The sequence below is a fragment of the Martes martes genome (genome assembly GCF_963455335.1).
Source record: "Martes martes genome assembly, chromosome: 7".
Lineage (NCBI taxonomy): Eukaryota > Metazoa > Chordata > Mammalia > Carnivora > Mustelidae > Martes > Martes martes.
In genome coordinates this window covers 5,224,835-5,360,723 of record NC_137894.1, presented here as the reverse complement: position 1 = coordinate 5,360,723, position 135,889 = coordinate 5,224,835, and the positions used below count along the sequence as shown (strand labels likewise).

General features: G+C 52.8%; 6 protein-coding genes across 8 annotated transcripts; 5 read left to right on the top strand and 1 right to left on the bottom strand.

Moving 5' to 3' along the window:
- The first annotated feature begins 51,210 nt into the window (after positions 1–51,210).
- Positions 51,211–76,218, top strand: SEMA4B (semaphorin 4B). Its single transcript, XM_080808153.1, has 15 exons — positions 51,211–51,307; positions 51,793–52,008; positions 65,935–66,098; positions 66,259–66,321; positions 67,790–67,888; positions 68,533–68,644; positions 68,864–68,977; positions 69,098–69,249; positions 70,752–70,933; positions 71,061–71,211; positions 72,045–72,255; positions 72,338–72,453; positions 72,708–72,874; positions 74,212–74,297; positions 74,515–76,218. The coding sequence occupies exons 2-15, from the start codon at positions 51,873–51,875 to the stop codon at positions 75,255–75,257; spliced, it is 2,496 nt and encodes an 831-aa protein (XP_080664279.1). The 5' UTR covers positions 51,211–51,307; positions 51,793–51,872; the 3' UTR covers positions 75,258–76,218.
- Positions 76,219–76,794: 576 nt separating this feature from the next.
- CIB1 (calcium and integrin binding 1) lies at positions 76,795–80,580 on the bottom strand. The gene is made up of 7 exons (XM_080808157.1): positions 80,263–80,580; positions 80,099–80,133; positions 78,861–78,969; positions 77,723–77,873; positions 77,476–77,594; positions 77,315–77,403; positions 76,795–77,057 (listed from the first exon to the last, which is right to left on the bottom strand). Exons 1-7 carry the CDS (start codon positions 80,311–80,313, stop codon positions 77,036–77,038), a joined length of 576 nt encoding a protein of 191 aa, XP_080664283.1. The 5' UTR covers positions 80,314–80,580; the 3' UTR covers positions 76,795–77,035.
- Positions 80,581–80,631: 51 nt separating this feature from the next.
- GDPGP1 (GDP-D-glucose phosphorylase 1) lies at positions 80,632–85,974 on the top strand. Of its 3 annotated transcripts, none has more exons than XM_080808156.1 (3): positions 80,632–80,962; positions 81,167–81,282; positions 84,347–85,974. In XM_080808156.1, exon 3 carries the CDS (start codon positions 84,367–84,369, stop codon positions 85,519–85,521), a length of 1,155 nt encoding a protein of 384 aa, XP_080664282.1. In that variant the 5' UTR covers positions 80,632–80,962; positions 81,167–81,282; positions 84,347–84,366; the 3' UTR covers positions 85,522–85,974. The 3 variants fall into 3 exon arrangements, with proteins under 3 accessions (XP_080664282.1, XP_080664281.1, XP_080664280.1); XM_080808155.1 differs by having other exon boundaries at positions 80,663–80,962; positions 84,424–85,704; XM_080808154.1 differs by having other exon boundaries at positions 80,772–80,962; positions 84,358–85,699.
- Positions 85,975–89,804: 3,830 nt separating this feature from the next.
- TTLL13 (tubulin tyrosine ligase like 13) lies at positions 89,805–101,945 on the top strand (the record flags this gene model as incomplete). Its single annotated transcript, XM_080808152.1, is given in 15 exon segments — positions 89,805–90,064; positions 90,405–90,445; positions 91,166–91,284; positions 93,326–93,456; positions 93,920–94,076; positions 94,478–94,621; positions 94,961–95,046; positions 95,325–95,556; positions 96,194–96,378; positions 98,813–98,998; positions 99,297–99,477; positions 99,779–99,958; positions 100,744–100,855; positions 101,197–101,325; positions 101,328–101,945. Coding segments are annotated over 15 exon segments (2,358 nt in total). The 3' UTR covers positions 101,543–101,945.
- A 248-nt stretch (positions 101,946–102,193) lies between these two features.
- On the top strand, positions 102,194–108,361 carry NGRN (neugrin, neurite outgrowth associated). Its single transcript, XM_080808657.1, has 3 exons — positions 102,194–102,371; positions 102,778–102,888; positions 106,977–108,361. Exons 1-3 carry the CDS (start codon positions 102,208–102,210, stop codon positions 107,584–107,586), a joined length of 885 nt encoding a protein of 294 aa, XP_080664783.1. The 5' UTR covers positions 102,194–102,207; the 3' UTR covers positions 107,587–108,361.
- A 5,107-nt stretch (positions 108,362–113,468) lies between these two features.
- On the top strand, positions 113,469–134,082 carry VPS33B (VPS33B late endosome and lysosome associated). Its single transcript, XM_080808656.1, has 23 exons — positions 113,469–113,880; positions 117,022–117,102; positions 117,456–117,517; positions 119,426–119,475; positions 119,671–119,738; positions 123,669–123,714; positions 124,714–124,808; positions 125,079–125,183; positions 126,008–126,104; positions 126,327–126,404; positions 126,610–126,683; positions 126,966–127,052; positions 127,243–127,333; positions 127,960–128,034; positions 128,290–128,354; positions 128,479–128,533; positions 129,762–129,808; positions 130,361–130,493; positions 131,308–131,381; positions 131,884–131,985; positions 132,161–132,236; positions 132,437–132,553; positions 132,663–134,082. The coding sequence occupies exons 1-23, from the start codon at positions 113,785–113,787 to the stop codon at positions 132,740–132,742; spliced, it is 1,854 nt and encodes a 617-aa protein (XP_080664782.1). The 5' UTR covers positions 113,469–113,784; the 3' UTR covers positions 132,743–134,082.
- Positions 134,083–135,889: the final 1,807 nt, after the last annotated feature.

The following is a 135,889-nucleotide window of genomic DNA, read 5'->3' as shown; positions in this document are numbered from 1 at the left end:
ATCCCACTTTTTATGGTTATGCTTTGTTTCATGCTTATTCAATCTTTTCCTACCCTGAGACTATGAAGATATTCTCCTGTAGTACCTTCTAGAACCTTTATTATTTCACCTTTTACATTAACATCTGTAATTTACCTGGAACTGATTTTTGATGCACTCTATTGCAGATATGCTAAAATGTGAAAAACAACATGTACCCCAAATTTATAAAATAGTTATGTTTTAAACTCCATTTTTTGTGGGGTTTTTTTGTTGTTTTTTGTTTTGTTTTGTTTTACTTCGTACTTTATGGGCGTTTTTCTTGGCCATTAGGTGTTCTTCTGTAAGAAGTTTTGGTTTGTTTGTTTTTCTAGGTTGTTGTTGTTGTTGTTGTTTTTTCTTTAAAGATTTTATTTATCTGGGCACCTGGGTAGCTCACTTGGTTGAGTGACTGCCTTCAGCTCAGGTTAAAATCCTGGAGCCCCAGGATCCAGTCCTGCTTCCGCACGGAGTCTGCTTCTCCTTCTGACCCTACCCCCTCGCATGCTCTCTCTGTCTCTCTCTCATAAATAAATAAAATCTTTTTAAAAATGTATTTATCGGAGAGAAAGAGAGCACACAAGTCAGGAGAGCTGCAGACAGAGGGAGAAGCAGGGTCCCTGCGGAGCAAGGAGCCTGATGCAGGACTTGATCCCAGGACCCTGAGATCATGACCCAAGCCGAAGGCAAACACTTGAACCGACTCAGCCACCCAGGCGCCCCATTATAAAAGGTGTTTGTTTGTTTGTTTGTTTGTTTTAATGGCTGCCAAATACTCATCACATGCCTCTCCCCCTGACACAGGGGCTCTGGACTCAAGATGGGGCTGGTGAATATGCTGTCCTAGTCTCTTCCAAACTGTGTAACTTTCAACAAGTTATTTAAATGCTCTGGGTTTTAGGGCATCTGGGTGGCTCAGGTGGTTAAGTGTTTGCCTTCAGCTCAGTTTGTGGTCCCAGGACCCCAGGGATCGAATCCCGAATTAGGCTCCCTCTGCTCTGAGGGGAGCCTGCTTCTCCCTTTCCCTCTGCCTGCCGCTCTGCCTACTTGTGCTCTCTATCTCTCTGTCATATAAATAAATAATATCTTTTTTTAAAAATTAAAAATATAAAAATAAAATAAATAAACTCCTCCAGGTTTTAGCTTTCACAGGCGGTGTCCAGATCCTGAACTGAGGTGGGTGTGTAGTTCCTCAACTGCTAATTAATAATTGATTGGCTTAGAAGGCCTGCATCCACTGAAACTGTGGATCATTAACTCGAGAACTGCCTTACTTACTCCCGAAAGTCTCCTAAAGACCTGGGAGTGGCCTCCTGTTGTCGGCATTTTCATTGGATGTGACCAGGGATGATCAAACCATATGGAAATGAATGCGCTGTGGTAGTTGGAAACCAAAGCCAGCCTTGGCGGCCTGAAGGAATAGCACCCGAGCCTCTGAAGCCGCATCCCTTGTCGGATCAGGGGATTAGTCCTTAGTGGCAGAGCTGAAGGTTCTAAGAGGATTCTACGCTGATCTTAGCCGACGGCCTCAGGGGAGAGCTGCTGGCTTCTTGGTGACTCGCTCTAGCATCTGTGAAATGGACAGAGTCAAAGTTCAGTGCCCACCTCCCAGGGGTGTTGTCAAAGTGAATGGAGAGCTCACTGAGGGAGGACATGGCAAGGGCCGGGGTCCGTAGTGGCCGCCAGTGTTCTCACCGCTGGCAGTATGGACGGGGGGCAGTTGCCTGTCAGAGGCGGCAGACTCTGGATCCGAGTGTGGTGGGGAAACCCAAAGACTGAGGTGCTTGTATATCTGGGGCAGATGCGGATTATTGGAACTGATGAGACGTGGCTAAGACCAAACTCCAGACCTGAGTTTGTCGTGTGAGGTGCTTGCTGGTCAATGTCATGAACAGACAGCTCCAGGAAGGCGTGTGCGTGCGTGCGTGTGTGCACGCTGATTTCCTGACCTAAACACTTCAGCCTCCGTCAGTTTCAAACTACTCACGTAAGATCACCAAACAGTTTATAGTGTTTCTCTTATAACGTATTTCTATCCTATGGATACAATAGATGTAGATATCCTCAAGGGAAGAGATAACTAGTAAAATAAATAAGAAGCGATGAGTTTTGAGTTTTAAAATATCATTCATTGGGGCGCCTGGGTGGTTCAGTGGGTTAAAGCCTCTGCCTTCAGCTCAGGTCATGATCCCAGGGTGCTGGGATCGAGCCCCGCATCGGGCTCTCTGCTCAGCAGGGAGCTTGCTTCCCCCCTCTCTGCCTACTTGTGATCTCTGTCTGTCAAATAAATAAATAAAATCTTTAAAATATCGTTTATTTAATTATAGGTTTATATAACCTAATTTTTTAAAGTTTAGTTATTTATTTAAGTAATCCCTATGTCCAACATAGGGCTCGAACTCATGACCCCGAGATTCAGAGTCTCACACTCCGCTGACCGATCCAGCCAGGCACCCCTCTGTAATTTAATTTTTAATGTTGACTGTGTTTAACAACTGGCTTGCAGAATTCCTGAAAATATCATAATTAACTCTCATGAACCTGTGTAAACTGGCTTTGGTCATCAGTGATTTGGTCCTCAGGTGCTCCTTTGGAGCCCGTAATCATGGACAAATAACATTCATGTTTGTCGTTCAGGACCTGGCACCACGGCAAGTGTGAGGACTGGCTCAGTGTACTTCTTAAGGACCAGTGCTCGTTCCCCTGGGAACTGTGTTCCCTCCCCCACGACACAGTCCAGAAGGTGACCTTTTCCTTTCCTGGCTCTAGGCTATTTATCTTCCCAAGCCACCAGCACCCCCCCCCCCACACACACACTTCAGGACAGACTATCTCAGGAATGCCTGGGACGGGCACGCAGGGCACCATGGCCAGCCATTTGCTGAACCACGTCAGGTGCTCCCAAGGTCGTCCAGACGGCTAGAAGGAGAGCGGCAGCCTGCTCCTTGGCTCCCAGCCCCATGACTGTGTTCATGGGTTAGGCATGCCCTTGACGGACAGATCCCACCGGTCCACTGTCCTCGCATGTTTCCAAGCCTGGATCCAAACTACCGTTTCTCATGGGGCTTCTCTTCTCTCCCTGGCGTCTCTCTCCCTGCGAGTCACAGAGACAGTTGTGTGGTATTGACAGCTCCAAGCCCTGGGAGCTCGCTCTAGAATTATCCCACTTAAGCCTCATAGCAACTCTGTGAAGTAGGTACTATTCTTGTCCCTAGTCCTGTGGATGGGAAATCCGGGGTTGGGTGGTGTGCTGACCTCCCCACAGCGATATGGGCAGGAATCCGGGATTTCTCCTTTCCTCTCAAGCATCGTCCTCGTGTGGTATCCTTCTCAGGTCCTGCCCAGTTTTTCGGCATTCTTTTTAGCACACTGCTTACTCCTAAGCATCCTCGGGCATATAGTTGGTAGTAGAAGCCATGGGTCTGAAAAGATTGTTCGGGAGAGGGTGTGCTGTGGAACGGGGCAGCGGAGGGACCGCTGATGAGACCCGGGGCGATGCCCGCACCTCGGGGCTCCCGAGGAAGAGAGGGCCCAGGAGGGCTGTCACACAAAGTGCAAGCTGTCCAGGTGATGGTTTGCAGTGGGGAGGCTACACATGGAATGAGTAGATGGACATCAAAGGTGTCCGCTGGACTGGGTGATCCTGAGACCGTCCGTGATCTTGGCAGGGGCCTTTTCTTAATTCCTTTACCAGAGGATGAGGGAGCCAGAGCAGGGCAAGGAAGAACCCAACCACAGAGGGTTGAAGCAAGGCCGGGAGGTAGAAGATTGGGGTCCAATGGTGTAGACCTCTCTCCGGGCGAGAACGCAGGAGGCACACGCTGGACAGAAGGAGGGCGTTGGGGGTGTAGCTTTTACTGGGTTGGTGTCTTAAACTGGGAATATCCTTAGCAAATCTAGATTCTGAAGAAAAGGCTTTGGCAGAGGTGAGGCTGAAGATGTCCATGACAGAGGAGAATGATGACAGGGTAGGGGGGCGGTGGGGGGGGGGCGGCAGGAGCCACGCACTGGGGGGAGGGGAGGGAGGAGAGGGCTGTGCTGGATGCTGCCCGGTGGCCTGTAATCCTTCTGATACGAAGGAGAGTGAAGGGGGTGAATAGTTGGGGGCACCCAGGGGAGTGGTGGGGCTTGTAACTGGTGGTTTGGCGCTGTAAGGCTGTGACTGAAGACGCACCCGAAGTAGGAGGTAAAGCGTGTGTGGGACAGTCCCCTAGCAGCCCTCTCTCTGGACTTCTCTGCAGAAGCTCGTTATGTCTATGGTCAGTAAGCTCATCAGGCTCATTGGTCATCTCCTTTCTTACTGCTTCCATCCCCAGGAGGGAACACTGTCTTGAGGTCCTAAGGACAGCTCATCGTGGCCGTCCAGTAAGCAGTGAGGGATTTCTTGCCACCATGGGAAGGTTCAAGAAGTTGGTGGTCTGCAGCCTGGGAGAGAGCTGTAGTCAGACACAGCATCGGCCAGCCCCTTGATCTTAGAGCTCCCAACGCTCCAAACTGTCAGGATTCAATATTTGTTTTTTCAGTCACCCGGTCTGTGGTAATTCGCTCCAGTAGCCCGAGCTGTGACCCCTTGTGTAGAATGAGGAAGTGAGTTGTTTTGCCCAGAACAGGACAGGACTTCTAGCTCTGGGCCAGTGACTTTCCCCGGGGGGATGTACCGCAAGGTGCCGTGGTCTCCCAAGGTCTCCCCTTACTTGATCAAACAGAAAATACATCCTTGGAATTGGCCTCCCTGGGCTTAGCCTAGATGGAGGAATTCATTGCAAGCACTGGCCCTTTTCCTCTGAAACAGATTCACCTCTTCTATGATCTTTTAAAAAGATCATATTTATTTATTAGAGAGAGAGAGAGAGAGAGAGAGAGTGCGTGCACACCCGAGTGGGGGATGGGCAGAGGGAGGGGAAAGGGCAGACTCCCCACTGAGCGTGCAACCCCATGCAGGACTCATCCAGGACCCTGAGATCATGACCTGAGCCAAAGGCAGACACTTAATTAACTGAGCCTCCCAGGCGTCCCCTTCTTTAATAATTCAGACCTGACTTTGATGAAGAAGCAAATAGGTTTCCTCCCTGATCTATGGGTAGTGGCTGCCCAGGAGCCCATCTGGAAAGAGTTCTGTGATCGACTAGCCAGGTCTGCTAAGGGCAAGGCAGTGGGAGAGTTAATCCTGTCTGCTAAATCTTTGCCGAAGCTGGTAAGAGGTGGGGTAGGTGGGAGACTGAAGGTTTAGCTTTGCAGAAAAGTTTGGGAAGGGAAGACATGAAAGATTCCATGCCAAGTCCGTTCTGTGTGCCCCTGATGAGCAGTCTGGTGCTGTAAGGCTGTTGACTGAGAGTATCTTTGTCTCTCAGGGGCGTCAAGGCAGGGGTCCTCCAGGAAGAGAAGGACGAACAGCAGCTCTGGTCATCCTACCCTCTGTTGACCCCAGGGCCAGTCTTGTTACTAAGATTTCTGCACAAGGCTTACTCTTGGCACCCAGGCCCGAGGAGACAGGGAGGCCAGGGGCCTGTCAAAATAGCCTGGCAGAGGGAAAGCTGAGTTTGTCTCCCTGCCAGAGACAGGCACAGGACGTCCCCAGGGCAGCCTGGTCCTTTGCTCTGGCTACAGACAGATTCTGATTCTGGGAGACCTTAAGCTTGCACAGTGGGGTCACCCAATGCAAGGGGCTCCTTTCAGGAAAAGAATACAAAATTAGGTAATGACCCTTGGAGGAGGCCCTGAAGCTTCAGAAAAGGATCTGTGTGGAGAAGAAAATAAAATAGGTTGGAGGAACAGGGCACAAGGGAAAGGAGAATCTGCCCTAGACTGGGTAGACCTTGAGCTACAAGACGGATGACAAGGAGCCAGCCATGCGGGGATCAGGCTGAAGACCGTTATGAGCCGAAGGAGCAGCGAGTGCAAAGCCCTGAGGTCGAGACAGCCTCGGGATGCCACTGGCCCCAAGAGATCAGTGAGCCTGGAGTAGAGTGAGTCAGGAGAGCCGCAAAGGGAGTGAGTCCAGAGCAATGAGCGGGGTTCACACCGGGCCTTGAGGGCATGGGGAGCGTTACCATGATTCCAGGATCTGTGGGAGGCCACTGAGGGCTTTTAAGGGAGGCAGACTGTGAAAAGAGCATTATGGTGGGAAGGGAATGGCCTGCACAAACCTCAAAGAGGGAGTGGAGGTGGGGGTCTGTCAGCAGAGCCCGGTCCTTCTAGGTCTGACAGGACAGTCATCAGGACGAAAGGGCATCCCTCCTGTTTCCTACAGGGCCTCCCAGCCTTGCTCAAGTTCACCCCACAGAGCCCTTTGGAACAAAAGGGCCGACCCATATCGGCGCTGCCGGGCTCCATGGCTCTGGGCAGCTTCAGAAGTCCCAGGTCGAACCCATGGGATACAGACAACCTCAGGGTGCCCTTAGCAGCCCCAAGAATGAGCACTCTTTTTTCCAGAATATGTAACAGACACACACAGGGTGGAAGGGAAGGTGAATGCCTTTCTGTGGTCTGTGCCCTCCTCAGGCTGTGAAGTCCTGGGCCTCTGGAAGACTGGTCTGGTCTCCAGACTGATCTCATGGGAACCGTGGAGGTACCCCAGCCTCTAGCGGGAAGCATGTGTTATGCGGTAGGGGTCGGGGAGGGGAAGGAGGAACTGTATTGCTGGAGGTGCCCAGTGAGTAGGTCTGCCCTGTGGGGAAGGGCAGAGGGAGACATGGGTTAAGAGGGTCTTCAAGCCCAGGGAAAGGCGAGCAGGTGGGGGCCCACGGGGGACGAGCAGTGAGGATGGATGGGACGCGGTCCCTCCACCAGCTCCCCATCCCCCACCCCCCATCTCCTGCGGAGTCTGAGGGAACTCAGGGCCTTCCCAGGCCAATCAGCCTGGTAGCCCAAGTTCACGTCCCTGTCTGGGACTTGAGAGTGGGAAGATGAAAGTCAAGGAGAGCTGGGTCTCCCGGTGGTGCCCGCTGGGAGAGAGTTCGAGTTTCAGCCCTGAGTTTGAGATGTCAAAACAGAGGGCTTTGGGCCAAGTCGGGGGGTGAGTGTTGGGCAGGAGGAAAGTGCTCACAGTTCAGCTAACAGAGACAGAGAGGGGGGCAACAAACTGTGGAAGGGCAGGGAGAGAAGCACCTTGACAGACTCGAGAACCCGGTTGACCGGGTTACAGGGATCCCCGCCGGCTGCCTAAGAGGGAACGATAGTTGGGAGGCGCTGGGGATTCCCAGCAAAAAACAACCAACTGACAATCAGACTGAGGGACAGCGGAGAAGGATCCCAGTGGCCCAGTGGTCGCAGCTCTCCACAGCGAGGCCCTGCCCCTCGTCTGCTGAAAATGAAGGCACCCAGAACTCTCTGTGGGGAGGCAGAACCATGAGGGTGTTAAGCCGTCCCTGGGAGGAGACCAAAGGATGAAAGGTTGGGACCAGCCCAGTTCTCCTAGGTGGGGCCCCGGAGACTAGGATCGTTTGCAGGTAAAGGAAACCTCATCGCCTCTCTTGTTTCCTGGTCTGGAGAAAGTTCTCAGGATGGGGTGGGGCAGTCAGTCAACAAAGAGCCAGAAGGTGGCAGTGTCTACCCAGGGAGGGGTGTGTGCAGGGCCCCTGGCTGGGGAGGCGTCCCTCACCCACAGCCCCTTGCTGTGGTCGGAGCCTGCCAGGCCTTCCTCCCTGAGGTCCGGGCCCAGTCTCCTCCAACCTCCTCCCTCTCCTGTCCCACAGGCAGTGGGACCCCCGGCATTCTCCTTGCTGCCGCCAGGGTTCAGAAGGGCTCTTTCCGGTACCTCTGGCCGGAGTCCTGTGCTGCTGATCTGAGACCCTGCCTCTCAGTCCCGGGCCCCATTGCTGTGTACCCAGCGTAGACTCGCAGTGAGATCCCTGCTCACACAGGGTACAGCGTGGGCAAAGGAGGAGTCCATCTCGAAGGAACACAAGCCATTCAAAATGCAGTATTACAGAGTCTGGTCTTACAAGGCCTGTAGTATCTGGGTGCTGGAGTGGCTCAGTAGGTTAAGTTCCGACTCTTGATTTTGGCTCAGGTCATGATCTCGGGGTCCTGGGATCGAGCCCCATATTGGGCTCCGCACGCAGCAGACAGTTTGCCTGAGATTCTCTCACTCTCCCTGTCCCCACCCCCTACCTGTTCATTCTCTTTCTCTCAAATATTTTTTTTTTTCTGGTAAGATTTTATTTGGGGACCTGGGTGCCCCCCAAAAACCCGCTCCCGCTGCTTATTCCCTCTCTCTGTGTCAAATAAAGAGAATCTTAAAAAATAATAATAATACATAAATTTTTAAAAGATTTATTTATTTGGGAGAGAGAGATGAGGGAGAGGGAGGAGGGTCAGAGGGAGAAGCAGGCTCCCCACTGAGCAGGGAGTCCGACGCAGGGCTCGATCCCGGGACCCTGGGATCACAACCTGAGCCAAAGGCAGACACTTAACCGACTGAGGCACCCAGGTGCCCCTAAAAAAAATAAAATCTTTAAAAAAAGAAAAGTCCGTCCTAAAATTCATATGAAATCTCAAGGGACCCTGAACAGCCAAACAATTTTGACAAAGAAGCACAGAGTTGGAGGTCTCACACTTCCTAATTTCAAGAAGTTACTGCAGGGGCGCCTGGGTGGTTCAGTCGGTTGAGCGGCTGCCTTGGGCTCAAGTCATGATCTCAGGATCCTGGGATGGAGCCCCGCGTCTGTCTCTGTGCTCAGCGGGGAGTCTGCTTCTCCCTCTCCCCCTCTCTCTGTGCTTTCTCTCTCTTGCTCTCAAATAATAAAATCTTTTTTAAAAAATTACACAAAGCTACCATAATCAAGACAGTGTGTTACTGGCATCAAGACGGACCATAAGCTGACGGGATAGAATAGAGAGCCCACAAATAAGCCCTCGTGCGTGTGGTCAGTGGATCTTCAACTAGAGTGCCAAGACCACTCAGTGGGGAAAGGGTAGTCTTTTCCACCAATGGTGCTCGAAGAACTGGACATCCACATATGAGATTCTCATACAAGAGAGTGGAGGTGGACCCTTACCTCATGCCGTATATATAAATTAACTCAAACTGGATCAAAAACCTACACACAAGAGGTAAAACTATAAAACTCTTAAAACATAACAGAAAAGTGTATGCCTTTCTGGATTTGGATTTGGTAATTATTTTCTGGACGTGACAGTCCACAAAAGGAAAAACAGATAAATAGGTCTGCACCACAATTAAAACCTTCTGTGCATTAAAGGAAACAATTAACAGAATGAAAAGGCAACCCACAGAATGGAAGAGAATATTTAGAGATCATAGATCTGATATGGGTTTAATAACCAAAAACTAGAAATAACTCCTACAACTCAACACCGGGGAAACAACCAGTTAAAAAATAGAAAGAGGTTGGGGCGCCTGAGTGGTTCAGTGGGTTAATCTTCTGCCTTCGGCTCGGGTCATGATCTCAGGGTCCTGGGATCAAGCCCTGCATTGGGCTCTCTGCTCAGCAGGGAGCCTGCTTCTTCCTCTCTGTCTCTGCCTGCCTCTCTGCATACTTGTGATCTCTGTCAAATAAATAAATAAAATCTTAAAAAAAAAAATAGAGAGAGGTGGGGCGCCTGGGTGGCTCAGTTGTTGGGCGTCTGCCTTTGGCTCAGGTCGTGATCCCAGAGTCCTGGGATCGAGCCCCGCATCGAGCCCCGCATTGGGCTCCCTACTTGGGGGGTGCCTGCTTCCTCCTCTCTCTCTCCCCCTGCTTGTGTTCCCTCTCTTGCTGTGTCTCTGTCAAATAAATCAACAAAATCTTTAAAAGAAAAAACAAACAAAGGACTTGAATAGACATTCCTCCAAAGATGACTTTTTTTAGCTTTCTTTCTTTTTTTTTTTTTTTATTGAAGTGTAGTTGACACACGATGTAACAATATCACATTAGTTTCAGGTGTGCAAGTAGCGATTCAGGAGCTCTGTGCTCCTGGGCTCACTGCAAGTGTAGCTCCCGCCTGTCCCCCCCAAAGCTCCTATGATTCCGTTGACTCTATGCCCTGCGCTGTACCTTTCATCCCCATGACTTGTTCATCCCATAACTGGAAGCCTGAGCCTCCCACTCCCCTTCACCTTTTAAAGATCTGTAAGTGGCCAATAATCAAATAAAAAGTTGATCGACATAACCAGTCACTAGGGAGACACGCTTCACACACATTAGGATGGCTACTATTTTTTTTAATTTTATTTACTGATTTATTAGAGAGAGCATGAGCTTGGGGAGGGGCAGCAGGAGAGGGAGAGAATCCTCAAGCAGACGCCCCCGCTGAGCGAGGAGCTGGACATGGGGCTTGATCCCAGGACCGTGGGATCATGACCTGAGCCGAAGGCAGATGCTTAACCCACTAAACCACCCAGGCACCCCAGGATGATGACTGTTTTTAAAAAGAAGGAAAAAGGAGGCACCTGGGTGGCTCAGTGGGTTGAAGCCTCTGCCTTCGGCTCAGGTCATGATCTCAGGGTCCTGGGATCAAGCCCCACATGGGGCTCCCTGCTCAGCGGGGAGTCTGCAGCTCCCTCTCCCTCTGCTGCTCCCCCTGCTTGTGCTCTTTCTCTCAAATAAATAAATAAAATCTTAAAAAAAAAATAAGGAAATCCTGTCACGCGCTACGATACAGATGAACATTCAGGACTTCATGCTAAGTGAAATGACCCGGATACCGAGGGATGAATACCATATGATTCCACTTACATGAGGTGCCCGGAGTTGTTGAATTCATGGAGACAGTAGAATGGCAGTTGCGGAGGGGGGGGCGGGGGTGTCTTACTATTTAATGCGTATAGAGTTTCCATTCGGGAAGGTCAAGAAAGTTCTGGAGATGGGCGGTGGTAATACTTGCACAACCAGGAGAATGTACCTCATGCCACCGAAGTCTGCAGCCTAGAAATGATTAAGATGGTTAATTTTGTTGTGTGTATTTTACCACAATTTTTTTAAAAATTCTTTTGGGGGCACCTGGCTGGCTCAGTCAGTAGAGCATGTGATTCTTGATCTCAGGGTCCTGAGCTCAAGCCTCACACTGGATGTGGAACTTACTTAAGAACAAAAAAGGGGGGAGGGGCACCTGGGTGGCTCAGTGAGTTAAAGCCTCTCCTTTCAGCTCAGGTCATGATCCCAGGGTCCTGGGATCGAGCCCCGCATCGGGCTCTCTGCTCAGCGGGGAGCTCGCTTCCCTTCCTCTCTCTCTGCCTGCCTCTCTGCCTACTTGGGATCTCTGTCTGTCAAATAAATAAATAAAATCTTAAAAAAAAAAAAAAGGGCTGGAGAATCAGTCAGTCCGTCCGTCCGTCCTTTGGTGTCCCTGCCACTGGAAATTTCTCACTGGAATTCATCCAAGGCTGTGGCTCCCGCCATTTTGTTTTGCGTTGCAACCCCCACTTTGTATCATTTCTCTGACCTTCCCTGTCTTCTCTCTCCTTGGGGTCTCTTCTCCCCAGGCTCCTGTGAAGACGCCCGTGAAGCTCTTCAGTCCCTGGTGTGTTTGACCATGTCCCTTCTGCCATGTCCCCGGCCCCGCCCTCCCCTTCCTCAACCAAAGTGGCTGATCGAGATGTTTTCCTAAACAAAACTGTTCTCGCCCCGCTAAATGCATTGAAAATGTGCCATCTGGTGCATTCGCTGGTCTCCCGAGAGCTGGAGGAGTCCAGGCTCGCTGAGTCCAGGACACTCAGATGTCCTCTCCACCAGCTGCCGGGCCGAGGCTAGCCCGGGGCCCCAGGAGTGGATTTGTCAGAGTAAAGGCCGCAGTGGGGCAGCCTCTTGGCAGCCGGCCAGCAGCCCCTTCTGGCGACGATCCGTCTGTTTGAGCAGCACGATCGAGCCTCCGATGTGCGGGGCCTGACGAGAAAACCGAGAAGGATGACAGCCCCGAGGTGAGGTGACCTCAGTGGAGCAGAGGTGCTCGGGGTCCGGAGCCGCTGGGAGACAGGAGGGGACGGTGGACTGGATGTCAAGAAAGTTTGCCCCTGCACAGAAAGCCCGAGTCATATGTGTCGGTGTGAGGGTGGGAGAGTGTGTGTGGGGGGGTGGGTGGCGGTGGGGGTGATGCCTCTGGAGAGGCCCCAGAGGTGGGGCAGCTAAAAGGGAAGGCTGGGAGCTCTCACCGGGTGAAGGAAGATGACAAGGTGGGCCGGGAAACAGATAATGCCTTCTAGGCAGAGATCCGCAATGTGGAGCCAAGAGAGGGCACAGGGAGAAGTTTCTGGAACAAAAGTGGCCATGCGATAAGCACTTACCCTTCACCAGGCACTCAACGCTGAGAGTCCCTACAATGACTCTTCCTATGTTCTAGGCGTTCTCCTGGGCCAGCGCTGTCTAGTAAACACACAGCGAAAGCCATGGATGTCATTGTACATAATCTAGGAGCCGCATTTTATTTTATTTCTTTATTAAAATACAAACAAACAGGGCGCCTCAGTGGCTCAGTGGGTTGAGTGGGTTGCCTTTGGCTCAGGTCATGATCCTGGGGTCTTGGGATCGAGTCCCGCATGGGGCTCCCTGCTCAGCAAGGAGTCTGCTTCTCCCTCTGCCTCTCCCTCTGTTCATGCTTAACCCACTGAGCCACCCAGGAGTCTGCCCCATCCTTTTTCAAATGACGCACCATCATCAATCCCACTGGCCCCTATTTGAGGGCAATGTTTCACTAATATAGATAACCCTGCAGTGAACATTCTTGCAAGTTTTTTTTTCTAGTCATCCAATGTACAGCCCAGAAGTTTGTTGGTTTTTTTTTTTTTTAAGATTTTATTTATTTATTTGACAGAGATCACAAGTAGGCGGAGAGGCAGGCGGAGAGAGAGAAGGAAGCAGGCTCCCTGCTGAGCAGAGAGCCCAATGCGGGGCTCCATCCCAGGACTCTGGGATCGTGACCCGAGCTGAAGACAGAGGGTTTAACCCAATGAGCCACCCAGGTGCCCCCAGCCCAGAAGTTTTTATTCTCTGCCCCTTCATTGTCTGGTGTTCAAAGAATGTAGGAGAGAGCCGTGCAAATGCCCGAAGCCTGACGTGTCACCACAGTACCCAAGAGTCCTTGAACATGTCCACCTAAACTCTGGTGTGTTGTGTTAATAACTTCACTTGCTCGTCCTACAGGCCAGTTTCCTCTGCATCCGACCCTTGGTTCCATCTATCTTTCTGCTCTCTGATGAGCTTCAGCGAGAGGAAACATAGCCGGGGCCACACCATCGTCTGGGGCCGCCTCTCCCACGCCCGTTGCGCAGAAAGATGCTTCTTCAGCCCCTGCTGTCAGGCAAGTTGCATTTAGAGCCACGTGGAGCCTTCACCGTTCTGCTTCATGGAAATGTTTGTGCAGGTTCCTTGGCTTCTTTCCAGGCTATATCTGACCGCCCTTTTACCTTTCAGTTAGTCTTATCTCTAACTGGGGGGGGCCGGGGGTGGGGAAGGCAGTTTTGCACAGCAGAACTCCAACTGAAACATCGGTTCCTGAAATTAACTTTTTCTGTTTTTAACTAGAGCAAAGGTGTGTTTCGTTTGTTTTTTTTTTTTTTTTCATGCTGGGCATGGAGCCCAACACGGGGCTTGAACTCATGCCCTGACATCAAAACCTGAGCCGAGATTAAGAGTCGGACACTTAACTGACCGAGCCACCCGGATGCCCCGAGAGCAGGGGTTTTTAATTCGCATACACAGATGTTGGGAAGGGGGAAGACACAAACCACTGAATTAGTGTGCAAAATCTGTGTGTGTACCTCTTTGTAGGGAGAGAGGTTGCTTATTTTCATTTAATTTCCCAAGGGGCCCGGGGCCCACCTAGAGTATGTGATGGGTTCGAGTGGTCCCTGGATCGGACCTGCACTGTCTGCTCCTTTGCAAACTTCTCTGGCCAAGAACCACCCTTCTGGACTCCTCCGTTTCTCTTTCCCAGCCTAGCCCCAAGCTTTCCGTTGAAGACCATTATCACAAAGACCTGTTTTCAGGCTTCATGAACCTGTGTGTGTGTGTGTGTGTGTGTGTGTGTGTGTGTGTGTGTATTAAGTGGCGGCTGGTGGCAGTTTGGAGCTAAGAGGCCTCACCTTGGCTCTGTTGGATCTTCCATTTCTCCAGGCCCCACAGGCTGAGGCTCAAATTCTAGCTGTGAAAAGGAGGAAAAAAAAAAAAAAAAGTTCCAGATGACTTCCTGAACCCCTGGGTTTCTCATGACCAGCAAAATCTTTCAGTGTGAAAACTTGAAATACCAAGTACTTGTATCTGCTTGCCTTTCTTTCCTTTTAATTACGTAGTGTGTTCATTTGCCTGGCCGCCGTAACAAAGAACCATAGACTGGATGGTTCAAACAGCAGAAAGTCGTTCTGGGCTTTAGAAGTCCAGGGTCAAGGTGGTGGCAAGGTTAGTTCCATCTGAGACCTCTCTCCTTAGCTCGCAGACGGCTGTCTTCCTGTGTCTTCACATGGTCTTCCCTCTGTGTGTGTCCTAATCTCTTCTATAGGGACCTCTGTCAAATTGGATAAGGGCGCACCCCAATACCCTCACCTCACCTTAATGGCCTCTTTAAACACCCTCTCTCCAAATACAGTCATATTCTGAGCTGCTGGGGATTAGGACTTCAACTAATGAATTTGGGGGGGCAGGGGGGACACCATTCATCCACTAACACCTTTGTTACACTTCTGTGATTCTAAAAATAACATATATTCTCCATAGAAGATGTAGAAACTTCAGAAATGGAGAAATTAAGGAAAGGATCTCTGCAAAAATCAGTCTTTTTCTTTAGGTATATAAAGGAAAAAGTGAAAGCCTACCCCTTTCTCCCATTTCCACCCCCTTCTCCCCAAAGAACACCCATAAGATGTTTTGTAATAACAGGGACGTGTCCTTCCAAACCTTTTCTGTGCTTGCACAAGCTACTTCTAGGAACGCCCTTGTCCCGGCATCTCGACCTGTTCATGCAGCTGTCCTACAGAACACAGCATTCCTGCTGGGAATTAAATCCTTGTGCACCTTCACACGGACTCTAGAATTATTGTGCTGAACGCTGTACAAAACATTAACAAGTAGAGCTCAGATTGTTTTTTATTTTTAAAGTTTTTTATTTACTTTAAGTGACCTCCACAGCCAATGTGGAACTTAAACCCGTGACCCTGAGGTCCAGTCACGTGCTCCTCCAGCAGAACCAGCCAGGCACCGCTAGAGCTCAGATTTGTTTGTTTATTTTTTAAAATATTTTATTGATTTGACAGACAGAGATGATATGTAAGCAGATAGGCAGGCAGAGGGGGAGGGGGAAACGGGCCCCCTGCTGAGCAGCTGAGCAGGGAGCCCGGTACAGGGCTCAATCCCAGGACCCTGAGATCAGGACCTGAGCCAAAGGCAGAGGCTTTAACCCACTGAGCCACCCAGGCGCCCCTAGAGCTCAGATTTAAAAGGAAATTCTATAGTGATTTACTCATTGGCATTTCGTTACTCATTTTGTGGTTGTTTTTGTAGTCCTCTGCTCCTGTCTTCTCTTGCTCTCTTCTCTCACCATGAGCTGGGTTAGGAAATTCTAGAAAGGAGGCACGTAAAAGTGAATGAGACATGTCAGAAGGGCTTCTGATACGTTAACCGGGCGTCTTCCTACTTAGTTGGATCTTCTACATTTCCTTTAATGAGCTTATATTACTTTTTATAATGGAGGAAATAAACAACCGTAATAGAATCCTGCCAGTGGGGACAATTAGAAGGAGCTTTGAGCTCTGCTCAGAGCAGGAAGATGAAAGAAAGAGCAAGCCAGCTGCCACGGAGCTGAGCGAGGGCTGCTGAGGTGGGGGCCACAAGAGACGGAAGGCCATTGGGCGACCGGCCCCTTGCCTTTCAGACCTGGCAGAGAAGAGTGTGCATGACCGATCCCTGCCAGGGAGGAACTAGATCTTAGCTGGTGCAAGGTGGGTTGCAGAGTTTGCAAATGGGCGCCAGGCTTCTTGAAATCAGGTCCTTGGGTCCGGGCTAATTATTCCCCAGCTACTGAGAGGAGGGTACTGAGTCACTGCTGGTGGTCTTTGAAACATTCCAGTGGAAAACGAGCTGGATGTTCAGCGAGGGTCACAAGGCTTCTTCCTCCTGCCTCCCCCCACCCCATTTTGCAAGGGAAGGAAGTAGAGACTTCAGATATTGGGTCACAGGGCTGAACAAGGGTAAAGACGTGATCTGGAAAGCTCCAGAAAGAAAGTGATGATTCCTGAGAACCGAATGGGTTCACCAGCTCGGGCCGTAGATCAGTCTCGGCTTGTCATCCTGGGGCCGAGACGGGGAAGTACGGAGCAGCCGTTAGTATAGTTAGGTCAGATGGTGGCAGACTGAGTTATCCTAACCCCCAGTCAGTGGATTGCTGTCAAAGCGAAGGCAGTTCTCTAAGGTCTGTGGAAAGGTTCTGTCCTGTTCAACATATCTTCTCAGTTGCTAGGGATTGGGAATGAAGTAGAAAACAAGAAAATTGTACCCCTGCCCCATGGAGTTGATGAACTAGTGTAATCTATTCACAGATTGAGGAAAGTTTATTTCTGCATTAAGGGGGCGGGGGGAATCAACATTTCTTTGACCTCACTGAGAGAGGTGTAGCTCATGGAACTAACCGTCCATTAGTGGTTTCAGTGACCTTGTTGCCTCACAGGTGGGGTACTTGGCCACCTCTGCACACAGCTGGATTCCCGCAAAGCCCTAGAGCAGTCTGAATGGGTAAGAGGTCCATGTAGGTGAGGCACAGATTGCTACCCCCTTCCCCAGTCCCGAAACTGAGCTAATGGCACGCACGGGCCCATTCCTTGCCTCTTCCTTTCTAAAAGTGCCACATCTCCCCCCACCACCACCGTTTTTCTTCCTTGCATCCATTTGTCTCAGGGAAAGATGACCCCCATACCTCAAGAGTCACCCCATTGGCCTAATGGGAATTCTGCTCCTCTTGAGGGCAGTTGCTTCTGGAAAGGGCATATGATCCACTCTGATATCCTGAGGAGAAATCCAGGGAGAGGGGAAGGTGACTTCCTGGGAGGTTTTCATCAGTTAGAAATGTTTTTATCAGCAAGTAACAGAACCCCCTCCCTCCCCACTGACAAACAATGTATGGTTCAAGACTGAAGATACTTAAAAAAAAAAAAAAAAGCAAAGATACTTAATGAGCTCAGTATAAAAGTCTGGAGGTAGGTGGTTCCTGGCATTGGTTTGGTGACTCAAGTAATAGCAGGATCGACATCTCTTGGGGGCACCTGACGCGTTCAGTCTGAAGAATGTGTGACTCTTGATCTCACGGTTGTGAGTTCGAGCCCCATGTGCAGTGTAGAGACTACTTAAATACTTTTTTTTTTTTTTTGAAGGATTGACATCTCTGTGATTCTTGTCTTTCACTTATGGTGTCAAAAAGGCTGCCACTCCAGCCATTATGTCCATGGTAAGGCAGGGGAAGAAAGGAACTTGGCCAGTGACCAACACCTGTCTCTTTCTAATCAAAGATTTCCCAGAAATGCCTGGCTTTCTTTCACTTTCTTTTCTTTTTTTTTAATTGAGGGAGAAGCAGGCTCCCTGCTCAGTGGAGAGCCTGATTCGGGGCTTGATCCCAGGACTCTGGGATCATGACCTGAGCTGAAGGCAGCCGCCTAACCAACTGAGCCACCCAGGTGCCCCATCACTTTCATCTCATTAGACAGGACTGTGTCACGTGGCCACTCTTAGCTGCAAGGCAGACTGGGAAAGTGAGTTTTGGGCTCTTTTTGTCTATAGAAGAAACAGGAAAGAGAAAAGGGTGTTGCAAAGTAGAAGTAGGTTGGCTACCCGTAGGACACTCCTGTTTTCCAGGTTCCATCTAAGTGCCTGGGACCGCGGCTGCCAACTTTGTTCTGGCAGAGCAGAGAGAGAAAGGACCTGCATCCAAGGTCAATAGCCCAGATGAAAAGTGAGCAGAGCAGATAAAGGCAACGTTCCTAGATGGGCTCTTGGGTGGCTCAGTCGGTTGAGCATCTGCCTTCTGCTCAGGTCATGATCCCAGGGTTTTGGGATCGAGCCCTGCACTGGGTTCCCTGCTCAGCGGGGAGTCTACTTCTCCTTCTCCCTCTCTCACATACATAAATAAGATATTTTTAAAAAGACAACATTCACGGAAAAAGGAAAACCAAGTAGCCCTTAAGCATATGAGAAAATGCTTGACTTCACTCATGATAAGAACAATGAACACCAAAATAACACCACGATACTACTTTTCACCTATCAGATTGGCAAAAATCCAAATGTTTGGCAGCCCGCTCTGTTGGTGAGGTTGTGTGGAAGCAGGGACTCTCACGCATGAAGGGCAAAGTGGCACGGTCTCCTGTGGTGGGAAAAAGTAAAGAGGGGAACACATGAACTGGGATCTTTATGTCCTCACCAAGATGCTACATCAACTGGCCTGGAGCCCAGCCTCCTGGGGGACTTCCTATTAAGTTCCTCACTGATCAGGCCAGTTGGAGTAGAGTTTTTGTTACCTAGAACCCAAACTATCCCAAGCAGTGCCCCTGCCTCCCACCTGAAGCCCAGGAGCCAAGTTGTTCTGTCCAGAAGCCAGATCACGGAATCTCACTGGGTCACCCAGTGACTAGCCAAAGCCGAGCAGGTACAGATCCAAGAGCTGAGATCATTGCTGACAGAAGAATCCCTCCCAGAGAATGGGCCGTGAGCCCATTCCAAAATCAGTGGGTGGGTAACTGCCTAGGGTAGTAGTTAACCCGTGTGGTCATGAGAGGGGGCTGCATCTTGAGTGGTTGAAAGGCCTGTCAGAATCCAAATGTAGAGGGGCGCCTGGGTGGCTCGGTTGTCAGGCATCTGCCTTTGGCTCAGGTCATGATCCCAGAGTCCTGAGATCAAGCCCCGTGTCAGGCTTCCTGCTCAGCGGGGAGCCTGCTTCTCCCTCTCCCACTCCCCCTGCTTGTGTTCCCTCTCTCTCTGTCAAATAAATAAAATCTTAAAAAAAAAAAAAAAGGAATCCAAATGTAGAGATAATCCTGAGATGTTAGATCTTGAGGTTGTAAGATGGCTGCCTTGGTCTTTTTTTTTTTTTTTTTTAAGATTTTATTTATTTATTTGACAGGGAGAGAGAGAGAGAGATCACAAGTAGGTAGAGAGAGAAGGGGAAGCAGGTTCCCCACTGAACAGAGAGCCCGATGCGGGGCTCGATCCCAGGACCCTGAGATCATGACCTGAGCTGAAGGCAGAGGCTTAAGCCACTGAGCCACCCAGGTGCCCCCCCCCCCTTTTTAAAAGATTTTATTTATTTATTTGACAGAAAGAGATCACAAGCAGGCAGAGAGAGAGGAGGAAGCAGACCTCCCGCTGAGCTTGGAGCCCGGATGCAGGGCTCCATCCCAGGACTGTGAGACCATAGCCCAAGCCCAAATCAAAGGCCAGACACTCAAGCAACTGAGCCACCCAGGCTCCCCTTTATTTGAATTTCTTTTTCCACTGAGCAACTTCCTGGTCCCTGAATATTTCCAAACTGTGTGGCTATTGCACACCCCACTGTAAAGGAGCAAATCAGTGTTCAGTTTGTCTTTTGAAAAATTGCTAGTGAAGAATGGACAGGCCCAGTGGAATCCCTTAACCCTCGGATCCAACATTCCTCAGTAATGACCTTCCTAGTCTGAGATGTGGTTAAAGACAGATCGCCCTTGCCCTCGGGTTACACCTCTTCATACTCTGCGTTTCAGAATACATGCCCTCTATGCCGAATGCGGTGCGCAGGACGGGCTTCCAGGATATTCAGAACGTGGCAGCCACTCGTGGGGCGGGCCCCATCCCCATGCAGGCTCACGCCAATTCTGACCAACCCTTGGGCAGGTGAGAGTGAGACTGTCTGGCTATCTCAGGTTGAGAGCCTTCATGGCCCTGGGGATCCAAAGGACGTGGTTTGCTCCCTTCTAAGATGGGGCAAGGCCAGGACAAAGGCCTAACCAGTAGAACCTCACCGAGCCTGTACTGCTGAGGGATACTCTGATGCCTATAGGTAGAGCCTTGGGTCTGCCAGGGGCAGTAAGAGGTGTCTAAGTGGGCCAGTATCCCCGGTGGGGTTCACGTTTGATCACGGGGCAGCCCCATGGTGGTAGCAGGGAGGTGGCAAGGGCAGAACAGAAGGAAGGTGCCAAGTGCGCCCCCATGCCTTGGGGGGGCATGATGGTTGTACGTCCAAAGATGTATAGATGCTGGCCTCTTCCTTGACATCTCTCTAGCCCCCAGAAGTCCTCAGTCCGTGGGCCTGGCAATTGTCCAGAGTCCCCTGGAGCCTTCCTTCCTGCCAGCGTCCTGTCACCAGCCTCATACCCGCTCTGTTTACTGTTGTCAGCATGTGTGTGTTTAGCGTGTCCTCGGCTGTTAATTTGTGATTGTTTGCCCATTGTGTCATATGTGTATGTTGTGTCTACGTTGGCTACAGGCCCCTGAGATCAGGATCTGTCTTCTAGTTTTTGTGAATCACCGTCCTCCTCCTGCACAAACCCCACCACCCCCACCAATAACAACTCGCGTCTCGTACAGGGCATTACATATCATAGACAAAAATGCTTGTAAATAGGCTGCCGTTACTGGCACTCAGAGGTTTGCCCCCTCGGTGCTCTCAGCTTTTCAGAAAGGTATTTCTTCAAAGAAAACAAAAACAAGTACAAAAGCGAACATTGAACAAGGGTGCAAAATCATTGATGCCCCGGGAGGACCAAGGTGCTGGGCGGGTCCTGGCCACCAGGGGGCGCGGTCTCCCCAGGCCTCGGCTGCAGAGCCCGCCATGGCGACTGCGGCCGGGCTCAGCGTCCGCCTAGTCGACCGGCCGAGTGTGCACCCTGCTCCCGGTAGCCCAGGTCCAGGGGTTCAGGTGGCCACCGGACCTCGTCTCCTTCTCGGGCAGACCCTGGAGCGGGTATGTCTGGGGTGCAAAAGGCCAGGAGCGGTCAGGCCGGGAGGAGGCCATGTGAAATTACAGACTGGGCAGGAGTGCTGTGTTGGCAGCTTCGCCCAGGAGCCAGGGAGGCGGTGGTGTCTGGGGCATGACCTCGGGTGGCTGTGGTGCTGGGTCGGGTGCTGGGCAGAGTCCCACCGGCGAGACCCGGGAGAGTGTGGGTGTGGCAACCACAACAGAGATCCCCACCCCACCCCCCAGGGCCCCCGGGGCCTCCGGGCTCCGCGGGGCCCAGGGCTGTTGGGCGGCTCTTCCCAGCCCTCTGCCAGAACTGGCATGGTGTGGTGTGGCCCAGGCCGAGGCCACGCTTCCCAGCGAGGTCCGTCGTGGGCTCCCTTCCTCGGCATGACGCCACTCTCCGGCCACGCCCAACCAGCCACTCTTCCCCCAGATGACTTGTACCGTAGTTCATTCACTTAACTCGTACGCGCAGCAAACACGGTTGAGTGCTCCCGGTGGCCAGGAGCTTCGGAGATACAAGACATGATGCCTTCACGGACACTGGTCTTACGCCTCCGTGTCTTTTTTTTTTTTTTTTTAAGATTTTATTTATTTATTTGACAGACAGAGATCCCAAGTAGGCAGAGAGGCAGGCAGAGAGAGAGGAGGAAGCAGGTTCCCTGCTGAGCAGAGAGCCGGATGTGGGGCTTGATCCCAGGACCCTGAGATCATGACCCGAGCCGAAGGCAGAGGCTTAACCCTCTGAGCCACCCAGGCGCCCCCCTCTTTTTTTCTAAATAACATTTTATTTATTTATTTGCGAGCCAGCATGAGCTGGGGGGGAGGTGTAGGGCAGAGTGAGAGGGAGAAGCAGGCTCCCCGCTGAGTAGGGAGCCCCATGTGGGGGGTCCCAGGACCCTGGGACCATGACCCGAGCTGACTGAGCCACGCAGGCGCCCGGCCTCCGTGTCTTTATTCCCACGTTTCTGCCCACCCTTAGCCTGGCCAGGTTTCACCATCCCTCTTCGAGGCCCTGAAGTCTCACCGCCTCCAGAAAGCCCCTTCCAATGACTCCAGAGTGAGGAAAAGGACCTAGTCTGTCCCCAACGCTGTTATATCCTGAGTGCCCAATCCTACGCCCGGCACCAGTGGGACTCAACAAATATTTGTTGACGTGAATCATTGAGGCAATCTTGTCTGCCTCTGACTTCACAGGTGAGTGCCTAAAACTTTCACCTGGCAAGTCATCACGTCTTGCCTGTGCCGTCTGTCCTACTGAACTGTTGTGTTTATGACCCGGAGGTTGGGTTAGGCAGGGGACCAAAAGGAATTTATTGGCTCATTGAACCACACCACAGGGGGATGGGCAGGAAAGGTTGAGCCTTTTTTAGGGACAGCAGGAAACTTGGCTATAATGTCTGGACATTTGCTACACATCATGGCTTCTCTCTTTGATGGCTTCCCTCCCTGCCTCTGCAAACAGGCTTTCACCACCCAGAAAACGGCTTTCAGATAGTCCAGGAATAGGACTGGACTTCGAGTTCACCAGTCCAAGAGGAATAGGATTTTCCTCTTCAGCTACCCCTTTATTTTTTATTTTTTTTATTTTTAAAGAGTTTTTTTTTAAGATTTTATTTATTTATTTGACAGACAGAGATTACAAGTAGACAGAGAGAGGCAGGCAGAGAGAGAGGAAGGGAAGCAGGCTCCCTGCTGAGCAGAGAGCCCAACGTGGGGCTCGATCCCAGGACCCTGGGATCATGACCTGAGCGGAAGGCAGAGGCTTTAACCCACTGAGCCACCCAGGCACCCCAACCCTTTATTTTTTTTAAGATTTTATTGTTTAGGGGCGCCTGGATGGCTCAGTCAGCGAAGCGTCTACCTTTGGCTCAGGTCGTGATCTCAGGGTCTTGGGATAGAGCCCTATGTCTGGTTCCCTGCTCAGCAGGAAGCCTGCTTCTCCCTCTGCCTCTGCTCCTCCCCACTGCTCGTCCTAACTCTCTCAAATAAATAAATAAAATCTTTTTATTTATTTATTTATCAGAGAGAGGGCGGTAGAGAGCACACACAAGCAGGCAGAGTGGCAGGCAGAGGCGGAGAGAGAAGCAGGCTCCCCTCGGAGCAAGGAGCCCAATACGGGACTCGATCCCAGGACCCTGAGATCATGGCCTGAGCCGAAGGCAGCGGCTTAACCGACTGAGCCACCCAAGCATCCCAATAAATAAAATCTTTTTTTTTTTTTTTAAAAAGGATTTTATTTTTTAAGCAATCTCCATATTCCAATATGAGACTTGAACTCACAACCCCGAGATCCGGAGTGGCACGCTTCACAGACTCAGGCAGCCAGGTGCCCTTCAGGCCCAAATTTAAAATCCTGACAAAAGCTCTGATAGGCTTGGTTTTTCTGAATTTCAGACCCTTCTCTTGCACCAGTCACTGTGGCTAGGGACAGTGATATAGGGTGTAGGGTGTTTGGCAGCTCCTACTTGAGTGGTGGAGTTCCACCAGAGAAGGAGCAGTTGAGCCCCAAAAGGAGGATGAGAGAAGCAGACGTGGTCACTCAGCAGACCTGGGGCCACCACCCTGATGTGTATCCACAATGATTCATGATAATTCCCTGTTATTGAGGACAAAGATCATCTATACCCATGAGGGCCTTCACTGAAGATGAGAACTTGATAAAATACAGGCTGATTTATAGGAAAGAGACTTGTGCGTGTGTGTGTGTGTATGTGTGTTTGGCTGAAATCCCCGGTGGATCTTCCCTACACTTAGCAGGAACGTGCAACCGTCCGTCCCTCTGGCTGTGGGTGGGGTTATTTGTACCAGGGTGTGGAACTAGACAGAATCCCCGTAGCCACACCATGGCTTGAGCCGTCACTTCTGGTTTCCCTCCCGAGAAGACCTTCGGAGCCCAGCAGTGTAATACTGGCTTTTTGTTTCAAGTGGGGAATGGCTCTAAGACTGGTTTTTCTGTTTGTGTTGTTGTTGCTGTTGTTTGTTTTGGCAACAAGCAAAATGAGGCATTCGGGACACCTGGGGGGCTCAGTCAATGAAGCACCTGCCTTCGGCTCAGGTCATGATCCTAGGGTTCTGGGATCGAGTCCCGCATCGGGCTCCCTGCTCAGCGGGGAGCCTGCTTCTCCTTCTCCCTCAACTCCTCCCCTGCTCGTGTTCTCTGTCTCCCTCCTTCCCTCAAATAAAGTCTTAAAAAAAAAAAAAAAAAGGAAAGAACGAAAAACAAGGCACTCCTCTCCGGGGAGCCTCAGGCTTTCACCGTTGCTCTTAGGTAATCCTATTTACCTGTTTTCTTGGATGAGGAAACTGAGGCTCAGCCCAGGAACAGGCTCCTGTGGGAAGTGGGGAGAAGAACAGGCCGGGTTGGGATTAGGACTCCTGCATTCGAGGCTTCGCACACCTCCCTTAGGCTCACTTGCAGGGCTTGGAGAAATGTGAATGCCTTGCCCAAGGTCACGGAGGCCAGCAGGGCTGAGATTAGTTGATTCCAGAGCCCCTACTGTTTGGACTTCCTCCGCTGTGTGACCTTGCCCAGGTCCCTTGACCTCCGTGTGCCTCCGTTTCCTAATCCGTAACGTGGGGAGGATTCTAGCTCCTCCCTCCTGAGGTTAATTGAAGTGACACCCAACTGGCAGTTAAGAGCTCCTAGGCGGACGCTAGTTTGGTTGTTTTTGTTCTTGTTCTACGGGCCCTCCCTCAGGGGCACGAGTGGGACCCCTCCCTGTGGCAGGAGAACCAGATCCCGTGGGAGCCCCTTCCTGGCCCAGGTGCTCCCGAGGCCCCGCTGCAGGTGCCTGGGAAAGTCTGCAACAGGGATAAAGGGAACAAAGGCCGCAGGTGCTCGGTTGCTGCTTTGTCTGGCTGAAGGCCCGCTTCCTGCTCTATCAGGTTGCTCGGGGGCACGGGCTGGGCTCCTGGAGCTGACACCCCCACCCCCACCCCCGGCCTGCCCTTGGCCCTGCCAGCTGAGAGCTGAGGGCTGGGCCTTGATGATGCGGGACCGGCCCAGCTGGGCAACACACTTCCTTTCTGGAGCCCAGCCCTGGAGTTTCACTGGCCGAAGCAGGAAACCTTGGGGCACCGGGCCCTCCTTCCGGCTCTGTGGTTTCAGTGAACCCCCTCCCATTCCCCTCTAGACGGGGGTGGCCTGGGCTGGGGGGAGTCTTGAATCCTGGCCCCAAAATGGAGCAGGAACCCAAGGCAATCTGCCTTTCTCTCTGCGGCTCTCCTGGCATGGATGTTCGGAAGGTTGGGCTGGGTCATGGGTAGAACCCTTGCAAGCCCTAACGATTCCCTGGGCCCCCCAACCCGGCCTGGAGGAGTTGGAACTTTCGACGCAATGCAGGGTGATCCTAGAACCACACAAACTGCCTCAAACCCACCGCAGGCCCAGGGCCGCCGCCTCCAGCTGTCGTCCTCCCTCCCCTGCTGCTGTTCTGAGCCTTCAGCCCGTTCAAGGCCTTAGAATAGGAGTTTGTTCCTGCCTCGGGGCCTTTTCCTGCCTCAGGGCCTTTGCGCTTGCCACGGCCTAGCCCTGGAACAGCATGTGCTCCCGGCGTTCATGGGACTGTCCTTGTCACTCGGGCTTGAGCTCTGAGCTGTCACCACTTAGAGAGGCCTTGTCACCCTCTACACTAATCTCCACCTTGTCCCTCGCTATCAACCTCCTCCTGTTTCCGTCCACTCGGCGCTCACCTCTCTCTCCAAGTTTCCTGTTCTGACATCTCTGCCTTTTTCTTATCTGCCTCTCCCGCTGGCATCTAAGCTCCCTGAGGTGAGCACCGTCTGTCTTTCCTTCCACTGTCTCCTCCGCACCACCGGAGCAGGGCCTGGCCCGAGGCAGTCAGGTGTTCTCCGGAGCTCTCCCCAGCCGCGGGGCCCAGCTTGGAGGGGGCCCCCCTTGGAACAAGGGTTTGGGCGTCTGGGCCCCGTCAGGCCTGTCTGCTCTGGACGCTGGGCTTCTGAGGAGGCAGCTTTGTGGGTATGAAAACACCAGATTCCCAAAACACTTTGACATGCGCTCCCTACTGGCACCTCGTGTCACAACGACCTGCCGGACAGGTGGGGCAACATCCGAAACCCTGTTTTGTAGATGAGAAAATTGAGGCGCCCAGAGGCTTAAGGAGCTTTGCCTCAGGCCGTAGGCGTCACGAGGCACAAAACAAAGACTAGAACTCGGGTCTTAGGAAACTCTTGCCAGGACTCCAGGCCACACAGGAATGTCTTCAAAGAGAAAAATGCACATTTCAGACCCATTTTTCCATTGAGTTAGGTTACAGACGGACAGACACTCTGGAGCACTGCGGGGGGGTGGGGGTGGTACTCTAATCTCCCAGATTCTTTTCTGCTCTCGATTCTTCTAGGGCTCTGTGATGCAGGTGTCAAGTCTCACCCAGGGAAACTCCAAAACGCTTGCTCTCTTCGTGGCTGGGAAATCCCAGTTTCTTCCCCGGTCTTCTGCCTTGAAACCAGAGCAGTGCCTCTCAACCGCCCAGGGTGCTTCGTGCTTAGTCCTCCGTATGGGCAGCTCCACGTACGTTCAGCTGTGAGGGAGGCTGGCAGGGAAGTGGCCAGGGCGGGTCTAGAACCCAGCGGTAGAACCAGCTGGTCTGACCCCGGCGAGCAGGGTGTCCTTCCCACCGCGCTCATCTGCTTGTGAATTTGCTTCCAGCTGCCCGGGAGATGGAGAGATCGTCATCTTCACCGTGTAAATGGTCAGAACCATCACGCCATCTTGAGGTGCCTTGATTAAGCTCATTAGGGCTTATTAAGTCTTGCCATGGCCTTCTCCATCTTGCAGCTGAGGAGGGGGGAGGGGTGGGGAGGCTCCCAGCCGCACCCGTGTGAGGGAACATACATGTCAGCCCCTCCAAAGGGCAGCAGAAAACTGTCCTTACCGGGAACTTCGTAAATAATGTGCTTGTGTGGGTGCGATTCTGTGTGGAAGGATGCGCTTCCGAATGCCAACGGTGGCCTCTCTGGGGATGGCCTTGGGGGTGATCTACGGTCTCTATGCTTTTCGGAATTGTCTGAAATTTCTTTCTTTTTTTTTTTTAATAATGAGCAAGAATGTCCTTTATAATCAGGAAAAAATAATAATAAAGCCATTTTCATCTTGGAAAGGAACTGAAGAAAGCCGGTGCGCAGAAATAAAGGAGCGGGAGGCGTTCTTATTTTGCACGTGGTCTGTGTTCTCGGTCAGATCGCTTGAGGGGAGGTGATCACAGCTGGAATCTGTCAGCTGCTAACAGGCCCTCTGCTTGGGGGGGATATTCCCACTGTTCATGGAACAAGGACTAGTCAGTAGACATCTTCTGTGAATGAGGCCAATCATTATAATCCTGTCTTGGCCCTCTCTTTGAGCGGCTCTCCCCTTTCTCAAGACACCAGTGATTGCTGTCACCGGCCTTCCTGGAGACAGCGGTGGCGCTGGAGGGAAACGGAGAAGTGAGTGAGTCCGTGAGTCAGCGTTGGTTCAGAACCTCGGAGTTTCCCCGCCGCTCGCTTATATGCCTGAACCTGTGAGTCAGGGTCACGTCGCCCGAGCTGTGTGTACGTGCTTCTCTGCCCTGCTCTGCGGGGGCCAGCTCCCGGCCTTCACGCATGCACACACACCGGGGCCCGGGCCAGCCCCAGCCGGATGGCCTGGGAAGGGTGCGGGCACACTTGGCTTATTCATTCATCCCCTGGAGGGGTGCACAACCCTCTTGAGTGCTGAGCTCAGGCTGCAAAGTGCCAGAGATGAACCAAAAAAAAAAAAAAAAAGACGAAGAAATATTAGTACTTCCTTTCCCACGAGTGTTGCAACAGTCGAGCTGTAGCTTAGAGCCTGTGTTTTGTGAATAAGCAGAAACAAACTCCCATGTCCAGCGTCAGTGGTCTGTTACAATATGTTACGGTGATCCAGAGACTAGAATGCCATGCAGGTACTCAACGGAATGAAGTAGATCCGTGTAAAGTGACAGGAAGTGGTCAGTTGTGAGAGTAAGAGGGAAATTGCACGGCAGTGTGGACACGGAGGTCCCGTTTGCGTGAACCTGTATTATAAGCCTTGTTTTTTTGTTTTTAATTTTTTAAAAAAGATTTTATTTATTTTTTTAAAGATTTTATTTATTTATTTGTCAGAGAGAGAGAGAGAGCGAGAGCGAGCACAGGCAGACAGAGTGGCAGGCTGAGGCAGAGGGAGGAGCAGACTCCCTGCCGAGCAAGGAGCCCAACGTGGGACTCGATCCCAGGACGCTGGGATCATGACCAGAGCCGAAGTCAGCTGCTTAACCAACTGAGCCATCCAGGCGTCCCTTCTTTATTTATTTGAGAGAGAGAATGAGAGATAGCATGAGAGGGGAGAAGGTCAGAGGGAAAAGCAGACTCCCCATGGAGCTGGGAGCCCGATGTGGGACTCGATCCCCGGACTCTGGGAACATGACCCGAGCTGAAGGCAGCCGCTCAACCAACTGAGCCACCCGGGTGCCCTATGAGTCTTGTTTTAAAAATTATAACTGGGGGCACCTGGGTGGCTCAGCTGTTAAGCGTCTGCCTTTAAAAAAAAAGGGCAATGTGTATACTTCGAAAATATGAAAAGATAAATGACAGATTATTAGCAGCTATTAACTCTAGGGAATGGAGATACGAATTTTTCGTGTGTTAATTTTTTTTTTAAGATTTTATTTATTTATTTGACAGAGAGAGAGACAGCCAGAGAGGGAACACAAGCAGGGGCAGAGGGAGAGAGAGAAGCAGGCTTCCTGCGGGGCAGAGAGCCTGATGTGGGGCTCGATCCCAGAACCCTGGGTTCATGATCTGAGCCAAAGGCAGACGCTTAATGACTGAGCCACCCAGGCGCCCCGCGTGTTAATTTTCTACAAAGAACACGATTAAGTAATGAAAATCAGAGTTTATTTAAATGGGTCTTCAGCTACATTTTACGATCTCTCAGTGCTCTACGTAATCTGCTCACCTCTAGAGGGTCCCAGGCAGGCAGCCAGGAGTAAGGAAACCTTGTACTGTGTGACCTTCAGCAAGCCACCAGCAGTGAGAGGTATTTGTACCCACTTTTTCCCGATGGACACAGATACACACAAAGGACCTCCTCTGTCCAGGATCCCATCACTCGTGGTCCCAGAACTGGATTTTGAACACAGGTTTTCTGACTCCCAGTCCAGGATTTTCCACACTACATGACAGCCACTGCTGTCTTAGCCTCTTCTCTGAGGGACAGGGTCAGGAGCACCTGGGTGGCTCAGTGGGTTGAGCAACTGCCTTCGGCTCAGGTCATGATCCTGGAGTCCTGGGATCCAGTACCCTGTGGAGCTCCTTGCTCAGCAGAGGGCCTGCTTCTCCCTTTGACCCTCCCTCTCTCATGCGCACGCGCTCTCTCTCTCAAATAAATAAAATCTTTTAAAAAAAAATAATAAATAAAGGACAGGGTCAGAATACAGTCCCTTCCAGCTGACGACAGTCAGTGTGCACAGGAAGTTGCCTCCCTGCCTCCATCATTCCTGGTGCATCACAGGCCCTGGCAGTTGGTGTGTATGCCCTGTTTGTCGGATGCCAGCTTTCTCCAGGCTGGCAGGAATCCAGCCTGGGGTTTGGAGAACTCTGGCCTGCTCCTGGCCATCTCGAGGGGGAGGAAGGCTTTTTGGCCAGGCATCTGGCCGGGTGCCTTGCAGAACCAGGCAAGAACTGCCCACGAAGGCTGGCAGGGGGCCGAGAACTCGTTGTCTTCCCTTTAAACAGACACAGGCTGTCTGTTGAGATTCTGGAAACATCTGACCTTTTGCAGAGCATCTCAAGAGTTGTCGAGGAGGGCCCGAGGGAGGTCCCTCCATTTCTGCAAATGCTTTAACCCTTTCTGCACAGCCCTTAACCACAACGAAAGAGAGATCAGTTTTCAAGGAACTAGAAGGATTTGCTGCACCTGTTTTCCCAGATTTGGGGGGTGGGGGGTGGAGTGGGCAGTGGGTAGATCACCCCTGGAGGCACAGACTTCGCTCACAGACCTCCTGCACCATTTTCTCCACTCCCGGTCTCAAGGACGGGAGGCCTGAGGCAGGAAAGATGCTGGAAGGGAAAATAAGGCAGCCCCACCGGTCCTGAGCAGATGCCCCACCGGAGGGCTCCCCCCAACATCAGGACAGGAGCAGACACTACTCCTTTGACTGCCTGGATAATGTATTCCTTCACTCGTCCAACATGTTTGTAGGGCACCTGCCATGTGCCAGGCTCCGTGTGATCTATACACACACTCAAGCCATGCTCGGGGTTGAAGAGAGGTTGCCCGTCCAGGTACAGCTGGAAACTGGAAGAGAACCTTCCAGAGAGAGCCCTGGGGTGGCAAGGGCTTGCAGTGGGATGTGGAAATCAAGGAATATTCGTGTGTGTGTAAATTATTTTTTAAATGGGAGAGGTTTGAGAACGTCTCAAAACTATTGGGAATAAAGCAGTGAAGAGGGAGGGTGTGGGACACAAAGTACTGGGGAGGGGACACCCGGAAGGAGGGGAAGTTCCTATGGGGGCAGCTTCTCCACCCCCACTTCCAGCTGGGGTCACCTGGGAGCTTAAAACAATACTGAGGCGGGGTCTGCCCCAAAAGTCTCAGATTTAAATGGTCTGCAGGTGGGGTGCCTGGCTGGCTCAGTGGGCCCAGCATGGGACTCTTGATCTTGGGGTCTTGAGTTCAAGCCCTAGATTGGCCTTAAAGCTTTGCCCTGATGGACATAGACAGAGTAGTCTACAGGAATAGCTAGCTTCCCAGTGATGGCAATAGTGTAGTCGTGCTGGGGACCCTCTGTGGTGCTGGAAACAAGGCCAGGAGGGGAAAGGTGATGGGTTGGAAGAAGATGGGGCCTTTCAGGCTCTGGAGGGCCCTTTGGCTGGGTCTCCCATTCAGGAAGGGTCTCAGCTTTAGACTTGGGATATTATTGTCAAGTGTATCCGTACCTATAGCCATTGTATTTGTATGGACGTGTTGAAAAGCACTGCTTTATTGTGCCTGAACAGTTAAAATAGCTGCAATCTTTATTAACTGTTTTTTTTTTAAGATTTTATCTCTTTATTTAATTGCCAGAGATCACAAGTAGGCAGAGAGGCAGGCAGAGAGAGAGAGAGAGAGAGAGAGGAGGAAGCAGGCTCCCTGCTGAGCAGAGAGCGCGATGCGGGGCTCCATCCCAGGACCCTGAGATCATGATCTGAGCCGAAGGCAGAGGCTTTAACCCACTGAGCCACCCAGGCGCCTTATTAACTGGTTTTGATGTGCTCTCTGTCCCAAGACCATCACCCTGTTGGTGAAGGTGGCCTGCATGTCTCTCTCTCTCTCATGCAAATAGAAAAAAGATAATGGAGACCCCCTTTGTTGATTCGTTTGTTGCATGGGGAGAGAAGGGAGGGCGTTGGAAGCCGGGAGAGGAAGGAAAGGTGTTGTTGCAGACAGTGGGCACCAAGAAGTGAGCAGAGAACCCAGCTGGCCAGGCAGGCAATGTGGAGGGTCCGTGGCAAGCGGTGACCCGGGTTTGCAGTGGAGCCTTCCCCTCCATGAGTGAAGCTCCCACCGCTGTTCAGAGAGAGGTACCGGGAAGGTAGAGCCCAGAGCTGATGCCGAGCACCACCCTGGCGGTGAAAATACGGCAGTTGGGGAGTTCAGGAAAGGTTGTTGCAATGGTGAGTCACAGCATCTAAGTTGGGTTGAGAGGGAATGAAGAAAGGCTAATGGCTGGGGAGGAGGAGGAGATGCTCGCAAGGTCCCGAAAAGGTCAGAGGGAATGTGGTAAACCAGAAAGTTGGAAGGAACAGAGATTATGGCCAGGGACAGAGATGCCTGAATTTGGGATCTTGGTGATGAGCCATTATTGATGGTTAAAGGGAGGGATGGGGGAGGTCCTTGGAGACCTGAGAAGCCAATGTCTACCATGTGGTTGCTAAAGTCACCCAAGACGATGATGGAGCTTTAGGTAGAAAAAAGGATGGGGAGCCATGCGCCAAAGTCTCCAGTGACTACGGGGGTGTGGCCAGAAGGCTGGACAACCTTAAGGCTTTTACCAGAGGTTGGAAGACTGTGGTTCAGGAGGGGCATGGGGATGTGATCATGAAAAGTGTGGTTGGTGCCCCAGGTCCTGGGAGACCTTGAGGAAATTAGGGGAGGGGTGTAGCATGGAGCACAGCCCAGAAGCATAGGCCACTATGGAGGCGCCAGTGAGCTAGAGAACAAAATCGATGAGGTTCAAGGTTCTTTGTTGAGAGCAGCTGTTCTCTGAGTGTGCTTTCTCTGCCTGCATCGGGGCATCACCTCATTACCTGGGAACTTATTAGATATGCAGATACCATGGGCCCAGCCCAGACCTACTGAGTCAGCGGGGCGGAGCCTGGCAATGTGCCTTCCCTTGGTTCCCTTTGCTTTCCCCTGATTCCGATAGAGGCGCGAGTCTGAGACCCACAGGAATATAATATGGGGAAAGTGGTTCACTCTGGAAAAACATAAAACTGGATTCCAAACTTAGCATCACCAGGTGCCCGGGTGGCACAGTCGGTTGAGTGTTGGACTCTTGGCGTTGGTAGAAGTCATGATCTCGGGGTTGTGGGATGGGGTCACACACTGGGCTCTGTGCCTCTCAGTGCAGAGTCATCTTGAGTTTCTCTCTCCTTCGATCTCTGCCCCATCCCCCACACACGCTCTCTCTCTAAAATTATAAATAGTTAAAAAAAACACAATTTACCATCACATGAAAAAGTGGACTTCATAGGGACTAATTCCTAAATGTGTCCAGAAAAACCATGAAGTTAATAATATAAAATGTTGGGGCACCTGGGTGGCTCAGAGGGTTAAGCCTCTGCCTTCAGCTCAGGTCGTGATCTCGGGGTCCTGGGATCGAGCCCCGCATCAGTCTCTCTGCTCAGCAGGGAGCCTGCTTCCCCCACTCTCTCTGCCTGCCTCTCTGCCTACTTGTGGTCTCTCTCTCTATGTCAAATAAATAAATAAAATCTTTAAAAAATATATATAAAATGTTGAAAAATATCTTTGGGACCTTGGGGCGGGAATGAACTTCCTTTTTTTCTTATTTTAAGAGCTCACTTACTTATTTGAGAGAGAGAGAGTGAGAGAGAGAGAGAGAGAGAGAGAGCGGGAAGAGTAGAGGGAGAGGGAGATAATCTCCGGCAGACTGCGCTCGGTTCCGTAACTCTGAGATCTCAACCTGAGCTGAAACCAAGAGTCAGACGCTCAACTGACTAAGCCAGCCAGGTGTCCCAGGAATTAACTTCTTTTACCCCCCCAGGAATGAATTTCTTAAATAAAATTTCAAAAACGCATACTAGGGGTGCCTGGGGTGGCTCGGGTGGTTAAGTATCTGACTTCAACTCAGGTCATGATCCCAGGGTCCTGGGATCGCATCGGGCTCTCTGCTCTGTGGGGAGTCTGCTGCTATCTCTCCCTCTATACTCTCTCTCTCTTTCTCAAATAAATAAATCTTTAAAAAAAAATTAGAGGCACCTGGCTGGCTTAGTGGGTTAAAGCCTCTGCCTTCGGCTCAGGTCATGATCTCAGGGTCCTGGGATCGAGCCCCGCATCGGGCTCCCTGCTCAGCGGTGAGCAGCCTGCTCCCCCCGTCCCCCCGCCCGCCTGCCTCTCTGCCTACTTGTGATCTCTGTCTGTCAAATAAATAAATAAAATCTTAAAAAAATACTATAATGCAAAGAGATCCATCAGTTTAATTAATTAGAATTAAAGATTTCTGTCCAAGGATGGCTACATTGACAAGGTTAACAGACAAGATTGAGAGAATATATTTGTGAAATCTACAGCTGATAAGAGGGGTGGGTGTCTAGCTGGTTCAGTCAGTGGAGCATGAAACTCTGATCTAGGGGTGTGGGTTCGAGCCCGACCTTGGGTGTAGAGATTACTTAATGATAAAATCTTTAAAGCTGACAAGGGACTAATATCTAAACTCAGAATATGCTAAGAACTTCTACAGGTCCATAAGAAAAAGATGGGACTCAAATGAGGAAAAAATGGGCAAAGATGCAAATAGGTGATTTACACAAGGAGAAATTGAAAAGCTATTCAACATAGGAGATGTTAAGATACATTAGAGATCCAAGAAATACAAATTAAAACATTTGTTGGCAGCTTTGGTCATAGGACCCCAACTGGAAACTTCCCAAACTGGAAACACCCCAGATGTTCACCAATAGGTGAGACGAATTGGTATTCGTGCAATAAATACTATTTAATGATAGAAAAAGAATGAAGCGTTGACACAACTCTCAGAAATATTTTGCTGTGTGGAAGCAACCAGACACAAAAGACTATATAGCATACAGTTGCATTTATATGACGTTCTAGAAGAGGCATAAGTAATTTGTAGTGATAGGAATCAGATTGGTGGCTGTGGGGAGTAGGGAGGGGAGATTGAGAGCAAGGGGCACAGGGAACATTTTGGGGTGATGAAAATGTTTCACATTTTTATTTGGATTGTGTTTACAAGTATGTATGTGTCAAATGTGTTAATATTATTGAATGCAAATTATGCCTTGGTAAGGTTTATTTTTAATTTTTTAAAAGATTTTATTTATTTATTTGACAGAGATCACAAGTAGGCAGAGAGGCAGGCAGAGAGAGAGGAAGGGAAGCAGGCCCCCTGCTGAGCAGAGAGCCGGATGCGGGGCTTGATCCCAGGACCCTGAGATCATGACCTGAGCCGAAGGTAGAGGCTTTAACCCACTGAGCCACCCAGGAGCCCCTATTTTTAATTTTTTAAAAGATTTTATTTGTTTGACAACAAGAGAGCATGCGAATGAGAGAGAGCATGAGCAGGCCAAGGAGCGGGGGAGAGGGAAAGGGAGAAGTGGAATGCCTGATGAGCAGGGACCCTGACACAGGGCTCAATCCCAGGACCCCAAGATCACAACCTGAACCAAGGTCAGATGCTTAACTGACTGAGTCACCCAGGCACCCAGATTAAGTTGACTGAAAAGCAACATTATAGGGGCACCTGGATGGCTCAGTTGGTTAAGCATCTGACTTGATTTTGGCTCAGATCTTGATCTCAGGGTCATGAGTTCAAACCCCATGTTGGGCTCCATGCTGGGTGTGGAGCCCACTTAGATAGATAGACAGCCAGATAAAACAACGTAATAAATTTATATCATTTAGATTGTTAAAATGAGACAGTTGGATAATGCCAGGAATTGGGAGGGTACAGGGGTCCATAGCTGATCGGCTTGGAGGGAGGGTGGCCTGTGACTCCAGAGCAAGTCATATCCTGTAAATAATCTCAAAGAAAACTCCTACAAGGTAGAGAGGCCAGAAGACATTCACAGGAGAGTTATTTACCAGGGTGGGGAGTTGTAGACAGTTTGGGGGTCCATTCCTGGGAAAGCAGATAAAATGTGGATGCACACCTTGGGACGCACTCAGCAGCAACTAGGAACAGCAGATTAGATGTACCCAGAGCAGCGTGGATGGGTCTGAGAAGTAAAACACTAAGGAACTGAATGAGGTATACAACAAGATGTCATTTATGTAAATTAAAAATAGAAAACAGGGGCGCCTGGGTGGCTCAGTGGGTTAAAGCCTCTGCCTTCGGCTCAGGTCATGATCCCAGAGTCCTGGGATCGAGGCCCGCATCGGGCTCTCTGTTCAGCAGGGAACCTGCTTCCTCCTCTCTCTCTGCCTGCCTCTCCACCTACTTAAGATCTGTGTCTATGTATCTACTTAAGATCTGTGTCTGTCGAATAAATAAATAAAATCTTTTTAAAAATAAATAAATAAATAAATAAATAAATAAATCTGGGGGGAAAAAAAAAAGCACTCCAAGTAGAAATGGACCAAAGACATGAACAGACATTTCACAAAGAAGAAATACAGATGGTGGGGCGCCTGGATGGCTCAGTTGGTTAAGCGTCTGCCATCAGCTCCATTCGTGTTCCCAGGGTCCTGGGATCGAGCCCCTGAAGCTCCATATTCGGGGGCTCCCTGCTCAGCAGGGAGTTTGTTTCTCCCTCTCCCTCTGCTGCCGCTCCCCCTGCTTGTGCTCTCTCTCTCTCTTAAATAAATAAAATATTTTCCAAGAAATAGAGCCTATTAAAAAAAAAAAAGAAGAGCTTTGGATGACAAATAAGCACATGAAAAGATGTTCAACATTATTAGCCATCAGGGAAATGCAAATTAAAACCACAGTGAGCTGTCACTATACACCTATCAGAATGGCTGAAAAATAAAACAGCGATAACACCAAATGCTGACAAGGATGTAGAGAAACTTGATCTTTTCTATACTCCTGATGGGAATGTAAAATGGTATAATCACTCTGGAAGATAACGTGGTCATTTCTTATAAAACTAAACGTGCACTTACCACAAGACAGTGACAGCCTTGGGCCATATACCCAAAGCAATGAAACTTACGTTCAGGATGCACGTATCACCTGTATTTGTAATAGCCCCAAACAACCCGTATGCATCGTAAGGGCATTATGGTTCATAAGAAAAGCCGATCTTAAAAGGTTTTATTTATATAACATTCTCGAAATGACAAAACAATGCAGATGGGGAAGAGATTAGTGGTTGCCAGGGTTCAGGGATCAAAAGGGAGGGGGTGTGACGATGAAAGGGTGCCGGGAAGGAGACCGTTTGTGGTACTGGAACATTTCTGTATCTTGATTGTGGCAGTGGTTATGCAGATGTATTCAGGGGGTCGAGTATCATAGAACTATGCACACACACTCACAAATAAGGGCATTATAAAAATTGGTGAAAACTAAATGATAAAGTCTGTCGACCGTTTAACGATATTGTATGGATGTCAGTTTCTTTGGTTTTGCTATCGTACTACACAGCTATATGACATCACCATTGGGGGAAGCTGGGGGAAGTATTTGCAGGACGCTGTGTACTATTTTGTCACTTTAGGGGCGTCCGTAGTTATTTCAAAATACAGAAGATTTTTAAAAGCATATGCATACAATTCTACAATGCATTCTGCAAGAATGCGTAGGAACAAAGGCATGTATATTAAACACCTTAGAATAGTAGCCTATGGGGGGAAGGAGAGGGAGGAGGACTAGAGTGGATAAAAGGAAATGAACAGCTACATTAATCAAGGGACCCTGTGTTGACCAATGGGGACCCTGTGCTGGGAACCGAGGTGATTAACTCAAGCCTTTCTGCACCTGAGGTCCCCACAGCCAGGAAAGGAGGTGGGAGTGGGGGAGGGGGATCAATAACATTAAAAATAAGGTCTTTTTTCAATGCGTTAAAGATTTTTCCCTTTTTTCATTAGAAGGCTGGAAGAAGGTTGGAGGTGGGGAGGCAGGAAAGTGGGACAGGCAGAAGGGGCAGAAAAGGGCGGGGAGAGAGGAAGTTAGAAAGGATGACAGGAAGAGAAGGAAGTAAGGGGAGGTCACAGAGAGCGTTCTTTTCCGGAGGGCTTGAGGCTGGTCTGGGGATTGGGGATGGAATGGGTCACCATTGGTAAGGCCTCTGGAGCCCTGAGGCCCCATGGGGGAGGCCTAGATTCCAGGAGCTTCTCTGAGCAGCCCTGGCTCAGACGGACACAGTGTGCCCTGTGGCAGGACCTTGGAGGTGCTGAATTTTACCATCTCCTCCTACCCCCCTCCATTGTTGGGAAGGCTGTGGTAGTAAAACTAACGGACGGTTTTTAAATCTTGCACAAATGAAGTGCACTACTTTAGCTATAAATGCAGCATGTTTTACTACTAAGTGTAGACTATGAGACACAAAAAGATATAATTGAGGGAGGATGGAAAAGCTTATTGTTAAGGATGCTCCTAGGGACATTACTGACCATAGTGAACAGAAACAAGAGATAGGCATGATAGTAGATCTGGTTAAAAATGTGTGCTAAGCTCCTGTGATAGAATAGATTAGAAATGCAGGTGTGTGAGGATTTTTAACGTTACGGAAAAATGCTGTGGTATACCGCTGTCCTGGGGAAAAGTGACAAAAGGCTTTTGACTAATCCTTTTCTCTAAAAGTTTCTGTTTGGGGTTTTTTGGGTAGTTTTCGTTTCAGTAGGCTCCATGACCAACGTGGTGGGGCTTGAACTCACGCCCCAAGATCAAGTGTTGCATGCTGCACCAACTGAGCCAGCCGGGTGCCTCCTTTTTCTAAAAGTTTTAAATGCAAACTATGCATAGAAAAGAGACAGGAGGGGCGCCCGGTGGCTCTGATGGTGCAGCATGCAACACTTGAACTTGGGGTCCTGGGATCCAGCCCCACATTGGGCTCCCTGCCGGGCAGGAGGCCTGCTTTCCCTCTCCCACTCCCCCTGCTTGTGTTCCCTCTCTCACTGTCTCTGTCAAATAAATAAAATCTTAGAAGGAAAGAAAGAAGAGAGAGAAAGAAAGAAAAAAGTAGAGAGAGAAAAGAGAAGAGACAGGATAGTCACCAAAATACTAACCCAGTAGACTTTAGATCTGTGAGCTTTATTCCATATAAATTATTTCTCAAAAGAAGTTTTGGAAAATATTAACACAGGCTGCTCTAGTGGCCACTCTGGCGTCATTCTGGTCTGGCAGGTGAAATTATGGGTATTTTTTTTCTTTTTTTTTAAGGACTTTATTGATTTAATTTAGAGAGCGAGCGAGCAAGTGCACACGCCCGCAGGGCGGGGTAGGGGGAGGGACAAAGAGGGAGAGAATCTCAAGCAGACTCCCCAAGTCTAACTTAGACCGGATCTCAAGAACCCTGAGATCATGACCTGCGCCAAATCAAAAGTCAGACGTTTAACAGACTGAGCCACCCAGGCACCCCTAATTATGGGTATTTTTCACTGTTTACCGTTTTCAAACGTTTTTGTAGTAAATATGTAGATGGACAACAAAAGAACCACTCTTTATCTATTATGGGGGGAGCAGGATCTGGGGGAGTCTGGCTGACCTTGGCGGCAGAAGAACAGTGTGCAGGCACTTAAGCCTGGCCTGGCCTGCCAGGTGGGGGAAGAGGCTGACAGTTGTCCTCCGGTTTCTCCATCCCCTTGACCAGCCAGCTCTGGCCGGCTCAGCCACTTACCCGCCCAGAACTGGTTGTTTCAGGAACCGCCCTGAGAGCTGCTGTGGCTTTCCTGGAAGATGGAGCCAGGATGCGGGCCGGGAGAGGGACGAGCCAAGGTCACTTGATAAATGCTGGATATTTATAGCCCTCTCTCGCACCCCTCCCGCAGATCCCTTGGTTTGGTTTCACTCTCCCAGCGTGGCCCATCGCTGGTTAAAGGGGCGCGGTGAGCAGTATTTACCGCGGGCGGAGACGTGGGTGGTTTCGTGGAGGGTGGCTCTGAGCTCGGCTCTCCCTTGCCTCTTACTGGAAACAATACTGCCATTATTGAGAGCTGACCATGTGCCAGTTGTGTGCCTTCATAATTGCATTTCTCACCACAACCCTGTGAGGTCCTACTGTTCCGATGCCCACTTCCCAGATCAAAAACTGGAGGCTCAGAGAGGTGAAGGAGCCCGCCCTCGGTAACACAGCCACTTAGGTGGTAGTGGATCGCGGCAGGACTCTGCCCCCAACCCGCCGGTTCCGGCGGGTGAGCCTGCCCCCTACGGGACCCAGGACGCGCGAGGCCGGGCCTCCCAAGGTCAGGGAGGGCGCAGCCCCGCAGACCCCGAGGCCGTCGTGGGGCCGGGTCCCGACTCGGGGAGGTGGGCACAGCCGCGAGCGCGGAGTGGCCGTCGCCGCCCGGGGCTGCTGGCAGCGGCGGGGCCCGGCCCGGCAGCGGGTGAGCCCGCGGGCGCCACCGGACAGTTCCCATAAACAGGGGCGGGGCGGGGCGGGGCTTGGCCGCGGGCCCGCATTTCCGGGGACGCCGCGCGCGACGGAGGGTGTTCGCGGGGACACTCTGCGTCCCCCGGGAGCGCGCCGGGCCGGCCAGGCAGGCGGGGCGAGCCCGGGGGCGGTCCGGGAAGAGGAGCCGCGCCGCAGAGGTGGCCCTGCCGTGGGCGGTGGTCGCGCGGGGGCCGTGACCCTCGCAGGTAGGCGCGCGGGCAGGGCGTCCGGGAGCCGCGGCCCCGGGAGGGGGCGGACGAGGGCGAGGCCGCCGAGGGCTAGGCAGCCGAGGCCGCCGCCGCCCCCGCTTCCCGCCGGGCCCCTCTCCCGAGAGGGCGCCACCTGCACGCTCTGATGGGCACCGGCGCCAGCCACTGGGGGAGCTGGTTGCCATGGCAGCGCGGGAGGCTGGACCCTCGTTCCCTAGGCCACCCCGGGCCCCTGCGCGGAGTCCTTTTAGCGGTGCCTTAAACCTCCTCCTTACTCCCTACTCCCAAATCCGGAATGGAGAGAGTGTCAGGAATCCTGGCCCGGGAGGGAAATCATTTGGGATTTGGAAGAAGCCTGGGCCCTTCCTCGGAATGGTCGTGGTGTGGCCTTTGAATTAGGCTTTTGTCTTGGCTGTTTCTGAGTGACACGTGGATGTAGGGGTTAGGAAGGAAAGACGTTGGGATCCTGGAAATGAGAGTAATCTAGTGGCCACTCTGGAGTCGTTCTGGTCTTGCCAAAAGACTCAGAAGCCCGCACCGCCCCCCTCCCGCAGGGAAGGTCATCAACCCTCTGCTCACATTGCCGAACCTGATTGTGAGTAGGTAATTTGACTTACGAATCACAGGATTCTTTTAAGTGTCAAATGCCACAAGAACGGGGAAGCGTGTAAGTTTTTAAAAATTGTTTTTTTCCTTTTATGCTTAAGAACTGGAAGAGGTTTAGGAATCGGCCTAGTAACAGCTTCTCACTTTCATAAGAGAAACTGGACCCAGAGAAGTTAAATTACTTCCCAAGATGACAGTGGGTTGAAGCTAGTATCCCGACTTGTAGGCTGTGGCTTTTGCCTTTGGTGGTTATTTTACTAAAGCTCAGGGAGGTCTGGATAAGACCCCTGGCAACCCTAGGGCTCAAGCTTTTGGTGACAGGTGACCCAAAGATGAGCCATGGAGGCTGGAGCCTTGGGGAGAGCTGAAGGAGCCGCTGTCCCTCGTGCGTAGGTCCTGTGCCTTGGGGCTTGCTTTAATGTAGCATCTGACAGGACTGCCTTAAATAAATCCCCGGGAGCCGCGCATTCAGCAGCTCTCCAAAATACCGTTTCTTCTGAAGCCAACAAATCTGTTCAGACTGAGCAAGAAACGCTTTGGCTGCCCTAAAGCGGGCAAGTGGGACTTCCCACATCAGTGAGGTGCCTTTTGCTTTGAAAAGGTTAAGAGGGAGGTGGGAAGAGAGATCCAGGAAGGAACACTTGAATGAATCATTTGGAAATGATTCGAGGCAGTCAACTAGAGCAGAAAACTCACGTATTCGTTTATTAAACATTTACTGGGTACCCACTGTTTCCAAGCTCTGACTGGGGCAGAAGATTAAAAACCTGTGTTAGGCAGGCCTGGTCCCTACACTCAAGAAGCTTGTAAAAGAGCCGGCCGGAGAGGGATGTGATGTGTAAATGAGCATTTCACTAGAGCACAATGCGGTCCTTAATGGAAATCTGAGCACAGAGCCGCAGGAGCCCAGAGGAAGGGCTCCGGAAATCAGCTGAAAACAGCATGAGTCTAGCCTGCACTGCCTGGGAGCACTTCTGGGGCTCTGCCAAGGGGGCCCTGGCCAGTACCTTTGTTGGGAGACAAAGGAATGAGTGAGTGAAAGTGTCTAGACAAATGTGGACCAGGGTGGGGATTCTCTGGAAAGAAGAGATTGAGGGATCCTGATAAACTGCAAACTCTATGAAGGCAGCGACCTGTCAATTTCCTTCTGTTTCAGCAGCGCTTAAAAGGTCGTATGTACACAAGAAATGTCTATTGAGGGGATGAAAGCAGGAAGGAAGGGAAGGAAAGAGGGAGAGAAGAGGAAGGAAGAAAGAAAAGGGACAGCAGTTTATGTGATCAAGAGGAGGATGGCTGTAAGTTCAGACAAAACCCTGCTTCAAATTCTGACTCTACGTTCTGGAGTCAGATCCGGGTTCTGGTGCTACTCCTGACTTCCCGCTTTTGTGACCTTAAGGAAGTCCCTGAACCTCTCTCTGCCCCAGTTTCTCATCTCAGGAGTGGGGATATGATAATCTGTCGTGAGAATTACATGAACGATTGAACAGAAAAAGCTCATCACAGTGCCTGCCTCAATGAGTAACAAGTATTCAGTAATAGCCTTACAGATGTCAACTTTGCTTTCAGTGAAATCGTTTGCCAAGGGATTCATGTCACGGTTATAAAACTACTCCAAAGGGCGCCTGGGTGGCTCAGTGGGTTAAAGCCTCTGCCTTCGGCTCAGGTCATGATCCCAGGGTCCTGCGATGGAGCCCCGCATTGGGCTCTCTGCTCAGCGGGGAGCCTGCTTCCCTTCCTCTCTCTCTCTCTGCCTGCCTCTCTGCCTACTTGTGATCTCTGTCTGTCAAATAAATAAATAAAATCTTTTAAAAAATAAAAATAAAAATAAAACTACTCCAAAATAAGATACTTCTTTTTACCCGCTAAGCTAATTGTGAAAGGTGCCTGTGTCTGCAGATTAGCACACTTTCAAGAAATGGTTCTTTACCCTTTTTTTCTATTTAAGATTTTATTTATTTATTTGACAGAGATCACAAGTAGGCAGGGCAGCAGGCAGAGAGAGGGGTGGGGGTGGGGGAAGCAGGCTCCCTGCTGAGCAGAGAACTGGATGTGGGGTTACATCCCAGACCCGGAGATCATGACCTCAGCCAAAGGCAGAGGCTTAACCCACTGAGCCACCCAGGCGCCCTACCTTTTTTTTTTTTTTTTTTTTTAATAGGGGGAAGGGAATAGTGATCTTTTTGAAATCAGATGAAAGCTCTAATCCCTCTCACCAGAGGCGACATACCATTCTTAGGGTTCACAGCTCCCCTGAAGCCCACCCTTGCTGCATATAGACTGTCATGAAAGAACTAAGGCAGAATTTAGAGAGGAAGAGGCCGAGAACAGCAAGGTGGGCCTGCTCTCCTTCAGGGGGTTTATGGGGTCCCTGCAGAGACCACAGCAGGGGGGAGCTGGAGCTCTGCCTATGCAGCTGGGTGGTCCAGGGCCCAGGCCCAGGCCCCTTAGAGCCCCTTCTCTTCTAGCAACAAGCTGGGCCCACTTGGAGCCTCATAGTGTCCTCAGGCTCAGTGCTTCCTCCCCGGCATCAGTGGTGCTGCCAGGAGTCCTGGTCCAGGATGCCTGGTGTGCAAGATAATTGTCCAAGCACGGATCTTTGGTGTCACCACACCAGTTCTGTCAGTGTTATCTCTTGGTACCACTGCTTTCGGGTGCGGCAGGTGGGGACACCTACTTCCACTACAGCAAACAGGGCCCTAGTCCTGTCTTTGGAGGGGCAGGAAATCCGTGGAAACTGCCTGGCGATCCCCCAGCACCCTTGGCCCACTCGAGGAAGCACCAGAACCAAGAGCAAAGTCATCTCGCTGGGAGAAAGAGTGGCAGCCACCGGGTGACCGAGGTGACCAGGAAACTATAGGGATCAGCGAGCCCCTCATCTTTGGGAAGGGGACGTCTTGGGCTTCTGGAAAGGAGGTTAGTTCGTGGGTGGAGGAAGGGCCCCAACCTGGGCCACCTTTCCCTTCATGGGGCAGGGGCGAGGAGTCAGGAGCTCAGAGTGGGGTTCAAGGAGGAAAAACGTGGTGGCAAAGGGGAAACGGAGTGCTGATTTCTTGGGATCTTGGGAAGGGAAGGGCCTCACACTTGATAAGCCAAAATGGAAACCAAGTTTTCCTAGATCCTTAGAACACCTGCTTCCCACCCATGATAGATGTCATGGTATCAGAGAAGGACAGTCCCTGAGCAGTCACTGTGCCTCTTCTGGGTGGCAGGTGCCAAGCATCAGCCGGACCAACTACCCAGACCCCTGAGGTCCCCCCTGTGAGCAGGCCTGCAGGCCCAGGCAGACAGCCACCGCCCCCCCACCCCCCCGCCTCCAAACTGGTGTTCGGGGCAGGGGAGTGACAGTGGTAACTCATGTTCTACCCTGTCAGGCCTGGGACAGGTTGGGCCTTGCTGGTTGCACCACAGCCCTGTGGGGCAGGGGGATCCCCTCCCAGGGAGTGGCCAACTCAGGCCCCAACAGGCCCCAGCAGGGCTGGCACTAGAGCGGGTGGCAGGCTATTGGCCACAGCGGGCGCAGCCAGGGCCCGGGCTGGGCGGGCTGGTTCCTTCTCCCCTGGAGAGTCGCAGACTCAGCACCGGGCTTGCAGGAGGCAGCTGAACCCGAGGGAAGAGGCCAGAAGGGGGTCCTGGGGCTGGGCACATCAGACTGCTAAGAGTTACTGAGGTCAGGTCGTGGCAACTTGCAGATAGGGGAGGCGAGCTCAGGGAGTGCTCGACCGAGGGCCTCACCACCAGTCCTCGGATGTCATGGACTCTTCTCTGTTATGCTCAGCCCCGGGAGGGACTGCTGACGTTCCCATCTCACAGATGAGGAAGCTTGAGGCTCAGGGACGTGGTGCGGCTGGCTCACAGCCCACAAGTAACGGATGGTGCTAAGATAGTTTGAGCAGGAGAACGGGCGTGCTTTGCCCCTGGATCCTACCACCTGCCAGAGCCCGAAACCCGGGGCCCGGGGGAGGGCTCAGAACAGAGTGGGGGTCAGAGATGAGACCATTTTCACGTATTGCCAGACTCTGGTTAAAAGCTGCCAGAGGCCTGAAGGCCGTGTTGGTGCTGGCCCCGTGAGTGGAGGGCGCTGCCCCAGGAGGCTCCCAGCCCCCAGGATCTGGAAGTCATTGGCTGATTTAAAAGCACACACAGGGTGTGCCAGCTGGTGTCGCTTCCTCATCAAAATGGATTGATGCCGCAGCCCAGCCGCTGCCCAGCCCCGGGGGAGGAGACACCAGCAGCGTGCCCGGCCAGGGGATGGGGTGGGGGGAGCTGCAGCTGCAGGTTGGCATCAGAGGAGGGCCCGGGGCTACAAGGGGATGGTGGCAGGGGGCCAAGGCCCGGGGAGCTGGGCCGCAGCCAGTGTGTGTCTGTGAGGCCTGACCAGGCAGCCTGCCAGCAGGGCCCGGGACGGGGAGGAGCCCGGTGCCACTCGGGGGAGGTGGGGGCGCGAAGGGGGTAGATAGGACCTCTGGGTTCAGGCTCCACTAGGCTTGGCAGGAGGCCCCTCCCCCAAGGCCAACAAACAAAGCAGTGACTCCCGGGGTAGAATTGTGGGAGCTAGAAAGCAAGGTTGCCCTGGGTGGAAATGGAAGAAGGCAGGCCTGGCCGGGGGACGTCTGGCCCGAGCCATCCGTGCCCAAGGACGGGCCAGCCTGCACCTGGGCAGAGCCTGTACCTATAGATGATTAATGAATATTGATTGCTTGGGAAGCTGGCTGTGTCCTGACCATGCCACTGCCAGCACCTGCCCTGTGCCCAGGTCTACTGCCATTTTCCTTTGTGCGAAGCAGGCTAGAGAGGCAGTGAATGCATGAGTTTGTTTGCTTTATATTTTTGCCCTCGCTTCCCTTTATTTCTTCTAGCCTTTTCATTCTCTCCCTCTTCTGTAGATGTTCTTTTTTTTTTTTTTTAAGACTTTATTTATCTGGGGGTCCTGGGTGCCTCAGATGGTTAAGCATCTGCCTTTGGCTCAGGTCATGATCTCTGGGTCGTGGGATCAAGCCCCGATGTCAGGTTTCTGGCTCAGCTGGGAGTCTGCTTCTCCCTCTCCCTTTGCACCTCCCCCTGCTCATGCCCTCTCTCTCAAGTGAATAAAATCTTAAAAAAAAACAACAAAAAGGATTTTATCTAGATAGAGTGTGAGTGGGGGGAGGGGCAGAAGGAGAGAGAGAGTGTCCCATGCAGATTCTGTGCTGTGCTGAGCCTGGAGCCGGACACAGGACTCGATCTCGTGACCCTCAGATCATGACCAGAGCCAAAATCCAGAGTCAGACAATTAATCAACTGAGCCACCCAGGTGCCCCTATAGTTCTTCTCCCACCTGATCCTACAGGTGAGGTGTTTTGTTGTTTTTTTTAAACTTTTGGCTTCTTTGTTTTTTGTTTTTCCCATGATTACAGGTATAAAATACGAATCTACATACAGGAAAATGCACAGATCTTAAGTGTACAGCTCAAAACCTGTTAACATTTGTATACACTTATGAAACCAACACCCAGATCAAGATAGAGAATATTCTGGTGATCCCTAAAGTTTCCTTCTCTGCCATACTAGGCATCTAGTCCAAACATCTCTCACCATCGAGAAGTTTCATTTGGCCCCTTTCTGTCTATTCTCATGTACATTTTACGTCTGATTCGTGTGTTTTTGTCTTTCTTATATGTGTGTGTGTGTCTGTGTGCCAGAGACAGGGAGAGATGGAGAGAGAGAGAGAAGGGCCCCGGGGGAGGATGGAAAGGGGAAGGACTGTGTCAGCGTGGATGGGGAAAGAGAGGGCCAGGCTTGACGACTTCATCTTGCTGGCTGGGGGCACAGACCGTTGCTTTTCTCTTCGTCTCTTTTTATGCTGCCCCTGAGCTCTTTATAGACCCCGATGTTCTGGCCCAGAAAGACTTGCTGACATCCAAGAGTGGCAGAGGGGAGCAGGAGACACAGCGTTGGCTTGGGAACCACGCTTTAGCCCACAGGAAGTCAGCTCAAATGAGGTTTCTCGCAGCCAGTCATCCTCTTGGTTTTTTCCAGTCTGGGGAGAACAACTCACACGCCAGCGGAAGACCGAGGAGCCCACGAGGGCTGAAGTTGCCATGCGAGGGGCATGGGTGGGAGGGCACTCCTCCGGGCCAGCAGTCGGGGCCCTCATTTTGTCAGCCCTGCCAGAGTGCCACACTGGGCAGCGGGGGTTCCGAAGATATGACTAGTCACTGTCCCCAAGAGGCTCGCTACCCATTTGGCGTAAGACATACTTGAAGCGTTCGAGCAGCCGTGAACGGGGTATAATTAATCACCAGGCGAGGCCGCCCCAGCCGCTGCCTCCTCTCCTCGGGGATGAGCGGAGCGGCCAGACAACCTGGGTGTTGCCAAGACACGAGGGCACACCAGCCCTGCCGCCGTTTGGGGAGCTAGCCGATGGAGAGAGTCGGGCTCTCGGCCGCCGATGACTGAGCACGTGCCACTCCCCAGGCACTGTCCCGGGTGAGAACGGTGAGCAGAGGCGGAAAGTAAACGCGCAGCTAGTAACTTGATTTCAACAAGATTTCCTGCACTTGTTTCCTAATATTCTTGTGGACGATATGGAGAAAGGTGGGCTTCAGGAGTGCAGGTCAGAGGACACGTAGCTGGTGGTCCAACATACAAAGGAGATTGATCAGTTCCTACCCTGGTAGAGGTCTCTAGTGGCCCTGGGCTCTGCTTTTAGCCCCAGCTTACCCAAATTCCCACCCCAAAACTTAGAGAACACTGCTAGAAAACACCTGGAACTTTTATCAACTGATTGTTAAAACTTGGTGACAGTCACACTCACACACACACATACTTATTTTTGCTGAATCATTTGTAAGTAGGTTGCAGACACGACAACTTCACCTCCACAGACTTCAGCAGGCATCCCTGAAGGATAAGAACATTCCCCTAAAACCACAGTGCCATTAGCATACCGAAGAAAATGAGCCATAGCGCCATGATACCTGGGGCACAGGGCATCGCAACATTTTCCCCAATTCTGAAAGGCTTGCTTTTTTTTCCTTTCAAGATTCCATCAGTGTTCACATATTTCATCTGATGATCATGTCTCTTTCGTTTCTTGACCTAAAATAGTCCCCTTGTCTTTTTTTATCTTTCACGGGATTGAGCATTTTGATGAGTCCAAGCTAGCTGCCTTTACAGAATGCTGGAGGTATCTGTGTCTTTATCCTTAGATCTGGGTTAAACACTTTCGCCAGAAGTGCTCCAAGGACCGATGTTGTGTGTTTCTTAATTGCATCATACCAGGAGTTAAATGCATCAGGCAGTCGCATTACTGGTAATGCTACTTAATTTTTTTTTTTTTTTTAAAGATTTCTTTTGGTTATTCAGAGAGGGAGAGGAAGAAGGAGACTCCCTGCCGAGCAGGGAGCCCCACACAGGGCTCCATCCCAGGACCCTGGGATCATGACCTGAGCCAAAGGCAGACGCTTAACTGACTGAGCCGCCAGGGTGCTCCTTGTGATGCTCCTTTGGACCACTTGGTTAAGGTGGTGGCTGCCGGAGTTCTTCCCCAGAGATACATTTTCCTTTTGGTCATTAGTAAGTCACTTGTAGGACAGACTTTGAGGCCTTGTTCATATACGGTTTTGGTTTTTTTTTTAAGACTTTATTTATTTATTTGACAGAGATCACAAGTATGCAGAGAGGCAGGCAGAGAGAGAGAGAGATGAGGAAGCAGGCTCCCTGCTGAGCAGAGAGCCCGATGCAGGACTCGATTCCAGGACCCTGAGATCATGACCTGAGCCGAAGGCAAAGGCCTAATCCACTGAGCCACCCAGGTGCCCCGGTTCATATACAGTTTAGCATCCACTGGTTATCCTTGCTGGAATCCAGACTTTCTGAAGTCTACTCTTTCTTCTACATTTATCAGACACAATTCTTCTATAAAAAGCTTCTTTTTTACCTCTTTTCTTTCTCTCTGTGTGTTTTCCTGAGTTTCAGTGCAGACTAATGGATTGTTTTATTTTGATGCATTAGAACCCATTACTTCAGTATGCTTTTTGAGTCTCCGATTATCTCAAGTTTAGTCATCAAGCTGGGCCTATGTCCTTTTGATGTGACCCCTTTAGTCTTTAATTACTTCCGTGCTTTCTGGCCTAACAAAATGTGCCAGGCTTGCCTTCCCCAAGGAGACTGGTACCTTTTATTGGAAAGTGGATACTAGGTCTGCTCACCTAGGGTTTTTTTATTTTGTTTTGTTTAAAGATTTTATTTATTTATTTGACAGAGAGAGATCATAAGCAGGCAGAGAGAGAGGCAGAGAGAGAGGGGGAAGCAGGCTCCCCGCTGAGCAGAGCCCGATGTGGGGCTTGACCCAGGACTCTGAGATCATGATCTGAGCCGAAGGCAGAGGCTTAACCCACTGAGCCACCCAGGCACCCCTTGTTTTGTTTTTTAAAGATTTTATTTTTAAGTAGTCTCTTACCGAGTGTGGGGATTGAACTCGCAACCCCAAGATCGGAGCCTCACCACTCTACTGACTGAGCCAGCCAGGCACCCTGACACCCAGTATTTTTTTATCAGTGACTCGAATTAAGGCTAAGAAATGATTACCAAATTTACTGATGATTCAAAACTGGGAAGGGAAGTCAAATTCTATGATAATAAAATAAATACTCAAAATGGCCTTAATAGAATGAAATCTAGATCAGAACTAGCAGATTTAAAGGAGATCAATATGAAGTCCTGTGCTTAGGTTGAAAATGTTAATTGCATAATTTGAGGTTTGGGGGGAACTCTTTACTAGATCAAAGTTGATATAGAAAAGTTAGCTGACATGAGCCAGCAGTATTCCGTGACTCTTGGGTTACATTCATTCATTCATTCATTCATTCATGTAGCCAGTACTTACTGAGGGTCTGTCAAATACCAGGCACTGTTCAAAAGGTGAGGGCCACGTTATTTAACTAGCAGAATCCGCAAAAATCCCTGCCCTCCTCAGTCAACATTCTTGGTGCTGGGGGCAGGTGGGGATTTCAGGCAGTAATGAAAAACCACAACAAAGGTGATGAGTGCTTTGAAAAAAATTTCTCAGGGTAAGGGGGAATATGGGTGGAAATTCAGATTCTTCAAGAAGGTTATCTTTGAGCAAGGATCTGAAGGAAGCAAGGAACTCAGTCGTGTGGCTAGCTGGGAGAAGAGTGCCCCAGGCAGAGGGAGTAGCCAGGACAAAGGTCCGAAGAGGAGTTGTTAGGGGTGTGCCTGGAGTAGAATAAGGAGGGGGAGAGCAGTGGAGAATGCGGTGGAGTGAGGATGACACAGGGCTTTGTACACCACTCTAAGTCTTTGGCTCTTATTCTGAATGAGACAGGGAACGTTTGGAGGGTTTGGAGCAAAGGAGTGCCAGGATCTTACTGGGTTTGAAAGACTCTGGTTGCTGAGTTGAGAAGAGACTGCAAGACAGCTGAGGTGGAAGCAGAGGCAGCAAGCAGTTAGGAGGAACTTGGAGTAACCAGGGGAAAGGGGGTGCAGATAGTGACCCCAGCCCCTCCACTGGGAGGTGGTCAATGGTCAGATTATGGGTTTGCTGGTGGGTCAGAGGTGAGGAAATGAAAGAAAGTAGTTAAGCAGCTTGAAGAAGGACTTGCCTTTAAATAAGATGGAGAAAGCTCACACAGGAGGAACCCATTTTGGGGAGGAAGAGGGGAGGCATTGGGAGCTTAGTGTAGGGCATGTTGGATAGGAGATGCCTGGTGGACAAGACAGCCTGGTGGAAATGTAGAGGCCATCTGGAGTTCAGGACAGAGGTCCTGGCTGCAGACAGAAGCCTGAGTATAATTGGGTAAATTCTGTGTCCAGTACTGGCAGTGCCTTTAAAAAAGGGGGTGCTCCCAGCCTGGACTGTGTCCACAGATGGGTGTTGGGATGGTGGAGGTACAGAAATCACAGAGCACGAGGAAGCCTGACTAGGAAAGGAGACCTGGGACCATGTGGGTGCTGTGCCCATCTCCTGACAGCCACCCTGTGGCAGAGGATGTGGCAGGCCCTGGGGGTGGAGGAAAGCAACTCGCGGTGGCTCTGAGGAGGCTAGTTTTGGTTGGAGGTGAAGAGGAACTTTCCAGCCAATTTCTGGAGAAACCATCACCAGTGCCATGGAAATGACTAGCCTAGCGGAGGTTTCCAAACTACTTTTTTGACTTGAAGTACAGGAAGAATTACATTTTACTGTGCTCCTGGGCACCTTTAGGAAAAGTTGAAACACGTTTACCAACACTTTCTGATCTTCCGTGATCGCCGCACTTTGATATTTGCTGTTCTGCCTTTTTTTCCTTAAGATTTTATATATCTGTTTGAGAGAGCGAGCTCATGAGCACAAGCAGGGGGAGCAGCAGAGGGAGAGGGAGAAGCAGGCTCCGCAGGGAGCAGGGAGCCCCACCTGCTGCTGGATCCCAGGACCGCCTTCACGACCTGAGCTGAAGGGGGACGCTTAACTGGGGACGCTTAACTGACTGAGCCACCCAGGCTGTTCTGCTTTTTTAATGCTGATAGGGACCCACTGGGAGGCCCAGTCTGCAGTCTGACAACTCCTCCCCAGTCTCAGCAGAACTAAGCCCTAACCCTGAGGATGTTAGGAGCCAGGAGGATGGGTGGTGGGTGCCGGTAGGATTCCACTCCAGCCTGAGGGAGTACTTCCTTCCCCTGCCGCGCAATGTGCAGGCTGAGTAGGTCAGACGTCCTTGACGCTCCATTACAGGTAGTTCCCCCTTAAGCTAATCCTGCTCCCCCACCCCCACCCACAAGGTTCGGCTTCGTGTGGACCGCATTCTAGACGCGGATGACCCCGCAGGGTACCTGGATCAAGCTCTGAGCCCGTGGTGGACGCCCAGTCAAGACCTCGGGTGGGTTGACCCGTGCGGAAGTGAGACTCAGGAGCAACCAGCCTCGTCAGCACGGGACCCGCCGGTTCCTTTGGTCACGGGCAAGTGGGTGCCAGGAGCACCCGCGCGGGGGTGGACGGGAGAAGGGAGACCCACGGCCTACCCTCGGGAGGCGCCCAGGGAGAGAGACCCGCCCGTTTTCCCAACCGCACGAGCTCAGGGTGGTCGCAGAGGAGCCAGAAGGGGTCGGGGACAGGGCGGAGGGCCTGAGAGGCGGGGATGAAGAACGACGGGTTCGTTCTCGGCGGCGACAGTGTTGCCGGGCTTGGCGCCCTCCAGGCGCGCACCGAGCTCCCGGAGCCCGCGGCCGCCCCTCCGGCCTCTCGGGCCCCGAACGCGGAGGGGGCGGGGCGGGGCGGGAGAGGCCGGGCTAGCCGCGGGACTTCCTCCTTCGGCGCCGCCCACCTCGGCCCACGTGACCGCAGATCTCCCACCCCCACCCCCAGGTCTCGCCCGCGAGTCAAGTTGAGCCACCTGAGCCGGAGCCCGGAGGACGCCGTAGCTCCCCGCTGTCCGGAGCTCCGCGATGGGCTGGGGGAGCCAACCGTCCGCCCCGCGGGGCGCGCTGCCTGCCCGGCCGCCGCCGCTGCTCCTGCTGCTCCTGCTGCTCCTGCCGCCGCCGCCGACTCCGGCGCTCGCCCCTCGGATCAGCCTGCCGCTGGGTAAGCGCTGGGACGACCCCGCGGGGGCGCGGGCTAGGGTCGGGGGGAGGGGAGGCGGCCGGGAGGTGCCTGCGGAGGCTGCTGTGACAAAGGAGGGAGGGACGAGAGGGCCTGTGGGAGGCTTGGGGTCCTTTAGGACCCCTCCTCCTTTCAGGGCGCTGCGGAGAGGGAGAGAGAGGAGAGGGCAGTTGTGGGGCCGCGGGCCCCTTTCTTCCCTTCCTTTGGGGGGGGGTGTCTTTTGCCTGCTCTGTCGTCCAAGCTCGCCCCTGGGTAGGGCGCCCTTTTCGGCGGTGGCGGGATCCCCGGGGCTGGCGACCCGCTGGTCCGCCTGCCCATCTGCTTGTCTTTGATGCTGACCAGAGCCAGCCGCGGTGCCGCCCCCGAGGACGTCTCGGGGTGGAGGGTGCCGTGCTTGCCGTCCCATAAACAGTGGGGTTCTGGTATTCCAGCAAGTCGCAGCAGGACTCCGAGCCGCAGCGGGACAGGAGTCCCATCTTCCCTCCCAGTCCTTCACCCTGGTCTATCGGCGTAGTGCCGGACCGAAAGTGGTGGGATCCTTCCCGGGGCCAGAGCGATCATACCGGGGATGGGGGCTGTTGTGGGACTCCTAGGCCCTGGGAGAGACTCCTCCTGGGAGTACCGTCCTCATTGGTGAGGTCCCTCACCTGGTGCTCATGCCTGCTTCTGTGGCTCTTGGCTCTCCCCTCTCTCGGCCCCTTTACATCTTGTTGCTTTTCCCAGTCGTCTTTGAAATTAGAGAGACGGGAATTCCAAGCCATTTCTCCTACTGGGCAAGTAATTCCCTTCTTCCTGTGCTGTGGTTTGCTCATCTGCAGAATGGGCACAGTGGTAGGTATCCTGTAAGGCTGTCTTGGCGATTTCATGAAACTAGGTGAGTTCTGTGGGCACAGGCTTTAAGGGGTTGAGATGTTATTTCTCCAAGCCCTTTAACTTGTTGTCACACTGGGAGAATTGGAATGAAAGACGAATATATTAGAGGTTCCATATTGAAAGTATACCGGATTTCCTTCTCTCTTTTGCATCCCTACTCTTGAAAACATTCTGTGTACAAAAGGGAAGAGTAGCCGAATCAGCACTGATTATCCAGGATCCTTGTGGCCCTGAATAACCCTGTCTGAAACATTGCAAGACTGTGGGGAGAGCATAGCCTGGGTTCAAATCCTGCCTCCACCACTTAGTAACCATGTGACCTTGAGCAAGTGACTGAACCCTTCCTGGGTCTTGATTTCCTTATCTTTAAAATGGGATAATAATGGTACCTACTTCAAGGTTGTGAAGACTAAATTAGTTTGTGTTTGAAAAGTCCTTAGGACAGGGCTTGGTACGTGGAAACCGCTCGGTAAGTGTTAGCTGGTGGTGTTGCTGCGTATTAAGCACAGGCTTCATTCTTGCATATCCTGCACAGAGCCAGGGTGACTGCCTGGGGTCGGGGTGGTGCTGGTGTGCTTGTTTGACCACAGTCCCTTGGGGGCCCCATCTCATGAAGTGAGGATAAACAGGTGTATCCGGACGCAGGCCTACTGGCTTGCCACTTCTCCGCTGTGGCCACAACTCCTTTTATCCTTAGATCTCTTTCGCCCTGGCAGGAGGGAGATGAAGTGGGAACAAATGCTCCGCTGGACTCCGTTTATGGCCCTGGGCTAACCCTCAGAGCTTGTGTCCCGCTCTAGAACTGGACGGGGACCACCCAGAGGGTAACCGAAGGGCAGAACTGGGGAGCCGTGAGGGGGAGCTGAGAGGGCCTGCTTCCTAAGGGCAGCTAGAACACTTGGTGGCGATTACCCACATAGCTCTGAGACCTGGCCCACTTCCACAAATCTGTGACTGTGGCCAGGCTCTGTCACATACCAGCGTCCCCCGCACAGGTCATTGGGGTCTCTGGTCTGGATGTCTGTGCACCCCCCTCTCCCAGACCCGTATGTTAAAATCCAAACTCCCAGAGAACTGCGACACAGGCTCACCTGTTGGGATTGGCACAGATGCACGATGGCACAAAGGTGTCCCTGGAGAAGTTCGAGGGCCTAGAAATGCAGTCGCTATGCTGCTTTCCAAGCTGTGGCTTCTAGAAAAAGACAAAGCTGCTGCTGTGTTCTTGAGACTGGGTCTGCCCAGAGGGAGCCTTTTTCTCCAGTCTCCCCCCAAAGCCCAGGAATAGTTAGCAGCACCCAACCCTGAACTTGTGAGCACACATCCATAGTTCGCTGATATGCACCACACCCCGGAGGGCTGCCTCCCTTGACTTCCTCCCGGCCCTTGATACTGGGAGCCCCAGTAGGGACTGCCCTGGTGCGGAAACAGACTCCCCTTCGGAGCATGGCCGCAGCCAGTTTCCTGCCGCATCCTTGGGGGCTTGTTAGATGTTCCTGGCAGCGTGCCTGTTCTGGGTAGGCGCAAGGTGAGCATGGGGACTCTGGGCACCAGGACCCACAGCCCCTCCCTCACAGAACAGGGAGAGAGGCATGGAGGGAGAGACTGCACCCCACTTTTCCTCCCCTGCTGTATTCCCACCCGAGCTCCCCAAGGGCCCGGATGCCCGGGGACCGTGAGTTGTGTCTGTGCCTTGAAACAAAGTCTCCGGAACCAGAGCATGCAGTTTATGTGTGGGGTCCTTCCTAGGAAACCCTCATTGCTGTTAATCTGCAGCAGATTCCTGGGGTCGAAGGAGGAGACCCCCATTTGTGGTCTCGTCCAGTGGCCAAGCAGGAGGAGGGGAACTGGGGACTCCAGTGCCAGCTGGACAAGGAGAGGCCTTAAAGGGAAGTGACTTGTCTCTGTGGAAGGAATGCTTCAGAGAAGTGTGTGGAATTTGGGTTCTCTTGCGCTGGAAAGTGCCGTTTGAAGTTCCAGGACCAACGGCTCAGGAGAGGAGCGCTGCCGAGTGGAAATAATGGCGCCGGGTGTGTGAGCTACAAGGCCAGTGTGCCTCGCAGCCCGGGCCGTGTGGAAAGAAACAAAGCAAAGCTGCTCCTTTGGCTCATGAAAGTCTTATTGAGTTCCCTTATTTGGGCAATTAAGAGGAGTTATTAATTTCCCCCTGCCCCAGAAGTGCCTGTCTGGAAAGGTCTGGACACAGTGTTTCCAAACCAGATCGGAAATAAATCCATAGGCCTTGCAAACTGCGGTCAACAAAACCCCATTGAGCTGGGGAGCTGGGCATTGGCACAGATCAGCTGCCTGTCCCCTGACCCTGGAGTGGACACCCAGGGTCAAGGCTGCTCTGAGAAGCCCCCAGTGCAGGCCGCTTTCAAAGTCTTGTTGGCTGGTGCCAGGCCTCCCTCCTGGATGTGGCCTCAGCCCCACGTGAGCGTTTGTCTTCAGCTCTGTCCTGTGGCCTGGCATCTCCGTGGCCCTTCAGAGCCAAGTGGAAAGAGCAGTAACTATGGCGCTAACAGCCGGGCCTTGAGGACTAGCTTGCCTCCTAACTGCGCCGCCTGGGGCGAGCCGGCACTAACGGCAGGACCCATCTCGCAGGGCTCTGAGCGCGTTACAGCAAATAATGTATGGAAGGCGTCTGGCACAGTGCCTGGCACGTGCTCTGTCCCCAGTAAAAGGTAGCGGCCTCCGTTCTCTGTGGTGGAAGTTCCCTGCCCCCCCTCGCTCAGGGAGGTTATGTGCATCCGTTTGGGTGACAGTGGGCACCGGCCGGAGGCAGGCCCTCTGCTAGCTGCCGAGACCCACGCCAGGTCAGGAAATGGAATGGGGCAGGTCCCGCTCCCTGCTCTGCGGGGGGGGGGGGGGGGGGGGAGGACCAAGCAAGTCACCCCAGGAGTTCTGCTGAATGTAGTGCACTTTTCAAGTGCTCCTGGTTCAGCTCTTTGAAGTTCTTTGCCCTGAAGAAGCTCTGTTGGGGGCTGGCTGCACCTCTCCCCCCGCCCTGCCACGCACTGCTCCCACGCTGCCCCGTGCATAACCCCGCATTCAGCAGGCTGTTGAAATGCCTGTGTGCCAGCCCAGCAAAACTCTAAGCTTGCACAAGTTTGGGGGCACATCTGGATAAACCTGCATGTTCATCCTCCACTCAAGGGACGCAGAAGGTGTCCCAGAGCCTGGAGAAAAGGCTGGACTCGGCTCATGGAGTCACTCTTTCTTTTGTCCCCTTTCTAGAGACTGCGGCCTGACCCCCACCCTGCCGTGGGTGCTCAGGATGGGTGGTGAGGCCTCTGATGGGGCTCTCCCTGGGGGTGAAGGGGAAAGGGAGCTTCTCTCCCACCCCTCCTCCTTGCATTCTGTCCTCTCGGCCAGGCTCCCCTGTGTCCAGGATGGAGAGTGGCTCCCATGGAGCTGGCTGTCTTGGGACACATGCCCAGGGTCCCATAAAGGCTCCAACCCATCTCCTGTTCCTCAGGCCATAGGCGAACCTTGTCTCTGTGCCTAGCCCTGTGCAGTCTTCACGGTCCTTTTTTAGCCGCCACTCCTCTGGGGGGCTCTCTGGCGCAGGGCAGGACCACGTCCAGCCCTTAGGTGGCACAGCTGGCTGGCGTCCCCACGTTTGTGTTGCAGTGTTTAGGGCCTAGAAGAGGGTGGAAAGGAAAGTAGTGGGTCTAGAGCTACTGTGGGCACCAGGCGTTTAGGTTGTTTTGTTTCCCCCCACACGGTGGGTAAAGGTATGCCCATTTTACAGATAAGACAGCTGAGATTCAGAGAGGTGAAGTATTTTGTCCAAGGCATATGGCTCTGCTTCCCTGAGATCTGACCTATTCTCTGTGGGATCTCTCTGGTCTGTGCCGATGGGTCCTCTGAAAAGCCCATCTTGACAGTAGGGTTCAGAGAGGTGGGGTGGGAGGGGCTCTGGGGAGGGGGTTGCAGTGGGCCCAGTGGACTGAAACCTCTCATTTTATCCTAATTCCTGCTGAACAGGGACCACATGAGCAGACTCCTCCCTTCTTCAGCCTCCCCTTGTTCATCCTCTGAGAGGCGCTAACAGAAACAGGAAAGAAAGCCCCCCAGGATGGGGCCCCCATCGTGTGCCGAGAGGGCACTGCTCCATCCTGTGGGGGGACTGAAGGTTGGAGAAGTGAACTCTGCGTGGTCAAGGTCGTGGGGCTAGAAAGGTCTAGGGTCAAGCCACGGACCACAGCTCTCGGACTCAAGAACTACATTCTCTGTTAGAACAGCTGCCTCCAGCTTCGGCTGTGACGTGTGGGAAGGCGGCAGAATGGCCCAGCTCGGCCCCTGAGTAATTGATAGGTTCCGTTTGTCTGTCTGGTAAAGAGACATATCGAGGTCACTCCCCGGATGGGAACAGGGGATCCGGCTGAGGCCCCTGAGCGTATGGCCACAGTTGGAAATGTGGTCCACACAGGAGACTGGAAGCAAACGTCTCAGATACAGGTTTGCACCCTGGTGGTGGTGGTGGGGGGCGGGGGGCAGGCCAGAGCCAGCCCGGAAATAGATTTTCTTTGGCCTCCAAGTGTTTAAAGAAATTTTAATTAGTTGCTGATATTTAAAACTCAGGAAATTTAAAGGAAAAATGCAATTTTCCAGCTCTCCGGAAGCTCTGGCAAGGCTGGGCCCCATTCTACTTAGCAGCGTGCATCTGGGGCTTCGCAGTGGCCACAGCTTCTGACGGGCTCCTGCCTCGGGGTGGCTGGAGCCCCGTCTGCCCTCATCCCCTCTCTTCTGCATGAGCGGCCTGCTGAGGAGGCCAGAGTGCTGGGTGTTTACTCAGAGCAAGGGTAGGGAGGAGGGAAGGTGGCAGGAGGCGGCCAGGGAAGGGGGTGGTGGGGCATAGGTAGGGTCAGTCCTAATCATTGGGGGCTCCCTAACCCAGGAGTGGGACTTGGCACTTCTCCACGCTGCGTTTATCTGGTCTTTCCAGCAGCCTGGTGAAGGCTGCCTCTCAGAGACGGCGGGTCCCTGTTCAGAGCTGCACAGCTGGTCAGTGATAAGTCAGGACTCACGCGTGGGCAGCGTGTCCCCTTTGCAGCCCTCGTGAACTCTTTCCGTCTGTCGGCTGTCGCGCTGCTTTCTGGGCCCTGAGCTTGTGGGACTGAGTGGCCCGTGCTTTGGGGAGGGGCCGAGCAAGGCAGTGTGGTCCTCAGATGTGCTCTTGTGGACGAGAGCCTTTGGGACCTCCGGGCTGCCCTCTTTGAATCTCAGACCCCTCTCCCTGGACCAGAGTGCTCTGAATTGGGATTTAGCGTTCAGTCATTCAGTGACATGTTTTTTGAACAACTCTTTGGACCTTACCTGGACACATGATACAAACATGAATTAGCACGTCCTGCTCCTCGGGGAGCCCTTGGCCGGGTGGAGGAGACAGACACAGGAAGCCCATCCACCAGCCACGTGGCCAGTGCCTGGAGAGGCGTGAAGGGGGAGTGACGGGCGCGGAGAGGGGCCCCTCGCCCAGCTGGGGATTCAGGAAGGTGTCCTGGAGGAGGTGAAACCGAGCTGAGTCTCAAAGGATGAGTAGGGATTGGTGAGAAGGAAGGACGTTGTAGGCCTTGAGCAAAACGAGAGAGGAGAAACGGGACCTTGAGTTGCAGCTTGAAACTGGAGGGAGACGTGGCGAGGGCTTGCAAGTTAGGGGCTTGGACAGAGGGGCACAGCTGAGGGTTATCCGGGACTGGGACGGTACCCCGAGAGCCCTCTGGCCGCAGCACAGAGACTGGGCTGGGGGCAGGGGCCCGTTGGGAGGCTGTTGGGGTATCCCAGTCGGGAAGGGATGGTGGCCTGGTTCAGGATGGTGGTAGCAAATGGGACACATTAGGGAAGTATTGAGGAGGGAAAATCGGCAGGGTTTGTTTATGGATTGGATGTCTGTGGGGTGAGGGAGAGGAGGAAGGAACCTCCCTCTCCAGGTTTCCAGTGGGTGACACAGGACATGAGCCCAAGCCGAAGGGGACAGTGGTGGGTGGTGGCCGTGGCAGGTCTCCCACTGAATGGAGGACCTGCCCCGAAGGTGAGATCTGGGGGTTGCCGGTATCCGGATTGTTGAAGCGATGGGTATGGGCGTGTGATCTCGAGGCCAAGGGCAGACCCTAGGGAGCGGCATTAAAGAGCAGAGTGTGCAGTGGCTGGAGCTAGCCTGATGACACAATGACCCAGACCCCAGAGCTGCCGGCCCAGGCTGAGTCCCGGCGCCACTGCTCTTCCTAACTGGCTGATCACTGGCAGCTGTCCCCCAAAACCTCAGGCGGGAGACCTCCTGCCCAGCCGCCTTGCCAGGACGCCCAGATTCATCCGTTTAAAACATGCAGTGGGTGCTCACGTACGTTAGCTCTTGGAGGGATGGAGGCCCAGAAGGAGTGGGAGGGAGAAGGGAAGTGACCCTGGAGGCCAGCGCGGCCCGCACGTCGGGGACGGGGGACCTCCACCAGGCCAGGTGCCGCAGAGGCCATGCCCTTCAGGGTCTGAAGTTTGGCAGCGAGGTGATGCCTGGCCCCTGGCGAGTGTGGGGCTGGTGGAGGCCTGACTCCCAGGCAAGGGGTCAGTGGGAGCTAAGGGACAGAGGCCGCTCTGGGCAGCTCTTCTCTTCGGGAGTTTGGCCGCCGAGGAGAGCAGGGAGGCGCGCTGATTTCTAGGATGAATGTCGAAGGAAAAAAACGGCTTTCTGAGAGGCAGAGGTTGACGACACGGGACTTGGCCTCTGAGGAGATAGGGAGGCAGTGGGAAATTGAGGTTTCCGTATCTGATGGTGGTCCTGGTTTCTTCAGAAAACAGGAGACCTGTGTGAGACGAGGAAGGGGGCCTCCTGGGTAGTCGGGACGGCGGGGTTGTGAGGGAACATCCAGCCCCCGAGCCCGAGGCTGGAGGAGCTGCCCTTGGTCCTGGTGGAGGCACGTGCCCAAGGTGATGGCAGCTCATGACAGGTCCTGGGTTAGGGTACAAGGAAAGGGGTTGTCTTTGAGGGCTAAGGGGCCACCTGGTGATTCTGCCAGAAGCTCTTGGCCCACTCGCTGGAAAGCATAGCCGCCGCCGTCTGGGAAGGGTGCTTCCCTAGGTGTGCCTGCCCCGGGAACAGGGGATGCTTCTAGGCTAGGTTCCCTTGACGTCCTACCTCTTTCTTGCTAACCTCTGCATGGGGAGGGCTTTTGGCCCACAGCCCCTCTTCCCCTGCAGAGGGGAATCCTTCCCTGCTTGGGGACTCAGCCCGCCGCTTCCGGTCCCTTGGGCCACCCTGCCACAGCTCTCGGCTCTCGGGCGCGGTGTAGAGGGGGCATGTGTGTCCCGGGCGGCTGACGTTTGCTGCTGAGTCAGCAGTCCTGCCCTAGGAGTGGTGCTCCTGCAGGTATAAGCGGGTCCAAGAGTCCAGCGTGACGCCTTGGGGAAGAGGAGGTGCCCTCACAGACTTGCCCCAGGGCCCAGACCCCTTTCTGGGTACTTTGTGATTTGAGCTGAGGGGTAGCCCGCCGCCTCCCTGCACTGGGGGCACCTTCCCTGTTCTGCACACAGAGAAGCTGGTGTTTTCTGGCCTCGTCCCGCTGGGGCCTGCGGGGGGCAGGATGTAGGGCCACGTCCGCGTCAGCCGTGGTGCCAGGAGCCGCGGTGGAGAGAAAGGTGGGGTGGTTCTCTGACTCACGGCCCGGCTACAGCTTGCTGGCTGGCGGCTGGGTGGGGACCGCGCTGAGCCCGATTCGCGTCTCACCCCAGAGAGCTCCCAGCTTCCGGCTGAGTCACGGGGAAGGGGAGAAGCCCCAGCTGAGGCTGGGGGCTGAGTTGTTCCCGCATCACTTCCTGCGGAGAGGCCCAGGCCCCAGGGGTCGGGGAGCGGGGCCCGCTCTGATCGGCCCCGTCCAGCGTGCCCACTCCAAGGCGGCAGCCCCAGGCCCGCCCCGGTGCTGCTTGCCTGGAGCCCCAGGGACGCCACCAGCTCTGGCCTGCCCAGGGCGGATAGAAAGGTTTCGTCCACCTGGGAAAAACCGGCCACAGCCTCAGGCAGACCAGTTTTCTCCCTCCTGGACCAACCTGCTGGGTAGAGGATGTGGAGGATGTGTGAGCGGCACAGGCCGCCCAGGAGAGCACACAAGGCGCGCGCTCTGCCACACAAGAGAGCGGCCTAGGAGCTGCGGTGGCCCCCGAGGTGTGCTGACGCCCCTGGGGAGCGGAGAGCACCGACACCCCCTCCCAGTCACCTCTCCACAAAAAGCAGCCGGGAGCAAATGCAGGTACAGACAGGCCTTGCGGTAGGGTGCGCAGACACACACACACACACATCAGCAAGCTCAGGCAGGGCCCACACAGACGTCTGTGCCATCACGCTGGAGGTGACCCCAGGCACCCGGGTGGGGACGCCACTCGGAGTCCCACGGAGCGGGATCGGGATTGGGCACACAGCACGTGCCTGGGACACCCGTCCCGAGTTGGGCTCGTGCGCTCTGGCCGGGAGGCCCCCGCGTGACCAGGTGCCGACCTAGGTTAGGAGTCGCCCCGCGTGAGTTTTTTTAACCCTGAGGCTGAGGGAGGCCCAGCTCTTGCAAACAGCCCTGCTCTGCCGGCAGCCCTCGCTGGGCTGGATTTTCCTGCAGGGCTTTTGGGTTTTGTTTTTGATCCACTCGAGTGTTGATCGTGTGCCAGACCCCATGCCAGCACTCGGCCAACGTGTGCAAAGTTGCTCTGAGTAAAGCTCTCGGTAAATGGGGGTTATTATGCACGTTGTTATTTACATACATAATCTAATTTCTTCTCATAACAACCCTATGAGGAAAGGTGCTATTATCCCCATTTTACAGATAAGGAAAGTGAGGTTCCAAGATGTTAAGTGGCCTGTCCTGGTGGCAAACAGCTGGTAAGTGACAGAGGCAACGTTTGAACCCAGGTCTCTGACTCCTGAGCCTGTACTCTTAGTCTCTGCCTCGTCAAGACTCCCAGCCGGGAAGCCAGCCCCACGGACTAGCCCTGGTGAAGTCCACCTGTCTGGGGGGACCACAGGGGAGCAGCGAGCAAGGCCTTCGGGACACCATGGCTTGGTCCGAGAGGCTCAGGACAGGGGGACGAAAGAGGAGAAAGCGCAGAAGGGGAACGCGTGGTGTCGGGGCCTGTCACCCCCTTCTGTCCCTTTGTGGTTCCCTTGACCGTGCTCCCGGTGGGACTGGAGGAGGCGTAGCGGGGCTCGTGCCCTGGCGGTCCTTCCAACCTGGCTGCGCTCTGTCTACGTGACCCTTGGCAGGTTTCCACTCCCTCCGGGCCCTAGCAAGGCTGAGCTGCCACCTGGATGGCAGCTTATCTCTGACCTTCGGCATTTCCGTGGATGGATTCTAAGTGCGGCCTCCTGCCTAGACTTCCAGCCCACCCAGGGGAGATGCCCCTCCTGTGCGGGCCGATAAGCGCTGGCAGATTTGAGCCAGCTCTCGCTCTCAGAGAACCGCCCGGGGGACGTGGAAGGCATTTGCCGAGTCTCCCGGACTCCTCCCAGTGAGGCCGCTGGGAGTTGTGTTTTCCTCAGTATCCCCTTGATGTGTGTGAGACGGCTGAAGGCTAAAGGTCAGTGACTTGGGACTGGCACCACCCTCCAGGGGTGCTTGCCAGGGGGTGGCCCGGGAGCTCACAAATTGCACACGGTCAGGCCGTCCCCGGGCGGCGGTGGCAGCTCAGGGCAGGGCTGGACCCTGGAGGCCAGGCCTTTTGGGGGGATTTCGCTGCATCCCTGCAGCCGGCCAACCCAGGGGGAGGGGGGCTCTTCGGGAAGGAGCCCTCTTGAGCCAGCCTTCCACCACAGCTGCTTTTGTGCAACTTGCCTGGCCTCTCTGAAGTTTGGTTTCTTCCTCTGTAAGCTGGGGACGACAATAGTGCGTACCTTGTAGGGCTGTCGTTGGCCTGTGGGGGTTAGTGTCTTCATCTCTGCCCCGCTGCGCCCTCCCAGGTGTGGACCTGTGCTGGCCAACGGGAGGGGTCTCTTGGTGGGGGTGACTTCTAGGAGCAGAGCATGGAAAGGTCAGGCTGCTTGTTGCAAAAGGTCATCAGCACACAGTGCAAGCAACATGATTGGACCTTTGTGTTTGGAAACTTCATGGTTGGGAGAAGTGGGGAATGAGTTCGGGCTTCCCAGCGTGTCGAGTGCTGATAGGTAGTGAGGGGTTGGCAGCTGAGGGCGGAAGACCTAGAATCTTGTGCAGGTCTGGACTTGATAGTTCAAAGAGAGGCCTTGACTGCTCCGGACCTTTGGTTTTAGTACCAGAGTTTGGGCTCCGGATGTGAAATGTTACTTTCCCTGTGAATTCCCAGTGCCCCCCTAGTACCGACTTTGCTTCTAGAGCATGACAAGACCCCTAGCTGCAGAGCCACACACGTTTCCCCATCGATTCCTGCCCTGGTCTCCTGTGTCCTCGCCTTCCCTCACTGGGACACCTTGTGAAGAGTGGCCTTGGGAGCTCTGTCATCCTGTTTGCCGGCAGGATGCTGTCCATCCCACGTCCTGTCGGCTTTGCTAGGACATCCCACCTGAGGGCTTCCTTCAGCATTAGTGGCTAGGCAGAAAGCTTAGCTTCTCCGGAGGAACACCCTGTGTTCTTGGACAGTGAGAACAAGGTCGCTTCATTTCCCTTTATTTCCCTTTTCTCCTCGGCCACCAGGAGGCTCAGCATTAAATGCACAACCTGCCTCTGGTAGTGTGTGAAGATCTCTTCTGACCTGCTTACGTGAATATGCCCTAACTCTCTGGTTTAGGTGTTTGCCTCAATCTATGTTTTGTTATTTCTCTGTTCTTGATTTTAGTGTTTGTGTTTCACTACATTCTTTTCTTTGTTTTCTTGCCCTTTGTGGAACCAGGCCAGGGGTACGTAAAACGCCGCGTAAAAGCACGTGAAGCTGTCTCCACAAGTGCTTTGTTGGCATGTTCCTTTTGCTCCCTCAGCTTCATGAGACCGTGTCTGCTTGCGTGGCCAGAATCTGTTGGTCAGATAGGAGATGCCTGAGGGGCAGGGTAGCTTATTCCTGCTTGTTTTTCTTTTCTTATCAGCTGCTTCGAATTTTTAAAATAATTTCTCTTCAGACCCATTACTCAAGGCACAAACGGTACCCTGGTTGGGCAGGTACGTGCATTTCTTTCTTTCTTTTTCCTTCTGTTTCTCTCGTATTACACAAGAGTAACCTGATTACAGAATCCAAACATGAGAAGTAAAAAGGAAAAAAAAAAAAATTACCTGTACTCCCACCAGGGATACCAATTTTCAGCATTTTGTGATTCATCTTCCTGGATTTTCCCTTCTTTTTTTTCCTTTTCTGTTCATATTTTTCCTATTAAAAAAATAAGACCTAACTAGACATACTGTTTTTGTTTTTTGTTGTTTGTTTTTTTCGATTTTATTTATTTATTTGACAGAGAGAGAGTACAAGCAGAGGGAGCGACAGGGAGATGTAGAACCAGGCTGCTGCTGAGCAGAGAGCCTGACATGGGGCTCGATCCCAGGACCTCAGGATCATGACCTGAGCTGAAGGCAGGCGCTTAACTGACTGAGCCACCCAGGTGCCCCTAGACAGTGTTTTATAACCATCTTCACTTGATGGTAGATAATTAAAATCTTCCCTGTTACTATGTCTTTTATAACAATGAAAGGTATTTCAAGTTTGTATCCAGGACACATACACATAATTCGTTTTTAAGTGTGGAAGTGAGTTTTTTGGTTTTTTTTTTAAAGATTTTATTTATTTATTTGACAGACAGAGATCACCAGTAGGCAGAGAGGCAGGCAGAGAGAGAGGAAGGGAAGTGGGCTCCCTGCTGAGCAGAGAGCCCGATGCAATCCCAGGACCCTCGGATCACGACCTGAGCCGAAGGCTTTAACCCACTGAGCCACCCAGGCACCCCAAAGGGACGACTTTTAAATCAGTTCAACTTTTTCTTAATACAGTGGTTTCCTCCATAAGCTTAAGTAAAACGCTGGCACCACTGCTGTGTGGCTTACCTGATTTACTGATCTGCTGCTGAGAAAAAGGCTTTCCCTCACTTCCATCTGTCTTCCCCACCTCCTGCAGACATTTTTCTACCACTATACTGGGTTGCCTCTGTAACTTAAAATATTACCCTCGGGGTGCCTGGCTGGCTCAGTAGAACATGTGAATCTTGATCTCAGGGTTATGAGTTCAAGCCCCATGTTGGGTTAGAGGTTCCTAAAAAAAAAAAGAAACTTAAAAAAATTTTTTTTTATACGTAAACCTCAGTTTCTCATTCCATTAACCACTGACCATATCTGGTGGCCCTCTTTGCTCTCCCAGGGAGATAGAGACTCCATTTTTCCCTTAACCACCCTGGTACCCAGCATCACAGCGTCTCTCTGTTGCGCATTCAGGTGCCTGAGGTCAGGGTTGGTAACTGTGGGTTCGGTTTTATGACCGTAAACCCTCCATGAGTGACCCTGAGCCGGTGCTGAGAGGTAAAGACCGGTGCCCTGCCTTTCCTCCCCTCGGCCATTGGGACTCTGCTGCTGCAGGACCAGCGCGGGGCGGGCTGTCCCTACAGGTCCTTCTCCTTGGGGCTGATGCCACTCGGGGGTGGTAAATGTCCTTTCCTATCTTTTATTCTCTTACATGTTCAGAATCCATCACTTTATATTTTAGTTTGCTTCCTATTTGACCATGCCTTTCTTGTTTAATTTGGCGGGTTTTTTGGTGTTCCTACTACATCATTTTTACCGGCTGTATCCTAATACCCCCGTCCAGTGCAGTGTTAGTGACGTCTTTTCATCTCTTCCCCGATGGTTGGACACTGGTTGTTGCCAGTTTCTCGCTAGCGTGAACGCTGCTATAGTAAATGTTCTTCCCATTCAGCTTTCGTGCATTTGTTTCTTACGTGATGTCTGAGAGCCCGGGAATGCTGTTCCGTTTCAGCCTCCTCTGCCCGTCCCAGCTCCTTGCCATGCGCTGCCTCGCTCCCTTCCCTTCAGATTGGCCCGTCCTCAAGGTCGATGGGAGCGGTGTCTCGTGGGAGGGGTGGCCCCCGGGTAATGTCCGTCTTCCTCTCCCCAGGCTCCAAAGACCGGCCATTTCTCAGATTTGGGGCAGAAAACGTCTCCAACTACACGGCCCTTCTGCTGAGCAGCGATGGCGAGACGCTCTATGTGGGCGCCCGAGAGGCCCTCTTTGCTCTCAACAGCAGCGCCAGCTTCCTGCCTGGGGGGGTGTACCAGGAGGTGAGGTGACGCCCGGGGCTGGCTCGGCTGGGCAGAGGATGGCGGAGGGGCAGGTGGACGGAAAGACCGACCTTCTGGGTGTGAAGATGCTGCTGGTGGGAGAGAGGGGGCCGGGCACACCCCCATCCCCACCTGCGCGCCCCCGTCTCTCGTTCTGCAGCTGCCGTGGAGCGCAGATGCCGATCGGAAGCAGCAGTGCAGCTTCAAGGGCAAGGACCCACAGGTGAGCTCCTGGAAGGAGGGATGGGGGGTGGCGCGCCAGACCCGGCGTGGCGGCAGGACGTGGGAGTGTGCAGCCAGCTGCGGTAGAAAGGCCTTGGGCTTCAGAGATGGCCACACCTGGTTGGGTCCTATACCGAACTACCTTAGTGTCCCCACCCGTAAAATGGGGACACTGATGGCCTGTCTCACAGGACTTGCCGTGGGGATTCAGTGAGCCAATACATTTACCCCTCATCGAATCAGAACCAAATAAAGTCGGCTTCCGGCAAGAGCAGTGACCCAGTGTCGCTCCGCAGAGGGGGTGCTAGAGCACATCTGCCTGATCCTGGTGTGGTTTGGGCCAGACCCCTCGGTGTGGGGGTCTTGTCCCGCCTGGCATTCTCCTGGAGGACTCCCCACTGTTCCCGGAGATCTCCTGTCCTTCACGCAGCAGGAGGCCACTGAGGGGAAGGCCGGAGAGCCCTGGACTTGAGTTCAGACATAGATTTAAGTCCCGACCTTCCCCGACTTCTTTGAATGGGCAAACACTTATTAAGCACATGCTCTGTGCCCTGGTCCTTTCAGACACGGGCAGTATAGTTGTGCAGAAGAAGGAAGGACAGCAGGCCAAACGCAGGCACTTGAGCGGGTAGTCAAGCCATACCTCATTAATAAAGTGGCATGTGCGTCCAGAGTTGGCTCTGGGCTACCTGGAGAACGGGCAGGACCGGCCTTGCTCTGAGCGAGGTGCTTGGGGAGCCACCAGAGGGCTGGGCAGGGGAGCGCCATGGCTGGCATGTTTTAAAAGGGTTGCTCTGGATGCCGTGGTGGAGAGTGGATTCTGTGGGGACAGCAGGAGAGGGAGCCCAGTGAGGGGGACCAGACCAGGGTGGCACTAGTAGAGGGGGTGAGAGAGGGTCAGATTCTGGGTGTGTTTGAAAGGTGGGCCCACCAGGACTTCCTGATGGGAAGTGGGGGGTGTTTGAGAGAGGTGTTGGGGCTGACCTCGAGGTTTGGAGCCTGAGCAGCTGGAAAGGGAGAGGTCTCGGAAGATAAAGTTCTGGGGGAACAATCAGATACGTGGTTGGAGACACCAGGTCATCCGTGAGTCTGGGGTCCCGGGTCCTGCTCTGGGCCTTGACTTATCTCACCAGGCAGGTGGGGAGGACCAGAGGTCTTCACTGAGGTTCCAAAAAAGACCTTCAGGGGCGAAGACAGCCCAAGGGGGAGGGATTCTGTGCCTTCGCTCCCAGACTGAAGAGAATTTTCCCGAACACGCCGAGCCCCTGGGTTCCCCTCCGGCGCACACACTCTGTGGCCCTGTCAGCTCTGCCCCAGGACGCTGCTGCGTTCTCATTTGCCCTGGGATTGAGGAGCGCCAGAAAGAGCCCCAGCTGTCCCCACACACCGGCACACACCGGCCTGGGAGGGCTTGGCGGCGCCCCCTGGCGGCGTCCATGGGCCTGACCGCCTCCTTCCTCTTCTCTCAGCGCGACTGTCAGAACTACATCAAGATCCTCCTGCCGCTCAACACCACTCACCTGTTCACCTGCGGCACGGCGGCCTTCAGCCCCGTGTGCACCTACATCGTGAGTGCCCCCCTCTGCCCAGGCTCCCCGGGGCTGTTGTTCCCCAGCACCCACCCCTGGTCCAGGCTGGGGCGCAGGGCACGACTTCTAGGGAGCAGTGGGTCCAGAGCCCGGAGGTCCAGCCCCAGGTCTAGGGGCCCAGTTGGCCCACAGGGGTGGGAGTAGGAGGGGTGCGAGGAAGCACCCCAGGTACAGAGGTCCCGGCCAGCCCCGGACTCACACCCTCCCTTGCTTCCTCAAGCTCTCCCCTGGCCTCGCTCAGTTCCGCAGCTCACCTCCTCCACCCTTCCTCTCACACACACACACACACACACACACACACTCTCCTGTGTTTCTGCTTTACCCACCCCTGAGCAGAGGGTGGCATTCTGAGGCAGTGGGTTGGAGCTCGGGTTTGAATCATACCGGCGCCCCTTCTGAAGCCTGTCACGTTTCTCCTGTGGTCACTGCAGCTAGTGTGCCCACTGCAGGGGGCCCCTGCCAGACGGTGCCCGCGCGGCACCCTGCGTGCGGAGATGAGGATGGCGGCTTGCCTCCCACCTCGCCCCCCACAAAGCTGCCTTCTCTGGCGCACCCCCCTCTTTTCCCTCCAAGCGCACACATTGCCCGGCGTGCCCCTGAGCTCTTCGTCTGCTTCCCTGCAGAGTGTGGAGAACTTCACTCTGGCACAGGACGAGGTGGGCCGCATCCTCCTGGAAGATGGCAAGGGCCGTTGTCCCTTTGACCCCAATTTCAAGTCCACAGCCCTGGTGGTTGGTGAGTGTTGGGGGCGGAGTGGCAGGATGAGTTCAGTGAGGCTCCGTGTGGGGCTGGGTAGGTGGGCAGCATCGGTCCCTGGGTTTGGCTCTTCCCAGTTCCCACTCCCTTCCCTGACCACCTCAAGCGAGATGGGCAGTGCTGGGGTCACTGTGGGCCCTGAGTGGGGAGAAGGAGCCGTGCTGAGGGGCCATTCCCGTGGGAATGTTCTCTTGGCAGACGGTGAGCTCTACACCGGGACGGTCAGCAGCTTCCAGGGGAATGACCCGGCCATCTCCCGGAGCCAGAGCCTCCGCCCCACCAAGACCGAGAGCTCCCTCAACTGGCTCCAAGGTGAAGTCCTCCCCACGCGCTCAGGGCCAGTCCCCCGAGCCCCTCAGGGCCAGGCCGGGAGCAGTCTCTCGCCCGTCTGGGATTCCCAGGCTGACTCTGCACTCCCCGTTGGTCCCACAGACCCGGCGTTTGTGGCCTCGGCCTACGTTCCCGAGAGCCTGGGCAGCTTGCAAGGGGACGATGACAAGATCTACTTCTTCTTCAGCGAGACTGGCCAGGAGTTTGAGTTCTTCGAGAACACCATCGTGTCCCGCATTGCCCGCGTCTGCAAGGTGAAGGGGCTGGGCTGCCCCAGAGACCCCAAAGGGTCCAGTATCAGATCAGGAAGTGCCAGGAGGCCTCTTCTGTCCTTCAGGAGGAATAGCTTGACTGACTTCTTTTCTCTCTCTCCTTTTATTTTTTTAAAGATTTTATTTATTTATTTGAGAGAGAGAAAGAGAGAGAGAGAGAGAGCGTGAGAAGTTAAGGTCAGAGGGAGAAGCAGACTCCTTCCAAGCATGGAGCCCAATGCGGGACTCGATCCCAGGACTCCAGGATCAGGACCTGAGCTGAAGGCAGTCGCCTAACCAACTGAACCATCCAGGAGCCCTCCCTCTCTCCTTTTTTTTTTTTTTAAGATTTTGTTTATTTATTTTTTTTTGACAGAGAGATCACAAGGCAGAGAGGTAGGCGGAGGTGGGGGGGGCAGGATCCCAGCAGAGAGCCCGATGCGGGGCTTGATCCCAGGACCCTGAGATCATGACCTGAGCGGAAGGCAGAGGCTTAATCCACTGAGCCACCCAGGCGACCCTCCCTCTCTCCTTTTAAATTAACATGGCTCTTAATGTTTTTTCCTATTTAAGAAAATGCAAAAGTACAGAATAGTACACGAAAAAAATCGCTTACGGTATAAAGAGGCAGGGTAGCTTCGGGACCAAGAGCAGAGATGAGCCAGGCTGCGTCAGTGCCGGCCCCACGGGTCCTGTGACCTCAGGCAAGTCCTGTGCCCTCTCAGCTAGCGTCCCCATCTGTTCAGTGGGCATCGCTGGACTGGCCTCAGAGTTGTTGCATTCGCTGAGTCTAGCCCCGGGAAGCTTTAGGAGTGTGGTAAGCTACAACGACAAGAAACTAAACGTTGACAGTTAGTGTCAGAGTCCTACTGCCGCACCACTGGTGATTAGAACGTTCCTTGATGATCTGTTTTCTTTTTTGGCACATGTGTAAGTATATAGGTATTTATATGATTAAAAAACTTTTTTTTCTTTTTTTTTTTTAAGATTTTTGTTTATTTGACAGAGAGAGATCACAAGTAGGCAGAGAGGCAGGCAGAGTGAGAGGGGGGAAGCAGGCTCGCCCCTGAGCAGAGAGCCCAATGCGGGGCTCGATCCCAGGACCCTGGGATCATGACCTGAGATGAAGGCAGAGGCTTAACCCGCTGAGCCACCCAGGCGCCCCATGATTAAAAAACTTTACAAACAAGAGTTCTACTGCAGCATGGGTATTCAGGTGCCCCGTTCGCGGGGGATCATGACCCCTTTCCCTGTGTCAGACTCCCCGTCTGTCCGCTTCCGGGTACTCCGCCGTGAGGAAGGCACCCTCGCGTACTCGGCCAGCCTCGCGGTGATGGGACCTGGACCCCGCCGTCGAGTCTTCCTGATTCTAAATGGAACCCTGCCCCATAGCTTCGGCGTGCTCCTTAGGGTGTCTGTGTAGTGACCACTGGGAGGGGCCGTAGGGGGGCCCAGGGTCCCTGCACGGGCCTGTGGTAAGCCCGGCTTCTCTCTCCCTCCCCCAGGGGGACGAGGGCGGCGAGCGGGTCCTGCAGCAGCGCTGGACGTCCTTCCTGAAGGCCCAGCTGCTGTGCTCGCGGCCGGAGGACGGCTTCCCGTTCAATGTGCTGCAGGATGTCTTCACGCTGAGCCCCAGCCCCCAGGACTGGCGTGACACCCTGTTCTACGGGGTCTTCACCTCCCAGTGGTATGGCCCCCAGGACCTAACCCTAACTGGAGCTGGGAGGGCGTGGGGTGACTGGGACCCGGGCCCAAGAGCTGGCCGCATCCCGTGCCCCAGGGCTCCTGGGTTCATCCAGCCGTTTCCTCTGTAGGCACAGGGGGACGACGGAGGGCTCCGCCGTCTGCGTCTTCACCATGAAGGACGTGCAGAACGCCTTCAGTGGCCTCTACAAGGAAGTGAACCGGGAGACGCAGCAGTGGTACACGGTGACCCACCCGGTGCCCACACCCCGGCCCGGAGCGGTGAGTATAGGCCGTCTGTGGCTTCTCTGGGTCTCTTTCCTCCTCTTGAAAGTGGGACCGAAGCCCAGGGCTGCTTGTCTTATTAGGTTGGACGTGGCTATGGATGCCGGAGTGCCGGTAACCTGCCTCGGTGGGCCGCTGTGCACCTGCCCAGGCACTGAAGGATGCGCTTTTGTCCTTGTCCCTTTGCTTGTGCCTTTCTTCTGCTCAGCTGTGGGCTCCTTATCTAGAGGCTGAGTGAGTGGCCCGGCTGTGAGGACATGCTCCTTCTGTCCTCGCAGCCTCACGGCTCCCTCCCAAAGCAGACCTCGAAACAAGGTCATGAGCATCAGCAGTTGGTATGGGAGGGGACTCCAGGAAGCACCACGAGGGACAGGAAATCGAGGGGGGAGCAGAGCCGAGGAAGAGTGTCCTGAGCTGTTCCCGTCATGGGCACCTGGGTCTCAGTTCCCTGGGGCCCAGAGAGGGCACCTTCTGACCCCCCGGCCTAGGAAACCCGGCCAGCCAGGGCTTCCTTCGAGTACTGGCGAGAGGCGCGTGCAGGGTGGTCATGCTTCTCGAGGCCTGGGGGAGGGGGAGGGGCCTGGGCAGGAAGGGGAACCCTGCCAGCCGGGGCCCGTGGGGTCCCCATACCCAGGCTTTCCCCTTCGGCCTCCAGATCAGTGTGTTGGCTCCGTGCAGCACCCAGTGATGTCCCTGGGCCTCCGGGGATAGCAGACGCCCCCCTCCTGTCCACCGGGGAGGCCGGGCCAGAAGTCCTGCATCTGCAGGCTTGCCCTCCTGTGTGCTGCCCTGAGCGGCCCTCCGTCTCACGCCGCCCCCTCCTCCTCCAGTGCATCACCAACAGCGCCCGGGAGAGGAAGATCAGCTCGTCCCTGCAGCTTCCAGACCGTGTGCTGAACTTCCTCAAAGACCACTTCCTGATGGACGGGCAGGTCCGCAGCCACCTGCTGCTGCTGCAGCCGCGGGCCCGCTACCAGCGTGTGGCCGTCCACCGTGTGCGTGGCCTGCACCGCACCTATGACGTGCTCTTCCTGGGCACCGGTGAGTGTCGACAGCAAGGCGGGTTCAGGGTCAAGGCGCCGCAGCCACTGGGACGTGGGCCTGAGCGGCATCCGTGTTCCAGGTGACGGCTGGCTGCACAAGGCGGTGAGCGCGGGCTCCAGGGTGCACATCATTGAGGAGCTCCAGATCTTCCCACAGGGACAGCCCGTGCAGAACCTGCTCCTGGACGCTGACAGGGTGAGCTGGTGGGGGGGCCCGGAGGAGGGAGCCAGCATACTCTGGTGTCCCTCTGCTGTTGGTGAGCGGGCTTCGGCCAGCTTGTCCTCCCTGGCAGCAGCAGGTTGGAAAGATCTAGGCTCTTGCAATAAGCCAACAGAAAGGGGGGTTCCCGGCAGCACAAGAGGAGGGTCCTTGGGGGCGTGGGCAGGTGCAGCTGCGGGTGGTGGCCCTGAACGGCCTCGCCTGCTGCTCACGCCCCCGTGTCCATACAGGGACTGCTCTACGCGGCCTCCTACTCCGGCGTGGTTCAGGTGCCTGTCGCCAGCTGCAGCCTGTACCAGAGCTGTGGGGACTGCGTCCTCGCCCGGGACCCCTACTGTGCTTGGAGCAGTTCCAGGTGCAGACCCGTCAGCCTCTACGGGCCCGAGACGGCCTCCAGGTGAGAGTTCCTCCAGCCCTTCCCACCTGTCCACCCCTGCGCACTTGGCCTCGAGCACCTTCCCTGGGCCCTCTGTAGAGTCCCCCGGCAGCCTCCTTTGTGGCCACAGTCCACATGGTTAGTAACTTGCTCCCCTTCTGCCTCTCCAAAGTGTGCTGGTGTAGGCGGTAAGTGATGTTTGCCTTACCCTTCTGTACAGCCGGGACCTCACCTGGCAAAGAATGAGGTGAAATGAGCTCTGAAAAGCCTTGCAGGAGATTGTGGACTAGCGTGTGAATGTGTTTCACAAAAAAATATAGCTACACAAGAGGCCGCAAACAAAGCCGTTAAAAATCACTTCAAAAAGCACTATATAGAGTTTCATATAGAAAACTCGAAAAGTAGAGGTGGGTGTAAACAGAACAAAAACTATCCCAAATCCCAGCACCTAGAGAGAATTGCACTGAGATTTCGACATATGGCCTCCTAGGGTTTTTTAATGTGTCTGTGAAATAGACAAAAATACATGTATTTTAAAGATTTTATTTATTTATTTGACAGAGATCACAAGTAGGCAGAGAGGCAGGCAGGGGGCGGGGAGCAGGCTCCCTGCCGAGCAGAGAGCCCGATGTGGGGCTCGATCCCAGGACCCTGGGATCATGACCTGAGGCAAAGGCAGAGAGGCTTAACCCATTGAGCCACCCAGGCGCCCCCCAAAATACATGTATTTTAAATAAAAATGGAACCCGTCCCACTTGTTGTGCCTTTGCTTCGCACACAGGGAGACCTGGTGCCAGTTTTGTTTCTAAGGATCCCATTTGAGCACACGTGTGTGCCCCTGGAAGGACGTGCCCAAAGGGCCATGCGCCACCATCACCACTGGCTGGTAGACTGTGTGTGACTCCTGTAGGGTTTTCAGGGTTTGTACTTGGTTGAGGTTTTTTTAGGTTTTGTGAGTGTATCACGAGTTACTTTTATTCCTTGTTACGTTTTATTGAACAAGCGCGTCGTGCATGTGCATTGCTTTAAAAGAGGCGGAGACATGCATTAGATCCAGCTGTGCTTCCAGACTTTTTCTCAAGGTCCATGTTGCTTTCGTAATGCAAGGAAGTGGTACAGTAGCCCGTATTTGAAATAAATACTGTGCACATGGAGGAGATGCCGGCTCAAACCTGCAGGCGTGGGATCAACCTGGGGAAGGCGCCTGCCGTTTACTCTGGCTTTGGGCCTGGCGGTCCCTGAGCCCCAGGCCCTTGTGGAGCTGCAGGGCCGGAGAAGGGCCTGTGCTGCACGGGGTCCGGGGCCATGCGGGGGCACAGTGGTTTCCTGGCCTCTCTCTGACTCTCTTTGGTCCCCAGGCCATGGATCCAGGACATTGAGGGGGCTAACACCGGGGGTCTCTGCAATACTTCCTCACCCGGGCCCCGGTCTCCTGTGCTCACGGGTAAGTCGCCCTGTGGAGGGGTGGGGCTGAAGTGGGGGGCCGGGTCTGCTGAGAAGGCCCCTGCAGGCAGTGGTGGGTGTAAACGCCTTTCCTTACTTCCTGGTCCCAGACTCCGAGTCCCAGAGTTAGGGATTACAGTCCCGAGAGAAGTGGGGCGAGCCTGGGGGCTCCTGTGGATGCCGGTCCCCCCATTACCCCGTGCCTCTGCCGTCTGCAGGTGGGAAGCGATGTGAGCAAGTCGACTTTCAGCCGAACACGGTGAAAACCTTGGCCTGCCCCCTCCTCTCCAACCTGGCCACCCGGCTCTGGCTGCACAACGGTCTCCCGGTCAACGCCTCGGCCTCCTGCCGTGTGTTGCCCACTGGGGACCTGCTGCTGGTGGGCAGCCAGCAGGAGCTGGGGGTGTTCCAGTGCTGGTCCCTGGAGGAGGGCTTCCGGCAGCTGGTGGCCTGCTACTCCCCGAAGGTGGTGGAGGACGTGGCGGCAGACCGCGGCGACCAGAGCGGCAGCGTGCCCGTCATCATCAGCACGTCGCGGGTGAGCGCTCCGGCGGGCAGCAAGGCCAGCTGGGGGGTAGACAAGTCCTACTGGACTGAGTTCCTGGTGATGTGCGCGCTGTTCGTGCTCGCCGTGGTGCTCCTCATTTTGTTCTTCCTCTACCGGCACCGGGGCGGCATGAAGGTCTTCCTGAAGCAGGGGGAGTGTGCCAGCGTGCACCCCAAGACCCGCCCCGTGGCGCTGCCCCCTGAGACCCGGCCGCTTAATGGCGTAGGCCCCCCTAGCACTCCGCTGGACCACCGAGGCTACCAGGCCCTGTCCGAGAGCTCCCCGGCGCCCCGCGTCTTCACCGAGTCCGAGAAGAGGCCGCTCAGCATCCAGGACAGCTTTGTGGAGGTGTCCCCGGTGTGCCCCCGGCCCCGGGTCCGCCTGGGCTCTGAGATCCGGGACTCCGTGGTGTGAGAGCACGCTGCTCGAGCCGTCCGCCCTGGCCCCGGAGGCCCCGAGTGCGCAGAGGAGGCGGCCGGACCCCTGCGGCTCGTGGAACACAGCCGCGGCGCCCGCCCCTCGGGGCCCACGGAGCCCGCTGGCCCGCTGCCCTTCGCCAAGCAGCGAGGCCCCCTGCGACTGGCAGCCGGGGCCCGGGAGAGCCCGGTCGCAGATGGGGGCCTGCCTGGGTGGGCAGAACAGTGCTCCCTGTGTAAAACTGAGCCCTTTGTTTAAAAAAAAACAATAGAAAATGTGAAGCCCGTGAGAATGAGACATCGCAGAACGCCACGTGCGCCAGCCGCCCCGCCGCACGGCCTCAGGGGCATGGCGGGCTCGCCCAGGCTGAGACGGAGCTGGCGGTCCCCACCGGCTGGCCTCTTCCACCTCCTGCCTTATCCGACGGCCACCGGCGGCCCCTCGTCCCCGCAGAAGCAGGGGGCGGCTCGGGCTCTGGGGTCCTGCCTTGCCAGCTGGCCAGCTCGTCACAGCCATCATCCCGTCACCTCAGGGACCGGAGGGCCACGCTGCCACTGCAGCCCCTCACAAGGCCTTGGGCTCAGACTCACCTGCTGGACCTTTCCGGCCTGTATCAGGCTGTGGCCACGCGCAAGAGGGGCAGCATGAGCCCAGGAGAGAGTTTAGGACGATGGACGCCCTTTCCCTCGGAGTCTGGGAAGAGCCTGGTGCCTTCTTCCCTCCATCCCAGCCTGTGAACCCGTGTGTCCCTTTGGCTCACATCCTCTCCGGACTCCTCCCCAGACCCCATTCCCCACTTCCTCCCCTCCACCTTGCCTGCTCCCGCTCAAAGTGATGGTGACACTGCCCAGCACAGGAGTCCTAAGTTTATGTGGGTTTTATATTTTTTTTAATAAGATGCACTTTACTTTTTTTTTTTTTTTTTAAATAAAATCTAAAGAATAGAAACAGAATCCTGGCCCTGCCTCTCAAAGGACTGTGACTCTTTGAGGTTGGCCCAGTACTCTGAGTTTTGGGGAGTAGTTCTGAGCCTCCACTTTCCAGAGGCTAGTGGCCCAGAGCCACCCTGGTCTGGTCGATGCTATCTCCCAGTGGAGCGTGGTCCCGCAGGTGGGAAGTTTAATGCACTGATGGGAGGGGCAAGGAATTCATTCGTGGTCTGTCAACCCCTTACTCTGCACCTCCCCCAGTTCAGTTCAGGGTAGGAACACGGGATCTGGGGGGTTTTGTCATGTTTTTTTTTATTATTTAAAAGATGTTTATTTTTTTAAATGATGATACAGTGAAACTGGCGGTTTTTCTTTTGGCACACAGTTGTCTGAATTTTCATGTGTAGGAATTCTGTAAGCACCACTGGGAGGAGTTCCACGCGTCCCGCTACCCCTTCCTGCTCACACCCTCATGCGGGGCGGGCCGGGAGGGCTACGGTCTGGCTTCCTGCTGGCCCGTTAGATCCTGTGCTTCCCAGGAGGACCAAAGGCTCCTGGAAGTCCGGTCCTTCCTCATACCAGTGCTTCCAGTATCACGCAAAGGGTCAAAATGTCTAAACCTTTATTACGGAAGAGTAGAACACAAACAGAGCGACGACAATGACAGAAGGAGAGAGGCCCTGGCATGGAGGGCCTTCCCCTGCCTGGAGTAGGACCGCACGGCCGCCAGCTCTGGGCTAGGCCAGCTTGGCCGGCCCTGGCAACACAGGCATGACCTCGACCACAGCTCAGCAGTGGAAAGCCTCTCTGACGGGGTGCTTGCTGGGACACACGCTGTGGCTCCTGTCACAGGACAATCTTAAAGGAGCTGAACAAGAGAAGAGTGGGTCATGTTTTCTGCTGGAAGAGGAGGGGACGGGCTAACCCCAAGCTTGCCCACGTCTTCCCTATAGCCCTTCGGAATGGGCTGTCCCACATCTGTCCCTCCCCTTTGGCATTAGAGCTGCCCTGAGACACTGAGAGGGGCTGGGGCTCTCAGCCTGGCTGCCGCCCCCCATGCTGACATCCCAGACCCAGGCGCAGCAGGTGGGGACCCAGAACACGGGGGGGCCGCTACCATCGTACCTGGCAAAGTCCGGTGACCGGGAGATGACGTGCTGAAACTCTGAGAGGTTGATGGTGCCATCCCTGTCAATGTCGGACTCTTCCAGGATCTGGGGGAGGGAGAGCTTCAGGCCAAGTGCCCGCGCTTCCCTCCTGCTCCCTGGCCTGGCCCAGCTACTCACATTATCAATGAGCTGTGTCATCTCTGAAGCACTAAGCCGTGTGTCCTCGCCCTGTCCTGTGAGGCAGTTCACGAGGTGACTCAAGTCTTCTCGGTTCAAGGTTCCATCATCATCAAAGTCTAGAGACCGACACGGGAAGCCAGAAAGAATGTGGTCAGGGTGAGCTCCCAGGCTCCCGAGCGGTATACCACCGCCAGGACCGTGTTGGGGACAGGCCGTGTCCCACCAGGTTGCTCCTGGCTCTCACCGAAGATGCGGAAGGCATAGTGAGACTTGATGTCTGGAGTTGCTGTGTCACTGAACACACTGAGAAGGTCCAGGAAGTCCTCAAAACTCAGGCTGTCCCTGGCCGGGGATGTGGAGAAGACCCTGCAGATTCGTTCCTTGAAGGGGTTGGCCTAGGCGAGAGAGAGCCTTGTGTGAAGGCCACAGATGCAGCCCAGGTCACACGCTCCTCAGACCCCACCAGGAGCTGGAGGGAGTAGGTCCCGGTACCCGCTCTGTGAGCTCAGGCTCACAGGAGAGAAGGATCAGTCTTTTAGGGCCAGTCTGGAGGGCAGGAGGACCACCTGACTAAGGGAAGGGACGGGAATGGTTTCCTGTGAGTCAGTTTAATCCAAAGGTAGGCCTAGGGGCAGAGGAGGAAGATGAAAGCATCCTAAGGGGAGAACAAGATGGGCTGGTTACTTTAAACACGTTTACTTCAACAGTCACTGTGTTATAGGCCCTTTGCATAAAAAATTTTCACAGCAGGGGCACTCCGGGTGGCTCAGTCAGTGGTCAGACTCTTGATCTCGGCTCAGGGTCGTGAGATCAAGCCCCTCGCCAGGCTCTGTGTGGGGTTGGCTTGTACCTCTCCCTGTCCCTCTCCCCCACTCTCTCTCAAATATGTAAAAATCTTTTAAAAAATGTTTTTCTCTCTCTTTTTAAAGATTTTATTTGTCAGAGAAAGAGAGAGAGAATGTACAAGCAGGGAGAGCAGCAGGATCCCCGCTGAGCAGGGAGCCTGATGTGGGGCTCGACCCCAGGACCCTGGGATCATGACCTGAGCCAAAGGCAGATGCTTAACCGACTGAGCCACCCAGGCGTCCCTAAAAAATGTTTTTCACAGCAACCCTACAGAGAGGCAACCAGCCTCTGGAATAGGGTTTCTCAAACTTTAATTGGGTAGCTCAACTGCTTTTAAAGGACAAAACTTCTTTGACTCTCCAAGAGTATGTCCAAGAATCCCAGTTTGCAAAACGCCCCTCTGGTTAATTCCACCAGGTGATTTTGGTAAAGCCCTCGTCCCCAGGAAATTAGGGCTAAATAAAGAGAGACCAGAACAGGACCAGTGACCACATGATCTCAAGAGGAACAGCAGAGGGAGAGTGGGGGACTGGCACCTTGAGCTCTGGAAGGCTGAGGATCTGCTCCAAGGACACTCGTATCTGCAGTGACTCCTCCACGCTCCGGTGCTCTGGGGGAAGCAGTTCACAAAAGCGCCTGTGGGCTCTGGCAGAAGAGGAACTTGTTGGCAAACCTTCCTGTGTGTATTACATCCCCACTCCTTGCCTCGTTACCCATTATAAACCAGACAGGAGCTAAGTAAGGCACATGCACAGAACTCAGTCAGCAGGCATAGGCCAAAGGGAGACACATATGTAGTCCCATGTGTAGAATCCAAATGTCTCCAGACTACAGGCTGAGAGTGCATTCATGCCATGGGTATTTACTGAGGGTCTAATGTGTGCCAGTCACTGTACTGGGCATAGGTTCTAAAGCTCCCAGAGGGATGGAGAGGCTGCAGAAGGAGCCAGAAGTTGGCCCTGAAAAACGGAGAAAAGAGTGAAATTGAAAATCTCTTTCCCGTTTCACTCCAGGCATCTCCAGCTCTTCAAAGCCTTCCTCTTTTTAGCAACCACCCCAAACGATCTCTTCCTCAGCCCTCCCCTCCTTCCCGCTGGGATTATCTTTGCCAAGGCAAGCCAAGGAATCTCCTCACTCAGGTGCCTTGACCACAAAAAGCTGGCAAGCCGCTAGGAAGGGGGTTCCAGCTCGAGTTCCAGTCCTCTTCCTTGGAGTGTGAGTAACTTTGGTAACTTAGGCAAGTGACCAAACTTCTCTGAAACCTGTGTCATTGTCCCGGTACCTCCCTCCTGAGGATTAAATTGGGTAATGTAGGCAGCCAACCACTTCCACGGGTCCTGGCACTCGGAGAGTGCTCAGTGAGCGTTAACGGTTACTGTGTTAATTCAGATCGAGTTACCAGGAGCCAAGCTCCCGGTAGGCGAATTCCGCGGAGAGCCACAGCAGCCCCAGCCCGGCTGGGGGCAGGAAGTTCGGTCATGCAGAAGGCAGCGGGGCGTAGGCTCCGGGGCGCCCAGCTGGCCCGGGGCTGCGAGGTGGCTCCCAGCGGTGCGCAGCGGGGTTGGGGTCCCCCCCGAAACGGCAGGAGGGCGAGAAGGGCAGGGAGGGCGGGGCGGGCGGGGCGGGCGGAGGACACTGCCCCGGGCTCGGCCGCGGACCGCAGGCAGGCCCCTGTCCTTCCCTCTGGGGGGCCCGCGTTTGCCCGTCTGCGGACAGAGCCCCCCCGAAGCCGCCTCTAGAGGATCCAGGAGCTGAAGTTCGACAGGGCACTTACAGGAGGATCTCCTGCTTGGTCAGGAACGTCAAGTCCTGGAAGGCAAAACGGAAGGGGTTCAGCGAGCCTCCCGAAGGCCACGCCCGCTCTGCCGCCCGCCCCGGGACCCCGCTCCCCAGCGCAGGCCCGCGCGCAAACTCCCCGGGGACCGGCGTCCCGCGCACCTGGTACTCGGCCAACAGCTCCTTGGACAGGCGACTGCCCGAGCTCCCCATCGTCGCGCCGCGCGCACAGCTCCGCCAACTTGCCTCGGGGCGCCGGCAACTTTTCCACTTCCGCCCTCGGGCCGCGTCACTGCCCGGTCCCCGCGGCAACCGCTCCCGGGGCCACCGCCCCCGGGCCCGCCCCCTCCTTAAAGTGCCCGGGCGCTCCCTGCCCGGTTCCGCGGGCCGCCTCCCGGCTCCGGGGGGTCCTTGGCTAGCTGGAGGCGGGGCCCGGAGCGCGGCCGGACGCTCCGGGGCGGAGCCCAGGCCGCACGGCCCCGCCGCGTGCGAGCGGTCGGACTGCGCATGCGTTTGGGAAGCCACAGCCTCGCCATGGCCCGGCCGGGAGCTTGCGGCGAGTGTCGCGTTGCGTCCTTCTCTACTGCTGTCGGTGGTGCGGCGGCCTTGGGCGCGGTCGGGGCCCAAGGGAACTACCTGGAACCTGGAAATCCGGAAAGATCGAGACTCGCTACGTGGCCGAAGCGTGACGAGGACTTTTACATCCAGACGTTGGCGCTCGCCCTCGCCGCACGTGTTGCAGCCCGCATGCCACCTCCAGAAATGACCACAACCTTGCGGCCCACTGAGGGTGTGCGCTGAGGGTCTGCAGACTGCAGGAGCCGTGCATAGTGATCTTCAAATTTCACAAGAGGCCTGCAGGGTAGGTTCCCGTTTTACAAATGTGGAAAACAGGCCCGCGGGAAGGGTTCAGGTGATTTGTCCCTACTCGGGCATTTAGAAGGCGGTCACCCCGGTCTACGGCTCTTCTCAAGGCTCCCTATGACTGTAGACCTCACTCGAGCCGACCGGGCACCCAGAGCCGGCAGGGACTGAGGCTGACTTGTTTGCTCTTGTGCCCTCTCAGCCCCTAGGACAACGCTTGGCCCAGAGCAGGCTCTCAGCAAACTGGATGCATGAATGCGTGAACGAACCTCCACTATTCCAGAAGTTGAGGATTCCAGGCTGAGGGAGAAAGTGGAGGTGAGATTAATTCTTTGGTTATCAGCTTTATTGATGTGTATTTGACAACATGGTAGGAATTAGTTCTTGATTCTCCTGATTCATTCTACTTGCTGATCTTGGTAAAGTTTAGATCTGATCATGGTCATTTCGGTTTAAAACTAATAAATGGTTGAAAACCGGAATACCGGTCCTCTGAAACCTGACTTCAGCCTCTCTATGCCCTCTTCCCTTGGCTTTCTGGGTTCCCTCCCGGCACAGTGGGCTCTCAGTGCCTCTTCCATAATAGCCTCGGGGAAGCCTCTCCTGGTTCTCTAGAATGGATTAAGAATCCTCAGGTTGGCAACTTACATTTACGTGGGTGTTGATTGGGTTAGTGTCTGTCCCGTCCCTCCCTCCCCCAAGCTAGGAGAGTTGTTATCTACCGGATCCGATAGGTGGCGGTTGTTGAGTAAAAGTTTGCTGAGTGACCTTAGCTTCCCCAGCACTCAGTAAGGTGTTCATCTGAGGGTGGCTTTAGGAAGACTCCCTGTCTCAACATGGGAGTCCCCACCATTATGGAAATACTCCATTCCAGGAAGTAGAGACTGCAAAGTACTGAGAACACCACAACCAGTCAAAATGAGTATAGTTCCGTCCCAACCTGATCATCTTGACAGGAGGCTCTTTCTGTACAAGAGATTGGTTAGTAAAAGGGGAGGTGAAGAACGGGAAGCTGTCATCGTGTCCCCTGGGCCTAGACTGAGGGGAGGGAGCACTGGCCAGCCAAGGCCTGTCCCTGGACTTCCTGGTGAGACTGTATCTCTTCACAGTGAAGATGTGGGAATTGGCCCTGTACCATGGTGACCAGCTGTGACATAGATCTCTCAGCACCTCACTTGGTGCTGAACCCTGCCTTGAACTACCTTCTGATTCTAATTTCGCTTCCTGGTAGATTTTTTTTTTTTTTTTTTTAGATTTTATATATTTATTTGGCAGACAGCTCACAAGTAGGCAGAGAGGCAGGCAGAGAGGGATGGGGGGAAGCAGGCTCCCTGCTGAGCAGAGAGCCTGATGTGGGGCTCGATCCCAGGACCTGAGATCATGACCTGAGCCGAAGGCAGAGGCTTAATCCATTGAGACACCCAGGCGCCCCCCTGGTAGATTTTTGTACAGAAGAGGAACTATCCCGATTAGCCAATAGGAACATTTGGTGCTTTTTGGCGTGTTTCTCATTGTAAGTTATTGAATAGGCATTTTGAGTCTGCTTAGCATAATGCCCTGCCTGTGCTAGACCAACTCTTGAAACAGTGTAAAACTGAGTTGCTGAAATACTTTTAAAAACAGCTTCTAGTGTTTCTTGTGAAATTATTAGTTGGATCTCTTCAGGTTTTGTTCGTAACTACCAACTCTTGGATTTGAATTCCACTTTTTTTTTTTTTTTCCAGACATCTTTTCCCTGTTTATAATATTATTTCCTTCTTCCTGTTTTCCTTGGGACATGAAATAGGAGAACCACACCAGGTTTCCCTGAGGGGGTGACATTTGATCTGAGACCTGAAGGGGCCAGCCCTGTGAAGAAAATCTGCGAAAAGGGTATATTGTAGGTAGGGAGCCCAGAAAGCACCAAGGCCCTGAGCTGGAACAAGTTCAGTAAGTGAGGAGTTGAGTAGACAAGGGGAAGAGTGGAACAAGAGGCCCCAAGAGTGAGTGCACAGCTAAGCCTTATGGACTTCATTCTAGGGGCTCAAGGTCACATCCCTAGTGACTAGTAGAGCAGGAATTCAAACATCTGGTCACCTGTAAGGCCTAATCTCTCACCTTTGTCCCAGGATGATACCCAGTTCATAAGCTTGTTGTAGGTCATCTGAGGGAACATAGAGGGCACCCAGCCCATGCCTGGCACAAGGTAGACATGCGACCAGTGTTCCCTTGCTCCTGGTTTTCGTGGAAAGGTTTGATCCTGTCACATGGTCACTGCTGATTGATCACTCTAAAGTGTTCTCTAGACACAGGTGATGCTTTGTGCCTACTAGTTCACTTTAATGTAAATCTCACCGTGACCACTTTCTGTTGATCAGTACGTCTTTATTCGTATATTTAGCCTCCTGGTGTCATCTTGGTCCTGGGTCCTTGGTCCTAGTCCCGAGATTAAAATGCTACTTCATATTTGTATCTGGTCCACGCCTTACCCTTGACCTCCAGGTTTGACTGTCAGCTGCCTCCACCACTTCTTGGATGCTCGGGCTGCATCTCAAGCTCAGTGATCAGAACTGAATTCTCCATTCCCCCCTTCTTCTAAATCAATCTAGTCCCACCCCACCCCTCCCTCAGTCCTTCCAGCTCTATAAAGGCCACTACGGTGTACCACTACGTTCCTGAAGCTGAGACCCTCCCAGTTCTTCCCAGTGCCTCAGTCCCCTTAGCCTTTTTTTTTTTTTTTTTAGTATTTTATTTATTTATTTGACAGAGAGAGAGACAGTGAGAGAGGGAACACAAGCAGGAGGAGAGGGAGAAGCGGGCTTCCCGTGGAGCAGGGAGCCTCATGTGGTGCTCGATCCCAGGACCCTGGGACCATGACCTGAGCCCAAGGCAGACGTTTAACAACTGAGCCACCCAGGTGCCCCATATAAAAAAAAAAGAGAGAGAGAGAGAAGTTTACTCAATATACATAACCTTTAAAAGAAAAAGTATAGGGACGCCTGGGTGGCTCAGTGGGTTAAAGCCTCTGCCTTCAGCTCAGGTCATGATGTCGGGGTCCTGGGATCAAGCCCTGTATCGGGCTCTCTGCTCAGCAGGGAGTCTGCTTCCTCCTCTCTCTCTCTGCCTGACTCTCTGCCTGCTTGTGGTCTCTGTCTGTTAAATAAATAAATAAAATCTTCAAAAAAAATACTTAAAAAAAAAAAGAAAAAGTGTATTTTTTTTTAATTCAGCAGAAATGAATGCTAATCTAGAGGTGATGGAATCATGAGCGTTTCCATGTTTTCCAAATATTTTCCCAAAGGCATAGATTATTTTTGTAATCAGAACAAAAAGTAAAATTTATTTGAAACTCAAAATCGAATCTCTGAAAATGGGACGGTGTCCTGTATTTTTCACCTCTTAGGATTGTTTCAGGTCAGCCCCATGGCCGCTGCACAGGATTCAAATGAGATTTCCTATTTGCTCCCTCCAAACCGTAAGGACTGGGAAGAGCAAGGCGTTCCCAACTTTGTCTACGGGCAGAAGGAACTTCTGGAAGGGATTCAGTGGCCAAGGACCGCACCCAGCCTCCTGGACAGGACACTGAGGTCTCGCTTCGACTCTGCTCTCTGCGCCGCCTGGAGGCAGCGGATGGAACTGGGGCTCTTCCGCTACCGCCTCGGGGAGCTGCAGACCCAGATCCTCCCTGGTGCGGTGGGTTTTGTGGCTCAGCTGAATGTGGAGCGAGGTGTGCAGAGGAGGCGCCCCCAGAACATCCGGAGTGTGAAGCAGGCATTTGACCCCGAACAGTTTAACTTCAACAAGATCCGGCCAGGAGAAGTCCTCTTCCGTTTGCTCCGGGAGCCCGATCTCCCAGGTGCTCTCCAGCAAGAGGACATCCTCGTCATGATCAATGTCAGCCCCTTGGAGCGGGGCCACGTGCTGCTGGTGCCCGAGCCCACCCGGGGGCTCCCCCAGCGCCTGCTGCCAGGTGCTCTGCGGGCCGGCATCGAGACTGTGCTGCTGAGCTCACACCCGGGCTTCCGCGTCGGCTTCAACAGCCTGGGTGGCTTGGCCTCGGTGAACCACCTGCACCTGCACGGGTATTACCTGGCTCACAGACTGCCCGTGGAGGGGGCACCGAGCGAGCCCCTGGACCCTGGAGGCCGTTTGCACCTGCTCCAGGCCCTCCCCGCTCCCGGCTTCCTCTTCTACACAAGCGGGCCGGGGCCTGACTTGGAAGCCCTCATAGGCAGGGTATGTCGGGCCACTGACTACCTGACGGACCATGAGATTGCCCATAATTTGTTTGTGACCCGGGGGGCCCCACCTGGAAAGGCATCACCTTCCTCCGCTCTCACAGGCATCCGAGTAATTCTGTGGGCCCGGAAGTCCAGCTTCGGGGTAAAGGAAGGCGAGGCGTTCAATGTCGCCCTCTGTGAGCTGGCTGGGCACCTCCCCATCAAAACGTCCCAGGATTTCGGCAGTCTGACGGAGGTGGCTGCTCTGGCCCTCATTCGAGACTGTCTGCTACCCCCAGCCCAGGCAGAGGAAGTACAGGCAGCGCTGGTGGCCTTGATCGCCCAGGATGAACAGTAATCCTTCTAGAAGTATGTATTTTCTACCCGGTCTAAGCCTCTTTCCAGAAAGCTGTCCACAGTGGTAGCTTGGGGTTCCATGGCTGCCGCCTTATCCACCTCCGCCCGGGGGAGGGGTAGAGAACTGTTAAGTGGTCTCTGTAAAGAGAAGAAACCTTAGAATAAATTGAATGAATGCACTGTCATGAATGTATCTGCTTCTCATTTTTCTTCTTAGGCAAGCTTCAGGGATGTCAAACCTGTTACTAGGAAGGAAGTATGGGGGTGCCTGGGTGGCTCAGTCCATTAGGCGTCCAGACTCTTGATTTCAGCTCAGGTCATGATCTGGGTTGTGCGATCCAGCCGCCCATCGGGCCCAGTGCAGAGTCTGCTTGAGGTTCTCTCCCTCTGCCCCCCCCCCCGCCACCACATATGCACACTTGCGTTCTCTCTCTCTGAAATAAAATCTTTTTAGAAAATAAATAAGAGTATGCACAAGAGTTACAGATCCTGGGGTGCCTGGGTGGCTAAGTCAGTTGAGCGTTTGCCTTCGGCTCAGGTTGTGATCCCAGGCTCCTGGGATAGAGCCCCATGTTGGGCTCCCTGCTCGGTGCTCCTGGGATAGAGCCCCATGTTGGGCTCCCTGCTCGGTGAAGAGTCTGCTTCTCCCTCTCCCACTCCCCCTGCTGGTGGTCTCCGTTCTCCCTGTCTCTCTCTGTCAAATGAATTAATAGAATCTTAAAAAAAAAAAAAAAAAGAAGTTATGTATTCCTGACGTTATATATAGACTTTTCCTCTCATATCAAGTCTTGGCAAAGTAATAGTTAAAGTGCCTCAGGTATTGTCCCCCCTCCCCCCACTTCCTCTGCCCTTGCCTTTGCCAGTTCTCCCTTCTCAAGCCACCAGTGACCGTTTCTTCATCCCTCCCCTCCGCTGGGTCTTGCTCCCCCATAGGCCCTACTTAGAGCACCTTCCCCGGCCCCGCCAGCCTTGAATTTCCCTCCAGCCCCCAGCACGCAGTTGAGTGTCCCTCACGCACGTCATCTCATGTGAGAAAAGGCATCTTCACAACTTGAGTACCGCCATTTAATGAGGAGAGGCTGGCAGAGTGGAGGCAACTTGTCTGAGCCCATACAGCGCACATGTGGCGGGGTCGGGACCGCAGCACCGGTGGTCCGCTGCCAGAAGCCGCCACTGTGTGCTGGAGACTGCCTCTCTAGGCAGCCGCTCGCTTGGTAGTGGTGGTGTCCTTAACAGTTGACAAGCCCTGAGCTGAGGTTCAGGTCCCTGTGTAGCTGGCTTTCTCCATCCTGGCCTCGTCTGAAGTTTTATATAGAATTTTAGAGTTTTATATCCCAGAAGATGCTATAAGGTCCCACTGAGTTAAGGCAGAATATGTACCACCAAAAAAAAAAAAGTTTATAAGAAAAGTTTAATATTTACATTTAAATATTATATATTTGACATTTAAATTCCTATAAAAAACTTGGGGTCGACTTCCTTTTTTCGGCACCTTGCAGTAATTTTAGCTTATGCTCCTTTCTGTGAGGCTTTGCATATACAAGCTCCATTAACATCACTTTGTTTTGCTTGCTCAGTATGAAGGAAGTGCAAATGACCGTTACAGCAAAATGGACTTTGTATCCCAGGTGATGAGCCCAAATACCAGGTTTTTACCCCAGGACTGCTGTTCAGAGGAAAGCCTTCTCTGGTCAAACTAAGTTCTTTCATAAGATGGGGTGGGGGTTGGGGAGCAGATAGGTTTTCTTTATGGTGGTACTTCCCAGCTGTTTATATAGCTCGTGAATTGTCAAGAAGGGGGATTTATTTTTTTTTTTAATTTATTTATTTGTTAGAGAGAGAGAGAGTGAGCGAGCACAGGCAGACAGAGTGGCAGGCAGAGGCAGAGGGAGAAGCAGGCTCCCCACCAAGCAAGGAGCCCAATGTGGGACTCGATCCCAGGACGTTGGGATCATGACCTGAGCCGAAGGCAGCCGCTTAACCAACTGAGCCACCCAGGCGTCCCAAGAAGGGGGATTTAGAAGCTTTTCCTAAGCTTAAGTGTGGAACACTTAGGGGACCCTCCATACTCCCCTTTGAGCACCCTAGAAAAATTGGAAGGCGTGATCCAGCCCAGCGCCTCTCCACCTCTGCTTGCTTTTTGGTAGAGGGCCTATGTAACCAAGGGGTTTTGGATTTGATCTATTGGGAAACCCTGAAGAGTTTTAAATTGGGGAGTATCCGATTTGCATTAGAAAGAATACTTAAGGGCGCCTGGGTGGCTCATTGGTTAAGCATCTGTGTTCAGCTCAAGTCATGATCCCAGGAACCTGGGATTGAGTCCCACGTGGGGCTCCTTGCTCAACAGGGAGTCTGCCTCTCCCTCTTTACCTGGCTCATGCTCTCTCTCACTCTCTCAAATAAAGAAATAGAATCTTTAAAAAAAAAAGAGAGAGGGAGAAAATACTGAAGATGTAATGGATGGGTAAGGAGGGAAGAACAACCAGAGAGTACAGTTAAGAGGTTGCTGTGTGGTGGCAAATTCAGGCAAGAATTCATGATGGTTCAGGTCCCAGAATAGTGCCTGGAACCCAAAATATTTGTGCAAAAAAATGAGAAAAGTGATAGTCCTGGAAGGCAAGGGACTCCAAAGCATTTCACGAAGAGAGTAACAATATATGCTTAAGAAACATGAATCAAAGGATGTCCACATCTTTTTTAAAGGAGGGACGTTTTAGTTTATTGTTTATTTGTTTGTGCGTGTGTGTTTTTTAAAGATTTTTATTTATTTGAGACAAAGAGAATGAGAGAGAGAGAGCACGAGATGGGGAAGGTCAGAGGGAGAAGAAGGCTCCCTGCTGAGCAGGGAGCCCGAGGCAGGACACGATCCTACGACTCCAGAATCACGACCTGAGCCGGAAGCAGTCGCTTAACCCACTGAGCCAGCCAGGCGCCCAAGAAGGGAGTTTTTAAAGCGTCCTCTAGATTGAGGCACACGGGATAGTCTAGAATGGCAGGCGGGACTGAGTTCGGTGGAGGTGGCCGTCAGAAGTCAGAGTGTGGGGACTCGCATAGGAGGAGCGGTGAAGGAGCTCTGTGATGAGGCCCTTTTGTTACTCAGCACAGCAGGGTGCGCGCCGTTCGCCGCTGTCCCTCCCGAGCGCGGACGCGGTCCAGCACAGGTCACTAAAACACTGAAGGCAGGCGAGCAGGTATTTGTCCCGAAGGCAGACTTGGCCAAATTCCGGACTCGCCCCCCGGGTTCGAGATAGGATAGGATGAGACGCATGTGAAGCGGCGAGAAAGCGGAAGGGCTACAAGTCCCAGCTGATGCCCCAGACAGCGGCCGCAGAGCTGCAGCCGGGACCGCGGAGCCACCACCGCCAGCCACCAGGGCACGCGCGTCCCCCCGCGCGCAAGATGGCCTCGGCCCGCGCCCGAGTGGGTGTGGTTCCGGGGAGGCCCCGCCCCCAGAACGCTTCTCCAATGGGGGCCGCCCTCGTGTCCATGGCGACGGCGGCGGCGGCGGCTGCTGGCTCGCCGTACGAGGCGCCGCCGCCGCCGGGACCTCTGAGCTAGGAGCGAACCCCGGAAGGGGGGGGCGGGCTCCCCCTCGCGATCGGCCAGTCCTGTGGAACAAGGAGGCGGTCCCGGACGCCCAGCGACGCCCGGGAAGGAGCAGAAGCCGGGCGAAGGGTGGACATGAGCGACCACCTGAGTCCAGCCTCGGACCGCTAGGGGCGGACCCAGCAGCCCCCACCCCCTCCTCGGAATCTCGGGTGGGCAGTGTCCGCCAGGGGCTCCTCCTCAGCCAGCAGAGCCCAAGGGGTCTTAGCCATCAAGTGCCAGGGTGTACACATGGAGAAACTGAATCATGGGGACAGGGAAAGGGCCGGCTTAGACGACCTTTGGTTTTCAGCTCCATTTTAAAATCGAAGGTCCCCCAAGAGCCCAGCCATCCCCTCCTTCCCATTCAGGAATAAAAAAGTCATGATCACGGTCCCTGCCAGCTCTGTCCAGCTTCTGCGTGCACCCCAGCGTGTTGTATGGAGGGGTGATCTCGGATAATCAGGACTTGTCGGGGAAGCCAACATTCCAACATTTCACAGGCATCCCCTGCCCCCAATACCTACCAGGAAACCATCCCCTTCTGTAGTGGGATTGTTCTGTAGGGGCGGCAACGTTCCCCTGTAACACCATGAAGGAGATCCTTTGCGTGGACTCCCGCAGGCCTTCCTGGACCTGGAGGAAGGAAGCTCGGACACATATTTCACTCTCACCCCTCTCCCCTCAGAACCTAAGAGGATGGAGCCAAATACCTGTAAGACCAGCGAGTCGGAGGAAGACTACGTTGAGGAAGAGGAATCCGAGGAGGAGTGTGTTCAAGGAGAAGCTACCATCCCTTCTAACTCTCCTCAGCAGGAACTCTCAAAGGCTGACTATAAGGAATTTGGGGATGGAGTGTCCTTATCTATTGTAGCCAAGAAAATTCCAAAGAAAATCATAGCCCCAGCTGACTCAGATGACTTAGAAGTGGGGAGGAGAAAGAGAAGGCGGAAACGCAGGTAACAGACAGGTGCCTGGGTCCCCTCACCTGCCTGGCTGCAGAAGAGAGTCACCCCTTGGCGTCCCTTCAGCAGTTGCGGGGTGGGGGGGGTCTTCCCTTTAATCTGCAAAAGAGGACAGGCAGTACAGGAACATCGTTAACCTTTTGGTACTACAAAAACACAAAATTCAGAACCATTTGAGCTGGCTTGGTTTGCATTTTCAGCCCATTTCTATCATCCTGGTCTTCAAGTGGCTTTTAGAGACAATGAATTGCATTGTAGATGTGTCGGGTATCTGGAAGCCTCGGGTCTGTCTTTTATCCCACTCTGCCTGATTTCTACTATTCCTCCCTTCCAGACCCCTGGCCATCAACTTGACCAACTGCAAGTATGAGAGCGGTAAGCACCCAGCTCACTCACACACCACTGTCCATAAGAGGGCACCTGCAGCTTTCGCTCTGGGGATGGTCCCCAGTCAGGCTCCCAGCCCCTGCGTCTCGTTCAGCTGGCCTATAACCAGTACCGAGCTACCAGCAGCTGAGACATCACTGTTCTGGTTTGTCTTAGTGGTAGTGGGAATCCCGCTGTTATCTAGCAAGAAAAAGCGACTGAAGGTCACCATTGCTCTCCCCTTCCCAGATTTTACCGTAATTGACATGAGAACAGGTCAATATGGTTGTGGTCCCCTCCCCCAAGGAAGCCCTTGAGGGGGCTTGAGGAATTAAAAGAAAAAAATCACCAGCTAGGTCAGCTATCTTTTCATCTCCTCCCGTGCCCACTGCCATCTGGGCCAGGGGCCACCCCGTGTGGGAGGTGCCAGTGCGACCCCTCCGGAGGGTCGGCTCTGCAGGTCAGAAACCACCCCAGCTGAGAGAGAGAAGACTCACAGGATCAGAGAGCCAGGCTCTAGTTTTCTCTGTCACGGATTTTGGAAGGGCCCTGACAGCCTCATGAACTTGGAATTGTCACATGGCAATTAAGCTGCAGCACTGGAGGTAAGAGCCACCTCCGTCTTCAACCCACTCTCTGGCCAAGTCTGTTCCTTATCTGACCCAGCTACAACCCCCAGGCTTGCTGCCAGTGTCCCGGCTGGCACCACTGAAACCCCTCTCTCCACAGTGCGTCGGGCAGCCCAAATGTGTGGCCTGAAGGAGGTGGGGGAGGACGAGGAATGGACTGTGTACTGGACAGACTGCTCCGTCTCACTGGAACGAGTCATGGACATGAAGAGGTTTCAGGTACAACCTCCGGGCCCAAGAGCCTAAAAGGGGCCATGGTCCCTGAATGAGTCCTCTCCCCCTTCTGCTCGGGCAGCTGTGGCTGCCACCCTCTGTGACTGTCCCCCTGGGCAGAGCAGGAAAGGCCATGGCCAGGGCTTCTGCTCCCCAGGAAAAATTCTCTTGGGTTTCTGGAACTTCTATTATAGGAAGGAAGGATCTGCTGGGCACTATTTGCCTGGAGGCATCCGTGCCCACCTGGCGCCCTTGAGGGCAGGTGAGCCCACCTAAGGGGAAGGCAGCTTCAGTGCTCACAGCCAGGCGGGCCGAGTGATCGGCTTCTAAGCAGCTTAGCGGAGCATCGGCATCCACTGAGTCAGTGCGGGCTCCTGCACGGTAGCAAGGAAGTCAGGAAAGATGCGTCCACAAAAGATCATAGCCTCTTCGTGGCATTGTTGTTATCCTCTAATTGGGTCTTTTTTTTTTAAAGATTTTATTTTTTTTTAAAGATGATATTTATTTATCTGACAGAGAGAGAGATCACAAGTAGGCAGAGAGGCAGGCAGAGAGAGAGGAGGAAGCAGGCTCCCTGCTGAGCAGAGAGCCCTATTCGGGGCTCCATCCCAGGACCCTGAGATCAAGACCTGAGCTGAAGGCAGAGGCCCAATCCACCGAGACACCCAGGTGCCCCTTAAGATTTTATTTTTAAGTTAATCCCTATACTCAACATGGGGCTTGAACTCAGAACCCGGAAAGCAAGAGTCACACGCTCCACTGACTAAGCCGGACCTTTAATGGGGTCTTTGTGGTGGTTAGCAATTCCAGAATTTAGAATCGTCTGCAGGCTTAGTTTGAGGCGAAGCCAGGAAGGGAGTGGAGGAGATTGTAACTTGTTTTACAAGTCATGGGAGAAGAGCCTGAGAGAGAGAGAGAGAGAGAGAGAGAACTGGAAGTGCTTGAGGAGCCCCAAAGAAGGGTCAAGCAGGAAGCAGTTGGAAGACGAGCAAGGCAACATGAACAGCGTTCCTTGGGGTATTAAGCGCTTTTACACTCTTCCCTCATGAAATCCTCAAAACCAGCCCTGAGTGGCAGACACCCTTTTTGTTAAGCAGACACCAAGGCTCAGAAACACGAAGTTCCTGCAGCGGATGAGTGGTAAAGCCAGTGAGACAGCCCAGAACCAACGCGAGATGCTGCCTCCTGGCTCTGAGGTTCCAGCAGGCACCTTGGCAACGCCATATCCTGGGGGTGGCGCGGCAGGGCATTCCTGGGACTGCTCGACTTCCTTTGATCTTTTGGAAAAGGGTTTCTCATTTGCTGGTGCTCCCATGCACCAATTCTTACAGGACGCATCTCCAGTGGTCTGGGGGATGTTATAAGGCAGCTAGAAGGCCCAGAGTCCTGGTGAATCCTTCTTGCTGCCCCTCATTTCCCAACCTCAGTGTGGACTTGTGTTTTGGGAGAGGCCAAGGAGGAGGTTCTCACTTGCTTTAGGGAACCTTCCTTTTCTCCCTTAGGGTATTGGGTACAGGGATTACCCCCACTGTGACCTTTTTTTTTAAGGTTTTATTTATTTGAGAGAGAGAGAGAGCACATAAGCAGGGGGGAGGAGCAGAGGGAGAGGGAGACTCAGCAGACTCCCTGCTGAGTGGGGAACCTGACACAGGGCTCAATCCCAGGACCCGAGATTATGACGTGAGCTGAAGGCAGATGCTTAACCAACTTAGACACCTAGGTGCACCCCACCACACTTAAGAGAGAGAGAAAGAAAGAGAGTGCATGCATGTGCTTGGGGGTAAGGGTGAGGAGCAGAGGGAGAGTGAAAGAATCTTAAGCAGCCTCCACACCCAGCACGGAGCCCAATGAGGGGCTCAATCTCAGCACCCTGAGATCATGACCTGAGCTGAAATCAAGTCAGACACCTAACTGACTGAGCCACCCAAGCACCTCATCCACCGTGACTTCTACCTTGACCTTCCCAGTCCTCCCGGCATGCCCAAGGCCCCAGGGACCGCTGCTTACTCGGCTGGTGGGGTTCGTTAACCAACTGACTCTGTTTCAGAAAATCAACCACTTTCCTGGCATGACCGAAATCTGCCGCAAAGATCTGCTGGCTCGGAACCTCAACCGCATGCAGAAACTCTATCCTACCGAGTACAACATCTTCCCCCGCACCTGGTGTCTCCCTGCAGAGTGAGTGAGCCCCCCACTGCCCAGGCTCATGTCCTCCGGGAGGAAAGGTTTCACCATCTCAGTTCCCTCCAGACTGTGGCCTTGTGACCTAGAAAGTCTCAAGGGTTGAGAGTTTCAGCTGGTCTAAGAAAAGAAGGTCTGAGACAGACGCTCCAGGAAGAGCATGGACGGGAGCAGAGCTCCATGGGGCCTGGCTCAGCTGTGATGCACAGAACCCTTCTTTTTTTTTTTTTTTAAAGATTTTATTTATTTATTTGATGGACAGAGATCACAAGAAGGCAGAGAGGCAGGCAGAGAGAGAGAGAGGAGGAAGCAGGCTCCCCGCTGGGCAGAGAGCCCAATGTGGGGCTCGATCCCAGCACCCTGGGACCATGACCTGAGCCGAAGGCAGAGGCTTTAACCCACTGAGCCACCCAGGCGCCCCGCACAGAACCCCTTCTGACCTGCCTCTCTCTGCATGTAGCTTTGGGGACTTCCAGTCCTATGGCCGTCAGCGAAAAACCCGCACCTATATCTGCAAACCGGACAGCGGCTGCCAGGGACGGGGCATCTTCATCACCCGAAACCCCCGGGAGATCAAGCCGGGAGAGCATATGATCTGCCAGCAATACATCTCCAAGGTGAAGGGTGCCTCGGGACCACCGGGGCCCTCCCCGAGCCCTGGGTGCCTCGTCTCTCCCAGTGCCAGAGAGGAAGCCGGCCTGCCCATTAGCTCCTCCCCTTCCTGCTGCTTCCCCTCACCTCGGAGGCAGGCCAGAGCCAGGCTTCAGAGGAACCCTTTCTGGGTCTCAGTCTGAGTTTTCCCACTTCTTAAATGTGTGATCTTGGGCCATTTCTAACGCTTTCTGTGCCTTAGTTTCTTCATCGGTTGAATGGGAATGATAACAGTAACTATTTTATGCTTCATACAGTTACTGTGAAAATTAAATGAGGTATTCTGATTTGAAACGCTTACAACAGTGCATGGGATAGAACGAGCACCTCAAAGGTTTTCTTCCCTGGTGGGTGTGCGTGCTTTCAGCCCTTCCTCATTGACGGCTTCAAGTTTGATATGCGGATCTATGTCCTGATCACGTCCTGCGACCCTCTTCGGATCTTCATGTATGAGGAGGGCCTGGCCCGCTTTGCCACTATGCCCTACGTGGAGCCCAGCCACAGCAACCTGGTAAGGGGCCAGCTGGCAGTCCTGGGGGGGGGGGCAGAGCGGCGCCCTCCTCTCCTGAGGTTCCATGGAGAAACCAAGTAGAGAGGCTTGTCATTGTCACCCGTGAACCCTGGCACCTGACTGGGAGGAGAGCATCTGGTGGGTGGTGAGTGCTACGAGGTCCTTCCTGGAGGAGCCTGGCCTGCCCCTTTCCCCAGGAGCTTACAGAACTGTTCGTAGGTGAAGACGGACGGGAGATGAGCTGTCCTGGGGAGGGATGGGTGATCAAAAGGCAATGAAGGGCTAGAGACAGGGTGCTGGAGGGAAGCCGTCTGAGCCACGGGGCCGCTCTCTTCCCAGGATGACGTCTGCATGCACCTGACCAACTACGCTATCAACAAACACAATGAGAATTTTGTCCGGGATGATGCTATGGGCAGTAAAAGGTACTCCCTAATTCTGATGGCTCTCAGGTTACGGTCTCAGCAGCCCAAAAGCTGAGTCAGCTCTTGGGAGGCCAAATGCTCAGGAAAACCATCTTTACAGACCCCTGTCCTGTGCCTGACCTCTAAGTGCGGCCCCACCCCCCACCCTGATCAGTAAGCCCCGCTCCACGCTCCCATGCAGGCACCCAGAAGTAGGGGTAGTGGTAGGGACCATCCTGCCTGTAGGCCAGACCCACTGGTGTAGAAATGGGTGGTCCTCTGAGCACTGGGCCTCGCAGGAAGCTGTCCACGCTCAACGCCTGGCTGCGAGAACACGGCTACGACCCCGGAGAGCTGTGGGGGGACATCGAGGACATCATCATCAAAACCATCATCTCAGCCCATTCTGTTCTTCGCCACAACTACCGAACCTGTTTTCCCCAATATCTGAGCGGAGGTACATGTGCTTGTTTTGAGATCCTCGGTTTTGACATCTTGCTGGACCACAGGCTGAAGCCCTGGCTGCTGGAGGTGAGGAATGTCTTTTGGGCTTTGCAGAACCAAGGTCCAGGGGCCGCCCTGAACGGGATGCCTGGCACATACGTGCAGAGAATGGGGGATGTGGTGGCCCTGGGGTGGGGATGTAAGATCTCTCCGCTTTTCACCTGCTGAGTCAAATCTGAGTGTGGTCTGGCCACCGGTCCAGGATTTGGATCCCAAGTGTTCCTCATGTAATCTTTGTCTTTAGGGGCACTGTATCTATAGAATCAGGCTGTCTGGGTATCAGAGGGATCTCCGTGGCACAGTCCTGTGGACTTGGGAGTCAAAAACACCCAGCCTCCTTGGCTGAGGCCTCTGTGGGAGGGATGTCTTTTTTTTTTTTTAAGATTTTATTTATTTATTTGGCAGACAGAGATCACAAGTAGGCAGAGAGGCAGGCAGAGAGAGAGAGGAGGAAGCAGGCTCCCTGCTGAGCAGAGAGCCCAACTTGGGGCTCAATCCCAGCACCCTGGGATCATGACCGGAGCCGAAGGCAGAGGCTTTAACCCACCGAGCCACCCAGGCGCCCCAGGAGGGATGTCTTGACTATACCCTCAGTCAGGTCTCCAGGAGACCACTCCTATTTCGGTGGTCTGGGAACAGGGTGGATCATGACTCCTCCTGGCAGGTAAACCACTCTCCAAGCTTCACCACTGACTCCCGCCTCGATCGAGAAGTGAAGGATGCACTTCTCTGCGATGCCATGACCCTTGTCAACCTCCGAGGCTGTGACAAAAGGAAGGTGATGGAGGAGGACAAGCGTCGAGTCAAGGAGCGGCTTTTCCAGTACCACCAGCAGCCACGGGAAGTGAGGTGCTCCAGGTGTCTGAGCTGTCTTGTTACCACTGGCCTGGGCGTACGAGTGCTTCTTTAGGTGGGGAAGGTGGTCTAGGGCTGACAGACTACAAAGAATAACTTTTTTCTGCAGAGATAATATGTTACATATCACAGACAATATGTTCAAAATTCAAAAGATACTGTGAATAATCTCTTAATTCTTCTCCAGCTACTGTATTCCCCCAGACAAGCCAATCTCTGTTCCTTGGGTCATGTGTGTACTTGGATAAATATTTAATGCATACATACCTACACACACACACACACACACACACACACACACACACACACATTGTTCTCCTCCCTTTACCCAGACAATAATGTAACTTTCACATTCTCTGTCCCATGCTTAGCAGTGTCATTTGGAGCTATTTCCTGTTAGCACATAAGGAGCTTTATGTGGTCTGATGAGCTGTTTCTTCTTGCTTTTGTTTTTGTTTTTAAACAAAGCTCCTCTAGAAAGTTTATAATGAAACAGAAAACAGTCTAGTCATTCCATAATAAGGGATTGTTGAAATCAGTCTTTTTCACCCACTGTTGCTTTCATTATAAGATGGGTTACAAACATGGCGATTTGTGGCTGATACTAAATTATAATGTTAATAATACATACGAATGGAGTAGGTTTAGAATTATTCCCGTAACAACATCACTCTTCACCACCTGCATTGCAATAGGCAGGGCCAGTGTGTATTTGATCTGTCATGACATCCTGAGGGCCTGGAACACGACATAGGCACTCAAATGTGTGAACGGAGGGAAGTAGAACTATAAATACAGTGGGTATTCCCACAGTGGGACTGCACACATGACTGTAGGAATCGTGTCCTTCAGTGAGGGAAAGGGCTGAAAACTACTGGACTTATTTTTTTTTAAAGATTTTATTTATTTGACAGACAGAGATCACAAGTAGGCAGAGAGACAGGCAGAGAGAGAGGAGGAAGCAGGCTCCCCGCTGAGCAGAGAGCCCGATGCCGGGCTCGATCCCAGGACCCCGGGATCACGATCTGAGCCAAAGGCAGAGGCTTTAACCCACTGAGCCACCCAGGCACCCCAACTACTGGACTTACTAAGCAAACGTACAGCAGGGCCTGGCCGGCTCAGTGGGTGGAGTGTGTGACTCTTGTTCTCAGGGTTTTGAGTTCGAGCCTCAGACTGCGTGTAGAGATTACTTAAAAATAAAACCTTGGGTGCCTGGGGGGCTCAGTCAGTTAAGCATCTGCCTTCGGCTCAGGTCATGATCCCAGAGCCCAGAATGGAGCCCCACATCGGGCTCCCTGCTCGTTGGGAAGCCTGCTTCTCCCACTTCCCCTAACCGTGTTCCTGCTCTTGTTATCCCTCTGTCAAATAAATAAAAACTTTAAAAAAATAGAATCTTGGGAACCTGGGTGGGTCAGTGGGTTAAAGCCTCTGCTTTCGGCTCAGGTCATGATCCCAGGGTCCTGGGATCGAGTCCCGCATCGGGCTCTCTGCTAAGCAGGGAGTCTGCTTCCTCCTCTCTCTCTGCCTGCCTCTCTGCCTACTTGTGATCTCTGTCTGTCAAATAAAGAAAAAAAATCTTTAAAAAAAATAGAATCTTTAAAAAATAAGAAACAAGAGTACAATCATAGAATCACTTGACTACTAGGAAGCCATTTGAAAATGTTGCTGTATGATCCCATTTTTGTCTGAAAGAAGAAAGGAAGGGAGGATTAAAGAAAGAGCAAGGTAGTTAGGCGCAAAGCTAGGATTCAGACTCCGGGGTCCTGCCTGAGTCCATGCTCATAACCAATATGCTAATTGCACAGTAAGACTACGGGACGTTTGATCTTTTTGTGCTTCTGTATTTTCTGTCATTAACACAGATTACAATCAGAAACCCAAAAGATGGTGTTAACTTGGGAATGCTAGCGTATGAGGGGACCCCTTTGCACTTAAGATGAAAACCAGATTTCTGGAGCACCCGGATGGCTCAGTCATTAAGCGTCTGCCTTCAGCTCAGGTCATGATCCTAGTATCCTGGGATCGAGCCCTGCATCGAGCTCCGCATCAGGCTCCCTGCCCAGCAGGAAGCCTGCTTCTCCCTCTCCCACTCCCCCTGCTTGTGTTCCCTCTCTCGCTGTGTCTCTCTCTGTCAAATAAATAAAATCTTCAAAGAAAGAAAAAAAGAAAGAAAGGAAGAAAGAAAGAAAGAGTGAGGAAGGAAGGAAGGAAGGAAGGAAGGAAATCAGATTTCTGGAAGTCAAGCCTCTATTTTCATGGCTACACACAGGTGGGATTGGCCAGATGGCCTTGGCAGCTTTCCCTACGTGGGCCACTGACAGAAAGGCCGTGAAGCTAGCAGGAGATCCTCCAAGCTTTGGCTAGCCTTCCTTCCCCCACTGCACATTCTCACGGTCCTCCTGACTCACTCTGAGCCTGGTTTCCATAGGCGAGAACAAATTGAGTCATCCCATGCTGCAATACTGGACCAGGAACGCTATGAGGATTCCCACCTCGGGGGATACCGGCGGATCTACCCTGGGCCCGACACGGACAAGTACGCACCTTTCTTCAAGCACAATGGCTCCCTCTTCCAGGAGACTGCTGCTTCCAAGGCCAGAGAGGAGTGTGCCAGGTACTTGGCCTTGCATTCTCCTCTGTCCGCTTGGGTGGAGTTGTCCTGAAGCTGAATTGCTCCCCAGCAGGGCAGGGAGGAAACCGGACACTTGAGCAAAGAGGAATGGGGTCCTATGTCCTATCAGACTCTCAGTGACTCCGTTTCCATTTAGCGGGCTTCCCGTCTTCCTCCTCGTTCTTCTCCTGTCAATCCCCGCAACAGATCGTAACTCCCCACTCTCCCATACCCTGTCCCCCTCACCCTGCTTCTCCCCGGTACAATTTCTCCAGTGTCTGAAGCTGCTGTGTCTTGTCAGGCAGCAGCTGGAAGAGATCCGCCTTAAGCAGGAACAGCAGGAGAACTCGGGCAGTAAGAGGCGAAAGGAAAACAGGGACCAGAACCAGGGTGAATCCGCGGGGGAGAAGAGCCGATCCAGGGCCGGGCTCCGGGGACTTTCCACCCACTTGGCTTACAGGAACCGGACCCGGGAGAAAGAGGTGTCAGGGGTTTGGTAGCTCTTGCCTTTCTGCAGGAGATGGGTTGCGACTCCTAGAGAAGGGAATCTTTGCTGTCCTCTCCTCCTCTTGTATAAGGGAGTGAGGAGTTCCTAATGAGTACATTGGATCTGACCTGGTGGACCAGGAGGTGAGAGAATGGATAGCAAAGGGCACCTTCCACTAGGGTCAGGGAAGGGAACGGGGCAGGGCGGTGGGGGTGGAGTGGGAAGGAGTCCCCCAGCCATGATGGCATGGGACACCCCCTTGGAGATCTTGCACTCATCTCTCATGTACCTTACAGCTGCTGCCCGCGCGCCTCGATACCATGCATCCTCAAGAGATTGTGGAAGAGGAGGAGCTCGAGCGCATGAAGGCTCTGCTCCAGAGGGAGAATCTCATCCGAAGCCTGGGTATTGTAGAGCAGCTCACCCGCATGCTGCACCCCAGCCGCCAGGGCCAGAAAAAACTTCATGAGTACCTGGTGAGGGTCCCTACGCAGCATCTCACGGAACGCGGGAAAATGGGCTGCAGCAGCATACGGTGGTGGTCACAGCACAGGCGGCTAATGTGATGGTATCTGGCGCGCAGCCCGGGAGAGCAGAGTATGCTGGGTGTTGGGAAAGGGTCTCTTGGTTCCTTCTGCATTTGTTCCCCAGCTCCCTTGTTTGTGGTAATGACGTCTGGCCCAGTGCAGCTCCCACCCTTCTCCTAAGAGAGCTGTTCTCTATGTTCCAGTCTTGCAATAACCCCAAACTCATGACTGACAAAGAACAAGGCCACCACCCTCGGTGGCTTCCGTGTAACCTCTCCCTAGCACTGCCAGTACCACGGCTCTAACGGGTGATAAGTAAACAGACTTGGGCCAACAGAACAGCTGCCGCATTCACTATTCCCTGGGCTAGCAGCAAGCCTGCTGAGTCCTCAGTTTTGGCTGGGCCCCAAAGGAGTTAATGGGTTAAATAGTGGCCACAGCCTAGAAGAGATGTTTCAGTCACCTATCTTCTCACACCGCTCCATCCAGCCTCAAAAGAAATGTAAGGGGCTGCTCTTCTCCTCCAGCCTAGATGCCACCAGGACGGGCTGTGCAGTCAGGAACTGCAATCTGTGAGTCTGGTCCCACTGGTCCTCCTGAGAAGGGCCGCCAAAGAGCAGGGCCCTCCTCATTTCCTGCATCCAGTTCGGGCCCACGAATTGGTCCCCAGGATCTTAGGGCCACTGCCAGCCATGAATGCTGCAATTCCACATCATTCCTGGTGCCACCTACAGCCCAAGAACTTCAGCTGGATGGGAGATCCAGCAGCCATCAGCCCCTGTTCATTGTCAATGAAGACACCTGGAAGGCGCTATTTTTCCAGTGCCCGAGTCAGGCTCACTAGCCGTAAGTATACAATACCAGCTTTGGTCACTCTGACTTGGGTAAATTCCCAGTAGCAAACATTACAGCTGGGATGTTCCCAAAATATAACACGACACCTCCACCAGTGTGGGAGTGGGACAGGTAGTGGATCCTGGTAGAAATGGCAGAAGTACAGCCCCAGCACTTAACAAACCTAACCGGGAAACCGACAAGTAAACACACAATTACAATGCAGCCTGGTATAGATGCTGGAGGGGAGCATGGGATGCTGTTCCTCTGTGTTGGTAACGGGGCAACAGGTGGTAAAGAGGTGAGGAACCTCCTGTGAATACCAACTCAGGGGACCCATGTTTCCACTGCAGAAGGCCAAGCCAACAGAAGGCTAGAAGCCATAAACAGAGCCCTGGCAGGATCAGTATCATCCTCTTTAACCCCAAAGCAAGGCTATCTTCTGCAGCCAGAAAGAGTGGAAAGTGGCTCATGGACTGATTGTGCCTGCCCTCCTCGGTAGCCTTTGAACACAGAGCACCCAAAGCCCGTGATCTCACTCTCTGCCCTGCCTCTGCACCCCTGATGCTGCAGACCACTGCCCTCCTCGACCTCAGCCACCACTGGTTAACGCAGGATGCAAGCCCAGCACTCAACCTCTCCTGGAGAGGCCCCTCGGGTTTCCAAAGGGGCGGAGGGCCTTCAATCTTTGCTAAATGAAAGACTGTCACCAAGCTTCAGTTTGAAAAGCCCTGGCCAGGAACCCTGTTTGCACAAGGCAAAAACACAAAGACATCAAGAATTCCTCAATACCCTAAGATTATTTTCAGATCCGTAAAGACTAAAAGATGAAGAGGAGCCAGGGTCGGCCACGTACTCATCCCCGCCCTTCAAACCTTAGCCTGGATTTATTGCTAGGTGATGGGTCTGAACCCCGGGTGCGGCCCGGGGCTGCAGGTCATCCTGGCGACAAGAAGCCCCTTTCCCAGAGGAGCCGGGTGCCCAAGGCAGGGATCTGTGGCCATCAGAGGACCACCGAGGGGACGCCTTTAACGCCGTCGTGGCGGAGACAGGCTGGCCTGGGCAGCCGTTGGGGTGGAGGGGCGGCTCTTGGCAAATGAATCCGTCTTTTTATTAAAGTTTATGGCGTTTTGCAGGAGCGTCCTCTACGTCATTCTGGCCCTTGCATTTCAGGCTCAATACTCTCCACATTCACAGCCGGGAAGGGTGGGCAGCGCGGGGTTTCAAGTCCCGTCTCCCAGTCCTCGGCCGGAAGCGGGAGAGACTTGCGACCATCCCTGCTTCCGGCCCGCCCGTGCACTTCCGCCCCCGCCCCTAGACTTCCGGTACTGCGCGTTTCCGGCTGCTGAAGACTTGTTGTCGACATGGCGGTTACTCTGGGCGTCTTGCTGGGCGTGCGTGTTCGTGCTGCTGTCGCTCGCTGTGGGTTCGCGACCCGGGGGGTGGCAGACCCCGGCTCTCTCGGCCGCGAGCCGGACCCCGATTCCGACTGGGAGCCGGAGGAGAGGGAGCTGCAGGAGGTGGAGAGGTACCGGCTCCTTCCTGGGCCCTCAGCCTGCAGCGGGGCTTCGCGCCTCTGCGCTCCAGGCCGCGCCCGCTAGGAGCCGGGCGTGGTGCCTCCGCATCCGCCGCAGCTCTTGTTTCTTACCCGTTGTCAGGGGCGCAGGGGCGGGCGTGCGGCGCCTTTGGGACCACAGCTTTCTTCACCAGTGACGCGTTTCATCACCCGTTTAGAAAGTTCGGCATGCTTCCGGGCTGTGTTAGCTATTAGATTTCTGGGGAGGTGTATGGAGCAGGTTTGAGCCAACACACATGGCCTGGTTGCCCTTGCAAACAAAGAGAAGAGGGCTGGGCTCTTTGTGATGTAGTCCGAGGCTCTTCAGCCACCCATTTTGCTCCCACGCATGGCTTCTGCCATTGGTTCTCTCCCCCAGCACCCTGAAACGGCAGAAAAAAGCCGCCCGGTTCCAGAAAATTCGGAGGCAAATGGAGGCTCCGGGTGCTCCGCCCAGGACCCTGACGTGGAAAGCCATGGAACAGATCCGGTAAGACTCACTGCAGTTGGGATCAGCTGTGACGAGAAGTGATGAATACGGGGGCCTAGAACGTTATTTTTATATTTTACTTTTTTATTAAGATTTCTCAACGACAGAATAGTATAACGAATTTCCCTAAGCTCGTCATCTAAATTACCAGTTCTTAACATTAGTACACAGTTGGTTCGTTTTTGCTGACATTTTAAAAGAGTAGGCTGGAAGACATCACATCGTTTAACCTCAGAATCATAGATCGTGACGTTTTTAAGGTCAGGGATGGGGGCTTCCCTGGTTACGTAGGTTTTTCTGAAGAGAAAATCTGTATCTTAAAATTTTTAATTTTAAATTTAAATTTAAATTTTGAATAGACAGTACCTTACATAAGTCTCAAAATTAGAACATTGTAATGTGATCTATACATTGAAAAGTTTTAAGGTAGACATTTTATTTGACAGACAGAAATCACAAGTAGGCAGAGAGAGAGGAAGGGAAGCAGGCTGCTGGCTGAGCAGAGAGTCTGATGTGGGGCTCGATCCCCGGACGCTGGGATCATGACCTGAGCTGAAGGCAGAGGCTTTAACCCACTGAGCCACCCAGGCGCCCCTATACATTGAAAAGTTTTAATCCCGGGATGGCCTCCCAGGGTCCTGGGGTCAAACCCCACATGGGGCTCCTTGCCCAGTGGGGAGCCTGCTTCTCCCCTGCCTGCCATTCCCCCTGCTTGTGCTTGCTCTCTCTCTCTCTCCCCCCACCTCGTTCTGTGTGTCAAATAAATAAATACAGTCTTAAAAAATAGTTTTAATCCCAGCCAGTCTCCCATGGAACTATTTTGTGCCTTTTTCCAGGTGTCCTTATGCAAATAGGAGTATGAATATAGATTTTTATATTCATTTCTTTAATCACAAACAGAATGCTGTAAATACTGTTCTACGTTTTTCCTTTCGCACATATTTCTTTTCTTTTTCTTTTTTCCAGATAATCTGTACACCCAACACAGGGCTCAAACTCATAACCCCAAGGTCAGGAGTAGCATGCACGACTGATTGAGCCAGGCAGGAACCCCTTTTCAGATATTTCATAGACCTTTCCACTTAAGAACAGAAAGCTCTTTTTTGGAGAAATCCTAGTAAATCATAACCTTTTTTTTTTTTTTTTTTAAAGTAATCTCTGTGCCCAGTCTGGGGCTCAGAAGCATGACCCTGAGATCAAGAGTTGCATGCTTTACTGACTAAGCCAGCCAGGAGCCCCAGTAATTCATAATTTAGTTAACTAGTCTTTCATGATGTGTATGTGGGTTGTTTGCATTGACTTGCTGTCGCAGATCGTGCTCTACTGAATATACACAGCCTTCACATACCAGGCAGGTATATTTGTTGTACATTCCCAGAAGTAGAGTTGATAGGTACAACGGCAAGTGGGTTTGTGTTTTGATGAATATTGCCAAGTAGGCTTCCATATGTTCTCTGTGCTTTCCCATTCCTGTTAGAATGACTCTGAAGGTGACACTTCGAAGAAAGGGGACTGTAGAGCAAGGAGATTTTGTGGGCCTATGGCACCTCTCATGTCATCCTCCTCTCCCCTCTTGAACAGCAGCTTTCCCATATCTTCCTGTCACATCCTTTTCTGTGGTTAACAGCAATCCTTTTACTTTATTTTTTTTATTATTTGTTTTTAAAGATTTTATTCATTTATTTGACAGAGATCACAAGTAGGCAGAGAGGCAGACAGAGGGGGAAGCAGGCTCCCTGCTAAGCAGAGAGCCTGATGCGGGGCTCGATCCCAGGACCCTGAGATCATGACCTGAGCCAAAGGCTGAGGCTTTAACCCACTGAGCCACCCAGGTGCCCCTAAGATTTTATTTATTTTTTTATTTTTTATTTTTTTAAAGATTTTTATTTATTTATTTGACAGAGATCACAAGTAGGCAGAGAGACAGGCAGAGAGAGGAGGAAGCAGGCTCCCTGCTGAGCAGAGAGCCCGATGTGGGGCTCGATCCCAGGACCCGGGGATCATGACCCGAGCCGAAGGCAGAGGCTTTAACCCACTGAGCCACCCAGGCGCCCCTAAGATTTTATTTTTAAGTAGTCTCTTACCCAGTGTGGGGATTGAACTTGCAACCCTACTGAGCCACCCAGGTGCCACTATCCTTTTACTTTAAAGAAAAAACTGACCATTAGTTAAGATCCCTTTAGAGCTTCTTGGACTTCCTCTTTACTTCCAGTTCTCAGTGTTTACAAACTAGGGGAAACGGTGGCCCTTTACTTGTCTGGGACCAGTGCCTCTGCACTAGGTCATAGTTGTACCTAATTCCTCAGAGACCTCCATCTGTCAGCTTTAGGTTCTCCCTCATCATTTTGTTCCCAGCTCGCTCTCCCTGGCTGCCTGTCCTTGTTTGGTCACAACAGTGAAACCATTGTCCACAAATCTTATCGGTGACTTCCTCACTGCTAGGGATTCCTGACACTCTGGTCTCTTGCCTCTCATATTTCTGCAGCATTTGATCTTGTAGTGTATTTTCTTGAACTTCTCGTCTCCTTTAACTCAAGGTACTGCTCACTTCTATTTATTTCTAGGGCTGCTTATTTATTTATTTATTTATTTATTTGACAGAGATCACAAGTAGGCAGAGAGGCAGGCAGAGAGAGAGAGGGAAGCAGGCTCCCTGCTGAGCAGAGAGCCCCATGTGGGGCTTGACCAGGACCCTGGGACCACGACCCAAGCAGAAGGCAGAGGCTTAACCCACTGAGCCATCCAGGTGCCCCTAGGGCTGCTTTTCTCACTTTCCTTCCTGGGTTTCCCTCATTCCTCCTGTATCTTAAATACTGCTGTTTTTTAGAAGTGTGTCCTTGGTCATTTTATCTCCACCTACTTCAGTCATGTGGTTTCAACCACCCCTGCTCTTCACTTACGACTTCCAAATCTGTCATCTCCAGTCTATGGTTTTCTTCTAACCTGTATATATTCAACCATGCCTTAGACCGTATTCCTTTGGACGTCACACGGGTTTTTCAAACTCAACATAATAAAATAGCGAACTCAGAGTAACAAAATTTATCATTGTTCCCTGTTCACATCATTTTGTTCCTGCTGTCACTCTACTCCTGAATGGTCCCACCAGTCACTCAAGCTGAAAGCCTGATTCTGCCTACGTCTACCCCCGATATTTAGTCCTTACCAAGTTCTACCATTTGGCCTTCTATAACAGTTCTCAACTCTCTTCCTTTTTCTGGTTTCTTTGCAACTGCCACGGTTCAGACTGCCTGGATTTCCAGGACAGGCTCTTGACTGATTTTTCTGTCTTTAGTCCTACCACTGAAAACTAGCCCTGGATTGACCTTCAAAATGAAAAGCTCCTTGTGGCATTCATTCCACTGCTTAAAATCCTTCTTGTACCTGCACATGGTTTGCCATAGCTTGCGTGTCCCAAATTGCAGTTCTGCTATTTTTTAATACACCCACTTAAAAATAAAAGTCCTTCCTTGGTTCACTGTTGCTTTGGGTTAAACTCCATAAGCGTGACGTGATCTTGTTCCTGTCCTCACTGTTAGACGAGTAACAATGGTGATGGACTGCTCTGCATTTTACATGCTCTCTCTGTCATCAGGACCTTTGGTCTCTTCCCCTCTGCCAGCTTAGTCCTCTTCACCCTTCAGACCAGCTATAGGTGGACTTCTGAGGCAATTCCCAAGCCACCACAGGTGTTGTGATAGCCTGTCCCTGTTCTCCCAGGTGCTCTGACAGCATCCTCCGCTAGAATTTATCATTGTGGTGTTGCATGTGTTAGTATGCGTCTTCACTACCAGACTGTATGTTCTTTGAAGGGAAGGACAGTCTTCGTGCATCCCCAGGATCTGCCTGGGGCCTGGTGCACAGTAGGAGTTTAGTTGATGGAAATAAAGTGACTTAGGAGTGGTGGGGTGTTGGTGTCAGCACACAGGAATGGAACACAGCCGTTCAGTGTACAAGATAGAGGCCATGTTTGCTGTTTTTCCAAGCCCTTTTTTTTTTTCCACGTAGGTATCACTAGTATTGTCAGTTAGCTACTTTGATAGCGGACTGCTTCACAACTTGAAAAAACCTGCTCCTTTTTCCCTTAGGTATTTACATAAAGAATTTGCAGAGTCCTGGTCAGTTCCTAGATTAGCTGAAGGCTTTGGTGTCAGCACTGATGTGATCCGAAGGGTTTTAAAAAGCAAGTTTGTACCCACATTGGAGCAGAAACTGAAGCAGGATCAAAAAGTCCTTAAGAAAGCTGGACTTGCGCACTCACTCCAGCAGCTCCCCGGCTCTGGGGACACCTTGAAGTCGCTCTCTGCGAGCCACTCTGGATCAGGCTCTTTGCTGATGCCAAGGGGTGAATCCTCATTCAGAGGCTGGGGTCAGAGCACAGCTTTGCACCTGATAGACTCAAACACTCACGGTACAAATACACCACGGAGACAGAAGGGAGGGAATCAAGGAATCCAGGTCCCGGAGGAGGAACACTCCGTGCCTGTTGCAGCAGCCCTAGGTCATCGGCGAGAGCTGCAGAAGTCCTCCACCAGCGACGGTGCGGGCAAGAGAGGAACTGATGGTTATGGATTGCCAAGCGACACGCTGGGAGATCTGAAGACAGAGGAGCCGGGTGGCCAGAACTTCAGCAGCAAAGTTGTCCAGAGGGGGCGAGAGTTCTTCGATAGCAACGGGAACTTCCTGTACAGAATCTGAGCTGGAGCGTGGCTTGTGGAGGTGCCAAGCGAAACACAGCTGGGACAGTCTGTCTGGAGCCGCCTGGACTTCTGTGTGTGGATTCTCCACCTTGGGGTAGCAGGAAATGATGAGCCTGGAAGGTGGGAGGAAAGAGCCGGTCAGATTTGAATCTGACGAAAGCCAGTGAACTTCGCAGGGCAGATGTATATGGCAGGGCAGGGTTAATGACCGCCAGGTACATTCTGGTGTCCTGGAGCACTGCTCCTGTCTGACCCACGTGGATCCGCATGCTCCCCCTTCCTGCTGGGGCTCTGTGTGTTGAAACCAGCCCATGTTGCGTGTGTTGTTAGGCCTCTCTGTGATACTTGCAGTATGTGTTTGGGGAAGACTGCAACATTTGCCTTCTGACCTCACTCACTTTTTGAATAATGAACACTGATAGTTTGGGAACTGCTTAGTCCAATTGTTTTCATTATATGCAAAAATAAAGTAAAATGTAGCTTTTGTGTTGATTGGTGCTCTCTGCTGTGGGAGGGTTTATGTGTGAATCTGGAGAGGGATGGAGGGAAAGAGGCAAAAGGTCCCTTGTCCTTAAACACTGGGAGAGAGGGGTGCCTGGGTGGCTCAGTGGGTTAAGCCTCTGCCTTCAGCTCAGGTCATGATCTCGGGGTCCTGGGATCGAGCCTCGTGTCGGCTTCTCTGCTCAGTGGGGAGCCTGCTCCCCCCCCCCGCCCCCGCCTGCCTCTCTGCCTACTTGTGATCTCTGTCTGTCAAATAAATAAATAAAAGCTTTAAAAAAAAAAAATACTGGGAGAGAGATGGAGTCTGAGGAGTTCCCAGCAAAGGGCCCTGTGCAGTTCACCCTGCTTAGTCATAGGCTTTGACAGCCAAAAATGGGGACATTAGTCCTTCACTGATCACCTCGTGTAAAGCGGCTCTTCTTTCCTTCAGTTGCTGGGGCTTTGAAAGAGATTGAGTATGGGGATTGACCCCCCCCCCCCAAAAAAAAGCAGGCAAAGTCTTTACGGCCTTAACATAATCTCTGGCTACTTTCAAAAGTTTGAATAGCATCTCATTTAGCAGGTGTCATCAGATTTTTCCAAGGGAGCTGAGATGGCGAGAACAGGTGATAAGCCCCTGAGTTTACTGATTCTTGAAGAGGTACTTCATTATAACCAGAAACTGACAATCAGTAGACAGACAGAATGAGACATGCGCAATCACCGGAAGAGTCCAAGGACAGTTTGCAGCCGGGCCTCATTGTAACGAGTCACTGGCAGGGGCGCCTGGGTGGCTCAGTGGGTTAAAGCCTCTGCCTTCGGCTCAGGTCATGATCCCAGGGTCCTGGGATCCATCCCCACATCGGGCTCTCTGCTCAGCGGGGAGCCTGCTTCCCCCTCTCTCTGCTTCTCTGCCTACTCGTGATCTCGCTCTGTCAAATAAGTAAAATCTTAAAAAAAAAAAAAGTCACTGGCAAAAAACAGGTTATTCAGAATTTAAATATATGCAGGATGTTTAATGAAAATAATAGATTTTCTAAGCCTGTCATTGAGTCTGTTCATGAATCTCATTGCTATTTCAAATGTCACTAGTAGCAATTACAGTATCATTGATTACTGTTAACTTGGGCATTGGATGAATGGCAAGGCTCTGTCACATGCCAGTCAAAGGTAGGAGAATCCAGGTGCTGGTCATACAGCAGTAGGCAGGGCGCCTGGGTGGCTCAGTTGGTTAAGCCACTGCCTTCGGCTCAGGTCACGATCCCTGAGTCCTGGGATGGAGTCCACATCAGGCTCCCAGCTCCAAAGGGAGTCTGCTCTCTCCGACCTTCTCCCCTTTCATGCTCTTTCCCTCTCTAATAAATAAATAAAATCTTAAAAAAAAAAATACAGCCGTGGGCAGATAAGGCTCTGTTCTCCCTACTTTGTCACTATCATGGCTCAGATTTTTTATGATTTAAAAAGTATGGTGAGTGCCAGGGTGGCCCAGTGGGTTAAGCCTCTGCCTTCGGCTCAGGTCATGATCTCAGGGTCCTGGGGTCGAGCCCCGCATCGCATCGGGCTCTGCTCAGCGGGGGGCCTGCTTCCTCCTCTTCCTTTGCCTGCGTCTCTGCCTACCTGTGATCTCTCTCTCTCTCTCTCTCAAATAAAATCTTAAAAAAAAGTATCGTAATTTGTCATTAGAATCTTTTGGTGGAAGATGCTGTTTGGCTAATTTTTAACTCCTGCAAATCATTTGACTATGCCCTTTCCCCAGTGGGCTATGGAAAATTAGAAGCTGTTGTTAAAAAGCTTTGATAGGTTTTCCATTTACCTCATCCCCTACCATCCCACTGCATACCAAGCTTAAATCTTTTTTCCATTCTTGCAAATGCCAATCTAAGGTTTTACGCCTACTGGTTCTTTGTTTCCAGATTTTCACATGGTAGATTCCATGTCATTCAAGCCTCAGATCAAATGTTACTTTCTTGGTTAGGCTTTCAAATACATAAGTATTACAGGTGAAATAATATGAAGCATATAGGATTCGCTTCATTTTTTAAGAAGATTTTATTTATTTGTTAGCAAGAGTGAGTGCACAAGCAGGGGGAGCAGCAGGCAGAGGGAGAAGCAGGTTCCTGCTGAGCAAGGATGCCGGGCTCAATTCCAGGCCCCCAAGATCATGACCTCAGCTGGCAGACACTTAACCAAGTAAGCCACCCAGGTATTCCATAGGATTCACTTTAAAATAAGCCTGGTGGGGGCGGGGATGGTGTCGTGCCTGGGTGGCTCAGTCGTTAAGCATCTGCCTTCGTCTTGAGTCCTGATCCCAGAGTCCTAGGATCGAGCCCCACATCAGGCTCTCTGCTCAGCAGGAAGCCTGCATCTCCCTCTCCCATTCCCCCTGCTTGTGTTCCCTCTCTGTCTCTCTGTCAAGTAATAAATCTTTTTTTTTTAAAGATTTTTATTTATTTATTTGACAGAGCGCACAAATAGGTAGAGAGGCAGGCAGAGAGAGAGAGAGGAGGAAGCAGGCTCCCTGCAGTGCAGAGAGCCCCATGTGGGGCTCGATCTCAGGACTCTGAGATCATGACCTGAACTGAAGGCAGAGGCTTTAACCCACTGAGCCCCAAGTAATAAAATAAATCTTAAAAAAAATAAATAAGCCGGCCGGAGCTGTGGGGCAAGTATGCGAGATAATGAAAAAGAATGGCCATTTGTTAAATATTAAAGTTGAGCAATGTGTACACAAGGGGTTCCTTGCATTACAGTATTATCCCTGCTTTCCTCTGTTTGAAAAATCGTAGCATACAAGATTAAGCAGAAAACAAAGAAGAAACTTGTGTGGCCACACTGGGCTTCAAGAACTTTTCTAGTGTTTTATACCGAGCTTTTTCTACCACCTCCGCATTAGCTCAAATCTTAGCTACAGAGAGGTGGAAACTGCCCTGAGCAGACTGGTGACACACAGACCCTCCAAGGCACAGGGACTTAAGTGTCCTCTGTCTGTAGCTTGCTAGCCTATTGAGCTTGGCCCCAAGGTTGCCAGGAGGTGTCCATTCCACCCAGAGCCACCTTATCTCCCAGTCTGGGCAGGGCCGTGTCAGTTGTTGCTTCCCCCGCCAGACCCTGCACCTGTGCCCCAGAGTGCAGCTCACCTCGCGTCTTGTGAATCAGTGAAAGAGGACTGCCTGGGTACAGGGCACCGTGGAGTCCTATGGCCCCAGTCAGGTGGAACACAGGCCGGGTGAATCCCTCAGCCCCCTGTCCAGCTTGGGCTGGGGTAAGGGGGTAGAGTTTCCCAAAACACTGCAGTGCTGGTGAGTTAGGATCTGAGACATGGGGACAGAATAAAGAAGGAACAGGGACGACTGGGTGGCTCAGTGGGTTAAGCCTCCAACTCTTGGTTTCAGATCAGGTCGTGATTTCATGAGTTGTGAGATGGAGCCCTGAGTTGGAGGAGGGGGGTGTGCTCAATGGGGAGTCTGCTTTGAGAGTCTTCTTTAGAGCCCCTCCCCCAACTCGCTGGAGCACTTTCTCAAATAAATAAAAATCTTTTTTTTTTAATGTTTTAGTCCTTTGCCCATTTTTAAAAAAGATTTTATGTATTTATTTGACAGAGATCACAAGTAGGCAGAGAGGCAGGCAGAGAGAGAGGAGGAAGCAGTCTCCCTGCTGAGCAGAGAGCCTGATGCAGGGCTCGATCCCAGGAATCTGGGATCATGACCTGAGCCGAAGGCAGAGGCTTAACCCACTGAGCCAAAATCAAGAGTCAGATGACTCATGACTGAGCCATCCCAGTGCCCCCTGAACTCTTTAACATAGACACATAAGCCATGACTATACCTTAAAAGTTTTAGTAATTATTAGCAGCTAGTATCCTGATAGTTACTCTCTTACTGTTTCATAAATTAATTTTGTGGTTGATTTCTTGGAATTAGGATCCAAACAATGTCCACACACTGCAACGTTGCATGATGTAGCCTCGTCCTATAAGTGTCTTATATTCCAAAGTGGTTTCCCTTTCCACGTTATTCCCCTATTTTTTAAAAAAGATTTTATTTATTTATTTGACAGAGAGAGATCACAAGCAGGCAGAGAGGCAGGCAGAGAGAGGAAGGGAAGCAGGCTCCCCGCTGAGCAGAGAGCCCCATGTGGGGCTCGATCCCAGGATCCTGGGATCATGACCTGAGCCGAAGGCAGAGGCTTTGACCCACTGAGCCACCCAGGCGCCCCTGTTCCCCTATTTTACAGGTTTTCTGACCCATACGTTTCCTGTAGTCTTAAAAATATATATATTTATTTATCTATTTATTGATAGACAGCGAGTGTGAGAGGGTGGAGGGGCAGAGGGAGAGAGAATCTTAAGCAGACTCCATGGAGCATGGAGCCAGATGTGACCACGCTGTAATCATACCCTGAGCTGAAATGAAGAGTCTCATGCTAACTGACTGAGCTATCCGGGTATCCCTCTTTCCTGTATTTTGGATATAGTAGATTTCATCCCTGCGATGTTTATTTATTGTCATGTTCCTACTACCCTCCTATTTCCTATCAACTGGGATTTACATCTTTTTATTTGATCCGGATCAATTTTTGACAATGAGTGAAGCTTTATACTTCCTATACATCTCCCAAGGAGAAGACGATGTGATGTTAGGACGGATTAGTGAGTTTAGGTATTGTCAGCGGATCCATCCCTTATAATGGCTTTTTTTTTTTTTTTAACAAGGTGAATCTAGATCATTACCATCACCCCTGAAAATTGCCTAGTTTCTCTTCCCAGTCAATTCTTACCCCAAAGTCAATCACTTTCTGAAATTTTTCACCACCGATTAGTTTTCCCTGTTCTAGAACCGTATCTAAATGGCATCATAAAGATGCCACTCTGTATCTGGGTTCTTTCATGTATTCAGTTATTTTTATTACGTGAAAATGCCACAGTTTGTCCATTTCCTCACGAACGATATTGAGTCAAAACTCCTGAATCCAAAGGTCATAGCTGGCGGGGCTTAGCTTCCACTGGATCTCCACGTGTTCCCCTTCTTCCCCCCGCGGTGTCCCATCCCTCCGCGTCTTGCCTCCCGCAAAGCAGCTAAATTTGTGGGGGTAGCTTTGACTGACAGCCAAGATCCCCAGGGATCAGTGCCCTCCGGATCCGGAGTGGGTTTCGCCCATTTTACGAAGTTCTGAAAATGTAGCAAAAGTGCCCAACCCGCGCGAGCTAGGAGAATTGGGTGTACGCTTAAAGATTAATGATGATGGGACCGCTCCACCCCGCCCAGGTCGGAAACTAGAACGTCGACCCTTTGCCTCCCGTTTTTAAAGGTCCCTTCCCGGGCGCCGTCCCCGTCCCGGCAGGCTGAGCGCGGGGCGAGCGCACGGGACTTCCGGGAGCTCTAGGAAGTAGCTTGTCTCTCCGGCAGGAGGCGGGGTTTTCTCCGCACGCCGCGAAATCTGTGGGTGTAGACAGGGATTCTGGCTGCTAGAGGAGTGGACCAGGGAGGGGCGGGTCGGTCCCGCGGCTGCTGATCTGGACGAAGGTCCTCCGAGGCTGCGGCTGCCCGACCGAGACGTGGCCATTCATTCGCGCGCAGGAACGAGGGCCCCTTCGGGGGCTCTTTCGAACCGTGCCCGGGCCTGAAGGAGCGCCGCCCTACGTTTACCCCGGGCTCCTGCCGACCTTCTCTGAGCGGAGGGCGTCGCCCTACACCCCGCTGCTCCGGTGCCCGCTGCCATGGCTTTCCCCCATCGGCCGGACGCCCCAGAGCTGCCTGACTTCTCCATGCTCAAGAGGCTGGCCCGGGACCAGCTCATCTATCTGCTGGAGCAGGTCAGTGCCCGCCACGCCTGGGGTCTTTTCTGCATCCACAGTTTAGCACTCACTGGACGCATAGTTCTTCCTTGCGGAGTTCCCTTGATCTTGTTCCGGGCCCTGGGTATTGTCCTTGGAGCTTCTGGGGCAGGTCCAAAATGAAGCATTTAGGAAGGAAAACCAGAGGACAGTAAGAGCTGCTTGGGACCTGGCAGAGAGTTAATGAAGTCACTTCTTTTTGGTACAGGCAAGGGAGACACCAGTCGTGCCCCTCATCACTGGGGTTGGAAAGATGGTTAAGACATCATTGTCCTTAAGGATCTGCTCCAGTAGGAGCCTCTGAAACACAGATTACCCCACACGGAGTATCGTGTGGTACATGAGTGATAGGGCGCTGGAAGCATTCAGAATAAGCAGTCATTTCTAGCTGGAGTGATCTAGGAATTTTAAGGAGCTGGACTGTGAAGAATCAGCGTATTTTCCTTGGAGATGGAGGAGGCACATGGACTGGTTGGTAGAAGCAAAGTTGAGGAACCAGGGACGGAGAAGGCACAGGGAAGACAGCAATGAGAAGTTACGCAGTAGGCATTAGGCAGCTACCGAAGATTTTCTTTCCCCACTTAAGGGGTGAAGAAATACTTCAGTCAATTCAGCTCAGTCAATTCAGCTCAGTCAATTAAGCTGCTGCCTTCAGCTCAGGTCATGATCCTGGAGTCCCAGGTTCGAGCCCTGAGTTGGGCTCCCTGCTCAGTGGGGAACCTGCTTCTCCCTCTCCCTCTGCCCCTTCCCCTGGCTTGTACTTTCTCTCAAGTAAATAAATAAAATCTTTAAAGAAAAATGAAGATGATTTTGATAGCCATGTGTGGAGTGGGGTAAATGGGAATCAAGCATGCTAGTTAGGGTACCACAGATCAGGCAAAATTAGTGATAGTGGGAATGAAGGGAGGGGTAGATTTTTAAGTCGTAGTGAAAGAAGACTCAAAGATCTACTGGTTGTAAAGGTTGAGAGAGAAGCAGAGCTGAGTTTGAGGTTTTTATCTTGTGTTAATAGGAAAACAATGCTGTTGCTGTTGTTGTAACGTGTTGTATGTATACTGACTTGCTTAATATCCATGATCCCTACTAGATTAGAAGGTCCTCGAGGACAGGGAACATGTCTGTTATGTTCAGCACTGTGTACGCAGGGAGTACCTGGCGTAGGGCCAGGCACATAGCATGTGTTTAATAAATATTTTTTATATGAACACTGAATTGAAATGAAAAAAAGAAAAAAACAATTAGAGGAACGGGCTGATTAGTTTGGGTTTGAAAAGGGTGAAGTGAAGATGCGAGGAGGAAATCACTTTTTTTTTTTTTTTAAAGATTTTATTTATTTATTTGTTGGAGAGACAGAGAGAGTATAGGCAGGCAAAGTGTCAGGCAGAGGCAGAGGGAGAAACAGGCTCCCCGAGGAGCAGAGAGCCCGATGCGGGACTCGATCCCAGGAGTCTGGGATCATGACCTGAGCCGAAGGCAGAGGTTTTAACCCACTGAGCCACCCAGGTGCTCCCAAACTGACTTCTGACTAAATTCTTGTTGAACGAGCACTGCTGTTCCGGCTCCAGCCTTTAGAATCATCCTTGACTCTCCTTCCGCTCTCATGTTTAACTGAATCCGTCCCTGAGTCCCAAGAATATTTCCTCACCCCCGACTTTAGAGATTATACAATAACACACATTATAGAGACGGTAGAAGATAAGGGAAAGTAGAGAAAAAAATTCACCTCCAGCAAACAGGTGCAAGCGTTATTAACACTGTTAATTTCTTTCAATCATTTAAAACATTCTCTCACACATTCCGTGTATCCTTAACGCATTTTTGTTCTCGGCACCACCAGCTTCAGTGAGGTCCTCGTTCTTTGCTTCATGCTTGGGCTGCTTGGACTGTTGCATTAACCACAGAAATGGACTCCCTGCCTCAGTTTCTCATGCCTCCAATCCACTGTACCCACAGTGCGTGCCCAGTTACCCAACTGAAGTTTCCAGCTGAGTGGATGCTTCAAGGCGCAAAAGCTTTCTGTTCCCTTGTTCATAGAGGATCGACTCCAGACTCCCTGACCCGGTGTTGGGGTGCTTTACGCTCCAGTTCCCGTCGACTGTTTCAGTCCTGTTTCCCACCATTTATTCCCCTACATCAAGATTTCCCAGGCTTGGGTCCCTTGACATTTGGGGCCTGTTGATGCTGTGGGACTGTCCCTGCCTTGCAGGATATTTCGCAGCATTTCTAACCTCCACCCAGTAGATGGCAGTCAAACCCCTTGCCCCCAGTCCGATAACCGAAAATGTCTGCAGGCGCTGCCAGATGGGGGTGGGGGGTGGGGGGCGGGGCCGGGCAAAATCATCCCTGTTTGAGAACCGCTGCCCTGCACTTACCTTACCTATCAGCCAACCAAACTGCTTGTTCTGTCCTTACCATTCAGCCTGCTCTCTTGCCACAGCCTTTGCTGGATTGCCGTCTTCTATCCCTGCCAGCTCCCGACCCATCTGTCGAGGCCTAGGACAGAGCAAAAGTTCTGATGACTTCTCTCTCTCTGCCACTCAGTGGGACCCCTCCTTCCCCTGGACACATGAGACAGCAGCATCCGAAGGGATGCAGGAATCAGATGGCAGGGATTTGGATGGGAGAGTGGGTGGGTGGGTTCGGACTGTTCTGGGCTCAGCTTTCTGCACTGAATGTGGGTTATTTTTGCAAGTAGAAGAAGAAACATACTTGAAAAGAGACGGCAGTTAGTTGAGGGGTTGCCGGATACTAAGTGGGGCTTTGGTTTGACTCTGTTCAGAGGGCGATCGGGGTTATTGGGAGGCAGAATGGTGAACAGGGCAGTGATGCCGAACAAGGTCTCGGGCAAGCAGGAGGGTCGAGTGAGGAGGAGGACTTAACCTTCGAGAAGGTGAAATAGCTTTCCACTGGTCCAGAAAATAGGAAGACAAACTAGGCAAATATTTGAAGAAAGGACTGGACCGCTGTGGATACAGTTGATAAATGAGATGCTGGGGTAGATGGTATGATGCCCAGTGCACTTGCGGCTGAGTCTTCTCTTACTAAGTGGATGGCTAGATGAGCTCTCAGCTAAGGGAGCGTGTGTCACCTGTGAGTGACCCAAGGTACCGTGTTCTTCAGCTTCCAGGAAAAAAGGACTTGTTCATTGAAGCCGATCTCATGAGCCCCTTGGATCGGATCGCCAACGTCTCTATCCTGAAGGTACCACCCTTTCTCCCAGTGGACTCGGGCCCCTCTCTTCTCATGAAACAGTTTTTCTCTTAGTGAACAGTACAAATTACTAATGAGTGGCTGCCCTTTCAGGGAAAGTGCAGGGTAGCTAAATTGGGTGGGCAAAGGGGGATCGGTGCTGTTGTTTGGGTTGGTTTTGAATTGTTTGGTTTTGGGGTATTTTCCTGTTAATGGTTTGAGGAAAGTTCAGCGGGATGGTGGTTGGGGGTGCAGTTTGATTCCCAGAAGAAGCACGAAGAGGAGCCTTTCCAGAAGTCCTCTTTGTGTCCCGCTTTGGGTTTCCCGGCACTTATGTGCATTGTCTTGTTGGGTTCCCTCTGCAGCAACATGAAGTCGACAAGCTGTATAAGGTAGAGAACAAGCCAGCCGTCAGCTCCAGTGAACAGTGAGTGTCTGGGAGAGCATCTGGGCTCCAGGCTGGAGGGGTCCCCACACCTCTGCCTTCCGTCATGTTTGTGATGTGGTTCACCTCCCTGCACTTTGGCACTTTTTCCCTCCCCTGTCCTCTTCTCTCTCTAATCCGATCTACCATCTCTAGCCAGATTGACTAAGCTTTTTTTTTTTTTAAGATTTTATTTATTTATTTGACAGAGACACAGCGAGAGAGGGAACACAAGCAGGGGGAGTAGGAGAGGGAGAAGCAGGCTTTCCGCTGAGCAGGGAGCCCGATGTGGGGCTCGATCCCAGGGTCCCGGGATCATGACCTGAGCTGAAGGCAGATGCTTAACGACTGAGCCACCCAGGCGCCCCAGCTTCATTAATCTTTGAAAAATATTTTTATTATGTCCTTCTCAAGAACCTTCAGGGCTTCTCTTATTTACTGACTAAAGTCCAGATCGCTCATCACAGATGCCAAGGCTGCCTGCAGTGAGGGTCACCCTGCCTTTCCAGCCCTGTCTATCACGTGTCCCCTCAAGCCTCTGCCCAACACACACTTTCTCTTTTCTTTCTTCTTTTTCTTCCTCTTCCTCCTCTTCCTACTCTTCCTCCTCTTCTTCTTCTTTTTTAACGTTTTATTTATTTAAGTAATCTCTACACTCAGTGTGGAGCTCAAACTCCTGACGCTGAGATCAAGAGTCACTTACGCCGGGGCGCCTGGGTGGCTCAGTGGGTTAAGCTTCTGCCTTCAGCTCAGGTCATGATCTCAGGGTCCTGGGATCGAGCCCCGAGTCGGGCTCTCGGCTCAGCAGGGAGCCTGCTTCCCTCTGGCTCTCTGCCTGCCTCTCTGCCTACTTGTGATCTCTGTCTGTCAAATAAATAAATAAAATCTTTAAAAAAAAAAAAAAAGAGAAGAGTTACTTACTCCAATGACTGAGCCAGCCAGGCGCCCTGTCTCGCACGGTCTCATGCCCCAGCTGTGTGCATATGCCTTGACCTCTGGCCACCCCATTCCCTCTGCCTGCCGTCCTGTCCTGCCCTCTCTGCCCCTGCGAGAGACGCCCGGCCTCCGGAGCCCAGCCCCGCCTCCTCCCTGAAGCCCGGTGTCGCCATTCTGGTCCAGGGTGCTCTCCTCCTCCCCTGGATCTCCACGGCGTTTAGTGTTTGTCCTAGTCATTTGGCACATAGTCACAGACAGTGTGTGTCTGGCCTTCGCTTTTATCTTTTATATTTTTCAACCTGCAGTAATGTTCGTGCTCCCTTAGAGGAAAAAATTCTCTTGGATACATGGAGAGCACCTCCATGAACCCCCCTCACTGGAAAAACACCATTTTATATACTTTCTTGGATTGTTTCTAACACTGGATTATCCATATACTTCATGCGTGTGTATCTGACTTTGCCCAGTAGATTGTAAATTACGTGAGAGCAGGAGCTCCCGGGGCCGCCACCGGCCAGTAAGCAGGCGCCGTGCCCGGGTGCCTGGGGTACGGAAGGGGGTCTTCTGTGCGCGGGAGGCCGTTGGCCGAGAGAGCGGGCGTAGCTTTGACCCGGAGGAGAGCTATAGGCCTGGCCAGAAGAGCAGATGATGGAACAGTTGACTTCCTTTGTTTCTTCTAAACAGCTGTCACTAATTTCAGGACTTCTCTTCACTGAGGTTTTTTTTTGTTTTTGTTGTTTTTTTCTTAAAGATTTTATTTATTTATTTGACAGACAGAGATCACAAGTAGGCAGAGAGGCAGGTAGAGAGAGAGGAGGAAGCAGGCTCCCTAAGCAGAGAGCCCGATGCGGGGCTCGATCCCAGGACCCTGGGATCATGACCTGAGCCGAAGGCAGAGGCTTTAACCCACTGAGCCACGCAGGCGCCCCTTCACTGAGGTTTTTTGTTTTTGTTTTTTAACCCTCTCGCCCGCAGATTGTGCTTCTTGGTCCGGCCCCGCATCAAGAACATGCGATACGTTGCCAGTGAGTATGGGATGAAGCCACAGGTACCTAAGACCTAGCGGAGGGTGGCGGAGATGGAGGGCCCGGGCCATAAGGACCTTTGATGAGAAAAGGTGGTCTGAATGGGCCGTGCCCCTCGGAGGGGATGTCTGCTTCCTTGCTTCGCATCTAACAGATGGCCCGTGGCTTTCTGGGCTGCTTTCCTTCTGTCTGTAGGTCTTGTCAATGCTGACAAATTGGCTGGCCGAACTCGAAAATACAAAGTGATCTTCAGCCCTCAGAAGGTAAGTGTGGGTTGGTGGGAGGAGGAGAAGGTAGATCAGGACGGAGGCTGGAAAGGGACAGGGGGCCAAAGCCACTTGTGTGTGACGGAACGAAACACCTGTCACGGTCTAGTCATTAATGCCGCCGTGATGGTTCAGCAGAGGCTCTGTCTTCAAGCTGTGCCAGTTAGTGTGGAACTGTGAGAGGTGGCCTGTGTGTCGACTTCTTCTTTTGAAGCAGAAGCTGCTGTGTATCCCTTCTAACTCAGACTTTTGTGTAGTGACGTGCACTGTGTTAGGGCGTTTCAGAAATTGCTGTCCGTTTATCTCTTTAACAATCAGTACAATAAATCAGTACTTCTCCATGCTCACGCAAGACATGTGGCCGGCTGCCCCTGGGTGACTAAACAATAGCAGTGTCCTCTGGAAAGGCCTTTTCTTACACAAGAAAGGAGCTGAGAGGGCACCTGCGTGGCTCAGTGGGTTAAGCGTCTGCCTTCAGCCTAGGTCATGATCTCAGGGTCCTGGGATCGAGCCCCGCATCGGGCTGTCTGCTCAGCAGGGAGCCTGCTTCCTTCTGTCTTTGCCTGCCGCTCTGCCTATTTGTGATCTCTGTCTCTGTCAAATAAATAAATAAAATCTTTAGGGGAAAAAAAAGGAGCTGAGAGACCATCTTACTCCACCCCAGCTCTGAGTCTCCGAGGGGAGTAAAGCCCACAGTCACGCCGTGAGCTACAGGTCTCTTCCGTCTACTTTTGCTCCGAGGCTATAGTGTCCGGTGACCGGGGCATCTCCGTTCCGTGATGCATCAGGCTCTGCTCTCACCCCCATGCCAGCAAGGTGCCCGCTGTGTCCCTACTCGACCTTACGCCCGTGGCCTGGCCAGCGCCCGTAAAGCTGCCCCAGGGAGTGCCACGTCGCATGGAGACCAGATAGAAATTCAAGTTCAAAGGACAGGGATTGATTCTTTTTTCAGTCTTTCCGAAAAAACCCTAGAGAAGGTGGAAGCAGTAGCTCAGTCCGAGACACTGAAGCCAAACTGTGTGTGAATCCTGGCTCAGGCGCTTTCTACCTGCGGGATCTTGGACAGCTTACGTGACTTACGTAACTGCTCTCTCTGGGTCTCAGTTTGCTCATCTGTAAAATGGAGTTGATAGTAGTACTTACCTTTTATGTTTTTAAACATAACAGGGCTGAACATTTGATTTTACTTTTTATTTTAATTCCAGTATAGTTAACGTACAGTGTTATGTTAGTTTGACGTGTATGATACAGGGATTCAACGATTCAGTGCATTACTCAGTGGTCAGCACGGTAAGTGCAGTCTCCATCCCCTCCACCTGTACCTCCCATCCCCTTGCTCACCGCCCCTCTGGTGACCATCGATTTGTTCTCTCTAGTTAAGAGTCTGACTTTTGGTCTGCCTCTTTTTTTCTCTGTACGTTTGTTTGTTTCTTAAAGTCCACATATGAGTGAAATCATACGGTATTTGTCTTTTTCTGATTTACTTCCCTTAGCGTTATACTTTCTAGCTCCATCCATGTTGTGGCAAATGGCAAGTAGTTACCTCTTTTAAATGACTTTCAGTTTTCGTTAGGAAACCTAGTGAAATAACAGGCTTATGTTGTTTTCTCGTCACATAAAAGAAATAAGAAGAAAGAGCTAATGATCTTCTCTTGAAGATTCATAGCACAATCTTGTGGTTAGTTTTCCTGTTGGGAAATACAAGTATATCAAGTACAATGTCATTACCAGGGCAAGAAATTATTATTTTTATTTTTTCAAGATTTTATTTGTTTATTTGAGAGAGACAGAGGGAGAGAGCACGAGCAGGTGAGGGGCAAAGGGAGAGGGAGAAGCAGACTCCCCACTGAGCAGGGAGCCCAGCATGGGGCTCGATCCCAGGACCCTGGGATTATGACCTGAACAGAAGGTAGAGGCTTAACCGACTGAGCCACCCAGGTGTCCCCGGGGCAAGAGATTATTAAGATAACCAGTCGGACTTACAGGTTACTTTTAAATGTTATTAAGGGAACTGTGGCAATGAGTTCATTTTTGGAGTCTTATAAAACCCCTTTTTTTCAAATTACACTTCCAAGGAGAGATTTGTTTAAATAGGGAATAGAACAAGTTGGTAACAGTTTCAAATAATCCTACAAGCCTCCCTGTTGCACAGAAAAACAAAATTGATATTTTGATGAATTTTCTCCATCTCACATCTTATCTAGTTAGATTCTTTGACCAAATTTTATATCACAGACAATCTCCCTCAGTAATTTAGGGAAGAGGGAATCTGTCTTCCTGAGACTCCTTTTGTTAATTATGGAGATTGGCAGTTTGCAACCTGGGCTCCGGAATTCCTTATTTAGCACTAAAAGTGGGCACACAGTTTTAGTTTCACTGACAGAACTGAGTGAGGGACGGGGCCCCTGGCTGGCCTAGAGCATGTGACCCTTCATCTCAGGCTTGTGAGTTCGAGCCTGGCATAGAGCCTACTTAAAACAAAAGAGAGAGAAATAAAGAAATGAATTAGGGATGAATAGGATTCTTTTGTGTGAAGGAGATAAGGAGCCCGAAGCATGAATCTTCCACATCTCGCGGAGTCATCAGGAGGCCCACGGGAGGTGATCCTTACAAAATACTAACAGCGATGCCTAGCAGGTGTCAGATGTTTAATGCACATCAGTTGTCACCATCGTTACCGACGGGAGTGCTCCCCCTTCCTTCCTCATTGCCTCCAAGTATTTCGCCTTCTTCCCGCTTGTCTCAAAGGAGGAAGTGACCCCGGCCTCTTCCCCTTCCCGATCTACCGGTTCGCGTGTGTCCCTGGCCCCGTGCCCACATTCCTTCTCTACCATTTTGCTTTGTCTTCAACCATGTCTAGCTCTCCTTTTTTTTTTTTTTTTTTTTAAAGATTTCTTTCTTTCTTTATTTGAGAGAGAGTGCAGGAGCAGGGGCCAGGGACAGAGGGAGAAGCAGAAGCAGACTCCCCGCTGAGCAGAGAGCCCCATGCGGGGCTCGATCCCAGGACCCTGGGATGAGGACTTGAGCCAAAGGCAGACACTTAACCGACTGAGCCACCCAGGCGCCCCATGTCTACCCCTTCTCAGCAGTTCTCCCCTTCATGTCTTCCCGCGGTCAGGGGCTCTCCCTTCTGTTGTGTCCAGACTTCTCGCTGTCACTCCTCCTGCGTCCTCACCGCTGCCTTCGCCTTTAAATCGAGTCCCCCCAGGGCTCTCTTGTCAAACTCGGTGATGCCTGGTTCCTGCTCGTCCTTCTTAGTGTCCCTGGCATTTGACACTGTTGCCCATTCTTCCTGAGACTGACCTTTGCTGCCTTTTGAAGGGCTCAGTCCCCGTTTCCACCTCCGTGTCATCTTTCCGTCTTCGCCAGGTGTTGCCCGTGGAATTGTGGTGGTGCCTAAAATCCTGTCCTTAGCGCTCGTGTCCCTCTGTGTTCTTTTCTCTTGGACAAACCACCTACTTTAAATACCCTGTGCCAGGGACCCCCGGGCTGGCTCTCCAGACCTCTCAGTGACTCCAGGCGTCCCCTGGGCGTGCCCTACCCCAGCCTCCCTCCGCACCCCCCGCTCTTTCCCGGCCACCTGCCCCGCCTCCCCTGTTTCTGAGGTGCGCTCGTGCCCTCCCACGTCTGTCTGTGGGACGCAGCCTTCAGTGATGCCGAAATGCCTTCTCCTTTGTGGAGCTTTCCAGGCTCGCGGGGAGAAAAGAGCAACGGACTTAATGCATAAATAAAGCAGATAAAGGGAAACGAAGCGCCGGGCTAGATGGTCCCAGTGGTCCTTCCTGTTGTCCCTAAGAGTCCATGCTCCCTTGTCGTCGTCGCTGGGTTCAGTAGGTGCTGTCCTCAGCAGTGACCGCGGAGGGACACCAGACAGATGGAAAGAACAGAGAAGAAGGTGGTCGCCAACCCCTCCCTCTTGTCTTCCAGTTTCACGCATGTGAGATGGTGCTGGAGGAAGAGGGAGTCTACGGAGGTGAGAGGAGGCGGCCGTGAGTGGAGACAGGGGAACATGCGGGATGAAGGGAAGGAAATAACTGGGCCCCTCGTCTCTGCCTGTTGGCCTGGGCCGAGGGGCTGTTCTTGACCATGGAGAGCGGTTCTGGGCCCTCAAGGGAAGGCTGAAGGGGGTGCCAGGTGCCGCCATTCCTCCCTTTCCGAGACTTCCACAAAGAAAAAGTGTGCCTTCCCTCCCTCCATTCTGCCTGCCACGCTGACCTGAGCACTGTGCTCCCTGCTGCAGATCCCGCCCTGGTGCCAGAATCTTCGGTGGCCTTCTGCAGTTGGCCCTTGCCTGGCCCCTCAGCCTCACCTTGTACAGCTCCCTCCTGACGCTCCACCCTCCAGCCATGGGCTCTTCCACGTGCTTTTCCTGTGGCCTAGAACATTCTCCACCCTCAGCTTTTTTTTTTCCCATACCCAACCTTACTCAAATTCTAAGTGTAAACGCTGCTGTTTTAGGGAAGTCTTTCCTTTACTCCTCTACTTTTCTTAAGCCCCACGTAGCGGGGGTTGGATCCCTGAGGTGTTTGTGCTTCCGGATCGCTGTTCTTTGGGGCGCAGCTGTGATGAGCTGTGTCTGGCGGGCATCTCTCTCCCTAGAGTGGCATTCTCTCGCAGAAGATGGGGAGCGTGTCCGTTGCACTCCCGCACCCCCAGGGCTCGGCCTGGTGCCCGCACGTCGGTGGCTTTCTGTCAGTATTTGCCGAGCAGCAGATGTTTCCTCAGCACTTCCGGTCGGCCCTCGAGGGAAAACAGCCTCCTCACAGGGCGTGACAGGCTGTGGTGTGCCCGACTCCTTTCGTTACCCGACTGTGAACTCCTCTGAGGCCCAGACTGTCGCTCGTCTTTGAGCGTGCTGGGGCTGGGCGTGTGGCAGGCGCCCGGCTCTTCCCGCGTCACCATGGCGGACCCTCTCTCTCAGCGTGGAGCCCGGCGCCTTCTGCGGGGAGGCTGACGTGCTCTGTTCCCGCAGACGTGAGCTGTGACGAGTGGGCCTTCTTTTTGCTGCCTCTTGACGTGGATCTGTTGAGCATGGAGCTCCCAGAGTTTTTCAGGGACTACTTCCTGGTAAGTGAAGGGTCCCTGAGTCTTGGCACCGACAGGTGGGGACACACACGGGGTCCCGTGGGCTAGAAACATGGACGTACCCTCCTGTGAGTCCTATAACTTATATTATGAGGAAGAGCGTTTTGCAGATGGAATGGCTGCTAGCCCCGGGACTTCCTTTCGGGCAGTCCCCACGCCTGGCCTTCCCGCCCCGGGCTGCTCGGGCCTGCCCCTTTCCAGATGCGTCTGTTGGGCTGAGCCGTATCTCTGTGGCCCATGTGGTTCCTGCAGGAAGGAGATCAGCGCTGGATCAACACTGTGGCACAGGCCTTGCACCTTCTCAGCACCCTCTACGGGCCTTTCCCCAACTGCTACGGAATTGGCCGCTGCACCAAGGTGGGCACGTGCGGTGATGTGGTCCCGATGGCCCTATTGTACCTGTCCTCTGCCCAGTGGGGACTGCCCGGGGGCATCTGTGATAAGAGCTATATTCTTTAGCTTGCTTTTTTTTTGAAGATTTTATTTATTTATTTGACAGAGATCACAAGTAGGCAGTGAGGCAGACAGAGAGAGAGGAGAAGCAGGCTCCCCGCTGAGCAGAGAGCCCAACGCGGGGCTCGATCCCGGGACCCTGAGATCATGACCCGAGCCGAAGGCAGAGGCTTTAACCCACTGAGCCACCCAGGCGCCCCTAGTTTGCTTTTATTGTTCAGAAGAGTTCCTCAGAGGGGAGGGCTTGTGTGACGGACAGAAAGGCAAGAGCCAGGGCCTCTGGGATAGCACTCCTAAGTCTTTTCTTCGGGGACAGAGAGAGTCCTTCGTCAGCAAAGAGAGGCTGGGGGGGAGTGGGTGCAGATGGGAGTGCTGTGGGTAGTGGTGTTAATAATTAGCTCCCCTCGGGGCGCCTGGGTGGCTCAGTGGGTTAAAGCCTCTGCCTTCGGCTCAGGTCATGATCCCAGGGTCCTGGGATCGAGCCCCGCGTCGGGCTCTCTGCTCGGTGTGGAGCCTTCTTCCCTTCCTCTCTCTCTGCCTGCCTCTCTGTCTACTTGTGATCTCTGTCGGTCCAATAAATAAATAAAATCTTTAAAAATAAATAAATAAATAATGAGCTCCCCTCTCGGGGTCAAGGAGCGATGTCACGTGGAAAAGAGGTGGCTTCGGTAGGGGTGGACTGCAGCAGGGACCTGACACGAGACTGAGAATGTCTTGGTCCCCGGCAGATGTCATATGAACTGTGGAGGAAACTGGAGGAGGAAGAGGATGGCGAGACCAAGGGCCGAAGGCCAGAGATTGGACATGTCTTCCTCCTAGACAGAGGTAAAGGATGCTCAGCGCTCCTGTCATCTCTGGACCCTTGAAGACATGGGGATCGGGCCACTGTGGCAGCCTAGTTCGGATCCTCAGGTCGGGGCTGTGAACAGCAGCGTTGACCGGGAGCACAGCCCTTGGGCCCTGGGGAGGCCCGTGAGCTGACACCGAGCGAACTGGGTAGCCACGTAGGTCAGGGAGGACCCTCACGGCCGCCGATCTCGGTTTCAGACGTGGACTTCGTGACGGCACTCTGCTCCCAGGTGGTCTACGAGGGCCTGGTGGACGACACCTTCCGTGTCAAGTGTGGTAAGTGGCATCTTGGCGAGGCAAAGGGGGTCCTCAGCTCCCGGGGGGCTCTCGCAGGGGGCAGGGCTTGTGGGAGAGCCTCGGACTCTGAACAGACTGCTGGCTTCCAGATAGTTCGGGGGACTCTGAATGGCAGTTCAGGAAAGGGGAGGGGAGGGAAGCCCTCCCTGGAGGGTCCTCAGAGCCGCTCCCTCTGCTCTCAAAGGGAGTGTCGACTTCGGCCCGGAGGTCACATCCTCTGACAGGAGCTTAAAGGTTCTACTCAATGCTGAGGACAAGGTGAGAGTATGCGGGTGCTGGCTGGTGGGTCACTCTTGGGCCGCTCTGGGCCCGGCTCTGGGAGGGGAGGCAGAGCCTGGGGGCGGGGGCTCCCCCTCCAGGGAAGAGCGAACCCCAGAGCATCATAGCTGGGGCTTGACATTGGTGACAGCAGCGCGGCCCTCTCTGTGCTTTTGCTGACACAGCCGGGCACTCTTCTTGTGCTCTCATTACACTGCTGGGGGAGGGGGGCCTAGTTAGGGTTCTCTCTGGTAAGTCGTCGCTGTCTGGTTCCCCTTGCAGGTGTTTAATGAGATCCGTAACGAGCACTTCTCCAACGTCTTCGGCTTTTTGAGCCAGAAGGCCCGGAACTTGCAAGCTCAGTATGATGTGAGGCTCCAAGCCCGGGGTCTTCTGTTTGGTGTCCCCAGTTTCCCAAGGCTGCTGCCCTTTGGCTCCCTTCTGATTTGATGACAGCCCTTATCTTTTCTCTAGGAGTTGGGGGTGGGGCGCGGGGGAGGGTGGAGGCCGCTCACGGCTGAAGGCAGGGAGAGGCTGACCTTACGGGGACTTCCCGCAGCGCCGCAGGGGCATGGACATCAAACAGATGAAGAACTTCGTGTCCCAGGAGCTCAAGGGACTGAAACAGGAGCACCGCCTGCTGAGTGTCCGTAGGTTTCGGGGGGCGGGGCGAGGGGCTGCTACAGAGGAGATCTGCCCTGGGGGGACGTCTGTGTTCCCCCAGCAAATAATGATCTTGTTTTGTCTAAAATGGAAAGACATACTTCTGCAGTTTGCCTTAAGAATTTTTAGTTCTGGGGCGCCTGGGTGGCTCCCCTCGGTTAAGCGTCTGCTTTCAGCTCAGGTCATGATCCCAGGGTCCTGGAATCGACCCTGCGTGCGGTTCCCAGCTCAGCGGGGAGTGTGCTCCCTCTCCCTCTGCTCCTGCCCCAACTCGTGTTCTCTTTCTCTCTCTCAAATAAATGAATAAAATATTAAAAAAAAAAAAAAGCTTTTATTCTTCTGGACAATAAGGCATAGCCTTTTATTTATTTAATTTTTAAAAAGATTTATTTATTTGACAGAGAGAGAGAGAGGGAACGCAAGCAGGGGGGTGTGAGTGGGAGAAACAGGCTTCCCTCTGAGCTGGGAGCCCGATGTGGGGCTTGATCCTAGGACCCTGGGATCGTGACCCGAGCCAAAGGCAGATGCTTAACTGACTAAGCCACCCAGGCACCCCAAGACATATCCTTTCAGAACTGGGAATATGTCAGCTTGCTTTTTGTCCTGTCTGCAGATATCGGGGCCTGTGAATCCATCATGAAGAAGAAGACCAAGCAGGACTTCCAGGAGCTCATCAAGACTGAACATGGTAACGGTGGGGGCCATGCTCGGCTCCTTCCGATGCTTCCCTTGCTCCCAGCACCATCCCACCCAGCAAAGATGTTCTCTGGCTCTTTCCAGCTGATTCTGGGTGGGTGGAATGCTGGTTCCTGCTAGAAGTCCAGGGAATCCCTTAAACCCCCCCCCACAAGGATAGAGAAAGATGGGGAGACAGACACCCATTAGCATAGATGGCAACAGCTGAGCGGCTCCCCCGTTACGGGCTCTCCTCTGCTTTTCGCAGCGCTGCTGGAGGGCTTCAACATCCGGGAGAGCACCAGCTACATCGAAGAACACATAGACCGGCAGGTGAGCAGGTGGCCGGGTTGCTGGGAATGTTGTATCATGGCGGGCTTGGCCTCCAGCAGATGGAAGAGGAGAGAAGAACGTGTGTCACGGAACTTGAATTCTCCAGGACTCTCTTCCCGTGCAGGTGTCGCCTATAGAAAGCCTTCGCCTCATGTGCCTTTTGTCCATCACTGAGAACGGTGAGCCCCTGGAACCAAAGATGCCAGACTGAAAAACTGTACCTTAGGAATGGAAGACGTCACTGTGAATGACACAGAAAATATCCCAGCAGACAGAACATTTCCCAGTAATTTCGTAGATTCTTTCCCCTGTAAGATAAAGCCGTCTTTGTTCCGAGTGAGACATCTCCAGGGGCCCGGGGTCATTTAGTGTCCGGACCCTGAGCAGGACCACACCCAGGCCTTCCGGAACAAGCGCCGTCACATCTTAGGACCACGGGGCACAGCTCAGAGTGGCATTTCTCTCTCTGTTCTGTCTGTCCACCTACCTTCCACGAGCTTTCATAATAAAGAGACAGTCCAGGAAAAGGGGACAGCCAAACAATTTCATAAACATTTCCAAAAGCTCAGATTCTGTGACCTCTTAGGGCATAACTTTTAACCTGTTCATGCAACCCTTTCATCTTTTTTTTTTTAATTGAAAGTAGAGTTGACACATGATGGTACATATTAGTTTCAGCTGTATGGCATGGGGATGGGACAGGTGTGTACATTGGGCTGGGCTCCCCACCAGCCAGCCAGTACGATACCGTCAGCTGTACTCCCTGTGCCGTTCGTCCCCATGACTCGCTCACGATCCTGACTTGCAAGCCCATTCTTCGTACCTCACTGGAGGACGGCACCTCAGACTGTGCTTTCTTTTTTTTCTTTTTTAAGATTTTATTTATTTATTTATTTGACAGAGAGAGAGAGAGAGATCACAAGTAGGCAGAGAGGCAGGCAGAGTGAGAGGGAGAAGCAGGCACCCCGCGGAGAGGAGAGCCCGATGCGGGGCTCGATCCCAGGACCCCAAGATCATGACCCGAGCCGAAGGCAGATGCTTAACCCACTGAGCCACCCAGGCGCCCTTCAGACCACACTTTCTGACCTCATTTGAACACTTGTCCTGTTCCTCGGTAGCTTGTAAAGCAGGATGCAGGAGCGCTGGCCCCAAGCCAGGAAGGAAGGCGCCCAAGTCCCTTTGCCTTCCTCCTGCCCAGTCCCACCGCCGTCCCCGCTGATAAGCGAGCTTAAGTTTAGGAGTCAGTTTAGAATCAACCCGCTGGAAGCAAGGTTAACATTTACTGAATCCTTCCTCCCGATAAAGGTTGTTTGGGGAATAAGAGGGTGGGTGGCTGGGTATGGCTGTCGGTTTCGGGACCCCTCAGCTGGCGTTTGCGTGAACCTGTCTTATCTTCCGGACCCTCAGGTTTGATTCCCAAGGATTACCGATCTCTGAAAACACAGTATCTGCAGGTGAGGCCAGGAGAATGGACTCTGGAGGGAACTGGGTGGAGGGAGCTCATCATCGGACACTTCTGAAAGAGGCAGAAGAAATGGCCCCTTTCCTGTCTGCATCCCCATTTTGTTCCCAGTCTGACCTCCCTCCTGGAGCGTCTCAGGATAGTCCGCCTCAGCACGCAGAGACCCTCCCACTGCCCTTGTCTCCCCCACTCCCTGCCTGGGTGGCCAGTGCTGGGGGAGCCGGAGCCACTGAGCCGTGGACTGGGTGCTGAGTTCTCACCCCTGGGGCTCTCTTTCACTTTAGCATCTTATATGGGGGTGATACGGCTTTCCTTCCAGGTCTTCTCGTCTTACTTCATCTGTGAAGCCCTCCCCAGCACCCTTACATCAGCGGCTTTCTCTCTCCTCTCATCGTTCCGTGCTTTTCCCCCCTCCTTGGTGTTTGGTTATTTCTTTTGGGCCCCGAATGCATAGCCCTTCTGTCCCTCACCTCCGTGTCACCTGACAGTGTTAGATCTTGGCGGAGCCGATGGTCAGTAAATGTCAGAATTGTATTGTCTTCAGAGCTATGGCCCTGAGCACCTGCTTACCTTCTCGAACCTGCGGCGAGCGGGGCTCCTCACAGAGCAGGCCCCGGGGGACACGCTCACAGCCGTGGAGAGTAAAGTGAGCAAGCTGGTGACGGACAAGGCCGCAGGTGAGCAGGGAGCCCAGGGAGCCCCTTCCCTGGCCGGGGTCCCCTCTCCTCGTAGTGCCAGAGCGCCCCAGGTGGAAGCAAGCGAGCTGGGGAAGGAGGATGATTGGTCACTCTTCCGGCGTTGCTCCTGCTTCTGCAGACAGGGACTCGTCCCCTTTATTGAACTTACCATGTGCCAAGACCGGCACTTGACCGGCCAAGACCGACTTGATCCTCACGCACGCAAGCTGATAGCCTCCATTTTCTAGAGAAGGAAACAGGCTGAGTGAGGTTGAGGGACGTGTTCAAGGACCCCCATTGAGTCAGACCTGAGCCCAGGTCAGCTGACTCCGAGGCCTGCACCCCTCAGTGAGCTCGGGTCGCTCTGCCCGTTGCACCGAGTGGGTGGCCGGTACCTGTAGGAAGACTGTGGCGGGGCAGAGGCTGGCGAGTATCTTGATCAGGTCCAGGGAATTTTATTTTATTTATTTAAAAAATTGTATTTATTTATTTGACAGAGAGAGAGGGAACACAAGCAGGGGAGTGGGAGAGGGAGAAGCAGGCTGCCCGCTGAGCAGGGAGCCCGATGCGGGGCTCGATCCCAGAACCCTGGGATCGTGACCTGAGCTGAAGGTAGATGCTTAACGACGGAGCCACCCAGGCGCCCCAAGTTCCAGGGAATTTTAGGTGAACGGCTTTGAGGAGGGCCTTGAGACGTGAGCGGTCTTGCTACCTGCGAGGTCCTACTATTTGACATTTCCTGAGTGGTGTCCCCCGGGGCAGGGTCACGAATCCGTCGATCTTCGGTGAAATCCAGCACAGATTTCCTTCCCAGGAAAGATTACTGATGCCTTCAGTTCTCTGGCCAAGAGGAGCAATTTCCGTGCCATCAGCAAGAAGCTGAATTTGGTACGTCGATTCAGGATGGACGGGGAAGCCGTGGGTCTGGTCCTTGGCGGAGAGCTTTGAATCCCCGACATCTCTTTGTGGTTTTGTTTTGATAAAGATCTTTTCATCTGGTAGCATCATAGCATGAGCTTAATTTAATAATGAGGCAAGAGACAAAGATTCATTCACTTAATAAACTGGAAGAAGCACCCACGAATGTCAGAGGGGAGGCTGAGTGCCTCATCAGTGACAGACACGTCCCCGTCTCCGGGGGATCGGCAGCGGGGCATCTTTCTTCCCAGTCCTTCGTGGGGAGCTGGGGGAACTCGTTCAGGAGAATCAGTGGGTACTGAACAAAAGCTTTAATCTTTGGTTATGGATTTTTTTTTTTTTTTAAGGGCTTTTGCCGGTTTTCCTTTTAGCTGAAATAAACCTGCTTTGGGGGATGTCCTTTTCTCTGACCGAGTACGAGGCCAGAGAGATGAGTTGTCACGTGCCTCACGTAGCCCCCTTTGCCCTCTAGATCCCACGCGTGGACGGCGAGTATGATCTGAAAGTGCCACGGGACATGGCGTATGTCTTCAGTGGCGCTTACGTGCCCCTGAGCTGCCGACTCATCGAGCAGGTGAGAGGAAGCGACCCGTTCACGTGTCGCCCTCTGCCTTCTCTTGGTCCCCGGCCTGTCCCGACCTCCAGCCTCCCCAGTAACTAACAAGAGACACGACGGTCTGGGTGCCGCGGCCTGCCCTTCCTCAGCCGGGTGGGGTCTCAGACTGGCCCCCCGGGCTCGTGCCTCCCAGGTGCTGGAGCGGCGGAGCTGGCAGGGGCTGGACGAAGTCGTGCGGCTGCTCAACTGCAATGAATTGGCCTTCACAGGTGCGCCGCGCTGGCCCTGGCGGGCAGGCGGGGGGGTCGTTGGCGGTGCCACCAGGGGCAGGCAGGGGGTGCGGGGGGTGCCAGCGGGGGTGGGGGTGGGTGTTGCTGGGGGCAGCACCCGGGGCCGGGGGGAAGGGTGCTGGGGGCGCCGCCCAGGGCCGGCCGCCACGGAAGAGCTGGGTCTGCCCCCACCCCTGCAGACGTGACCAAGGAGGACAAGGCTTCCAGCGAGTCCTTGCGCCTCATCATGGTGGTGTTCTTGGGTGGTTGCACGTTCTCGGAGATCTCGGCCCTCCGGTTCCTGGGCAGGGAGAAAGGTAAGAGAGAATAGAAAGGGGGACCTGGGGGACAGAGGCCGGTGCCCAGAAGGCTTCTCAAGCTCTGATCTGCTCCTGGTCCCGTGTGCTGGCGCGTTTGACCCCACAGGGTACAGGTTCATTTTTCTGACCACGGCAGTCACGAACAGTGCTCGCCTTATGGAAGCCATGAGTGAGGTAAAAGCCTGACGTTGTCCCTGCTGTGTCGACGTCTTCCCTGGACACGTTTACCGATGGGATGCAGGAATTTGGTCCCAGCTGCTAACCAAGTGTCCACCAACTACCCTCCTGAGAGCCGGGGAGCACGGAACTTACTCCGGATTTAGAGAAGTTACCTGAGGACAGCGCTCACTTCTGGCCCCCAGGATAGGTCTCTGTTTTGTGTATGAAGTACAGCTTGTGCTGAAAAGACAAGAGGAGGAGGAGGTATCTTTTGCTAAATCCTGTTTGAGTATCATCATCGATAAAGCCTCTACTCTCCAGTGTCATGTTCAGTTCTCAACACGCTCTTCCGTCTTCTTAGCGAAGCAAGGGGGCTTCGTGGGTTCTGTGGTCTGGACTCTGCAGTAGGTCTGGGCCTGGTCTGCTTCTCTCCTGAAACTTGCCCTGTACCAGAGTTTCCTCCACCATCAAACGAGAGGGATGGGTTAGAGAAATGATCAGCAAGCACCCTCCTGGTTCTAAAATTCTGTGGTTCATAATACTTTTTTTTTTAAGATTTTATTTATTTATTTGATAGAGAGAGGGATCACAAGCAGGCAGAGAGGCAGGCAGAAAGAGAGGGGGAAGCAGGCTCCCCACTGAGTGGGAAGCCTGTTGTGGGCCTCGATCCCAGGACCCTGAGATCATGACCTGAGCCGAAGACAGAGGCTTTAACCCACTGAGCCACCCAGGCGCCCCTAGTTTATTTTTTTAAGTAAAACTTTGCCCAACGTGGGCTCATATTCATGACCCTGAGGTCAGTGGTCATACATTCTACCAACTGAGCCAGCCAGGTGCCTCTCGTGATTCATTATACTTTAGAAAAGATGAGTTTGTAACTGTTTTAACTTCAGGAGGCACTCCAGTATTAAGCAGTTGTCTCTTACTGCAGAATGAAGGACTGTGTCCTGTTAGAGCAGGCTCGGGCATTAGCAAACGGTGCTCCTAAAAAGGCCACCAGTGCCCCCCCCCCCCAGTTGCTGATTTTAGTGGCCTTTCTGTCCCTTGACCTTTTAAAAATTGTGAACTGTAACCACATCCATCAGCCTCTTTTTGGTCCTCCTCTAACTTGACCCTCCTGACAACGGCTTTTCCTTTCTTCTGCTCAGCTTCCATCACACTCTTTTGTTGTTCTCTTATGGTCTCCTGGGTCGTGCTTCTGTCTCCTTGGACTGCTTGTCTCTGCCTGTCTCCTCCCTGTCCTTTGTTGTCAGCTGCCTCCAGATCCCAAGCTCTCCTCTTCCTGCTGAGTTTCACGCTGGTATTTCCAACTTGGTCATTCCATGGGCCCTTCAAACTCAACATGTGTAAAATAAACTCTCCAACTGAACTTCCTGTCCTCACTTTGAATCCCCCAATCTACTCCTCCTGTGTTCCGGCAATTGACATCCTCATCATCTACCCAAGTCTTGTGCATGAAAGAAATTATAACCTTGACCTCAGATGTTTTCTTTTATCCCCCACATTCAGCTGGTCCCCCTACCCCTTATTTCTACATGCCTCTGGCTCATCCTCTCCTCACCTTCCCCATGCCAGAGATCCTTACTATTTTTTGCCTGGGTTTTTGCAAGACTGTCCCTCCCAGTCCCTCTGCTTCCTATCTGCCACTTGCTAAAAGAAAGATCCAAATCTGTGTTGTTGGAGCATCAAAACAATTCTTTCATAAAGGAGTGCTGTTACCAGTGCGTATCCTAAGGAAAATGTATACCTCAGGTATCCAGCTAGAATTTTTTACAATTTTTATGGTAAGCTGCTGTGCAGGATCAAAGACACTGCAGGCAGGGGTGTTAGTCTGCATAAAGAGTATGTGACAGACAATGATTCTGTGACCAAGGGAACAGACCGTGGCAGCACACTGCACTTACGTTCTCGAACAATGCCGTGCAATCCCGTAACAGGGTCCTCCTTACACTCCACACAGTGTTTTACATGCTGAGTATATGCTCTGAGTGGGTATCTCTGTGATTTCATTGGCTTCAGAACGACAGTGCAACGGACATGATAGCAAAATTGTCCTATCTCAGGGTGCTCATGATGCTGGCCCTGGGAACATGTCTGACGATCACAAGGTTTTGAAGCGTTCTGAATAACTTTTAAGTCAATCAACAAAGTGCAAGTAAATTTTTTTTTAAAAGACTTTGGTTATTTATTTGACAGAGATCACAGGTAGGCGCAGAGAGAGAGAGAGGAGGAAGCAGGCTCTCTGAGAGCCTGATGCGGGGCTCGAGCCCAGGACCCTGGGATCATGACCTGAGCTGAAGGCAGAGGCTTTAACCCATGGAGCCACCAAGGTGCCCCAAGTACAAGTAAATTTCAAAAGTGTCTGCAGTTCTCTCCATCAGCAGCGTGAATGTCTGGCGTGTTGCTGACATGTTAAAGGATTTTGAAAGCTCCAGTTAAGTCTTTCTGAAAGTGGGAGAAACATGGTCCTGCAGGTGAAGCAAACAAGCATCCTTTACTTTTCGTTCATAGAAAAGGCAAATGAAAAGGAATCACAGAAGTCATAGATGGCCAGTACACCCAGGGAAAATGTGCAATTTCAGCTATAATCCAGCAAGTGCAAATCAAAGAAGGGAATGACGCTTTCTGCCTATGAAACTAGCAGAGATTTAAAAGGACAGGAAGACTTGAGCAGTGGAGGGTGAGAGGTGGGTGTACTTCTGGTAAGCCTTCCTTAGCGGGAAGGGCAAATTAATTCAGTGCTTCTGGAAGGAGAGCGTTCAGTAGCTACTCTTCTAGGAATCAAATGTAAGAAAATAATGCAAGATGCAGATTTATTTATGAAGACATTTATTTGTAAAAATTACAATCTAAGTATCAGTTTATATCAAAACAGATTATGAGATAACCTCCAGCCACAATATCATGCAACTGTGAGTCAGTGGAAAACAAAGCTAGATATAAGCATTTAGGGATGTAGCGTATGTTCAGTGAAAAAAGAATACAAAAGTGCTTTGATGTCGATTTTGAGTTTTAAAGGTTTCATACAACTACAAACCCCTGTAATTTGAAAGAACCATGCCCAGGTGACCTGCATTTGTGTGCCAGCACGTGACTTGGGCAAGCCCCTCAAACCTTTAAGAGCCGGTTCTCTCCTGCGCAAAATGGCGATAATACCAAACGGGGCTGTCGTGC

Bases quoted from the DNA above. Each gene is read 5' to 3' on its own strand.
- SEMA4B (XM_080808153.1), top strand. From the start codon at position 51,873: ATGGGCTGGGGGAGCCAACCGTCCGCCCCGCGGGGCGCGCTGCCTGCC. The intron at 68,978-69,097 runs GTGAAGTCCTCC...TTGGTCCCACAG, and splicing joins CTCCCTCAACTGGCTCCAAG to ACCCGGCGTTTGTGGCCTCG. The intron at 72,256-72,337 runs GTGAGTGTCGAC...TCCGTGTTCCAG, and splicing joins CGTGCTCTTCCTGGGCACCG to GTGACGGCTGGCTGCACAAG.
- CIB1 (XM_080808157.1), bottom strand. From the start codon at position 80,313: ATGGGGAGCTCGGGCAGTCGCCTGTCCAAGGAGCTGTTGGCCGAGTAC. The intron at 80,134-80,262 runs GTGCGCGGGACG...TTTGCCTTCCAG, and splicing joins AGCTGTTGGCCGAGTACCAG to GACTTGACGTTCCTGACCAA. The intron at 78,970-80,098 runs GTAAGTGCCCTG...CTCTTCTGCCAG, and splicing joins ACCAAGCAGGAGATCCTCCT to AGCCCACAGGCGCTTTTGTG.
- GDPGP1 (XM_080808154.1), top strand. From the start codon at position 81,220: ATGCGTGAACGAACCTCCACTATTCCAGAAGTTGAGGATTCCAGGCTG. The intron at 81,283-84,357 runs GTGAGATTAATT...GGATTGTTTCAG, and splicing joins GGCTGAGGGAGAAAGTGGAG to GTCAGCCCCATGGCCGCTGC.
- NGRN (XM_080808657.1), top strand. From the start codon at position 102,208: ATGGCGGTTACTCTGGGCGTCTTGCTGGGCGTGCGTGTTCGTGCTGCT. The intron at 102,372-102,777 runs GTACCGGCTCCT...TCTCTCCCCCAG, and splicing joins GAGCTGCAGGAGGTGGAGAG to CACCCTGAAACGGCAGAAAA. The intron at 102,889-106,976 runs GTAAGACTCACT...TTTTTCCCTTAG, and splicing joins AAAGCCATGGAACAGATCCG to GTATTTACATAAAGAATTTG.
- VPS33B (XM_080808656.1), top strand. From the start codon at position 113,785: ATGGCTTTCCCCCATCGGCCGGACGCCCCAGAGCTGCCTGACTTCTCC. The intron at 125,184-126,007 runs GTGGGCACGTGC...GGTCCCCGGCAG, and splicing joins GAATTGGCCGCTGCACCAAG to ATGTCATATGAACTGTGGAG. The intron at 131,382-131,883 runs GTACGTCGATTC...TTTGCCCTCTAG, and splicing joins TCAGCAAGAAGCTGAATTTG to ATCCCACGCGTGGACGGCGA.